Here is a 144,179-nt window from a genome sequence, read left to right as displayed (position 1 = left end):
TATCTAATTTGTGTTATGAAAACATTTGTTGTAGCAGTAAGTGTCGATCTGCAACTAAAAGCTTTAAAGAATAGTGAAATAAGTAATCTAAAGAAGGTTCCTGTCCCGAAACATCACCCACTCCTTCTATTCCAAGATGCTGCCTGGCCCGCTGGGTTACTCCAGTATTTTGGGTCTATCATCAGTGAAAACCAGCATCTGCAATTCCTTCCTACACTTATCACAGAGTTGGGAAACACAATGTACAAACAAATGCTCTTCATGGCTCGTATGTCAGCCTTTCCATGTGTCAATGGGGGGAGGTATACATCTTTGACTATCAAAGATAGTTAAGATTTAATCTGAAGCCATTAATGGCACCGAGCTGTATCAGGTCATTGACAAATTCTGGGTAGTCCCATACAGCATCTGTCCATGGCAATGATCTGGCCATTTATTAGAAACACGTGGAAACCGTCGCTGCTTTTTAACAATCTTATCAACATCATGAATTTTTCATGTATGGACGTTCAAAAAACCTCTGGCTGTCTTCCACCGCAGCCTCCAACTTTATCGTTCCCCAGCCCCGCACTGCCCTGTTTCACCTTCTCCTCAAAACCCATAAGAAGAACTGCCCTGGCAGACCCAGTGTTTCTGCCTGCTCCTGCCCCATTGAAGTCATTTCCACATTCCTTAAATTCCATCCTGTCCCCCCTGGTTCAATCCGCTCCCACCTATGTCCGAGACACTTCACACGCCCTTCGAATCTTTATTGACTTTTGGTTTCCAGGCCCCCTGTTCCCTCATCTTTACTGTGGACCTCAAAAAAGAGTATGAAGAAGGGTCAGACCCGAAACGACACCTGTCCTTTTCCTCCATGGATATGCCTGACCCGTGGAGTTACTCCAGCAGTTTGTGTCTATCTTCAATAGAAGTTATTACGGTCAATTTCAATGGCCACCCACAGTAAAACTGACAGATGTGTTCATAGAGACAATGGTGTCCAGTTACTGTGGGGAAATTGGATGGAAACACGTCCGACCATTCTACCACAACTAGAGAGCAGTCCGAAACTACTCTACCTCAATGGAGACCCTCAGACTACCTTTGATCAGACTTTACTGGCTTTATCTTGCACTAAATGCCATTCTGTTTTAAAACTGCTACAATTTGTTTCAATGGGTTGTTTAAATTAATGCTGACTAGCGAATTAAATTATTGCATCGTATGTGAGGCGCATTCCTAATCTCATTGTACCTCTGTACAATGACAATAAAGATATATTGTATTGTATTGTATTGTATTGTATTGTATTGTTATTCCCTTTACCATATATCTGTAGACAGTGAATGGCTCGATTGTAACCATGGACTGTCTTTCTGCTGACTGATTAGCATGCAACAAAACTGAACCTCGGTACACGTGACAATCAATAAACTAAAGTAAACTTATTTTCCCTAGAAGGTTTTTTTCCAAGAGTGTTTTATTTTCTGCTTATCAATTTCCAATATAACTTTTAAGTGTTTCTCTAGTTCCTGATAGAAATTGTGTTACAACCAATTCAGCCCGTGCAATACTGAAAGTGTTCTCCAATGTTTTCATCGCGTTATATCTAATTTGTGTTATGAAAATATTTGTTGTAGCAGTAAGTGTCGATCTGCAACTAAAAGCTTTAAAGTATAGTGAAATAAGTAATCTAAAGAAGGTTCCTGTCCCGAAACATCACCCACTCCTTCTATCCAGAGATGCTGCCTGGCCCGCTGGGTTACTCCAGTATTTTGGGTCTATCATCAATGAAAACCAGCATCTGCAGTTCCTTCCTACACTTATCACAGAGTTGGGAAACACGGTATACAAACAAATGCTCTTCATGGCTCGTATGTCAGCCTTTCCAGGTGTAAGAGGGAAGGGCAGGATGCGAAGGTCACCTGATCTCCAGCTTGCTTCAGATCTGTGCATTGATTACTGTTGTGTAAGATGTTGAGCTGAGCCACAGACCAGGGATGGCCAGGGATTCTCGACAGAAGTTGGCTGTGCTGCACATGATGCCAAGCTAAACTAATCTCATCTGCCTGCACATAATCCATGTCAATCACAATCACAATAAAACTTATTAGCCAAGTATGTTTTGCAACATATGAGGAACTCCATTTGCCATACAGTCATAACAGTAAAAAGCAACAGGACACACAAAATACATTTTAACATGAACATCCACCACAGCGACTCCTCCACATTCCTCACTGTGATAGAAGGTGAAAAAAAAGTTAAATCTCACCCTTCATTGTCCTCCAGCGGTCGGGGGCTCTAACCTTCTGTTGACGGGATGATCTTGACTCCCGTTGCCGGCGGCGAGCCTTCCTCGTCGGGGCGATCAAGCTCCTTCATTGGGGGGGGGGGGGGGGATCTCAGCTTCCCCCGTGCCGGCGATCTACCCCAGGTCGGGACCAGTCGAACCTCGTGCATTTTTTGGAGCTCCCGACCGGTCTCAACGCGAGAATGCGAGCTCCTGATGTTAAAGTCCACAGGCTGCATTGGAGCGTCGATCCCAGGCAAGGGATCGCAGGCTCAGATTATAAGTCCACGCCCCCACGGGGACTCAAGGTCAGTCCCAGGCAAGACCTCCAGCTCCGTGATGTTAGGCCCCAGAGCGACCAGAGATACGATCTGGAAAGTAAAAGAGATTGAAAAAAAGTTTCCCCCGACCCCCTCTCCCACCCCCCACATAAAACAAACCAGAGAACATTTACACAAACTTTTTAAAACTTACCAAAAATAACAAAAAGTTTGAAAAGGGCAGACAGACTGTAGGCGAGGCAGCCATCGTGTGGCGCCCCCTGATGGTATATCCCTCCATTCCCTGCATATCCATGTGCCTATCTAAAAGCTTCCTGAATGCCATTATTGTATCTGCCTCTACCACGACCCCTGGAATCACATTCCAGGCACCCACTGCCCTCTGTGGAAAAAACTTGCCCTACACATCTCCTTTAAAAGTTCCCTCTCTCATTTTAAAGCTGTGCCCTGAGGCCTTTGATATTTCCACTGTGATAAAGCTTCTGACTGTTTAACTTATCTGTGCCTTTCATAATGTTATCTACTTCTATCAGGTCTCCCCTCAACTCCTCAGATGAAATCGGCATTAGTAACGAAAAAGGACACCAAGTGCTGGGTCCAGCAGCATCTCTGGAGAACATGGATAGGTTATGTGTGACATTTCGGTCGAGACCCTTCTTCAGACTGTGAGTCAGGGGAGAGGGAGTCTAGAGATATGGAGGGGTAAGGTGTGAATAGTCAATAGTCAATAGTCAAAAGTCAATTTTATTTGTCACATACACATAAATGTGCGGTGAAATGAAAGATTACCCACAGTCCAACAATAAGAGCAATAAAAATAAGCAATAACACACACAATCACAAACCAACACCAAACAAAAAGAAACATCCATCACAGTGAGTCTCCTCCAGTCACTTCCTCACTGTGATGGAAGGCCAGAATGTATTTTCTCTTCCCCTGCCATCAAATCCCGCGGTCAAGCTGTTGAAGTTGCCACATTCCAGCATGCCGACCCAAGCCCCATGATCCGGGGCGGGCAAAGACACTGCCGCTGCACGTCGGGGCGGCCAGGGCTCCTGACATTGAAGCCTCCGCCGGGCAAAGATAATTCCACGGCCTATTTCAGGCCGCGCCGGACGGTGAAAGGTCCGTGGCGGGCCGACCCAAGCCCCACGATTCGGGGCGGGCGAAGACGCTGCCGCTGCTGGAGGTTCCGATGTCGGCCCCCACCCAGGGGCCTGCGAGCTTCCGATATCCACGCGGCCCGCGGCCGAAGAAGCCTCTGAAGGCGAGTCGCAGCCGCTCCCGCAGCGCCACCACAGCCGCCGAAGGCAGCCAGCTCCACAGATGGTAAGTCCCATCTGTGGGCTCTGTGAACCAGAGCCCAGGTGGTCCCAGCTGGAGGCCGCCAGCTCCAGGTGTTTGGCCGATGATAGGCCTCAGCTTCTAGGTCAAAGATCAAAGCAGATGCTGATAAGGACATGTAGAATGATTCATTGTTAGCTGAGGGGAAGGTGACTAGGAGGCGTACAATCAGTAAAATTAATCAAAAGGACTGTGAAACTCGTCGAAGAACTAAAGTGGGGGATGGACTGAGAGAGAGGAAAAGCAAGTGTTACCTGAAGATAGAGAAATCAATATTCATACCCCTGGGCTGTAAGCTGCCCAGGCAAAATATGAGGTGCTGTTCCTCCAATTTGCGCTGGGGCTGACACTGACAGTGGAGGAGGCCCAGGACAGAAAGGTCAGTTTGGAATGGGAGGGGGAATTCAAGTGTTTAGCAACCAGGAGATCGCATAGGTCTAGGCCGACTTAGCAGAGGTGTTCACCGAAACAATCGCCGAGCCTGCACTGGGTCTCGCAAATATAGAGGAGTCCACACCTGGAACAGGGAATATAGTAGATGAGGTTGGAGGAGGTGCAAGTGAACCTCTGCCTCACCTAAAAGGACTGTCAGGGTCCTTGGAAGGAGTCGAGGGAGGAGGGTTGTCCCTGACTATGGGCCCTGACTGTAATGAGTAGGGATGTTCTACTTATCCCTACAGAGGGAAGCAGGGGTTACTTGAAATTAGAGAAACCAATATTCACACCGCTGGGTTGTAAGCTGCCCAAGTGACATATGATTTGCTGTTCCTTCTACGTGATAGCGTGGATTTTTCCTGGCTGCTCCGGTTTCCTCTCACACTCCAAAGACGTACAAGTTTGTTGGTTAATTGGCTTCAGTAAAGATTGTAAATTGTCCCTAGTGTGTAGGATAGTGGTAATGTACAGTGATCACTGCTCAGCGTGGACTCGGTGGGCTGAAGGGCTTGTTTCCATGTTGTATCTCTAAACTAACTGAATTTGTTTGATGCTCATCGCTCTTTAAACTTTTGTATGTCTCTCGGCTTTTACTTTGCACGGTAATTTAGAGCCACTTTAAAACATTATGGTGTCAGCCAATTCTCAGTGGTAAGGCAAATTGTTACGATTTTTTAAAAATTGCTAAAGAGTACCAAAATCTGAAGTACTCTCTTTCTCAGTTCCTGTCTCTCCTTGAGCTGACCTGTTGTAGATCCAAAATACAAGCAAAAAAGTGGTGACGTTGTGGGCAAACTGCCTACTCAAAGGTAACTATTTACCAAAAATCTCAGATTGTTGTTCCAATAATTGAAATGCAAGAGGGTCTGGATGCTTTATAAGGTTTTGGGAAAGTGCAACATGTTATACTGATTAGGAAGACAAGTTGGGGGAGTGAATGACAGGTGAAATGCTTGCTGTGCTGATAGATAAAGTGAATGTCATTAAATTGGCAGCCCTGGACATTGCATCTTAGTTTAGAATTCTGAAAACTGACACAGATAAGACGTTTGTTAAAAAAGAAAATAATGAACTGTAACGGAGGAAACAAGTGACAGACTCTCAGAGTTGTTGGACTGACTGATAATAATGGAGAATAAGCTGAGAGGTTGCTACAAATATTGCAGGAAACAATTTAGCAATTATTGTCCTTCCAGATGGAGCCCTAGGATAAGGTTTTAATGCTCTTTCCAGGGATTGTTAAGACTGCAGGAAGGAACTTCAGATGCTGGTTTGCACCGACGATCGACACAAAATGATGGGAGTAACTCAGTGGGACTTGCAGCATCTCTCTGGAGAAGGAATGGGTGACGTTTCGGTTCGAGTCCCTTCTTCTGACTCGACCCGAAATTGGGGGAGAGACGGAGAGAGAGTGAAGCAGGGATTACTTGAAATTAGAGAAACCATTATTCACACCGCTGGGTTGTAAGCTGCCCAAGTGACATATGATTTGCTGTTCCTCCAATTTGCATGTGGCCTCACTCTGACCGTGAAGGAGGCCCCGGACATAAATCTCGTTGTAGAAATGGGAAGGGGTGCTAAAGTGTTTAGCAACCAGGAGCTTGCATAGGCCAAGGAGGCCTGGGCTGTGTTCACCAACGTCTGCAGGCTCAGGTGGTCAAGGGCAGAGCAGTTGCAATACTTTCAGCAATGCTTTACTGTGCAGGGATCGCCACTACTGGAAGACACTGAAGGGCGGCACAGTGGTGCAGAGGTAGGGCTGCTGCCTCACAGCACCACAGACCCGGGTTTAATTCTGACCTCGGGTGCTGAATGCATGAGTTTGTACGTTCTCATAGTGACCACGTGGGTTTTCTCCAGGTGCTCCAGTTTCCTCCCACATCCCAAAAACATGCAGAGTTATAGGTTAATTGGCTTCTGTAATTTGTCCCTAGTGTGCAGTGTAGAACTAGTCTACAGTTGATTATTGCAAGGGAGAGTTAGATTTAGCTCTTGGGGCTAAAGGAATCAGGGGATATGGGGAGAAATCAGGACCGGGGTACTGATTTTAGACGATCAGCCATGATTATATTGAATTGGCTCGAAGGCCTACTCCTGCACATATTTTCTATGTTTCTATATCTATGTTTCTATGGTCGGTCATTTGCGGACTCGGTAGGCCGAAGGGCCTGTTTCCATGCTTTATCTCTAAAACTAAAATGAAAAACTACTCTCATGACAGGCCTTACATTTCATCGGCCTGGTGAATCTGATGGTCCTCTGACCCTTCCTCCTGGCAAGTAGATTATTGACTGAGACTTGCACATCCCTTTAAGTGACGGCAGGAGCTCTTTCCCTCGTCCGTCAGGCCTTCCTGTTGAATGGCTGACAGAAAAGTATGCCTTTAAGGGCTGAATACTTTCTCTGAAAGTTACACTTCAAAATATCGGAAGATGTATGAAATTTGGTCGTTGGGTAAAGCCCCATTGGGAATCATACAGATCTTGCTGAAATGCTTATTTTTAAGTTATCCACTCTTGTGGTGTTTCAGACATGATTTTGGTCAATTTCTTTAATAGCAATCTAATTGAGCATTTAGGCTGAACATACTTCAGTGCAACCAGTTTCTTGGCTTGCTTTCTCAATCAGATGACTGACCAACAGTCGGCATAAGTGATCCGTATCTCATACGATCAAAATTATATGGACCTGAAAATTATGCTTGATCGCAGCAAATTGCTTCTTGGAATTGAGAGAGTTTCCACTTTATCTTACTTAACAGATGGAGGAATTAACTTGCGGTAAAGCAGAATCAACCAGAATTAATCAGCTAATTAAATGTACTTACTTATGGCACAGGGGTAAAGTTGCTGCCAGAGCCCCGGGTTTGATCCTGACTATGGGCACTGTCTGGATGGAGTTTGTATGTTGTCCCCATGACCTGCGTAGGTTTTCTCCGGGTGCTCTGGTTTCCTCCCACATTGCAAAGACGTACAGGTTTGTAGGTTAATTGGCTTCGGTAAAAAGGGGCCAGGGGCCACAGTTTAAGAATAAGGGGTAGGCCATTTAGAACGGAGATGAGGAAAAACTTTTTCACCCAGAGAGTTGTGAATCTGTGGAATTCTCTGCCTCGGAGGCAGTGGAGGCCGATTCTCTGGATGTTTTCAAGAGAGAGTTAGATAGAGCTCTTAAAGATGGCGGCGTCAAGGGATATGGGGAGAAGGCGGGAATGGGATACCGATTGTGGATGATCAGCCATGATCACAGTGAATGGTGGTGCTGGCTCGAAGGGCCAAATGGCCTATTCCTGCATCTATTGGCTATTTTTGACAGTTCAGGTAATTATTGCTTGTATCACATCAGTCTCAACCTTGGAATTTCTCAAAACATTTGCCAGCCTTTGATGTGGATGATCCTATCAAATAGCCATGGATTTAAAACAGTATGGGACACACTTTTTCTCCCCTGAAGATAAAAGATCTGAAAACTTGCTGAAAGCATACTTACATACTTTCAAAGAAGTATTTGAAATAAATTGGCAGGCAAAAATTGTCTAGACTGTGAGGAAATTGCAGCTGAATGGGTCTTTATGGAGCTGGCACAAGGATGATGGACTGAATGGCTTTTGTCTGTGTCTTTATATTGCATGATAATTTTAGCTTTGTTTTAGTTTAGAGATACAGCATGGAAACAGGCCCTTTGACCCACCGAGTCCACGCTGACTAGCGATCACCTGCACACTAGTTCTATACTACACACTGGGGCCAATTTACAGAGGTCCAGTAAACTACAAACCTGCACGTCTTTGGAGTGTGGGAGGAAACCGGAGCACCCAGAGAAAACCCTCACAATCACAGGAAGAATGTACAAACGTGCAGACAGCACCCCTTGTCAGGATCAAACCCAGGTCTCCGGCGCTGTAAGTTTGCAACTCCCCCACTGTGCCACCCAAATGTTAGTATTAGGACATTTACTCAATCTTGGGCAGTTTTGTGCAAGTTAATCATATTCTTTAAAGCCTTTGAGGAAGGGATTAAACATACTCAGATTAATTATTACTGACGATAAAGAGAACTTTAAAAAAAGCCCACTGATTTAAGCCCTGACACCTCACACTTAACACAAAGTAAGTTTAAGGCTCTGCCGTTATTTTTCTTCTGTGAACCTCATCGTCAGCAAGCTAACATTTCAATGGAACTGAAGACTATAGTTAGTGCCTTGAATTCTTTCTAGAAAGAACAACTGTAGACTCTCTCATAAACTGATTATTTTTTCTGCCTCCATAAACTGTTCTTGGCCTGTTGGTTGGAGATTTCTATGTAGCCTCTTACAGCAAGAATGTACATGCACATTTGAGAATATTGTTCATGAGGCACATGCACTTAAGCTCCAGACGAGTGAAGGTTTCAGCTGTAACTGCTTCACTCATGGGATAATGCAGTTCTATCTGGTCATTTTGTTCAAATGCCAGATAACAGATTGGTTCTAAGAAATGTGTTGGAAAGAACTGCAGATGCTGCTTTAAATCGAAGGTAGATACAAAATGCTGGAGTAACTGAGCGGGACAGGCAACATCTTTGGAGAGAAGGAAACATAGAAACACAGAAAATAGGTGCAGGAGTAGGCCATTCGGCCCTTCGAGCCTGCACCGCCATTCAATATGATCATGGCTGATCATCCAACTCAGCATCCTTTACCTGCCTTCTCTCCATATCCCCTGATCCCTTTAGCCACAAGGGACACATCTAACTCCCTCTTAAATATAGCCAATGAACTGGCCTCAACTACCTTCTGTGGCAGAGAATTCCACAGATTCACCACTCTCTGTGTGAAAACAGAGGTGATGTTTCGGGTCAAGACCATTCTTCAGTCTGAAGAAGGGTCTCGACCATTGTTCAGTCTGAAGAAGGGTCTCGACCCGAAATGTCACCCATTCATTCTCTCCAGAGATGCTGCCTGGCTCGCTGAGTTACTCCAGCACTTTGTGTCTTGTTCTAAGAAATGTTCCATTTTTTAGGCAGTCTCTCAACGTCAAGGACGATTTGCTTCCTCTCTGCTTCTGTGGGTTCTGTTAAGTCTGATGAGACCATCGTGGGGTCTGCAGATTTGTCACAGTTGGATCAGAAGGTGCTCAACAGGGTGGGCAGATGTGTACTTTGGAAATTAGTGTCTTATTCTGTTGTTTAGGCTGTGCTTCTGTGACTTGGAACTTGTCTTCTGAACATACACGTACTCACTTGTCTGCTGTGTACTGCAACATGCTGGTCAAGGTGACAGTGGCCTTGGTTCTGGAATGAATGAGGTTTGGATTGCACAGTACTGCATTAGTTCTATAGATTAAGTCTACTACACTGGAAACCTCATTGCGGAAGGAATATGGTATTGTGGTGAGAAAGACTGAGAAACATTTCAGGGGGTGATGCTCCACTTACTAACAACCTAAACCAAGATTGGTTCACCAGTTCACGTTATAGGAGTGGAATTAGACCATTCGGCCCATCGAGTCCACTCTGCCATTCAATCATGGCTGATCTCTGCCTCCTAATCCCATTTTCCTGCCTTCTCCCCATAACCCTTGACCCCTGTTCTAATCAAGAATTTGTCTATCTTTGCCTTAAAAATATCCACCGACTTGGCCTCCACAGCCCTCGGCGGCCATGAGTTCCACAGATTAACTATCCTCTGACTAAAGAAGTTCCCCCTTACCTCCTTTCTAAAAGACTGCCTATGACCTCTGGTCCTCGACTCTCCCACCAGTGGAAACATCCTTTCCACATCCACTCTATCTATGCCTTTCATTATTCTGCGAGTTTCAATGAGGTCCCCCCTCAACCTTCTAAACTCCAGCGAGTACAGGCCCAGTGCTGTCAAACACTTATCATATGCTAATTCTGATCATATTCTGATGTGAACACTTTGGTTTCACATCACGGCTTGCATGCATCACCTAGTAGATGTGGAATGGAGATGAATTCCTGTATGCAGCCCAACTTGAGAAGGATACTTTGCAGTTTCTCTCATTTGATGGCTTTTGTAAGGTCAAGAAAGGTTGTGCATATGAACAGAAGGTGCTGTTAATGGCGATCAGGTTGGCAGCAACTGTGGAGAGAGAAACAGTTAACTTGTCAGGGCCAAGCCCTTTTGTCAGGGAATATGCCACGTTTGATACTGCTGCCCGCATTTCTTCTGAAGGTATTGTGCAGTGGAGATGACAACTGCACCTTTAAATAGTTAGCACTTGCACTGGTAATTTGAGGCTGTTCCTCTTTGACAAGTTTCAGAATATTAACATAGATATATGCCTATTCTCAAGACTTTGTAGTTTTTCAGTCAACATATGGTATTATCAAATTCTTATCAACCATTTTCTCCTACCTGCCTGACAGAGTTATGAAAGTACTACTGATTGAAGATAATTTCAACAATGCTCCCAAGTGGCATTTACCATGAATGACATGCTCACAAATGTTTAGTTAGTTTAGTTTAGTTTAGTTTATTGTCATATGTATCGAGGAAGAGCGAAAAGCTTTTATGTTGTTTGCTATCCAGCAGCAGCATGATTACTATCAAGTCAGCCACTGTGTACAGATACAGGATAAAGGGGATTACGTTTAGTGCAAGGCAAAGTCCAGTAAAGTCTGATTAAGATAGTCCGAGGGTCTCCAATGAGGTAGATGGTAGGTCAGGACCGCTCTCTAGTTGGTGATAGGATTATTCCGTTGCTGATAACCGTTGGGAAGAAATTGTCCCTGAATCTGGAGGTGTGGTCAGTATAGGTTTCATTGGGAATGCTCAGCTCGGAACCTCGACACAACTTAGTTCAAACGAAGACCAAAGAACTGAATTCTAGAAGTGAGGTGAGGGTGACTTCCTGTTGACATCAAGCACCTGAAGTGGCATGAAGAAACCATTATAAAACAAAGTTGGTGGCCATCAGGAAGAAACCACTCCAATGGCTAGAGTTACGGTTTAATTTAGTTTAGAGATACTGCACGGAAACAGGCCCCTCTGCCCACCGAGTCCGCACCGACCACAAATTAACACTATCCTACACACACTAGGGACAATCTACACTTCTACCAAGCCAATGAACCTACAAACCTGTACGTCTTTGGAGTGTGGGAGGAAACTGAAGATCTTGGAGAAATCCCACGCAGGTCACGGGGAGAACGTACAAACTCCTTAGAGACAGCACCCACAGTCAGGATCGAACCCGGGTCTCCGGCGCTGCAAGTGTTGTAAGGCAGCAACTCTACCGCTATGCTACCGTGCCGCCCATTTGTTTATTGTCACGTGTACTGAGGTACAGTGAAAAGCTTGTGTTGTGTACTAACCAGTCAGCAGAAAGACAATACATGATTACAATCGAGCCATTTACAGTGTATAAATACATGATACACACTCCAAAGACGTACAGGTATGTAGGTTAATTGGCTGGGTAAATGTAAAAATTGTCCCTAGTGGGTGTAGGATAGTGTTAATGTGCGGGGATCACTGGGCGGCATGGACTTGGTGGGCCGAAAAGGCCTGTTTCCGGCTGTATATATATGATATGATATGATATGATATGATTAGGGAATATCGTTTTGTGCAAGGTCAAGCCAGCAAAATCCGATCAAGGGTAGTCTGAAGGTCACCAAAGAGGTAGCCAATAGCTCTCCATTACATCAGTCTCTGGACCCTGTCAAGTGTGGCCAGTGCAGGAACAATAGGTAGTATAAGAAAATAACTGCAGATGCTGGTACAAATCGATTCGACCAGTGCAGGAACAGGTTGACAAGGTTTGGCAGTGGCCTAACTCTAGAACAAGCAAGCCAATTATTCCTTTGAGACCCAGGAGCTGCAGGATAAGGGCCACAACAGGGAAGAGCCAAGTTATTCCACAGGCTGAGAAATGCAAAAATGTTTCCTTGGCTGAGGAATTTTTAAGCTTAAAGATGCATGATCTGCAGAACCATAAACCTGGTGTAAATGTAAGTTTAAGCAGAGATGTATTTCTTTGTCATAGGTGATTCCATTGAACACTTGTTTAATCCACAAAGTAAAAATGAAAATCTTGAAAAGGAACAGACCTGGTTGGCATAATGGTCTCTTCCTTTGCCATTATCGCGTTGATTTTTTCATGAAAAATTCTGAGGTAATATCTTACAATTGCTTGTCCTTGCAGTGTAAGGAGAGAAGGGAATTGAAATATGTGTATTGCTCTGCAAAAGTAATTCATGTAAGATGCTTAATGCAACCAAAGATACAAACTATCCCTTATGAGTCTAAGGGTGGATCGATGAGAGTAAGATTCCCTGAGTATTAGGGTCTTAAGTTGTTTAAAAACTGCAGCAGTCATTGACAAGAGTGTCTGATACAGGTATGTTGAAGCATCCAGTGCAATATGCCAGTTTCAAATATTATTCACAGGCCTTATGTTTTGACTACTTATGAATAAGGGCGGCACGGTTGGGCAGCAGTAAAATTGCTGCCTTACAGCGCTTACAGAGCCAGAAACCCGGGTTCGATCCTAGCTACGGGTGCTTGTCTGTATGGAGTTTGTACGATCTCCCCTTGACCTGCATGTGTTTTCTCCAAAAACGTTGGTTTCCTACAACACTTCAAAGACGTACAGGTTTGTAGGTTAATTGGCTTGGTATAAATCCAAAAATTGTTCCTAGTCTAGGATAGTATCAATGTGCGGGGATCGCTGGTCGGTGCGGACTCGGTGGGCCGATGGGCCTGATACCACACTGTATCTCTGTTGAATTGAGCTGCGGTTGGTGTGGGTTTTCTAAGCCACCTGACACTCACATGCTACATTGATACATTGTGAGATGAGCCATGTAAACACAGGCCGGTTTAGCACATAAGACACAGGCTTTGCAGGAGACATCATACTTCAAGATTAATCGCTGGTCGGTGCGGACTCGGTGGGCCGATGGGCCTGCTACCACACTGTATCTCAATTAAACTAAACTAAATATTACACATATGCACAATAAAGACATCACTTTACAGAAGGTGCCACGCTGCAACATTTGCAAAGTTGAATTGAGCTGCGGTTGGTGTGGGTTTTCTAAGCCACCTGACACTCACATGCTACATTGATACATTGTGAGATGAGCCATGCAAACACAGGCCGGTTTAGCACATAAGACACAGGCTTTGCAGGAGACATCATACTTCAAGATTAATTAACACCAGCTGTCTTAATAAAGCCACAAAAATGAGAAAGATAAATTTGAAAGGTCAGTTCTTATTGACAAGAAACTACCAATGAAATGTTCCTCAGTGCCCACACTTGAACTCTGATAATGCAACGTCAATAAAATAATGAATGGCTGTCGAAGTGGAGCAATAATTCATATCTCGGTCCGCTGAAATGAGCACGTTCTCTTTTTCGTTCTCTCCAATGACCTGCTGGAAAATGAAACTCTTGATCAAATACTTAGCAAATGTAATTCTCAGACATAAATCCTTTTCAGTTAAACACAGGAGATATTAAACAGACAATACATAGATTGAGTTTGAATGCAGCCCCTGCCTACACTGTACTGATTATCACATTCTCGGTCTCTTGAGTTCATGTAACTAAATTCTCACTGCTATTAAGGAGAAACAGATCGGCCATAATCTCATTGAATGGCAGGACATACCAGAACAGGTCCTCCTTTCTTTATACATTTTAGACCGAAGAATGTCACATCATGACATGCAAAGTTGTGGGGTTTGAATTCAGAGGGGTATTTTTTTACAATCTAGCTGTAGAACAACTTTCCCCTTAGAAGATGATCAAAGACCGTCTGAAGAAGGGTCTCGACCCGAACCGTCACCCATTCCTTCTCTCCATAGATGCTGCCTGTCCCGCTGAGTTACTCCAGCATTTTGTGTCTACCCTCATTAAAGACAATGAGAGACTGAGCAGCAGATGAAAGTTACATTTTTGCACAGTTTTTGTTCTCAGCATATTTTAACTCAACTGTAAATTTTAAAAGATGATTTTGAAATACTAAGATCCGTTTCCTGAGGGTCCTATTATTTCATAGACGTTACCGGATCATTTTCTTCACCTTGAGTGCACACATCTGTTGCTCTGTGGCAATAAATGGAGTTAAAAAATTTTTTTTTGATAGATTGAAGCATGCCTAGTTGTTTTTCTTGTTAATCTGCTCATAGGAGAAACCAAGTAGCTGCTTTTCCACCATCAGCTACTTATCACAAGAACCCTTTGTGTTGAAATCTAGTGCTGTGAAAACGGAGAGGATGAGACGGAGCTTTTTCCCACAGGCCATCAGGACTGTCAACTTTTATAACCCCAGAGACTAAATTTTTGTCGACACTAATAGTAACTTATTAACTTTATTTATATGCTGTAACTGTAATTCTTTTTGTGCACAACCCGCAGGCATTGCCACTTTCATTTCACTGCACATCGTGTATGTGTATGTGACAAATAAATTTGACTTGACTTGACTAAGGATGTCCAACAAGCTCATAATAGTGGCACATTCCAACTGATCTAATGCCCACAGTAAAATGGCCAGGTTAAAATTCATACTTAATCTTGCATATCATTTATAGGGTATTATGAAAATGTTTTGAGTTATGTTTGACCCTTGAGTGTAAAAGGCTAATGCTTTGAAATTGCAATCTAGGATTTTATTATGCAAATGCATTCCCTTTCAAGTTCTTTGTTGAATATGTTCAACAAAGTGGGCTCTCACCTCTCATTAAAGTAATAGGCAAAGGAAATTCAGAAAATCGCATTTAGCACTTGTATTGCAATAGCAGATATAATGGAATACGTTTTCAAGGTTGAAGCTTTCAGCAGGAAAGGAAATGAAGAAAAAAAAAAGTAATTCAGAGTCTTCAACATGCATGCCAGGAAGCATAATGTTGGTTATTCAAAATGAAAGGACACACAAAATACTCACACTTTTACAGCCCCATGAGACATTCACATTCTGGCTGCTAGTGAAATATTGAGATTTATCATACCTTTTACTATTATCTCGAAGCAGCAATACAACATTGTTCAAGTGTAATGTTTATTGAGGCCATTAAAGTAGACATTTCCTTCATAAGTTCATAAGTTCTAGGAGCAGAATTAGGCCATTTGGCCCATCGAACCTACTCCGCCATTCGACCGTGGCTGATATACCATTCCCTCTCAACCCCATTCTCCTGCCTTCTCCCCATAACCCTTTGCTATTACGGGGAAACCCACCTATCATGCCACCCTAAATGGCATTTCCTATGCCATTGAAATCCATGGAATTTTTGGATGTTCAGCTCAGACTGCATTGAACACAGGAATAATATCAGAAACTTCTGTTTTATTAGAAGCCTCTAAATTGTTTATTTCACACTGATTGTTAACCAACTGGACTAGTAGCTTCAGCAACTTAACGTTTAATCTTTTTCAGACTATAAAACAAGGAAAGAAATACATCATTTGCTCAGTTTGTCAATTAGACTAACAGCTTTGGAGAAAATTTGAGATATAATTTCTGAATCTTTCTCTACATGTCAAAAAAAATTAGTGCATACTATAAGATCAGACAAGCAGCAAAATAGCCAAACACAATTTACCGGTACCCAAGTTAAAGGCTCTGAAACCCTTCCAAATTATTGTGTTACACAATAATGTATCATTTGGGTCTATTTTGCTTGTACCTTTGATGAATCTTGAGAGAAATGCAAATGATAAAGCTGTTCTCTGTAGATATGCCCCATAATTTGATTTAAATAAATTGCAATAAAATTCAAAAGAATGTTACAAGTTAATCTTGTTTTATTTGTAATGTGAGAAACAAAATTGCCGACATGTCTTTGTTTTGAACAAGGTCTGATTATGCTTTTAAAAATCTTGATCACTCACTGAATTTTCAATTGTAGTTATGTGTAACCTATTTTCCAAAATCTATAACATCACAATTATCTCTGTACATTGATATCATTGTATGTTAATAATATTAATGGAGACACACAATGTGCATCCACATTGGCATGGTAAGTGGACAAATTACTGATGGATGAAGATTCTGTGTATCCAAGGGAAACACATGAGAAAATCGAACAGTGAAAAGTTTGGATAGAGTGGATGTGGAGAGGATGTTTCCACTAGTGGGAGAGTTTAGGATAAGAGGTCATAGCCTCAGAGTTAAAGGATGTTCCTTTAGGAAGGAGATGAGGAGGTATTTCTTTAGTCAAAGGGTGTGAAAATCTGTGGAATTATTTGCCACAGAAGGTTGTGGAGGCCAAGTCAATGGATATTTTTAAGGTAGAGATAGATAGACTTGATTAGTACAGGTGTCAGTGGTTATGGGGAGAAGGCAGGAGAATGGGGTCAGGAGAGAGAGATAGATCAGCCATGATTGAATGGTGTAGAATTGATGGGCCAAATGACCTAATTCTGCTCCTATCACTTCTGACCTAATGACCTTATGACATTCCCCTTAGAAATCTGTAGCCTTTAGAACCTCAGTAAATAGGTATAGGGCAAAGCACACCATGAAGGAGGAACTCAGTAGGTCAGGCAGCATCTGGGGGGATGGACACGCAACATTTTGGGTCAGGACCCTTGTTCAAACTGAGCTACAGTTGGTGGAAGCAGCAGCTCAATGTCATTGGTATTATCCTGAGCACTGACATTATCAATCCAGGCGGAATCGTTTATACTTACCTCCGTTTCTTTGCAACCACTGACATACAGAAGGAGCACTAATGGGTCCCATAAGTTCCTGCAAACCATGAAGGATACTGCTAAAAGGTAGGGGAGGAAAAGTTACAGATTTGAAATTAAAATGCAACTTATCTATGGCATGAGAAATCTTCCCTGACATTGCTGTGTGTGAAGCTAGCAGGCTGATCAATATCCTTGCTATCTGCCATGTATTGAGGGGGAAACACGAATGCTCATTTATTTTTGTCCCCTGAACTCCCAGACTGCAGTGTTTTTCTGTCAAGGGAATGTGATTTCCGTGAGGACAATGAATCTTCATGCCTTGAAATATCCTCATTGCTCCACCTCTGCATCAATGTTTGAGCAGACTTGTGGAGTCAATATTTTGTGTGGAAGTAATGATGTGCTGGAGGAAGCAGAGACTCTCTATGGGCTCATTGAAAGGACACCATTCTTGATTAGTGTGGGTGTCAGGGGTTATGGGGAGAAGGCAGGAGAATGGGGTTGGGACGGAGAGATAGATCAGCCATGATAAAAATGGCGGAGTAGACTTGAAGGGCCAAACGGCCTAATTCTGCTCCTATTGACTTGTCATTATCTTCATCTTTGGTTGACAGGTGAAATCTTCCCTTTTTTAATCGTTCTGGTCATCTTCAACCTCAGTTTCTGTCTTTCCTTTGACCGTTGTGTAGCACCTGTTGAAAAAGAGTTCCTGTGGTACATCGGCAAGACCAAACATCGAACATATGGCAAACGTTTCACCGAACACTTGCACTTGGTCCACCAAGTCCTGTTGGAACGCCTGGTTGCTAACCATTTTAGCTCCCATTCCCACTGAGTCAGCACCGACCTGCAATCACCCCGTACACTAGCACTATCCTACACACTAGGGACAATTTACAATTTACCGAAGCCAATCAACCTACAAACCTGCACTTCTTTGGAGTGTGGGGGGAACCAGGAAAAGCCAGAGAAAACCCACGCAATGTACAAACTCTGTACAGATAGCACCCATAGTCAGGATCGAACCCGGGTCTCTGGTGCTGCAAGATAACAACTCTACCGCTGTACCGCTGTGACACCCCAACGGCATTTACAGGTGGACAATAAATCCTGGCCTTGCCATCAATGCCCAAATAAATTTGTAAAAAGGAAATTTGATAAATTCACTGGATTTGGAATTTTCTTTCATCTTTGTAACCACACTGATGTGCTAGTATTCTTCTTAGAGATTCAACTATGTTGTTGATGTAGCATACTTCTCTAGACTCACTTCTTATCTTTCTTATCTTTCTTCAGTCTGACTCTCTCCTTCTGTATAGGCCTACTGTGTGTAAGGTACCAGACTAGGTTTCAGTAAATGGCTTCTTGTCTCCTGTAATACAGAATACCAATATATTTACAGCTTGTTATCGAAGCTTATAAAGATGTGGTTCTGAAGTACTTTCACTAAATATGTTCTTCCAAAAGGTTTTTAATTTTTTCAACTGTCTTTTCTAAGTTGGAAAGTTCCAAGTCCTCCCTGTATTCTGGCAGGATTCCATTCCTGGAATTGTTCACATGCCTAAAATGCAGCCACGAAGCAGGTTCTCACATGGCAGAAGATGCCTGCAGCCTTCCAGCAACTGGTTAATCCATCTCACTGGTTCCTCAAGCATCATTCACATATTCAGACTGTATAGATGTTGGACATTCGTAAGCTGGGGAGGTCCTGTAGTGTTCCACTGTCCATGTATTCTGCGACTGCAGAATATAATTGGTGCGTCATTGTTTGACCATTGCGAGAAACTATACAATCCCATCCAAGCGGAGGTTTTCAGAGTCTTGCTGGAGTCATTCAGCTTCAGTGTATTCTTGGTAAATGGTATATTGGCGCACCTGTTAACATATTTAAATCTACTAACAATCAACCATTCAACCATTGTTCACATTTAAATTCATATCAACGTATCGATCATTGACTTTTGCATTAATTTGAAAATTATGCATTGTTGTAAAGCTTGGCACATATGCTGTTTAAACTCTGCTTCTCACACTGCACAACAGCTTCAATAATGAACAAAAACCTGTCCTCTGTGGCTTTGTGTAAGCAGCATTGTCATTAAATAAAGAACCTACTTAGTGACATTATTCTAGCCTGCAATCTTGGACGTAGCCTCAGTTTGCAGCTGAAGCATTTTGTTGCTCGAAATTAATAAACATAATTGGTGACCTCCACCACCTCAGTAGCATTTTTTCCTGTCCGTCTTGTCTTTCACAGCAGATGTGCTCAGGTGACTATGTCTTCATAGTGGAGAATGTGCCTTTGCCAATGTAGTGTGCTGTAAACTGTATTAACCCTGACATTATGTGTCAGCCAAATCATTTAGGAATTTTTAATAGCAATTTCCATTAGAATGAAAATTTTAAATGCATTGTCAAATGTTAAATCTTAGATAGAACTGTACAGCACAGGAATGGGCCCTTCAGCCCACAATGTTTGCACCCAATATGATGCAAAGTTAAACTAATCTCATTTGACTCTACATGATCCATATCCCTCTATACCTTGCATGCCCATGTGACTATCCAAAAACCTCTTAAACACCACAATCGTATCTGCCTTCCAGGCCTCCATCAATGCTCTGTGTAAAAAACTTGCCCCACACATCTCCATTAAACTTTCCCCTTCTCACCTTATAGCTTTGTCCTCTAGTGTTGGACATTTCTACCCTGGGGAAAAAAGGCTTCATGTCTACCCTATTTACCTTATGCCTCCCAGTAATAGCCCCATGGTGAGCATGTACTCCGATCCTGCATATCCTGGACATAGTTTAGTGTAGAGGGGAGGGTGGTTTGAATAAACGTGGGTGTGTAAAGGAATATGTGTTGGTCAATTTTGCGATGTGTCGTACGTTCCCCATCTTACAGTCGTGTATATGTCTTGTAGAACTGTGCGTTTTAGAATTCAGAGTAAAAGGTATTCATGTATATGTCTCGTAGAACTGTGTGTTTTATGATTCATAGTCATATAGTCATCGTCATATAGATATATAGAACTGTATAAGTATTCATGGACAATAGTCCCAAGCGGTCAATAAAAGCCTTTTCCATTTAAACCCTGGTCTTCAAATCTGGTCTGGTTGAATTTTTCTGCACTATAAACGCTCCTGCATCTAAGTCCAGTGTCTAGAACCGTAGGGGGTGAGTGGGTCGAACCACTCACGGGGAACCAGTGTGCGCGGCCTGGTCAAGGGATCAGAGCAAGGCACGGGGACCTTAGGTCGGGCGAAAGCTCGGCGCAGAAAACCCCTTACAGGTTGTAGTGTTTAATAGCTGATGGCTGTGGGGATGAAGCTGTTCCAGAACCTGGACGTTACAGTTTTCAGGCTCCTGCATAATATAATCAGTTTTACTCTACAAATTGAGAGGGAGAAGGGAAAATCGGAAGTGTCAGTATTACAGTATAGCAAAGGGGATTACAGAGGTATGAGGCAGGAGCTGGCCAGATTTGACTGGAAGGAGGTCCTAGCAGGGAAGAAGGTGGAACAGCAATGGCAGGTATTCCTGGGAATAATGCGGAAGTTGCAGGATCAATTTATCCCAAAGAGGAGAAAAGATTCCAAGGGGAGTAAGAGGCACCCGTGGCTGATAAGGGAAGTCAAGGACAGCATAAAAATAAAAGAGAATAAGTATAACATAGCAAAGAAGAGTGGGAAGCCAGAGGATTGGGACTCTTTTAAAGAGCAACAGAAGATAACTAAAAAGGCAATACGGGAAGAAAAGATGAGGTACAAGGGTAAGCTAGGCAATAATATAAAGGAGGATAATAAAAGCTTTTTTAGGTATGTGAAGAGGAAAAAAATAGTCAAGGCAAATGTCGGTCCCTTGAAGACAGAAGCAGGGGAATTTATTATGGGGAACAAGGAAATGGCAGACGAGTTGAACCGGTACTTTGGATCTGTCTTCACTAAGGAAGATACAAACAATCTCCCAGATGTTCTAGTGGCCAGAGATCCTAGGGTGATGGAGGAACTGAATGAAATTCACATTAGGCTGGAAATGGTATTGGGTAGACTGATGGGACTGAAGGCTGATAAATCCCCAGGGCCTGATGGTCTGCATCCCAGGGTACTTAAGGAAGTGGCTCTAGAAATTGTGGACGCACTGGTGATCATTTTCCAATGTTCTATAGATTCAGGATCAGTTCCTGTGGATTGGAGGGTAGCTAATGTTATCCCACTTTTTAAGAAAGGAGGGAGAGAGAAAACGGGTAATTATAGACCAGTTAGTCTGACATCAGTGGTGCGGAAGATGCTGGAGTCAATTATAAAAGACAAAATTGCGGAACATTTGGATAGCAGTAGCAGGATCGTTCCGAGTCAGCATGGATTTACGAAGGGGAAATCATGCTTGACTAATCTTCTGGAATTTTTTGAGAATGTAACTAGGAAAATTGACAGGGGAGAGCTGGTGGATGTGGTGTACCTCGACTTTCAGAAAGCCTTTGACAAGGTCCCACATAGGAGATTAGTGGGCAAAATTAGAGCACATGGTATTGGCAGGATACTGACATGGATAGAAAATTGGTTGGCAGACAGAAAGCAAAGAGTGGGGATAAATGGGTCCCTTTTAGAATGGCAGGCAGTGACTAGTGGGGTACCGCAAGGCTCGGTGCTGGGACCGCAACTATTTACAATTTACATTAATGACTTGGATGAAGGGATTAAAAGTGCCATTAGCAAATTTGCAGATGACACAAAGCTGGGTGGCAGTGTGAACTGTGAGGAAGATGCTATGAGGTTGCAAGGTGACTTGGACAGGTTGTGTGAGTGGGCGGATGCATGGCAGATGCGGTTTAATGTGGATAAGCGTGAGGTTATCCACTTTGGTGGTAAGAATAGGAAGGCAGAGTATTATCTGAATGGTGTCAAGTTAGGAAAAGGGGACGTACAACGAGATCTGGGTGTCCTAGTGCATCAGTCACTGAAAGGAAGCATGTAGGTACAGCAGGCAGTGAAGAAAGCCAATGGAATGTTGGCCTTCATAACAAGAGGAGTTGAGTATAGGATCAGTTGTAAGGGCCCTAGTGAGACCGCACCTGGAGTACTGTCTGCAGTTTTGGTCTCCAAATTTGAGGAAGGATATTCTTGCAATTGCGGGCGTGCAGCGTAGGTTTACTAGGTTAATTCCCGGAATGGCAGGACTGTCATATGTTGAAAGACTGGAGCGACTAGGCTTGTTTGCACTGGAATTTAGGATGAGAGGGATCGAAACATATAAGATTATTAAGGGGTTGGACATGTTAGAGGCAGGAAACATATTCCCAATATTGGGGGAGTCCAGAATCAGGGGCCACAGTTTAAGAATAAGGGGTAGGCCATTTAGAACAGAGATGAGGAAAAACCTTTTCAGTTAGAGTTGTAATTCTGTGGAATTCTCTGCCTTAGAAGGCAGTGGAGGCCAATTCTCTGAATGCATTCATGAGAGAGCTATATAGAGCTCTTAAGGATAGCAGAGTCAGGGGATATGGGGAGAAGGCAGGAACGGGGTACTGATTGAGAATGATCAGCCATGATCACATTGAATGGTGGTGCTGGCTCGAAGGGCCGAATGGCTACTCCTGCACCTATTGTCTATTGTCTATTGTCTATTGCACCTTCTTCCCGTTTACAGGGGTGAAATGAGTGTGTGGCCAGGATGGTGTGGGTCTCTGATGATGCTGGCTGCCTTTTTGAGGCAGCGACTCTGATAAATCCCTTCGATGGTGGGGAGGTCAGAGCCGGTGATGGACTGGGCAGTGTTCACAACTATTTGCAGCCTTTTCCACGCCTGGGTGATCAAGTTGCCGAACCAGGCCATGATGCAACCAGTCAATGCTCTCTACTGTACACCTATAGAAGTTCAAGAGTGAGTATCCCTGCGGTGTTTCTGTTCTCAGCTACAGTGCAGTGCAAGGTATTACACAGGAAACTCGGAGAGCTCTAAACGTTTTGCCAAGTTAACTGACGTTCTTCTTACTCTATGCACAACACTCTCATAATATTTAAGACTTTAGTTAATCTTTAAACTAAACTAAACTAGAACAGGTAAGGACAGAAAATTTGGTCGCATCAAGAATGTAAATTATCATCCAGCAATTTTCTGGTCATGATTGCTTTGACAAGATTTGTTCTTTTATTAAATTTCATATTATTAACTGAACTTAAATATTACAGGGGCCAAATTGGGATTTGAACTTGTGTCTCAATATTGGTAGCCTGGTCCCCTGCTTTTCCACTTCAATAACTTAACATTTGCACCAGCACCTTATCCCTTTATGAATAATGGAGATGTTTAGAATGACTTTTTTTAAGTTCAACTTTTGATCAAGTGTGGGATCTAAGGTGACTGTAAAATTGACGTCAATAGGCGTCAAGGGTGAACAGTCCATCAGGTAGAATGACACCTCACACAGAGGAAGAGGATGAAGATTGCTTCAGGTCAATTCTCCCACCCTCAAGACCTTGCTGTAAGAACACCGACTGACTGGTTCCACCAAGATGCAGGACAGAGAGATCCTTCTTCCCTGTGGCTATCAAACTGTACAACACCTCCACCTTCTGTCATGGGGTAGACTGAGAGTGACTCCCCTCCGCCCCTCCCCTCCCCCCCTCCCCTCCTCCCCTCCCCTCCTCCCCTCCTCAATCTTTATGACTGTCGGCATATCAATTTCCCTCCTGGGATAAATAAAGTTCGATCGTATCATATCGTAACAGGACAGGGTGTAGGCATCTTGCAGCAAGCAAACCCCACCAATGTGTTTCCACTGACATAGTGTGGTATAAATGGCATATAGTTTGCCTTCATTGATCAGGGCAATAAGTAAAAGAGTCAGGAAGTCATGAGGCATCTTTAGAGGACTATGGTTTGGCCGCATTTGGAGTTTTGGGTGCAGTTCATGTTGCTCACAAATGTGGAGACTTTAGAGAGGGTGCAGTGGAGGATGATGCCTGGATTAGGGGGTATGAGCTACATGGAAAGGTTGGGCAGACTTGAACTGTTTTCTCCGTAATGCCAGAGGTTGAGTAGACACCTGATAGAAGTAAATAACATTACAACAGGGTAGACTGTCAGAACCTTTCTCCCAGGGTAGAAATGTCAAAGAAAAGGCGTAGCTTTCAGATCAGAGGGGCAAAGTTTAAAAGAGTTGTGCGAGGCAAGTATTTTTTGTGGGTGCTGGAACGTGCCGCCAGGGGTGATTAGAGGCATGGATATGCAGGGAATAGAGGGATATCAATTATGTGCAGGCAGATAAGAGTTGGTCTCGGCATTATGTTCGGCATAGACATTGTGGACCAAAGGACTTATTCCTGAGCTGATCTGTTTTATGTCCTATGTTCTATGTAATGCATGCCAGGGCTTTGATGAAATACTCTCTAGTTCAATATTACCTGGGGCAAAATAGCCCACATGATCGGCATTCCATCAACCTAAACATTTAATCCGTCCACCTCTTGCACATTGCAGTTGTAGTTAATCACCTGGGCTATTTTTACCTTTATTCCCAAACCCATATCAACCCTATCACGATGAAAATAAACAAGGGCACCAAATATTTGCGAACACCACTACATGCATGTTTCCTTACAATTTCCCAAAATACTCTTACTTGGAAATTAGCATTATTGCCATTTCTTCCATCATTTTGTCTGTCTGCAAACTCCTTCCTCAGCAACACCAGAGGAGTGTCTTCATCAGTATGATCACAATGGTGGCATCTGACCACACCTTCTCAGGGGAAATTTGGGATGGATGATAAATCCTGGTCTTGTCAGCACCGTCCAGATTTGAAAAACAAAGTAATAAAGTAAAAATCATGCTCAATTAAATGGGGCAAACCACTGCCCAGGTGAGAACATTAATTAGAAGGGGTTGGCACGGTGGCGCAGTGGCACAGTTGCTGCCTTACAGCGCCCGAGACCCAGATTCGATCCTGACTACGGATGCTGTCTGTACGGAGTTTGTACGTTCTCCCTGTGACCTGCTTGGGTTCTCCTTGGGTGCTCCCGTTACCTCTCACACTCCAAACATGTACAGGTTTGTAGGTTAATTGGATTCGGTAAAATATGTAAATTGTCCCCAGTGTGTAGTGTACAGGGTAATCGCTGCTGGGCTGAAGAGCCTGTTTCTGTGCTGTGTCTCTAAGCTCTAAAGTAAATATACAACGACTAGGCTGGGCTAGTTTTAGTATTGGAAATAACATTCAAATTTTAACCTATTAGAAAGTAAAAAGCATCACATAATTGACCAGGTTTCATTATAAATCCAGTTACTAACATCCCACTTACATTTCCATTGGGAAGCAAAACAATTCTTTCAAAACCTGCAATATGAAGGATTGTTGTGAACTTATAAGCCATTTTGCTTCTAATGTGTTCAGTTTATATCACCCTATATTTTTCTTTTCGTGATTCCTTTGGTAGTCGCTTAAAGTAGTTCAACTAAATCATCGTTGATGCGGACAGTCTATTCTTCGAAAAGTCTTTGTGCTCCGAGTTTTACTATCTAGTGGTTTAAAACATATTTAAATAGAATCAAAACTGCGTTGTTGCATTGTCATTCATTTTCACTCATATTTCCTTTTAAATATTTATTGCCATAGAAATGAGTTTTTGCCGATGAAAGAGCTTCCTGGCAGCATGATGGAAACATTATGATGATCTGAATGAGGAACCAGGTGACAGAAAACCATCCAAGATCTTTCCGAGGAATACCTCAAAGGGTTATTGAGATTATTTTATCTTAATATGAATGCAAAATATTTTATCAACCTTTTTTTAACCTATTCCTGTATCCTTTATGGCCATTCAGACTGATTTCTATACAGGCAATACAGTGACACATGTAAATTGAGTGCATTACTATTATAAGTTTTATACTCTAGTGAATCAGGCATATTATAGAAGCAATCACTGAATTTCTAATGAAAGGGCATTGTTTGGAAAATACTAATTTTGTTTCTCTCCCAGCAGACACCGCCTGATCTAAACGTTCTCATTTCTTTGTTCCAACATTGGTGATATTTTGCCTTTGCAATCTTTGCATTTGCTCATTTTACACTGATTGCGAACAATTTTTTCAACTTAGAGCCCAATTTTCTTCCCAGCCATTTTGGGTTACATCATTTTTTCTCTTCCAATACTTTTAGGTTTGCTTATTCAGCTGCCTTCTGTAAATCAGTCAAATAAGCACGGATACAGACAAGCGATGGTTTAGATGTTCTGCCCTCACGCACCTACTTTCTCTATGTTAAAGGAAGAGATCACGGATTGCTATGAGAAAGAGGTTCCTGAATGGTCCCACTTTGATTCTAACTCTCCAATAATCAATCAGACATCTGCTCCCCCCCCCCCTTCCCTTTCTTGTCCCCAACAATTTCCATTAAATTCACATCCACAATTCAGGGATGCCAAAGGTTCTCCAAAGTCTGGACTGCCACAGATTTGATAGATTACCACAAATTAGGACTAAGCGTCTTAACTTTCCATTCTTTAGAAGCCTAGTGAAAAGAATTACAGACAAAAGAATGAAGACCTAAGACAGAAAGGAAGAGAAAGTTTCTCCAAAGACGTACAGGTATGTAGGTTAATTGGCTGGGTAAATGTAAAAATGTAAAAATGTAAAAATTGTCCCTAGTGGGTGTAGGATAGTGTTAATGTACGGGGATTGCTGGGCGGCACGGACTTGGAGGGCCGAAAAGGCCTGTTTCCGGCTGTATATATATGATATGATGATATGATATGATTGGGGTTTGCAAGGTTACAAAGTGCATAATCAAACAAGGATTGTGATGGACATCATTGAATAGATGTTAAATAGTCTTTCGTAGCACAGGGAAATTAATGGGAGATGAGAATAGATGGCCATTTTGGATCATGATAACAGTTTGCACCGAGAATAAATATCAAAATGCATCAACAAGGATGAAAAATTGTGTATTAATTTAAATGTGAAGTAAAATAGTGTGGATTTCTTCAAACCATGTAATCCAGATCACCTCTTCCCTGGACCGCTCAAATGTAACCCACCTCATCCCCACTGTTTATTTTCTGCAGCCCCTTTTCATGATTTTGTTGCAACTGTCATGACTGTTCCTGCTTATTAGCAACCTTCCAGAAAGTTCTCATCAACATCAACATTTCAATTAGATCCACCCTATATTGATCCCTCCGGTTGCCATTTCTTGTGCTTTGATTCATCTTGGAGCTGTGCAAATGTCCAGAAGTACCTGACCCATCGCAACCTGCACAGATTCGGTAATTAGTGGCTGAATGTGAAACACAACTCGTCGACATGTGAACACTATTTTGCTTCACATGTTTACATAACCTCACCGCAACTGAGAACATTACATAAGGACCTATATACATGGCAGTCAGTCTTTAGTGCTGAACAGCAAGTGATAGTACAAGCAATGTATCAGACTCTTAAGGTAGTAAAAACCACGAGTTCTAAGGCAGCTCTTGGCAGCCAGCAGATATACACGATATTTATGAATTCCAGCGCCTGAAAATCTGTCACACTGTTATCGAACAAAGCTGATTCCCTAAGGCAGGGAATACATCCGTCCACATCCAGTTGTAACAGGAATCCAAAGTGGAGAGAATTCATGGTGGCAGCAGGGCAACGAGTGCAATGGAGGCATCGACGAGAGGTCATTGTTACCACATTTAGCAGACACACGACACAAGTACCTGCTCCCATACCACCAGCTGTAAACAACATCTATGCTTGACTTTGAGAAAAAAACAGCAGATGCTGGTTTACACCAAAGATAGACACAAAATGCTGGAGTAACTCAGCGGGACAGGCAGCATCTCTGGAGAGAAGGAATGGGTGATGTTTCCGGTCGAGACCCATCTTCAGACCTTATGTTAAACCTTATGTTAAAAAAAAGTATGTTAGTTTAAGCCTCTGTGGTAAGACTGTCCAGTCAAAAAGGCCTCGCATGCTTCCCATACGGTAAAGCAGTTTAATCATTTGAAAGCCTGACTTTAAAATCTTACCCTTTGGTTCATATTAAACTTCATCTCCAAAGAATAATACAGAAAGTCTCTAAAAGTTTGGTTTTATGCATACAGTTCAGTAAATTCTTACCATACAGAAATACAATCCCAGATTAAGTACAATGTGTATAGAAATAGCCAAGAGAGTACAAGATTCGCCAGGTTTTGGCGCCATTTTCAAGCTGCAGCTGGCCATAAAGGCCCACCTAGGTAAAGTAAATAGAGCAATATTTCCACTTACATTTTCTGCAACATTACTATATCATGTTTTTGCTTGATAGTGATACATTCCTATCCTATGACATTCTGCCACCCAATTTTATTCATTTTATTGTTTAAAATAAATTATTAAGGAGTTTATCCTCATAACGTTTCCTTATTTTAGATCTATATATGAGCTCCTGAACATTATTCCGGGTGCTCCGGTTTCCACCCACATTCCAAAGACGTACAGGCTTGTAGGTTCATGGCTTCTGCAAATTGTCCCTTAGTGTCTAGGATAGAACTAGTGTATGGGTGATTGCTGGTCGGCGTGGACTCGGTGGGCCAAAGGGCCTGATTCCATCCTGTATCGCTTAACAAAGGGATATATGAGATCCTGGATCCTTCTTATTTATACTTTGGTGATTAGTCCAAGATGTCTCTCCTGTAGGTTGCGGTGTTGATAATTCTTTGCTCATTCAGAATTCTGCACTGGTGAATTTTGTTTGATATTTTCTCTAGCTGTGAGGAAGACATACTAAAATTCATCGATTGATGTAGGACAAAAAATATTTGCAGGATTTTGCCTCTCAATGACTTATCAAAGTTGAGGAATGTGCTTGCTTGTCTCACATTCTATTTTGCCCAGAGCGTTTTCAACCAAAGGATTGATTATGAATTCCAGTCATGTTGATGAACATGATCGGCAATTCATTCAGAAAGAAAAATGTCATAAACAGCCCAAAAACAAACTGAATTTATTGTAAAAAGTTTTTTTTTAAAGACAATTCTGTGGGTTAACTTATTCACACAAAGGGTGTATGGAACAAGCTGCCGGAGGAGATAGTTGAGGCAGGAACTATTGCAATGTTTAAGACGCATTTAGCCAGGTACATGAACAGGACATGTTTTGAGGGATATGAACCAAACGCAGGCAAGTGGGATGAGTGTAGATGGGACATGTTGGTCGGTGTGGGCAAGTTGGGCCGAAGGGCCTGCTTTCATGCTGTATGAATCAATACCGAAAATCTACAATAATTGAAAATATAAGCATGTTGGGCAGCATCTGTGAAGAGAGTGAAACCAAGTCAACGTTTCACACGAAGATAGATGCAAAAAGCTGTAATAACCCAACGGTCAGGCAGCATCTCTGGAGAAAAGGAATAGGTGATGTTTCGGGTCAAGTCCCTTCTTCAGACCCATTGTTTCACACAATAGCCTTTCATCAAAATTAATCAGAAAATTTACTTTTCCTCAAGATTTGTTTTGGGAAGACGGTTAATTAGAATGTCAAGAAACCGCACTACACCAATTCACGCCTTAGAACGTTTTACAACAACCTGAATTGATTAGCTGAACACATTAGCGCCAAAAAATACATCCAACGATGCAACATACTCTCCGGTTGGTGCTTCATTATCAGAATAGATTATGTACTTATATGCATAATAGAGGTTAAAATCACAGCTTTCCAATTCTGCAATATGATTGAACCAAGCACTGGAAAAGATGAAGGTTCTCTGACTACATTTTATCTCTGTTTGCTTTGCAGTTACCTTCTCCCAACTAACAATGAACCATTCTACATTTTCCTTGATCTCCATTCCCTTTGTCCTGTTTTTGCATCTTACACTTCCTTATCTATGTAGAAACAAAGAAACATAGAAAATAGGTGCAGGAGTAGACCATTCGGCCCTTCGAGCCTGCACCGCCATTCAATATGATCATGGCTGATCATCCAGCTCAGTAGCCTGTACCTGCCTTCTCTCCATACCCCCTGATCCCTTTAGCAAAAAGGGCCACATCTAACTCCCTCTTAAATATAGCCAATGAACTGGCCTCAACTACCTTCTGCGGCAGAGAATTCCATAGACTCACCACTCTCTGTGTGAAGAAATGTTTTCTCATCTCGGTCCTAAAAGAATTTCCCCTTATCCTTAAGCTGTGACCCCTGGTTCTGGACTCCCCCAACATCGGGAACAATCTTCCCGCATCTAGCCTCTCCAACCCCTTAAAATTTTTATATGTTTCTAGAAGATCCCCCCTCAGTCTTCTAAATTCCAGCGAGTACAAGCCTAGTCTATCCAGTCTTTCTTCATATGAAAGTCCCACCATCCCAGGGATCAATCTAGTGAACCTTCTCTGTACTCCCTCTAAGGCAAGAACGTCTTTCCTCAGATTAGGAGACCAAAACTGCACACAATACTCCAGGTGCGGTCTCACCAAGGCCCTGTACAACTGCAGTAGAACCTCCCTGCTCCTAAACTCAAATCCTCTTGCTATGAATGCCAACATACCATTCGCTTTCTTCACTGCTTGCTGCACCTGCACGCTTGCTTTCAATGATTGGTGCACCATGACACCCAGATCACGTTGCATCTCCCCTTCTCCTAATCGTTCACCATTCAGGTAATACTCTGCTTTCCTGTTCTTGCCGCCAAAGTGGATAACCTCACATTTATCCACATTATATTGCATCTGCCATGCATTTGCCCACTCGCCTATCTATCCAAGTCACTCTGCAGCCTCCTAGCATCCTCCTCGCAGCAAACACTGCCACCCAGCTTCGTGTCATCCGCAAACTTAGAGATGTTGCATTCAATTCCCTCGTCCAAATCATTAATATACACTGTAAATAACTGGGGTCCCAGCACTGAGCCTAGCGGTACCCCACTAGTCACTGCCTGCCATTCCGAAAAGGACCCGTTTATTCCTACTCCTTGCTTCCTGTCCGCCAACCAATTTTCTATCCACCTCAACACTGAACCCTCAATACCGTGTGCTTTAAGTTTGTACACCAATCTCCTATGTGGGACCTTGTCGAAGGCCTTCTGAAAATCCAGATATAACACATCGACTGGTTCTCCCTTATCCACTCTACTAGTTACATCCTGTACTTCCTTATCTATGTACCACCCACTTCCCTGACATCAGTCTGAAGAAGGGTCTCGACCCAAAAAGGTCACCCATTCCTTCTTTCCAGAGATGCTGCCTGTGTCGCTGAGTTACTCCAACATTTTGTGTCTATAGTGGAAAAGACGACTTCCCCATTGTTCTGGGGCCTGTCTCTGGGGGTGGGTGTTTGATGGAAATGGGCATTCTGTCAGGATCAGAAACATCAAGACTCCATCCTGAAACTGTTGAACAATGGAATCACTCAAGAGTATAGCAAAATAGAGAGGCCATTTGGCACATCGACTTCATAGCAATCCAATTAGTCCCACAACCCAGATAGAATGTTGGAATAACTCAGCGGGTCTGGCAGCATCTCTGGAGAAAAGGAATAGGTGAGGTTTCAGGTGAAGACCGTTCTTCAGACTGAGAGTCAGGGGAGAGGGAATCTAGAGGAATGAAAATGTACAGAACAAATTAGATTCGGCGCCGATGACTCACGAAAGTTGGAGCCCGCAATTGTCCTTACAGCCGCCATTAAATAATATTTCTCGTGTCAACTCTGCCCCATTAACCAGTCAACTTAAATTTTGCCCGTTGATGGGAAATCCTTCAAATATTGGAAAGGGTTTCTATTTATTTATTCTATCAAGCCTCTTCATTTTTTTAAACAACTCCATTTAATCTCTCTTTTGACATCTCTATTCCTCGAAAATTCTCTGGCCTACCCCTGAAATTGGAATCACTTTTCCTCGGAACTGTTATGGTAAATCTCTTCCACTTTCTCCTTATTGTTCCTGAAGCTATCACCCAAAACTGAGTAGATGTTCCTGTTGGGATGATACACATGTTTAGCTTAGTTTAGTTTAGAGATACAGCGCGGAAACAGGCCCTTCGGCCCACCGAGTCCGCAGGGACCGGCAATCCTCGCAACACTAACTTTATCCTGCACACACTAGGGACAATTTTACAGTTTTACCAAGCCACTTAACGTTCAAACCTGTACGTCTTTGGAGTGTGGGAGGAAACCGGAGCTCCCAGATAAAACCCATGCAGGGAGAAAGTGCAAACTCCGTACAGAAGCATCCGTTGTCAGGATCGAACCGGGTCTCTGGCGCTGTATGGCAGCAACTCTACTGCTGCACCATGTTTTGTACATTTATTGTAACTTTCGGCCATTTTTTCTCTGAGACTCTTCTTACATAGGCATGGGAAACCTGCCTCGCCTACCTATTCTGAGCCACACGTGATTCCAAGCCCACAGCAATGTTACTGACTTTAAAAATCTCTCTGAGATTCTTCAACAAGTTATCCAATCCAAGGTGAATTAAGGATGGGCAGTAAATTTTGTTCGAGAGAATCAAATGAAAAAACATAACACTTATCAACATCCCTGGAAATGTTTGATCGGAATTGAAACAGATCTTTGAAAAAAATACTCCAAGAACTGACGTTAAAGATTTATCAAAATGGCACCTAAATAACATTGCCTGTAAATCACCCACCTTTCAAATATTTGAAAAGACTGAAGAACAATGGATTATTGGTGCCTGCTCTAACACATTTGTGGACCTGAGGAGTTGTTTCTCTCTTGAAAAATGAATGTATTGCAGGAATGAATATCTACTACAGGATCAGTGAAAGCTGCCTCACAGTGCCAATGAAGGAGTGCCTCACAGTGCCAGAGGAGCTGGGGTAAGTGGGGGAGAGGCGGGAAGCAAGAAAGAAAGACAGGGGACCCAGAGAATAGTGGGTGGAAAATAAATGGATCACGGAGGGGAAAGGAATTGAGTGATGGGGGTAGGAGGAGTGGAAAGAACGGGACATGCAAAGTGAGTCAGGGGGGGGGTGAGTTGGGGTGGGGAAGATGTGGGGGGGGGGGGAGGGGGTGCACGAGAGCAGGTGGAAGTCTCTTGTGCCTCCATTTCACATCTGCCCCTCAGTTGTGAAGGACCCTTGCACTTTTGAGAAAAATAGGCACTTTCAATCCTTTACTTTATTCTAAGGCACTTTTAATTTCTATCTTTTTGAAGGGATTTGAATCTATTTATATTGGTTTTAGATGTATTTAAGCAGTTGAAAAGCCTTTGATAAGCAATGGGCCCAAGGCTATTACAGTATTCAGACCAGAGCCCAAGATATTTAGGCTGGTGCATATTCTCTTCTTGGACAGTGTTGGGATACTTGTTTAATGCATACGGCCAGGTGACTACTCTTACAATGAGCCCTAATGCACCGCGATATATCCCTCCATCACCCTCTCACTGTTATTCACACTCTCAAACATCAGGCTCCCATCCCCGCTGCTGACGAGGCCCTTCATGCTATTCTTGGCAAGTCACATCATTAAACTTTGAACTTGCTTTTTTTAACAATACTAAATCTTCTAATATGGCCTAAATATTTTCATTGCTTTTGAGCTGTGGGATTGCACAGCACAAAATTTGCCTATTGCTGTGGAATCTTAATAAGGTCACGAAACATTCTAATAAGGATATTTTTACAGTCCTTGTGAGGAAATTGACCCTGATAACAGCCCTCTTTTATTCATTAGTCTGTTGTAGATTTTCAACATCTTTGTATAATTGTCAATTAAACACTCAACTAGTTGATCCTCGTGAACTGTCAATCTCAACCTGGCTTCCTCTATCCAGCTATCAAATGTTTATTTGACACTTGTGGCCCATAATAGAATCGTTGATCTTGCTTTGATATTTCTTTTAATTCCAATATGCTGTGTTATGTTTCAGATCTTCAAATATCACATAATCCAGCCCTAATATTGAGATATGTATAGCTTAATTAAAGCACTTCTTCAATGGTAAATTTGCAACTGCATTTTTTTGTGCATTTAAATCTAATTTAGTTCCATTTAAATTCCAATCATTTAAAATGGATTTTACAGTAACTGGATGTAGCTCTGGGCCAATATTATGTCATGGTGTGAAAGAAACAATTATACTGATGATACAAAGGGGCAGATAGTTAATGTCGTTTGTAGACAGCATTGCAATGTGTGACTGATTAATTGTCAACAAGAGACTATTAAGAAATAATTTCAGAAGGAGTTTATAAAATGTAATAAACTATGGATAGTTAGCTCCGAAATGTGTATTCAGTAGTTTATGGTTCAAGGTTTTCAACGAACGCTGTGTAAGATTGAAGTAGCTGTCAAAAAGATTAGCGTTTCCTGAGAAATATCAGTGTTTGTTGCAGGAACAGCTTCGTCCCTTCTGTTATCAGGCTTCTGATTGCTCTTTCCATAAGCTAGGGTATTGAAAGATATGATCCCACCTCGGTCATTACTTCTTCTTCCCGCTCCCATCAGACAGAAGATACAGATGTTTGAAAGCGTTCACCATCAGACCTAGGAACAACTTCTTCCCCTTTATTCCATATGTTTCATGAAAGGGTACTGTTTGATTCACCTCTGTCTCGTTGCAGACACTGGCCTTTGTCTGTGGAACTGCTACGCTAGAATTCTGAGAACCATATTCTGCACTCTGTATCTTTGCCTTTGCTCCAGTTTTTGCACTTGAGATTGGTTTGATTGCATTTATGTATAGTAATATCTGAGTTAATTGGATTGAATCCAAAACAAAGCTTTTCACAGTACCTCAGTACAGGTGACAATAATAAACCTAAACTTAAACCTAAGTCGACAAACACGTAATGAAATAACTACAAATAAGTTGCAGAATTCAGAATACTTGGATAACACGATGACAACATTTAATTGATTCTGCATTATGTTTATAGTCTAATGAATATTGTATGATAGAAGAATGCTGGTGAATTGCAGGCACAGAGACGGCAGATGCTGGAATGTGGAACAAAAATAAACTGCTGGAAGAACCCAGTGGTCTGAGCAGCGTCTGTGGGGCAAAAGGAGTGGCGACGTTTCAGGTTCAAACTCTGCATCAGGAATGAGTGTTGAAACAAGGTAGCCAGCATATAGAAAAGAGAGGGAAGGTGAGACAATGGTCAGTTGGTTTTAGGTGAAATCAGATTATTAGAAGGAGGATAGACACAAAATGCTGGAGTATCTCAACGAGACAGGCAGCATCTGTATGAAGCTGTGTGAGAAACAACAAATAGATTAACTTCATAATGTGCTTTATTAACCACGAGGCTGTTGACCAACGACAAAACCTGTACATTCCATCCGAATACTCCCCTGTCAGACTGAACCTCAATAGCACGCATGCGCTAGATAAGATGCTCCAGGAACAGTCTAAACGAATACCCGACATGGATCAGGAATATAGTGACTGATTTACATCCTTCTTCTTTAGCTAATGCCCCATGAAATAAAAGCAAACACGCATACACTAAACTATGGCAAAGCTTATACAAAACAAATAAAATGGCATACTATACAATAACTACAGCAAAGCAAAGCAAAGCAACACCAATCAATAACTGGCATGAAGAAAATAATCAGTCTTTGTATTTAGGATTAAGTTTGCAGACAGGTCCTGTAAAACCCTTCTGCGGTATCCTTTGCAGGTGACTTGACCACAGGCACAGACACAGGCACCTGAACCTGAGGCTGCTCAGAGCCCATTGTTACTTGTCCATCACCCATGAGAACATTCTCATCTTCTGACTGCATTCCAGTATCCTGGTAATCAGTAGAAACATCAAATGGACTACGGGCAAAAGGTGTCTTCGATTCTTCCTGTAGAACCCACCTGCCGATTGTACAATGTAAGATCTGGGCACTTGGCATGTCTCCTGTACTACACCCACATGATTGTAGCCATGTGCGGTCTGTAACCAGAAAACCTGCCCTTTCACCAAAGGCTGGAGTGGTTGACTTGATTGATCAAAGCCCTTTACTGTGCCAGCCTTTTATTGAGAAGTTGAGCCTGGACCTCTTGAGGCCTACACATGTGTGGTTCCAGCAGTTCCTTTGAGACCGGAAGGGTAGTGCGCATTTGTCTTGACATCAGTCTTTGCGCTGGAGATCCAAGCATCACATCACGTGGCACATTTCTGAGATTAAGGAGATCAAGGAAAACGTCCGACTGTAAGATTTTCCCAGGACATGTTTCGCACTGCGGACTGCCCGTTCAGCCAACCCATTCGACTGGGGATACTCCGGGCTGCTGGTGACGTGAGTAAAGTCCCACTGTTGAGCGAAGTCTTTAAATCGCTGGCTTGTAAACTGCCCAGCATTGTCTGACAAGAGAGTATGTGGTGCTCCGTGGACCAAAAAGTGTCTCTTTAGCTTTGTACTAACCACTGTTGAAGTAGTGTAAGAAAATAACTGCAGATGCTGGTATAAATCAACGGTATTTATTTCACAAAATGCTGGAGTAACTCAGCAGGTCACGCAGCATCTCAGGAGAGAAGGAATGGGTGACGTTTCGGGTCGAGACCCTTCTTCAGACTCTGTTGAATTAGTAGTGCCAAGCTGTGTAAATCTGACAATGAATATCTGTATTGAATGTATAACCTCCGGGAATGTCGGATGGAGTTTATGAAAAGAAAAATGTTTTGTAAATATTTATTACTGGAATAAAGTATTTTTTGATATATATTTTAAAAAAGGATTCTGCAGAAGCGGTTCCCTCTGTTGGTGTGGTTCGGTACTGTTGCACACAGCACATGATTATACCTCCTGATTGACATAATCTGTCATTGCAGGCCAGAAGAACATGTTCCTTGCTCTTCTTACAGTGGCTTCTGCCCCAGGATGCCCCCTGTGCATGATGCCGACATACTCCTTTTGTAGTGAGACCGGGATAACCACTTTATGGCCCTTCATGACGACTCCATCTTCAATGGTTAATTCATCCCTGAAAGGGAAATACGACTGACTAGCGTGTGGGAGCATGCTTTGTTTGCTGGGCCATCCATGTTTGATGATGGTGGCGAGTATCTGTGAAGTCGCGTCCTCTGCTGTGTGCAACCTCAATTCCTCCAGGCGAGACGAAGAAATGTGATTGATCACCATAACATTGAAGCTGTCCTTCTTGGCTGCACATTGGGCTGTAGATCTCCTGGGAGCCCGAGACAGAGTGTCTGCCAAGTCCATAAATTTTCCGCATTTGTAGACAAGGGTGATGCTGTATTTCTGAAGACGTAGCATCATCCGCTGAAGTCTTGCTGGAGCTGCATGTATGGGCTTGTTCAGAATGGTGACCAGTGGCTGGTGGTCCGTTTCAATGGTCACTGGCTTGCCATAGATGTAGTCGTTGAACTTGGCACACGCAAAAACCACCGCTAACAACTCTTTCTCAGTCTGAGCACACCTAGTCTCATTGTCCATCGCAGTCCGTGAAGCACACGCAACAGGCCTTCCTTCCTGGACAACATAAAATGGACATGTGTATAACCCTCCCTCTAGGTGGCACTACAGCTGCACCATCCCAACCGGTTTGATTTCGGTGCCACCATATGCAATTAGGGTGGTGGCTTTACCGCACGATTTTAATTAGACAATAGACAATAGGTGCAGGAGTAGGCCATTCGGCCCTGCGAGCCAGCACCGCCATTCAATGTGGTCATGGCTGATCATTCTCAATCAGTACCCCATTCCTGCCCTCTCCCCACACCCCCTGGCTCCGCTATCCATAGATAACGGAAATATATCTATATAATCTATAGATATATCTATATATCTATAGATATATCTATCTTAGATAGATACTTAGCTCTATCTAACTCTCTTTTGAAAGTATCCAGAGAATTGGCCTCCACTGCTTTCTGAGGCAGAGAATTCCACAGATTTACAGCTCTCTAAGTGAAATTTTTTTTCCTCATCTCCGTCCTAAATGGCCTACCCCTTATTCTGTGGCCCCTGGTTCCGGACTCCCCCAACATTGGGAACATGTTTCCTCCCTCTGTTCACCATCCCACAGACACATGAATGACTTTCTCGACATCACATTGCACCTAGCTCGCACCAGTGTCTACCTTCGTAGACCACCATTAACTTGCATGGTCACCGTAGCTTCATCATTTCTTACTCTTTGTGCCTCAAACGAATCCATTTGCAGTGTGATCCCATCAACACCGACTGTCTCATTGGCCGTTTGATCTGATTGCAACTGGTGAACAAGCTGTTTGGGGTTCTCCCTGCGATAAGTCTGTTGTGTGGATTTGCAGCATCTCCAGAAGTGATTGTGTTTTCTACTGGCATAACACTGCCGACCGAAAGCTGGACACTTATCCTTTTGAACTACATGGTTGCCTCCACAATTGGTGCAGACAGCAATAAATCATGTCCCAGCCTTTTCCGACTGGTTTCTCCTCGTTACCTCAGGCTTACGTTCTCTCCGGAACCCAGCCTGAACAGCAGCAATACTTGTGCCAGATCGCTGCACAATAGTTAGCGTTTCGCTATGCGCTTCAGTCATCTCGTGAACCTGACAGGTAGAAATAGCCTTAACCAACGTCAAGTCACAGTCGCGCAGAAGTACCTTCCTTAGTTTATCATTACAAATACCACATACCAGTCTATCTCTGATAAGCTCATCACAGTGCCCTCCAAACCTGCAGCTCCTTGCTTGTAACTTTAAAGCTTTAACATATGACTCAATAGTCTCACCAGCCTTCTGATTCCGGGTGTTGTACTTGTGCCGTTCCATGGTGAGATTAGTTTGAGGGCTGCACAACACTCAAAATTTCCTCTTGAGACACTGAGGATCCTCTTTCGATTCAGCGGGGGTGACAACCTCTTCTCTATCTCCCACGGCAGGCTGTCTCACCTCCTCTGCATACACAAACGATCTTCCACGTCCGATAGCCTCCTGTCCCGCAAGGTTGAGAAGAATATACGCTTAAGTGCGGGGTGGCTTGTCGGAGTGTGCGGCTGCAACGAAAATGTCATTTTCTTCCTCGAAGAAGCGCCATCTCTCGCCGATGTTGCTGTCGAAGATGAGCGGGTCTGGCCTCCGGAATGCATCTGGCATGTTCGTTCGGCAAACAAACTTTTCGATCCCTCTTGCAGAGAAGAAGAGAGTAAAAAACTCACAAATGTCAAGCCGATTAAGTTCCGGATCAATACTTCTGACACCATATATGAAGTTGTGTGAAAAACAACGTAGTTTAACTTCATAATGTGCTTTATTGACCACGAGCCTGTTGACCAAAGGCATAGCCTGTACATTCCATCCGAATACTCCCCAGTCTGACTAAACCTCAATAGCATGAATGTGCTAGATAAGATGCTCCAGGAACAGTCTAAACGAATACCCAACATGGATCAGGAATATAGTGACTGATATACAGCATCTCTGGAGAAAAGGAATGGGTGGCGTTTCGGGTCGAGACCCTTCTTCAGTCTGAAGAAGGGTCTCGACCCGAAACATCAGCCATTCCTTCTCTCCAGAGATGCTGCCTGTCCCGCTGAGTTACTCCAGCATTTTGTGTCTATCTTCGATTTAAACCAGCATCTGCCTAGACATGATTAGAGGGAGGGGCAGCAATGATGGGTTGGTTGTGGGGAGATGGGGGAGAGACAGAGGAGGGTGCATATAGACACAACATGCTGGAGCGACTCAGTGGGTCAGGCAGCATCTCTGGAGAAAGAGAATAGGTGACGTTTCGGGTCTGAAGCCTTCTCCAATCTGAAGAAGGGATCGGATCCAAAATGTCACCAACTCTTTTTTCTCCAGAGATGGTGCCTGACCCGTTGAGTTACTCCAGCATTCTTTGTCTGCCTTGGGTATAAACCAGCTTCTGCGGTCTGTGTTGAAACCTCGCCTGCAATGTACAAAAACAATGCCGTCATATTTTAGTATCTTCTTCTGGTACTAAAATATATTCAATGTGCACTGAAAGACATGATTGTTTCAGTTTACACACTCTCTGTGCAAAGGAACCCCTACTTCAATAATTAATTGCACAAATGAATTTCTGCTGTCATTATTTTGATCAGATCACTTTAATTTAAATTAAATTCTAATTCATGTAAAGCCAATCAATTGTTTATGGGCAAATTCTTCTTGTGGCAAAAACCCCCCAAAAACTTAAGATTCTGGAAATCAGAATTAGAAATAGAAAATGTGGAACTACTCGACAATTCTGACAGCTTCTATGGAGAGAGAGAAACAGCATGAATGGACCAGGCTGTGCAGGACCTGTCATACTTCCTGTGCTCTCTACGCAAGGTGCCTGCCAGCACTTACTTTAACTGGATTAGAATTAACATCCTAATCCTGAAGCAATATTTCCTCAGGCCCTACCACACAAATCCCTTTGCCACCTTCACTGCTATCATGGGCCTTTGAACAGGTTTTAAATGAATTTCATAGACATTTACGAACTAATCAATCCCTTTGCCCAGCTCTTTCCCCAAAGATCCACAAATCATTCTCTCAGTATCTATCCAATTCCTTTACAAAGGCACTGACTGATCCCATTTCCACCACAGGCAGTGAGATCCAGACCTAACTACTTTCCTCAGAAAAAAAACAATTTCTCTCATCCACCTGTACTCTTTGCCTAATATTTTATACCTGTTTGCTCTTATCCTTGAATCTGCTGTTAATAGATACAGCTTCTCTTTATCTTATCTATAGCAGACGTAATCTTGATCTTGGGCACATTTATCAAATCCCTGCTCAATTAGTACTCCAAGAGAATCGACCAGTTTGGGATCATCTCCTTGCTAAGGGTTGAGGGCAAGATTTTCTTCAGCATTGTACAGACTTCCTCTCCAACAATGGCTACATCGACACCTCAGTGCAAAAGGGGGGCGTATCTGGAGCGCCAGGGTGTCTAGAGCACATGGGAGTGGTGACCCAGCTCATCAGAGAAGCCAGGGAGAACAAGGGAGACCAGACGGTGCTCCAGCTTGACCTGGTCAACGCCTACGGCTCCATCCCCCACAAGCTGATCCAGATAGTCACGGCCAAGCATCATGTGCCGGGCCAAGTGGCAGACCATCCTGGACTATTACAACCAGTTCAGCATGAGAGTCACAGCAGGGGCAGTATCATCAGAGTGGCACAGGCTGGAGGTGGGGATCATCACAGGCTGGACAAGCTCTGTGATCCTTTTTGCCTTGGCGATGAACATGATCGTCAAGTCTGCTGAACCAGAGTGCCAGGGCCCTCGGACCAAGTCAGGAATGCGCCAACCACCAATCAGGGCCTTCATGGACGACCTGACTGTCACCCCTGAGTCGGTGCCAGGAGGCAGGTAGGTCTTGCAAGGGTTGGAGAAACTGATTGGATGGGCAAGGATAAGGTTTAAGCCAAGAAAATCAGGGTCACTGGTGCTGAGGAAGGGCAAAGCCATGGACAGGTTCCGCTTCAGCATCGAAGGGACACTAATCCCAACTGTCTCCTAAAGGCCAGTGAAGAGTCTTGGCAAGGTGTTTAACAGTAGCCTGAAGGATACAGCATCAGTCCAGGCAACCTGTCAGGAGCTGGAGAGATGGTTGAGAGCGACGGACCGGTCAGGGCTTCCCGGCAAGTTCAAGGCGTGGATGTACCAGCGTGGTATCCTGCCAAGGATACTCGGGCCATTGCCTGTCTACGAGGTCCCAATCTCCATCGCAGACTTGGAGAGGAAAGTCAGCAGCTTCCTCAGGAGGTGGCTGGGACTGCCCAAGAGCCTTAGCAGCATCGCCCTTTACAATAATAACACCAAGCTCCAGCTGCCCCTGAGGTTCCTAGAGGAGGAGTGCAAGGTGACTCGGGCCAGAGAGGTGATGCTGTACAGGGACTCTAACGACCTCAAGGTGGCTCAGGCAGGGGTGGAGGTGAAAACTGGGAGTAAGTGCAGAGCCGGCGAAACTGTGCTGCAAGCGGAGTCTCGGACACGCCACAGAGTCCTGGTGGGAGCCGTGACTCGGGGAAGAGCTGGTCTGGGAACCTTCCCAACTCCCCAGTTTGACAAGGCCAAGGGGAAGGAGAGGTGCAGGCTGGTCCAGGAGGTAGTGGGGCAGCGGTGGAGGAGGAGAGGTCTAGCAGAGCAGTTGGCTTGAGGCAGCAGGGGGCCTGGACAAGGTGGGAGCGGGCCATGGAGCAAAGCGGAATATCCCGGTTGCCCGCAATGCTCAGGCAAGGGGACGTTGGAACACATCCTGAGCTGCTGCCCAAAGGCTCCTGGGCAGGGCCGGTACACCTGGCGTCGTGACCAGGTTCTGAAACCCATTGCAGAAGCCATCAGCATGGGAATCAGCAGCTGCAGATGAGCACGCCCCACCACCCAGATGATCACCTTCGTGAAGGCTGGAGTGCAGCTGCCAAGAAACAACAGCAGCCAAGAATCCGTCGGGAATCCTGGCGACTGCGCGGGACTGGAGACTTTCTGTAGACCTGGTGAAACAGCTGAAGTTCCCACAGCACATCGCCATGATCACCCTGAGGCCAGACTTCCTGGTCTCAGAGGCGACCAAAAACATCATCTTAGAACCATAGAACCATAGAAAATAGGTCCAGGAGGAGGCCATTTGGCCCTTCGAGCCAGCACCGCCATTCATTGTGATCATGGCTGATCATCCACAATCAGTAACCCTTGCCTGCCTTCTCCCCATATCCCTTGATTCCGCTAGCCCCTAGAGCTCTATCAAACTTGTTGGAACTGACAGTGCCGTCTGAAGGAGGCCCACGAGAGAAAGAAGACCAAGTACGAAAAACTGGTCATAGACTGCAGGGCTGGAAGGCAAGGTGTATGCACATCGAGGTTGGCTGCAGAGGTTTCGCAGGGCAATCGCTCTCCAAGACCTTGAGTGCTCTGGGCATCACCGGAATGGAGAGGAGAAGAGCCATCAAGAACATCACGGAGACAGCGGAGACAGCGGAGAAAGCCTCGAGATGGCTCTGTATCAGCAGAGGAGGACCGTGGGGAGGAGCGAATGCCACCTGAACACAAGTCCGATCGACCACGGCTGGGTCGCCCGGGCGAGGGTGTCTGTTGTTGAAAGATCTGAAACGCCCAATGACCCCAGGTTACATTACTGATGATGTGTTCAGGAGCATCAAGAGATGTATTTATCACTCACCCTTAGTGGCCAAGTATCGAATTTTGTTGGTTATCTTTCCTGTAAAATTTCTTGGAACATCTTTGCACTTTAAGCAAGAAGGCAGGAGAATGAGGTTGAGAGGGAAAGATAGATCAGCCATAATTGAACGGCGGAATAGATGGGCCGAATGGCCTAATTCTGTTCCTACATCTTATGAACTTATGAACTACTTTAAGGAAACAACACAAGTGCAAGTCATCGTTTTGCTTTTTCATTGGTTATTTGGAGACAGCTAAAAATGTACCTCACCTCCTGTTACCGCGCAGTCTGAAAATGTGTCCGATATTGATGGGATATTTAAAGTATCGGCTGGAGCAATTATACTTCAAGCAATTTCTAGCACTCAAATAACCCTTTAAAATCACTGAAAATAGTTCTGATAGTATATGTCACTTTTCCAGTCCTTCACTGTAAAAGCCAAACATTTATTGAATAGCAAATACCTCAAGACGGGGGAGTGTTTTGATGGTAAAAGGATTGAGCACAGCAGCCTGTCAAGGAAATTAACTTTAGTTGAGATCCAGTAAGCATTAAAGGAATAGGTCTCCGAGAATGTTCTTTTCAGCTTCACATATACTAACGCTGGCCGTTTATGCAGGCAGGTTTTATCAATATAAATGCCAGTTAGAAGTATTTGTACACAAAACGCCTTCCTTAACTCACTCTGTTTGTCAAAAGGAATTTTAGTTTAGTTTAGAGACACAGCATGGAAACAGGCCTTTCAGCCCACTAAGTCCACCGCCAATCACCCGTTCACACTATTTCTATATCTCTCGTTTCCCTTAACCTTAACTAAACATAGCACAAAAAGTAAGGAAATTTGTGTTTAGTAGATTATTTCTTTGTTGTAACAATGCTTCTTGGCAATAAATCTTATACCGTTGGAAAGCCTGTTTATTTCCCTTTTAAATGGTGCCACATTTGTAAGGAACATGCATTTGTGGGATGAGCAGCAGAGCTGAGTATATGGGTTGCGCCCATGAAAAATTTGCCAAATCTTCTCTGCCAATGCCAAACAGCTTATTCTGCTGTTGCTATTGACTCTTGTTTTGAGCTTCTGGTACCCCCAGGTGCTGACAAGAATGGGATGCCATCCCACAACAGTGTGTGACCAGGCTGGTGACCAGCATGAGGAGGAGGTGCCAGGCTGTTATGGCTGTGTATGGTTCTTCCACACACTACTGTGGCTCCTGTTTATTAAATGAATAAATTGTTAAATTGCCAATATGTCTTGTTTCTTCAGACTTCAATCATCCAATCCACCAAACAACACCGAACAAGAGTCAATGGCAGAATAAGCTGTTTGGCATTGGCAGAGAAGATTTGGCAAATTTTTCATGGGAGCAACCCATATACTCAGCTCTGCTGCTCATCCCACAAATGCATGTTCCTTACAAATGTGGCACCATTTAAAAGGGAAATAAACAAGCTTTCCAACGGTATAAGATTTATTGCCAAGAAGCATTGTTACAACAAAGAAATAATCTACCAAACACAAATTTCCTTACTTTTTGTGCTATGTTTAGTTTGAAGAAGGATCTCGGCCAGAAACATCACCCATTTCTTTTCTCCAGAGATGCTGCCTGTCCCGATGAGTTACTCCAGCTTTTTGTGTCTATCTTTGGTTTAAACCAGCATCTGCAGTTCCTTCCTACACTCTATTTCTATGTTCCCCAACTTTCTCAACCACTCCTTACACACTAGGGGGCAATTTACAGAGGCCAATTAAACTACAAAATATGCATGTGGTAGGAATCCAGAGCACCGGGAGGAAACCCACACAGTCAGAGGGCGAACGTGCAAACGACACACAGTGGAATTTGTTGGTGAAGATTACATTGGGGATTCATCGTGTGACTGCCTCTCCCACCAAAAGAACAAATGTTTTATATGATGAGACAAAGGAAGGGAAATGCATTGGGAAAAGAAGGTGTGATCTGATGAGGTTTTTGTGGCATCAATGTTTTAAATAACCCTCAGTTAAGGACATTAAACAATGGGCAGGTGTACTATAGGGTCCTTAGGAGAGAGGAGGGAAGGATTTGAGCTGGGAAAAGGATGCCATTATCGAATGAACAAACCTAATCACATCTGGTGTTGGCTTTGTGCATTTCCCCTCATGTTTCTGGTTATAGATCTTAAGAATGTATTTTCTTCTCCTTATCATTCTGAGCTTACCACAAAATATTACTATTCCAAAGGCAAATATAATATTTAATTGACTACTAGACCAAGTGGACCCGTTGGGTCCAAATCTCTCCAGCGGGCCTCTCGTGGGGCAACCCCCCCTCTCCCCCCAACTGACGATCCAGCGGGCCCAGCAACCCTCTCCAACTGACGAAGCCCGTTGTTGGGCGGGGAGTGTCTCTCGGGGCCGTGGGCGGGCGAGGGGGGACTGGGAAGGGTAGTGGGTGCCACTCATCTCGGCCCCATGCCACCAGCGCTGCAGCCAGAGCGAGCCGTGGACCCAAAGCCTCTCCTGCATCGTTGTAACACCCTCCCGCCCCCACTCCCCCCCACCCCTACTCCACCCCATTCCCTTCCCCCACACACCCACCCCTCACCCCCACCTCCACTCCCTTCCCCCCACCCCTACTCCCCCACCCCACTCCCCCTCCCCTTCCCCATCCCACCCCTACTCACCCCACTCCTCCTCTCCCCTCCCCCACACTCAACCCCCACCCCTACTCCCCCCACCCCACTCCCCCCTCCCCTTCCCCCCATCCCACCCCTACTCACCCCCTCCCCACTCCTCCTCTTCCCTCCCCATACTCAACCCCCACCCCCACGCCCCCACCCCCACTCCCCCTTCCCCACTCCCCCTTCCCCCATCCCTACTCTCACCCTCCCCCCCTCCCCTCCCCCCATCCCCACTCCCCCTCTCCCCTCCCTCCCCCCTACCGCCACTCAACCCCCCCAATTAACCCCTCCCTTTTCACCCCTCCCCTCCACTCCCCCTGCACTCCCCCCTCCCCCCTCCCCTCCCTCCCCTCCCCCTCATCCACACTCCCCCTCTCCCCTCCCTCCCCCCTACCGCCACTCACCCCCCCAATTAACCCCTCCCCTTTCACCCCTCCACTCCACTCCCCCTGCACTCCCCCCTTCCCACTGCACTGCCCCCCTCCCACTCCACTGCCCCCCTCCCCCCCCCCCCACACACCCACCCCATCCCCTCTCAATATCAACGGGCCCCAACTGCGGAGGCACGGACCCGTTGGGGATCCGTCACCCATCTTACATATCAGATCAATGGGAGTGGCCCCTGGGGCCGTTTCGGGCCCAGCAACACGACCGATTCATGCACCCGTTGGCTGGTGGGGAGTGTCCCCCAGGGGTCGTGGGTGGGATGTGGTGGCGGGTGGGGAGTGGGGAGTGTCCCCCAGGGCCGTGCTGGGCCCTGAAACCCTACCGATCTGTGGACCCGTTGGCGGTGAAAGCCACTTACCTGTACCCCATGCGTGCAGCGCTGATCGGCGGCGAGCGGCGGGGAACGTCGGCGAACGTCGAACTGCGGCGGCGGCCTTTATTTCAGTGTGAAGAGCGGGGGCGGTGCCCATCCCACGTGGGATGCGGACCAATCGGGCGTTGAGCGCTACTGAAGGACTTTAAAAAAAAATCTTTTAAATAAATCTTTTAGTCTTATTTAAACTATTTATTTAAAAATGAGAAAACCTTAGCAGAACTTGATTAGTGCGGGTGTCAGGGGCTATGGAGAGACGGCAGGAGAATGCAGTTGAGATGGAAAGATAGATCAGCCACGATTGAATGGCGGAGTAGACTTGATGGGCCGAATGGCCTAGTTCTGCTCCTATAACTCATGAATTTATCGGTCCTCCCATAAACTAGGGTATGTTCTCGACTTTCTAACCTACCTTATTGCAAACATTGAACGTTTCCGCTGGATCAGTTACTCTTTAATGCTGAGAAACTATATTCTGCACACTGGTGTTTTTCTCTCAGCTCTACCTGTTGAACTAGAGTTTGGCTTGAGAATGGCTTGGCTTTGGCTATTTATAGACAATAGACAATAGACAATAGACAATAGGTGCAGGAGTAGGCCATTCAGCCCTTCGAGCCAGCACCGCCATTCAATGCGATCATGGCTGATCACTCTCAATCAGTACCCCGTTCCTGCCTTCTCCCCATACCCCCTCACTCCGCTATCCTTAAGAGCTCTATCCAGCTCTCTCTTGAAAGCATCCAACGAACTGGCCTCCACTGCCTTCTGAGGCAGAGAATTCCACACCTTCACCACTCTCTGACTGAAAAAGTTCTTCCTCATCTCCGTTCTAAATGGCCTACCCCTTATTCTTAAACTGTGGCCCCTTGTTCTGGATTCCCCCAACATTGGGAACATGTTTCCTGCCTCTAATGTGTCCAATCCCCTAATTATCTTATATGTTTCAATAAGATCCCCCCTCATCCTTCTAAATTCCAGTGTATACAAGCCTAATTGCTCCAGCCTTTCAACATATACGACAGTCCCGCCATTCCGGGAATTAACCTAGTATTTGTACAGTATTATCTGAGTATTTATGTACAGTATTATCTGATTTGATGTGTTAGCACACAAACAAAGGCTTTTCACGGTACCTCGGTGCATGCAACAACAATACACCTAAGCCTAAATCTAAAGGTGTTTTGCTTTAAAGTTACCTTACTTACAAACAAATCTACTAACTCTAGGCTGCATGCAGCATCATTTGCCTTCTTGTGGAATGGAGAGGCATTTGTGCCCAGCACTCCATAAGGTTACATCATGATAAAAAGATATGTAACCTTTTACCCTCTGTCTTACAGTCCAATTCATATTTTGCAGATTTCAATACTCAGGTGTAAGATTCATTTGAAGTCTAAACACTGTAATTTCTGTGTGGGTGAAAAAAATATAGAAAAGCATGGAACACAACGAGCAGTTTACAATTCACAGGTCTTTAGGGATTTAACAGTGTGCCTGATGGAACCATCAAGTTATTAACTGCGGAATAAGCAAGGTTGTGTAGCACAATCATGGTTTACAGTCTTAGAACTGCTCTTAGGACTGAGTAAAAATTGCTTTAGTTTCAAGATATAGGCTCACACAGCATGTAAACAGGTTCACGGAATCTGTGTTGGACATCAAGCAACCACTTAAGTCTACACTAATCATTCTACCTGTCAACTCCACAACACATTCTACCATTCAACCACACATTAGGAACAATTTGCAATGGCCAAATAACCTCTCAACCCACGGGTCTTTGAGACGTGAGAGGGAACTAGAGCAGCATCCTATCTGAATACAACACTGCTGGGCATGGCAACTGCTCTGCCCAGGACTGCAAGAAATTGCAGAGAGTTGTGAATGCAGCCTAGTCCATCGCACAAACTAGCCTCCTCCCACCACAACTCTATCTATACTTAATAGTTCCTTGGAAAAGCAGCCAACATAATCAAGGAATACTCACAGCCCATCATTCTTTCTTCTCCCCTCTCCTGTTAGGCAGAAGATACAAAAGCTTGAAAGCACGTACCACCTGATTCACGAACTGCTTCTTCCCTGCTGCGATCAGAGTCTTGAACAGACCATTCATATGCTTGGTATGAATTAGTATTGTAACAACATTTAAAAGACATGTTCCCAATGTTGGGGGAGTTCAGAACAAGGGGCCACAGTTTAAGAATAAGGGGTAGGCCATTTAGAACAGAGATGAGGAAAAACCTTTTCAGACAGAGAGTTGTGAATCTGTGGAATTCTCTGCCTCAGAAGGCAGTGGAGGCCAATTCTCTGAATGCATTCAAGAGAGAGCTAGATAGAGCTCTTAAGGATAGCGGATCCGGGGGGTATGGGGAGAAGGCAGGAACGGGGTACTGATTGAGAGTGGTCAGCCATGATCACATTGAGTGGCGGTGCTGGCTCGAAGGGCCGAATGGCCTCCTCCTGCACCTATTGTCTATTGTCTATTGTCTATTTGGATAAGTACATGAATAACAAACGGTTTCGGGGAATATGGGTCGACCTCGGGCCGGTGGGACTCGTGTAGATGGGGCATCTTGGTCAGCATGGGCAAGTTGGGCCGAAGGGCCTGTTTCCATGCTGTATGGCTCTATGACGCTATAATTCCTGATCTTCCAATCTAACTAGTTGTGGCCCTTGCACTCCATTTCATTTGCACTTTCTCGATAACTGTACATTATATTCTGCACTGTGTTGATTTTCTCCATTGAACTACCTCATGTAGTTATGCATAGTGTGATTTGCCTGGACGGCACACAAAACAAGGGTTTTCACTGTATTTCGGTCATGCATTGCCAATAGCATCTGGGGAAAGTCCAGGAAGAACAAACACATAGATTCTGCATGGGCAGTACTGGAAGTTGGGGTGCACCTGAGTTGTTGTAGCTCTGAGCAACAGATCGACCAGCTGCACCTCAGTGGTGCCAGCCATTATCACATGTCTAAAGGGCCTGTCCCACTTAGGCAATTTTTTAGGCGACTGCCGGCGACTGTCATAGTCGTAGCAGGTTGCCGAAAAGCCAGCGACTGGACCCCTCCTACCACAACGTCTACGACAATCTACAACAACCTACCACCTAGTCGAAGTCAAGCTACGGCAAACTACCGACAATTGGCGACCCAATCGTCGCGACTTAGGACGTCCAACTACGACCGCGCCTATGACAACCTGAGACCACGCAGGTGACAACCTACAACAACTGAAGTCAACCTATGTCTACCCGTGACAAGCTATGACAAGCTACAACCCTGTCGGCGACAACTAAAGACCATTCACATAATTTTCGCCTTCGGTTTTGACGCCGGTACCTGTCACCGGTTGCTGTAGGTTGACGTAGGTAGTCGCCAATGGAATTCACCGAAGTCAGCACTGGCGACAACCTACGTCACCTGGCGACAACCTGGTGACAACCTATGACAGCACCTACGTCAGGAGACGTCAAGCTACGATCATTGGCATCAAACCAAGAGTCACCGAATATTTTTAAACATTTCAAAATCCAACGGCGACCAGAAAAACACTATGACTCTTTGGAGACTACTCACGACCATACAGGCGGCACCCCGACCACTGTGTGGCGACAGTCTAGTCGCCTAAAAAATCGCCTACGTGGGACAGGGGCTTAAGGCTAATCCATGGTCTATGAACAGTTGCATAATTTCAATTCCTTGCAACAACATTTATTACAAGGAATGTGTAGGAAGGAACTGGAGATGCTGGTTTAAACCGAAGACAGACACAAAATGCTGGAGTAACTCAGCAGGACAGGCAGCATCTCTGGAGAGAAGGAATGGGGGACTTTTCGGGTCGAGACCCTTCTTCTGACTGGTTAAGGATAAGGAAAATTAGAGATATAGACGTTGATGTAGAGAGATAAAGAACAGTGAATGAAAGATATGCAAAAAAAGTAACGATGATAAAGGAAACAGGCCATTGTTAGCTGTTTGTTGGGCAAAAACAAGGACATGTCCACTAAGCTAATTTGAACCAGAATTTGTGTTTTCACATCGTATTGAAAGACTGAATCCATTACTCCTACTTACCCCTAAAACTAGTTCTGTTTCTATGTTTTGAAAATCACCAACCCTTTAAGATGTCGCTGGAATTTAGAAGACTGAGGGGGGATCTTATTGAAACATATAAAATTCTTAAGGGGTTGGAGAGGCTAGATGCAGGAAGATTGTTCCCGATGTTGGGGAAGTCCAGAACCAGGGGTCACAGCTTAAGGATAAGGGGGAAGTCTTTTAGGACCGAGATGAGAAAACATTTCTTCACACAGACAATGGTGAGTCTGTGGAATTCTCTGCCACAGAAGGTAGTTGAGGCCAGTTCATTGGCTATATTTAAGAGGGAGTTAGATGTGGCCCTTGTGGCTAAATGGATCAGGGGGTAAGGAGGGAAGGCAGGTACAGGTTACTGAGCTGGATGATCAGCCATGATCATATTGAATGGCAGTGCAGACTCGAAGGGCCGAATGGCCTACTCCTGCACCTATTTTTCTATGTTTCTATGTTGTGAAGTCAATTAATAGTGGAAATGCAGGGAATGAAAGAATATGGATTATGTGAAGAGTTTTTCTTGGTATCTTGCTATCATGTTCAGCACAAACATTGTGGGCTGAAGAGCTTCTTCCCATGCTGTGCTGTTATATATTCCATTGGCAATGTTGGTTGGATTCACAATGTCATGTGGATAAGTAACCGTGATAGCCATTATTATGTAATGAGTTTCAACAGTTAACTGGTTTCATTGATTCGTCAAATTATGCAGCATTGAAACAGGCCCTCCACCTCAAGTTTCCAATGCCGACCATGATATCCACCTGAGCTAGATCAATTTTGCGCAGCAGAAACTATCTTTTGTGATGTGGATAGGTTACAAGGTATCACAATACATTTCTCTTAAATAATTGGCTTCCGTGATCTTCTCCATTGTAAACACAGACGAAAAAACATTCATTTCAGATCTCCCCCATCTCCTGTTGCTCCACACATTGCTAACCATATTGATTCTTATGGGGACCTATTTTCTCTCTCAAGGTACCCTTTGCTCTTAATATATTTGTGGAATCACTAACGATTCTCCTTTACTTTATTTGCCAGAGCTACTGTATCTCATATCCTTTATTTACCCTTCAGATTTATCTCTTAAATCTACCTCTACATCTCTTGTACTCTTTGAGGGATTCAACTGACTACAGCTGCCTCTAACTGATGTATGCCCCCTTCTTTTTCCTGACTAGAGCCTTAATATTCCTCATCTGCAGGGCTTTCTGTTCCTGTCAACCTAGTCCTTCACTCTAAGAGGAACCTGACCCTGAACTCCCCCTTTCTCACTATTAAAAGCCTCCTAATTTACCTGCAAACAAGCTCTACCAAGCAACCATTACAATTCCGACCTAATGCCTTCAAAATTAACTTTGCTCATAGATTAATGAAATCATGAATGGGTCTCATTTTAACAGAGTATTCATTCAAAACACAAATTTATGTGTTTTCCTCATGAACACTGAGTGATTTCTGAACATTTCCAGCAGTTTCATTTTTATTCAAAATTCACTCATCCATCTCAGCACCAACTCCTGCAAATATCCGAAAAACATGAAGACATCTATCAACTCAGTTGGTGTGTGAGTGTAAGCCTGCTTCAAAATAACACTGCCGCACCTATGGTGTTTCTAAGCCATTTGTTAAACAAGGCGCAACCTTGTAATGATGGTAAAATAAGATTGGAAGTATTTTCTCAACAGGCCAATTTCATCCAAAGTAAAATATGTGTCTATTTCTCCAAGGAAGTATTGGAGCAAATCCTTTCCCTACCGGATAAAGATTGAGGTGATTTTAAACCCAGGTGCTTCTGTACAATGGGTAACATTCATTCAAATACATTTCTCCTAGTTCTATCTCCCATTGAAGTCATTGTATAAGAGATAGCACCATCTTAACCAGCATCCAATGTCAACATTCACCCTTTCTGGCCCCATCCTACCTGACTGACCTCTTCCACAGGCACACTCCCACCTGCACCCTCCGCTCTGCTGCTGCCAATCTCCTATCCCCCCACATCCGGACCAAACTCAGATCCTGGGGGGACAGGGCTTTCTCCATCGCTGCTCCCACCTTATGGAACTCACTACCCCAAACCGTCAGAGACTCCTCCACACTCACCACATTCAAAACATCCCTGAAGTCTCACCTGTTCAGTACTGCCTTCAACCACTGAAGGTCACCTCACCTTCTGTCTCCTTTCTCTGTTCGTTTACTTATTTACTTATTTATCTATTTATTCATTTCCCTATGTTTTCTAAATCTCTGTAAAGCGTCTTTGAGTATATGAAAAGCGCTATATAAATAAAATGCATTATTATTATTATTATTATATTTATATATATATTGACGCCACTCTCAGCAGCTCTGCATTGGTCTCTCCATTGCCAAATTACACAATGAGACCAGGTGTGGACCCAAGTGTTTTTGGAATTCAGGCACAAAAAATTAATGCTGACATTGGATCTTGTTTGATTGATTTATTGAAAGATACAATATGGAAACAGGCCCTTCAGTCCATAGAGCTCATGCTGATCATCGATCACACTTTCACACTAGTTTAGTTTAGTTTAGTTTAGTTCAGTTTAGACGTACAGCACAGAAACAAGCCCTTTGGCCCACTGAGTTTGCACCAATCCCCATACACTAGCACTATCCTACATACTAGGGGCAATTAACATTTTTGTTTTACTGAATCCAATTAACCTACAAACCCGTACATCTTTGGAATGTGCGAGGAAGCCGGAACTCCCAGAGAAAACCCACACGGCCATGGGAAGAACATACAAACTCCATACAGACAGAACCCAGAGTCACGATGAAATCCCGGGCTCTGGCGCTGTAAGGCAGCAACTCTATCGATGCGCCACCGTGCTGTCCCTATAGTACCCATATACTAACATAGTTCTATGTTATCCCACATTCACACCCTCTCCCTACACAAGGGCAATTAACCTACAAACCTGCACATCTTTGGGATGTGGCGGGAATCCGGAGCACCCGGACGTGTACAGTGGTGCACAGCTCCATTACTTTGGGTTCAATCCTGACCTACCCAGGATGGAAATATCAAACACTAAAGGGCATAGCTTTATGGTGAGAGGGGCAAAGTTTAAAGGGAAATTGGCAGGAGATTCTGGGGGATGTTGATGGTTATGTGAGAGAGAACAGTTTTTGCAGGGAAATGTGTGGCGGTTCAATGGTTCAAAGGTACTTTATTTGGCACTTGTTCCAAGGTACAGTGAAATTCATTATTGTACAAGTATCATTCTGCATAAGCGCGTAGACACATCTTAGATAAATATCTCAGATACAGTACGTGTATAGTAGTAGTACACTGAGACAGTATACAGAGTCGTCAGATGAGTACCATTTTCAAGTCCCAGTTGTTGTATGTGCAAGGTTGTTGACCTGACCATGAGGCCCGCTGTCCTGGCGGCGTTGCAGGGTCGGCCTGGCCAGGCATAGCCGTGGTTGCAGGGTCGGCCAAACCAGGCATAACCGTGGTTGCAGGGTCGGCCAAGCCAGGCATAGCCGTGGTTGCAGGGTTGGCCTGGCCAGTCATAGCCGTGGTTGCAGGGTCGGTCTGGCCAGGCATAGCCGTGGTTGCAGGGTTGGCCAAGCCAGGCATAGCCGTGGTTGCAGGGTCGGCCTGGCCAGGCATAGCCGTGGCTGCAGGGTCGGCCAAGCCAGGCATAGCCGTGGTTGCAGGGTCGGCCAAGCCAGGCATAGCCGTGGTTGCAGGGTCGGCCTGGCCAGGCATAGCCGTGGTTGCAGGGTCGGCCAAGCCAGGCATAGCCGTGGTTGCAGGGTTGGCCTGGCCAGTCATAGCCGTGGTTGCAGGGTCGGTCTGGCCAGGCATAGCCGTGGTTGCAGGGTTGGCCAAGCCAGGCATAGCCGTGGTTGCAGGGTCGGCCAGGCCAGGCATAGCCGTGGTTGCAGGGTCGGTCTGGCCAGGCATAGCCGTGGTTGCAGGGTCGGCCTGGCCAGGCATAGCCGTGGCTGCAGGGTCGGCCAAGCCAGGCATAGCCGTGGTTGCAGGGTCGGCCAAGCCAGGCATAGCCGTGGTTGCAGGGTCGGCCTGGCCAGGCATAGCCGTGGTTGCAGGGTCGGCCATGCCAGGCATAGCCGTGGTTGCAGGGTCGGCCTGGCCAGGCATAACCGTGGTTGCAGGGTCGGCCTGGCCAGGCATAGCAGTGGTTGCAGGGTCGGCCTGGCCAGGCATAGCCGTGGTGTCCTCCACCGCGGCTCCACCGTTCTGCGAGAGCCTATGAAGACTCAACTCCCTCATGGATGTTACAACCAGCAGGTCAAAGTGTGAATCTTTGTCAGTTGTCAAAGTTATCAAGACTAGTTCAGGGGTAGGAAATGTCATTGTAATGATTGTACACTTGTCAATATACAAACCAACGTGCTGTGATCTAGAATGTTTTTGACTCATGTAAACTGCCTCTGCCGCAGGTCAGGTAACTACACTAATTGGTAGGACCTTATATTACAGAATAGGAGGACTGGGTAAGCAAGACCTGGCCCAGATAGACAATTGTGTTGTGGTTTCTTCTTCAGGTGATTTATCAAGAGATTACCGAGTTATTTTTTTCCTTTGGTCAAGCCTATTTACACCATAAATAGACACAGCATGTTGGAGTAAGTCCAACAATGCATAGTTGACGTTTGGAGTCTGAGGAAGAGTCCCAACACGAAATGTCACCTATTCGATTTTCTCCAGAGATGCTGCCTGGGTCACTGAGTTACCCAGCATTTTGTGTCTATTTTTGGTATCAATCCGCATCTGCAGTTCCTTTTTGTTACATCCTATTTACTCCATCACTTTTCCATTGGACTCACCAGCCAACTACTGTTACACCTGCTTGGTATGTTTTTGCAGTTATACGTCGATTCCAAACTCCACAAACAATTCTGAGCTTTGTCAAGATATCGTATTGGTTTGCATTTATTTAGCATTTATTAAATCCTATACTAGTAACAGGCAGCTTGACCAGTGAATCAATATGTCGGTGTATGTTGGCATGTAGCAAATTGTTCAACTTTGTGATCTCACAGCAGACAATATCTCACAAGACATGAGTAACTGAAAAACAATTAACTGTGCATGCTGGAAATCTGAAATAATAAGAAAAAATGCTGAAAATATTTAGCAGAGATTAAAAAATGGAGGTCACGTTTCTGGTTGGTGAGAACAACCGTTTCTGGTTTCTTTTATGAGAACAAAAAGAAGTGAGAAATAGCAAGTTTTTTAAGTTGCAATGAAAGAGGGAAGGTAGAGAGAACAAAGGGGAGTGACTGTGAAAGAGTGCAGGGTATGAGATACTGAACAGAGCCAGATAGATTCTTGATTAGTACAGATGTCAGGGGTTATGGGGAGAAGGCTGGAGAATGGGGTTAGGAGGGAGAGATAGATCAGCCATGATTGAATGGCGGAGTAGACTTGATGGGCCGAATGGCCTAATTGTGCTCCGATCAGTTATGACATGACCTTATGACACCAGTGATGGTAGGCTGGGAGGGAGAGGTGTTGACATTAATTGCAACTGATCTGGCATGTTTTTTATCCCTCCCTTATTCGTTCTCATCCACCTCCCTCTGGTTGTACTTCATTCAGGCAGATCGGTTATAACATACAAGCCTTCACCACCCTCTCTCAGCCAGCTTCATCACCACTTGTCTCACTTGCTCGCCATTCCGATCACAGACATGGTTTACATTCTCTCCACCCCTCCCCTTAAAAAGATGACTTCTAACTTCCCTTATTTCTAATGAGAGGCCACTAACTGAAACATTGACCTTGTTTCTCACCACAGAGGCCACCTGCCCTGCTGAGTACATCTAGTATTTTCTCCTTTTTTTTTCTCATCAGACATGCATTCATTTCGCTCCTGGTGTCCATAATGGCACATCCTTCCGTAATAGTACTCCCAGGGTAGCAAGCACAATTACCATCAGGAATCCACTACTGCCAGAAAGATAAAGTCTAAATTTAAATAAATTCCGGGAATACTCATATATTTTGAATATAATTTAACAGCAGGATATTGATCCTTTTTCAACAAAACAAGCATTAGGCTAAATATATGATAATGGTACTAAAGTGCAGCAGCATCATGGTTCATCGTTTGTTTGACAATGGTCCATTATTGAAATAATTCAGAAATCTACAAACGAGCAAAAAAAGGGCAGCATTCAACTAAAAACTGAAACATGTCGCCCTGTAAATAAATCAACATGCAATTAAAAAGGCTGGGTTCTTTAGCAATATTTTTGTTTGATGCTCCATGAATTGAACTTTTCAGGAAGATGCAATGTATGATGCCATATTACATTCAGTGAATATCCAAACTACACACAAACGCTCGATGTATTAAGATGCTTCCTTCTCCTGACTGACATAGTGAGCATAGACACAAAATACTGGAGCAACTCAGCGGGACAGGCAGTGTCTCTGGATAGAAGGAACGGGAATTTCCTGTCCTGCTGAGTTACTCCAACATTTTGTGTCTATCTTCGGTGTAAACCAGCGCCTGCAGGTCCTTCCTGACATAATGAGCAATATGATTGCATCAAGAATCTTACTCTTGATTCTGATTATGACACTATGTATCCATGCAGAAACGTGAAATTATATCTCATGAAGGGCATAGACCATTATGAATTGGCATTCAGTGATTCAATTAAAATTTCCAAGGCAACAACTGTCAAGGCAATTTTAGGGACAGGACTCCTCTTTGTAGTAATGGAGGCCTTGCTGTTGCCCAGATTCCAGTTTAAGGGGTAGAGCAGAGATTAATCTTTTAATTGTTGCTAAATTATCCCTGAAAAATCATTCACTCATATTGCACATTTAATGTGGTAAAACATTACAAAATGTTTTAATGATATTTACACGTTTCTCAATTTTATAAGCACGTTGCAGCAATTGTCCCAATGTATCTCACTGGGACCATTCTAACCTTTACTCCAGCAAGGATTGCAACCAGATTCTATCGAAAGAAATCTGAATGGCTCGACACAAAACATCGCCTATCCATTTTCTCACGAGATGGTGCCTGACCCATTGAGTTACTCTAGCATCTTGTGTCTTATCTACCAACAAGATTGGTTGGAACACCAACTTACTGAGTTTAGCCTTTGATGTATTCAATCAAATTTCAAAAAATGAATGCTGCATAAATTTTGATTTTCTATTTAGTCTGTTCGTCTTCCTGCCAGGCATGTTAGATTAAAGTTTCTCCCAATGTGCCTCATTAGAAGTTATGCAGATGGATGCGTAAACCATCTTTTATTTCAGAAGCTAAAATGATGGGAAAATCCAAGACTGAAAACTGCTGCAGCTAATCTAGCAGATCATAAAGCCAAATTTCTATCAGACATTTCACTCTTATGTGTATATCCAATTCTTCTTTAAATGTTACTTTTTGATCTGCCTATTTGTTCATTCATTTTCAATACTCATCATCCTTGGTTTAAGACAGTTAGATCAGTTTCTTTTCCCAAATGAGCTGTCTTGAATCTAGAGATTATGTCAATCTCAAACATATTAGCCAGGGCCAATTCATCCCTTAAGAATGCTGAAGTCTTTTATAATCTCGTTACTGCAGTAAATAATCTCTTTAACCTCCGTTTATAGCTTAAATGCCTTAAATCAGCTCAGTTTGTAATTTTATCTTCATTCTCACAGTTTCTTGAATACAGCAAACAGAATGAACACGGTGTAAAAATATTTTAGAGAGGAACTGCAGATGCTGGTTGAAACGAAGATAGACACAAAGTGCTGGAGTGACTCAGCAGGACAGGCAGCATCTCTGGATAGAAGGATTGGGTCCTTCATTCATAATGTCGTCCATTCCCATTCCTGCTGAGTTACTCCAGCAATTTGTGTCTATCTACGGTGTATGTGTATGTTAGAAAGGAACTGCAGATGTTGGTTTACACCGAAGTTAAGCACAAAGTGATGCAATAACTCAGCGGGTCAGGCAGCATCTCTGGAGAAAAAGGATTGGTGACATTTTATGTTCAAAGATGAGTCCCAACCCGTATCATCACCCATATTTGACTCCAAAGATGCTGCCTGACCCACTAAGTTACTCCAGCACTTTGTGTCTATCCACAAAGTGTATATGTTGCTGAAGCAAGTATAGTAAATAATTTGGACAATTCAGAAGTTTGCCATTTATACCAAAATTTGTCGTGTGGTTGATGGGATGGAAGTGCAGATGCTGGTTTACACTGTAGACACAACATGCTGGAGTAGCTCAGCAGTGCAGGCAGCATCTCTGTTAAAAAGAATTGGGTCTCGACCCGAAATGTCACCCATTCCTTCCACCTAGAAAATATCAATGGGTTGGTTAGGTACATAGAAAAATGGAACCTAATCTAGTAGAGGTTGAGGTAATCTGGATAAACCAGTGCTTTTATTTTTGTGACATTAATTCAATGAGGCAAATCTTGCAGTTGGCAATTCCAATCAGAACTCCACTTCGTAAGTCTGTGGTTGGCACGTATTGTTAAATGCAGAGGCCAGAAATTCACTGAATAATAGGTAATATCCTATTGTGTCCTTGGAGATGCTGTATTGAAGAATGCTACAATTTCCAGACACTAGAAAAATCACCATTCATTTTTATTGACTTATTTGTACATGAAACCCTTTGGGAACTTTCAGCCTGTGGATTAGGAGATGGGGGAAGTCTGTTTTAGTTTAGTTTAAAGTATTTCATTAATTTAATTACTGAATATTTGAATGTATTTTGACCAAAGTTAATCAAAGCTCATCAAAATACTCTGTAATCTTTTTAATAGTCTCTTTTAATTATTTACAACAACTTTAATATTTTTTAAATGTCTCTGATATCAGAACATATAAAAATATGTTACAATCCTTAACAATGTTACATAATATTAAACCGTGCTCAACCTTGCCTTCTCCCACAGTTATTCAGAGCATTGATGACTGCATTGGGGCTACCTCTTGCACTCTATCTCCACTACATTGACAACTGCATCAAGGCTACCTACTGCACCCATCCAGAACTCATGGACTTCATTAACTTTACTACTAATTTCCATCCTGCACTCAAATTCACTTAGATCACCTCTGACACCTCCCTCCCCTTTCTTGATCTCACTGTCTACATCACTAGAGATAGACTTTCGACTGATGACTATTATAAACCCACTGACTCCCACAACTATCTTCCCACCCTTCCTCATGTGAAGACTCTATCTCCTACTCCCAATTCCTCCATCTACACTGCATATTTCTCCCAAGATGTGCTGTTCTGCACCAGGACATCAGAGATGTCCTCATCGTTTAGGAAACGGTGGTTCCCCTCTTCTATCGTAGATGAGGCCCTCACAGGTGGCTTCTCATTACCTCGCAGCTCCGCTGTTGCTCCTCCTACCCCTAGTCACAACAGGACAGAGTAGCCTTTGTCCTCACCCCATCAGCCGTCGCATACAGCACATAATCCGCCAACATTTTCGCCACCTCTAATGGGATCCCACCACTAGCCACATCTTCCCATCTGCTTTCTGCAGAGACCATTTCTTCCGCAACCTCATGGTTAACTCATCCATATAACTCATCTGTATAACTCATTATCACCCATCCCACACCCACCAATGGACCATTGTGAGCTCCACCTTTACTTAAATACCATTGCTTTTTGCATATCTTCTATTCATTTGATCTATCTATATCTCTGGCTCCCATTTTCTCTGACTCTCAGTCTGAAAAATGGCCTTGACCCAAAACGTCACCTATTCCTTTTCTCCGGAGATGCTGCCTGACCTGCTGAGTACTTCATCTTTTTGTGCCTGCCTTTGGTTTAAACCAGCATCCGCAGTTCCTCCCTACACAGTTAGTCAGAAAATTCTGGGCTTGCTTGCTTCATGCTAGCTAATGCAATGTCTATGTTAGGAATTTGGTGCCTAACTTGAGAGTGCAGGGGGCAAATAGGTTTGGCCCTTATGTCCAGCACGGGGATATAAATATGAGCTTGAGGGGGAAGTATAGATGTTGATGGTGAGAAAACTTATAATTGCTTTTTACAGCATTATTATAACCGGTTAGGAAGGTAACTGCCGATATTTTCTTGCAAAAAGCCAAGCTAAATTCTTTATGATTAACTGTGATCCTTGTGGTTCTCCATTCATGAACCTTTGCTATGTTAATTTAGCTTCAGTCACAATTTCAATTACTTATCTTTCCTATTTTATTGTTTAGCTAGTTTTCATCCACAAGTCTGGCATTCTTTTCTGTCTTATTTCTGTGGATTAACAACATTTCCATCCCTGCAATGTAGTTTTGAAAGCTCCGCGTATTCCTATACATATCACGTAATCTTGTCTACAACCCCTTGCTAGTCTGTGCTGCTGTTCATTTGTTTATATCTCACCACCTCAAAACTCTGATCATTTCCAATTAACATTCTGCTTCGACTGCTATGGCTCAATATGGTGCTGTAAATTATCATATCATATCATATATATACAGCCGGAAACAGGCCTTTTCGGCCCTCCAAGTCCGTGCCGCCCAGCGATCCCCGCACATTAACACTATCCTACACCCACTAGGGACAATTTTTACATTTACCCTGCCAATTAACCTACATACCTGTACGTCTTTGGAGTGTGGGAGGAAACCGAAGATCTCGGAGAAAACCCACGCAGGTCACGGGGAGAACGTACAAACTCCTTACAGTGCAGCACCCGTAGTCAGGATCGAACCTGAGTCTCCGGCGCTGCATTCGCTGTAAAGCAGCAACTCTACCGCTGCGCTACCGTGCCGCCCAATTCATTCTTAATGGGAAGCATACATATAAAACATGCAGCAAATTCTGCATCATCAATAAGGCCTGAAATCGCTTCAAAAACCCGTATAGATTCATTAGGTAAAATCTCCCTCCCCACTTGAACATAGAAAAGTACAGCACAGGAAAAGGCCCTTCAGCCCACAACGTCTGTGCCGAACATGATACCAGGACCAACGCTGATTTGCCTACACATAATCCATATCCCTCCATTCCCTGCATGTCCCAGTTCCTATCCAAAAGTCTCTGTAATGCTTCTATCATATCTGCCTTAACCATTCCTAGCACTGTGCTCACACGCGCTGTAAAAAAAAAACTTGCCCTGCACATCACCTTTAAACTTTGCCCTTCTCGCTTAACGCTATGCCCTCTAACATTTGATATTTCCATACTTGCCATAGTACTCGTGTTTTATTGTCACCTTAGGCCTGACACTTTCTCTCAGCAGATGTTTAGAGCTTCCAAGTCATTCCAAAACCTATTTTTGAAAGCTAGCATTACACTTGTCACAAAATGTCCTCCTACCACAGAATGCAAGTTAAACGTAAAGAATCATGTTAACAAGATGCAGAATAAAGAAAGTCTTTGTTTAAGAATGGACATGGAGAGCATTTTTCATAAAATAATTCCTGGTAGTCACTTGTGTAATTTGGAATTACACAGGGAATAGAGGTGCAGCTGGTTGAGCCGTTGCCTCACAGAGCCAGAGACCTGGCTTCGATCCTGTCCTAGGGTGCTGTCCGTGTGGTGTTTGCACATTCTCTGTGTGACCACGCAGAGTTTTCTCCCACATCCCAAAGACGGCAGGTTTGTAGGTTAAATGTGTAGGAAGGAACTGCAGATGCTGGTTTACACCCAAGCTAGGCACAGAATGCTGGAGTAACTCAGTGGGACAGGTGACATCTTTGTCTGAAGAAGGATCTCGTCCCGAAACATCGCCCACTCCTTCTCTCCAGAGATGCTGCCTGTCCCGCTGAGTTACTTTAATTGGTTAATTGTTAATTAAAGCTTAATTGCCCACTGTAAATTCGGAGCGGTTGCAAAAGTAGGATAACATTGAGCTAGTGTGAACGGGTGATTGATATTCAACGTCTACTCAGTGGGCCGAAGGGCCTGTTTCCACACTGCATCTTTAAATCAATTATTGCTTTAAAAAAAATACATCCGGAAGATTCACACTATTCCTCCCCAAAATTAATTTGATCAGCTTGCAGAGTTGAGAAGGGAGGTCGCCAGTATTATTTTTCGCTTGCAATGCTTGTTTAGAGCATATTCTTTCATTCTTCTGCCTCTCCCAGTTGATTCACAATTGCATTTGAGGAGAAATACTGAACCAAGTGGCCTGTTCACTACATTTTATAATAGGCTTCACCAGCCTGACAATTATTTTGTTTATCCTTTGTCCAATCTACATCCTATTTGATTAGTTTATTATTGAATTAGTAGACTGTTATTAAATTCTTAGCTTTGATGGGGGACTGTTTCATTTATTGCTTTAATTAAATTAGTGAAAGCCAATGTTTTGAGAATTGATTATAGTGAATAAGGACATTAGTTTCAAGGACTGCAGAAAGGACCGTTAAGCCAGAGGCTATAGAAGATTGTAACAAGACTAAAGATAGAAATAAGAGTGCCCCATATGTACATGTATTGTACATGTATTGTACATATGGGACAGTGTGGGAGAAAATATTGTTGGACACATTCTGCCACAGTTTCCTATTTTTCTGGCACAGTTAGGGGGGATAGGGACCACTCTCAAGGTACAATTTCAAGCTTAGCGTGTTGCAACTGTTACGAAGGGCATCTTGTTAGTGAAAACAACAATTGAAGCATCACAAGAGGCCAGGTCTGTTTCAAACACAAAAGATTTATTATCTAAGTAGACATAGAGTCATAAAGTCATACAGCACAGAAACAGAGCCTTAGGCCCAACATGCCCATGCCGATTGAGATATCCCATCTATGCTGGTCCCACATACCTGCATTTGGCCCATATCCCCATAACCCTTTCTTACCACGTATCTGTTCAAATATCCTTTACATTTTGTTTTGGTAAGTGCCTCCTATGGACGCTTGTTCCATATATCAATGACCCTCTGGGGAAAAAGTTTCAGCTTCCTGTTAAACCGTTCCTCTCACCTTAAACTATGTCCTCCGGTTCTTAATTCTCCTACACTGGGTAAAGGATTCCGTGTGTTCACGCTATCCATTCCCCTCATGATTTTATACACCTTTGTAAGATCACCCCTCACTATGACACCAGTGGGGAGAGTCACCAAAAACTGCGGGCATCCAAGTTCACAGAGCAAAGGGAAAAATCCATCATTATATATTTCTCCAGTTTATTATAAACCAATAATATTAACAATTAATCACAAAAGTTAATGTATTGTCTACCATTTGTTTTAATCAATGGACATTAAACTCAATGCTTTAAGATGAGAGGGAAATATTTAACAGGAACCTGAGGGGCAAATTTTTTCACACAACTGGTGGTGGGTTTATGGAACGAGATGTCAGAGGGGGTAGTTGAGATAAGTTCTAAAACAACATTTAATAAACATTTAGACCGTTCCATGGATATGAATGTAGAAGGATATGGACCAAAGGCAGGCAGGCAGGTGGGACTAGTGCAGATGAGGGATCTTGGTGAACATGGGCAAGTTGGGCCAGATGGCCTGTTTTCACGCAGTATGACTCAACATATAAAACAAAAAAGCTCTTCATATTCTTAGTGTCTATACATTCAATAGTGTCATTCTCAGTAGTGTTTGGACCTATATTTAAACACTTTCCACAATTAATGTCTGAATTCCATCCCAGGCTCCCTGAGTGTCTACCCTGTCTATGCCTCTGATAATTTAAAATAATTCTAATCAGGTTTCTCCTCACCATCAGCAGAAGACAATCCAAGCCTGTCCAACCTCTCCCTATAGCTTGTAACCCCTAATCCAGGTATCCTTCCGGTAAATCTCCTCTGCACCCTTTCCAAACCCTCCACATCCTTCCTGTAATGGGGCAGGCAGAACTACACATACTCCAAATGTGGCCTAACCAAAGTTAGGGGGCGCACAGTGGTAGAGTTGCCGCCTTACAGCACCAGAGACTTGGGTTCAATCCTGACTATGGGTGTTGTCTGTACAAAGTTTGTATATTCTCCCTGTAACAGCATGGGTTTTCTCCGGGTGCTCTGTTTTCCTTCTACACTCCAAAGACATGCAGGTTTGCAGGTTAATTGGCTTCTGTAATTTGTAAGTCGTCCCTAGCGTTTGTAGGATAGTGCTAGTGTACGGGGTGATCACTGGTTGATGGAGACTCGGTGGGCCAAAGGGCCTGTGTCCATGCTGTATCTCTAAAGTCTAAAGTCCTATGAAGTTGTCTACTCAGGCCAACTATATTCATTTATTGATAGTAACAGGGACTTTTAAGGTTTAGATGCATTCTATTCTGTGTCATATTTTCCACACATGCATTACGACTATAAATCCCAATTTATTTTATAACTTCATATTTCTTAACTCCATATTAATCCAATTTCAGATTGGATGTTTTGTGAATTACAAAAGACAAAATTACATTTTATATTTTTAATATTGCAACTTAATTAAATTACATCTAAGAGCGTTCAGAGAAAGTTCAGAAAATTACACATTGATGCACATAACATTAATTTTTAAATATAAATTTGCATTTTATTACAACCATAAATATTACATTATCTGCAGATTATGTTTAATTATTTTATTCATTTAGCAGATTTTGACCTTATTGAACTAGTTGGAATTCTGGTAAAGCTAATGGCACTTAGATCCAAATGTTTGAAAATACCATTTTTAAAAGAACCTCCAGATAAAAATCTAATTAAAAGCAAATGAAGGTAATAAAGCTAAATAGAGAGCATTAATTGCAGTTCAACAGGTTCCTTTAAGCTGGTTATGGAACTGTTTCAATGCTACCAATTCTGCTAGAGGTCATGTATGTTCATTGAAATTTCTCTAAATGGATTTTCTTGAGATGCAGAGTGTCTCTTCCATAGTTAGAAGAATTTTATTGTTCCTTTAGCAGTTCTTTAAACATTTTAAGTTTAGTCAGCTAAAACCAATTTTCAAATTGATATTAATGCCGACAAATAAAGAAACTACCACACATTGGCACTGTTGGCCACAATATATGAGGAAATTGCATCTTCTATTTTCCACTGAGAGTTGTTGGCTTTGTTTGTGAGGAAGTGCTGAGCATGGGTCTCGACCCGAAACGACACCCATTCTTTCTCTCCAGAGATGCTGCCTGTCCTGCTGAGTTACTCCAGCTTTTTGTGTCTAAAAGACTTGCTCGGTGGCAATGATAACAAATAAGGTTTCATCTTTGTTGAAGGTAATTATAGGGATCATTGCACCTTTTGCTAGTTCATGTTTTATATATATCATAGTGGTTCAGAAATGATAATCACAAACGTACCAAAAATAACAAGAACAACTTTCGGGTGGCATGGTGGCCAGCTGTAGAGTTGCTGCCTCACAGCACATGCAGCGCCGGAGACCCGAGTTCGATCCCGACTACGGTTGCTGTCTGTACGGAGTTTGTAGGTTCTCCCCGTGGATTTTCTCCGAGATCTTCAGTTTCCTCCCACACTCCAAAGACGTACAGGTTTGTTGGTTAATTGGCTTGGGTTTGTATACTTGGTATAAGTGTAAATTATCCCTAGTGTGTGTAGGCTTATGTTAATGTGCGGGGATCGCTGGTGGGTGCGGACTCGATGGGCCAAAGGGCCTGTTTCCGTACTGTATCTCTAAACTAAACTAAATTTGCCTTTAATTAGGTCCTCTCATTACCTCCGAACGCTTGGAGCATTCATTGTTGAGATCACTTCATTGTATGTAATCATTTTTTAATGTAGAAATGAATGAAACCAACCATGTCCGTTCAATTATCCATAATTGGAAAGATCTGAAATCTTGCCTATTTTGGTATTTAAACTTACAATTCTCATTTTCTTTTAAAGTAAACACAACTACTGTTAATCCTCCAGTTATTGGCTGATGGATGTCTGTACCCAAGCTAATCATTTGCCTTGTTTGAGTTGCAGGGAGGTTGTAATTTGCTTCCATGTTAATTGCCAAGTTTTTTCAGCTCATTTAAGAATTCTAGAAGATGAGTGGGAGAGCTCTTGGCCTGGCCTTCATCATCTAACAGTGATGTCTCATGTCACAAGAGCAAATCAGATCATCAGTAAAGATGCCAGTGCTAATTCTGAAATTAGACAATCAACTAAGGTGTCGTTTTCAATTTTTTTATTTTTGATATTAATCACTCCTTCAAATTCTAAATTAAATTGTTTAATAATATTCATAGACATAGCTTATTTTCCCCAAAAGCGAGGCTTAATTCAAATGTACATTATTTCATATTTTGTTTAAACCCTAGCAATAGTACCTACACATGGTTTTAGTGTAGTATTTTTGCAATTAATAGGTAAATTACCTTTTACGCACAAAAGTTGGAGATTGAATTCAAATTTCTACAAAACATTAAATAACGTTTAATTAGAAAATTAGTCAAAGTTGATTAGAAGAATCAATAGTATTCGTTTAGTTTAGTTTAGAGATACAGTGCGGAAAAAGGCCCTTCAGCCCAGAGTCCGCACCGACCAGCGACTCACGCACATTAACACAAGCCTACACACACTCGGGCCAATTTACACTTGTACCAATTGTACAAATCCAAGCCAATTAACCTACAGACCTGTACGTCTTTGGAGTGTGGGAGGAAGCCAAAGATCTCGAAAAAACCCACGCGATCACAGGGAGAACGTACAAACTCCATATGGACAGCACCCGTAGTCGGGATCGAACCCGGGTCTCTTGCGCTACAAGCGCTGCAAGGCAGCAAGTTTACTGCTGCGCCACTTGTGCTTCCCCTCTGGACTTTGTTTCAGTAGAACAGCCAACACATCTCATGCAAGAATGAAATTGTTATTCTTCAACATTTTTTTGGCTTGAGTATGAAGTTGATTACAATTAGCCTGACATATTTACTGAGTTTCGTAAAGGACAGCTCAATGTATTGGACAGCCGACATGGTCTCCAGTACATTATTCCATGATAAAATGGGTAATTATGAAATGTCACACCTGTCACAACATACAAAAGAATGCAAATTTAAGGTCACAAAGGAAATGATCAATTTATGGAAACAGCCTGCTTACCATGAGCACAAATTTAGACCGTGAAGAGCTGGTCTGAGCTATAACACAAATAACTAAAAAGGGCAGGATGACCCCAGTGCGCCAATGAGCAATTCTCTATTTGAGGCAATTACTTATAATGGCACGCTGTCCCCGAGTTAGACTTTTCAGTGGCGAGATACGAAAGTGTTTGAGTGCTGTTGGCATTACTGATGCTTCTCTGTGAAAATGGCCTTGTTTAAACTAACGATCAGCTAAAAGGTTGCAAAATGCTCCGTCAGTACTGAAAGCTTTTTAACTCTGATGAAGTACGTTGAAGCCATATAGAAGATAATAATACTTTCCTCTTACACCATCAGGCTTCGCAAAGTTGAAAAGTTATACTTTACAAAGTAGATTATTCTGCCCTGATTGAACATCGAAAGCTCCTTTTGGTTATTCATTGCCTTGTCTTGAAAATGAGCATATAGTAGATCCAATTAAGCAACCTAAATTTCAGTTAAATGTACGAGCCAATTATTAAATAGTAGAATATTATTAAATATTTAGGCTCATCATTACATACATGAAATACAAAAAACAAACAAACTATGATCAATTTCCCTCCTGGGATAAATAAAGTTCTATTGTATCGTATTGTATTAAAATTGTCTGCACCACAATGAATTTCCCACAACTACATTTTTAGGTGCAATTTTTTATTGAAATGCTAATAAACAATTTAAAACTGATTAAATTATCTCCTTTCTTCCCCTTAAAGCACTAAAGCTTACTGGTTTTCTGAAATTGAGCTACAAGACTTAAAATCTGTTCGGATGCTTCAATATGTCTTGTTTTCAAGTACTGGACACTGTTATAATTGGTATCTTCCAGGAAATAGCGGAAGTTTACCATCATTCCAGAGGATGATGAAATTCCACGAGGACTTGTGTCCGCCAACCAGTTTAATCGCCACATCACAGCACCATTTTGAAGGTGAAAGTTAGCTACTGCATTAAGAGCAGCTCCGCGATGTTTTTCTCCATACAAGTACCAGGCACAAAGTCTCATGAGTGGCAGCTCAAGAACTCGAACAAGTTTTTCAGTCTTCACCCACTCATTACTGATGAGCAGCCGCTTAAGTGTTTCTAGCACAGGTCCTCCCACGATTTCCTGGATCTCTTTGCTTTCAGCTTGTGTAAGGATTCGGTTCGTAGTTCCTTCCTTCACTTGATCACTGATGGTTCCGGCTAACCATTTTGTGAAGCCAGGAATAGGAGACAGACTGGAAAATTGTTTCATGTGAGGAAATTCGCTCTGAAAATAACACAAGCACACAAAGAAATTGAATGCCAAAGCAGAGGCATTTTTGAAATACAACCAGTAAAGTTATATCGCACTTGCTACACCAAGCTTCCTCTGCTCCAATATCTTATCCCATTGCTCTCAAGTGTAAACTGCATTAAAAAAGAGGCACAAAGTGCTGCTGGAGTAACTCAGCGGGTCAGGTAGCTTCTCTGGAGAACATGGCTAGGTGGCGTGTCGTCTTCAGAATAGAAGAGGTGAAGCCAGAGGAAGGAATCTAGGTGGAAGAGGAGATATGGGTGCGAAGGGGCACAGGAAGGGGAAGAGAAGGAGGATTTTTTGTGGGTTACTTACTTGAAATTGGAGAATTTAATGTTTACACCATTAGTTTGTTAGCTACCAAAGGGGTATACAAGATACTAATCCTCCAGTTTGAGTGTGGCCTCACTCTGGTTATGGAAGAGGCCCAGGACTGAAAGGTCAGAATGGAAATAGGATGTGCAAACTATAGGGACAATACCTCATATTCCACTTGGGAAACTTACAACCTGATGGCATGAACATTGAATTCTCCAATTTTAGGTAACTAACACACAAAGCACCACCCCCTTTTATCCCTTTTCCCTTTCATGTGCTCCATCTGGATTAACACCTATGTCTCCCCTTCCACCTCTCCCTGTCCCTTTCCACTTATATTCCTTTCACATTTTCCCTATTCTATCCTTATCTTACACAGTTTGTCCCTTCATCTCTGCCCTTTGACCAACCATCCGCACATCAAATATCCCCCCCACTCCCCTCCCTTGTATCCACTTAGACAATAGACAATAGGTGCAGGAGTAGGCCATTCAATGTGATCATGGCTGATCATTCACAATCAGTACCCCGTTCCTGCCCACTCCCCATACCCCCTGACTCCGCTATCTTTAAGAGCTCTATCTAACTCTCTCTTGAAAACATCCAGAGAATTGGCGTCCACTGCCATCTGAGGCAAAGAATTCCACAAATTTACAACTCTGAGTGAAAACGTTTTTCCTCATCTCCATTCTAAATGGCCTACCCCTTATTCTTAAACTGTGGCCCCTGGTTCTGGACTCCCCCAACATTCGGAACATGTTTCCTGCCTCTTCTAGCATGTCCAATCCCTTAATAATCTTATATTTTTCAATGTAATAATCTTATATGTCTCATCCTAAATTTCAGTGCATACAAGCCTAGTCGCTCCAGTCTTTCAACATACGACAGTCCCGCCATTCCAGGAATTAACCCAGTGAACCTACGCTGCACTCCCTCAATAGCAAGAATGTCCTTCCTCAAATTTGGAGACCAAAACTGCATACAGTACTCCAGGTGTGGTCTCACCAGGGCCCTATACAACTGCAGAAGGACCTTTTTGCTTCTATGCTCAACTTCTCTTGTCATGAAGGCCAACATGCCATTGGCTTTATTCACTGGCTGCTGTACCTGCATGCTTCCTTTCCGTGACTGATGAACAACAACACCCAGATCTCTATGTATTTCTCCATTTCCTAACTTGACATCATTCAGATAATAATCTGCCATCCTGTTCTTACCACCAAAGTGGATAACCTCACATTTATCCACATTAAACTGCATCTGCCATGCATCTGCCAACTCACACAATCTGTCCAAATCACCCTGCATCCTCTTAGCATCCTCCTTACAGTTCACACTGCCACCCATCTTTGTGTCTTCTGCAAATTTGCTAATGTTACTTTTAATCCCTTCATCTAAGTCATTAATGCATACTGTAAATAGCTGTGGTCCCAGCACCGAGCCTTGCAACACCCCACTAGTCACTGCCTGCCATTCTGAAAGGGACCCGTTAATCCCTACTCTTTGTTTCCCTTCTGCCAACCAATTTTCTAGCCTCAATTTTCTATCCATGTCAGTACCCTACCCCCAATACCATGTGCTCTTATTTTGCACACTAATCTCCTATGTGGGACCTTATCAAAGGCTTTCTGAAAGTCCAGGTACACTACATCCACTGGCTCTCCCTTGTCCATTTTCCTAGTTACATCCTCAAAAAATTCCAGAAGATTAGTCAAGCATGATTTGCCCTTCGTAAATCCATACTGACTCGGAACGATCTTGTTACTGCTATCCAAATGCTCTGTAATTTGTCTTTTTATTTGTCATTCACACACTGGTCCATGAGTAGCCTCAGGATTTAGTTTAGAGATACAGCACAGAAACAGGCCCTTCCGCCCGCCGAGTCCACGCCAATCGGCGATCCTCATCCAATAACACGATCCTACACACACGAGGGACAATTTATAAATTTACCAAAGTCAATTAACCTACAAACCTCTACGTCTTTGGAGTGTGGAAGGAAACATGAGATCCTAGAGAAAACACAAGCAGGTCACAGGGATAACGTAAAACTCCGTAGAGTATTTCTGTAATAGTTCAATTACCTGCCTCTCCCTATCTACCAAGCCAGTCTCTCTCAGAATCCTGTACATGTTGACGTTCATCTCTCAATCAACAAACTTCCTTGGCCCATAAATTCAATTGCAGACCACCTTTTTTGATATTACATGGTTACAAATTTTACTTTACTTATTTGAACAGCTATAACATGTGTGATATTTCAAACAATCTGGAGAATGTTTTTGGTCAACATGTGGGAATAAAACAAACTTGCATGCCCAAGCATGAATTCAGTGCCAATCAAGCAAAAGATGGCATCGTTTATAGGCACAAAATTCTGGAGTAACTGAGCAGGACAGGCAGCAGGTAAAGGGAATACCCCCCCCCCCCCCAAAAGCACGACCTCAAGCACAATGTCACTAGTCTGGTGCATTGCTAGAGTTAAGGGGTGTAGGATAAGATGAACTTGGGCTCAGTATTCCCTCTCAAGTGGACAAAAAAGGCATAATTTTTAATAAACTGAAGGGAAGTTTTCCAGCCATTAAGTACCCCTGAATCATCATCAAAACAGGTCATCACCTTGCCATTTACGGACATTGCTGGGTACATACTGAATTAGCATTGAATATAAGTCAAATGTTATCCAGAAATCATTCTACTGATGTCTGATTTATGTGCTTGATGGTCATTTAGAATCATAGAGCCATACAATGTGGAAAAAGGCCCTTCGGCCCAACTTGCCCACACCAACCAACATGCCCCAATCTACACTAGTCGCACCTGTCTCATTTGGCCCATATCCCTCTGAACTTGTCCAAATATTTATTAAACCTTGCAATACTACCTGCCTCATCAACCTCCTCCGACAGCTCATTCTACACCCACCATCCTGCTATGTGAAAAAATTACTCCTCAAGTTCCTATTAAATCTTTCCCCCTTTCACTTTAAACCTATGTCCTCTGGTTCTTGATTCCCCTACTCTGGACAAAAGATTTTGAAGGTGCAGAGAAATAGACCTGGCTTTGGGAAGCAGCATGTGAATGTAGATGGCAGAACATGACATTGAAGTAGTTTGGCCACACAGCACAGGAAACTAAATCAATTTCTGACAAATGAATAATTTAAAACAATTGCTCTCACAATTTCCACATTAACACTTTACAAATTTGCATTCCATCAATGCACTCGGCAATTGTATCTGCAACATCAATTGCTCTGGCATGAATTGTAGTCTGAACATGTATAGTTTGTACAAAAATAACTTTAATTTGCACAGTTGCTTAAATGTCAAAATTAGAGTCTGGGCTGCTTTATTGTGACATAGGGAAAGTAGGCATTAAACTAAAGAAAGCTTAAGGGCGTCATGAAATAAACGTCAAACAAGTGGATATTGAATATTTAAGAAGAGATTGAGAGATTTAAGGAAAATAACTGCAGATGCTGGTACAAATCGAAGGTATCACAAAATGCTGGAGTAGCTCAACAGGTCAGGCAGCATCTCTGGAGAGAAGTCTGAAGAAGGGTCTCGACCCGAAACGTCACCCATTCCTTCTCTACAGAGATGCTGCCTGACCTGCTGAGTTACTCCAGCATTTTGTGATACGAGAGATTTAAGGCACAATTTCTAAGAGTAGGATGAAGGCAGCAAAAGAAAACAATGTGGAAGGATGGGAAAAGCTCTGTATGTGCATGTCGTACGTAAGGCAAATTCCAACAATATGCCAAAAAAAACCAGCAACATTTAAAAATTGCCAGTTGCTCCATGAGAAAGCTGATGAATGTTTATCCCATACACAAATGATTTCTTTTCTGCACAGATATTTAAGTATAAAAGCTAAAACCAGTGGCTGTATTAGCAATGCTGTGGTGCAAGCTAAACACTTGGCATTGTGAAGATGTCAACCATCTTGTTAAAAGGCAGCAGAATAATAATACAGACGCTGGTGTTTGCAAGTCAATTGGCAACTTGAGTATCAGAATTGAAATTCAATGCTGATTTAGTTTGCAAAGCACCTCTATGCAGACTGAGCTTTCAGCACATATCTCTAAAACGCAAGGCCATTGAATAAACCTTCACTTACTGAATAACAAGAGCATTGTGCTGCTGGTACAAATTATTTTTTGTTCCTTTATCAACTTCGGAAAGATAAGCACAAATGACAAGCTGCAAAAACAGTTCAAAGAACATGTTTTTCCTATTTATATATCTAATTATAGAATAAAAATGTATGTTAATCATTAAATTTAAAATAAAATTCAATGCACATCTTTCCCACCCAGGTCTTTATACTTGATCAGAATAACATAGCATCTGGTTAAGCATTGATCCACGACACTGAATTGCCATTAATTTGGTCTGAACTGATAGCCTCGTTCAGAAAGCCGGGAGTGAGAAATAAAAATGTCACACAGGGCAACAAGGAAGCTATTTTTTTCTAAAACCAGTAGCTGAACAGGGCATCTCCCATTTTCACTATCAGAACCAGCACTCTTGACTGTTTGGAGATCTTACAAAAAGAATGAAAATAAAACTTGTTTTCAGCACTGACGACCCTAGAGTTGATACTAAAAAGAAATCAGATCATTTCAGTAAAACCGAGTCAGCACAAAGCAAAAGCAGTTCAGGGAGGAAACAATGACAACCCAGTGGATGCCTGGGACTGAAAGGACTGCACTGCTTTTGTGGGAAAATTAATGGGGAGATGTTTTTCTCTCCACAGTTTAAGTGTTGAAGTCCATTTATAATCTGGCTGATGATAAATAGGTACATTTTACAAAAATATTTTTAGGCTAAATAGAAAAATATAAAAAAGAATGTTCCTCAGTGGAAGTTAGGAACATATATAAACAATTTGCAATTTTTCTTGAACTGATCAATTTTTTTTTTACATTGCCTGAGAGATGAAGGCTTACTTATTCAAATAAGATACTAAATTCGGGCGGCACGGTAGCGCAGCGGTAGAGTTGCTGCTTTACAGCGAATGCAGCGCCGGAGACTCAGGTTCGATCCTGACTACGGGTGCTGCACTGTAAGGAGTTTGTACGTTCTCCCCGTGACCTGCGTGGGTTTTCTCCGAGATCTTCGGTTTCCTCCCACACTCCAAAGACGTACAGGTATGTAGGTTAATTGGCTGGGTAAATGTAAAAATTGTCCCTAGTGGGTGTAGGATAGTGTTAATGTAAGGGGATCACTGGGCGGCACGGACTTGGTGGGCCGAAAAGGCCTGTTTCTGGCTGTATATATATGATATATGATATGATATGAAATTCTCAGGAAAATTTTATTCAGATCTAGAAATTATAGTTTTCCATGGTATTGTAATTTAGTGAGTTTTTGCTACAAGCTAAAGTATTTTATTGCTATTGGCCCCTGATGCTGTGAATCTCAGAATTGCTGGAGGCTGTTCCTTGCAGATGACTAAGACTTACCTGAAGTTCTTTTACTACTTGCTTGATGAGGTAATTTCCAAGCTCTACCTGGTGCAATCCCGGCTGTGTTGAACTGATGGAGTAGAAAATAGCTGTATTGATCTTGTTAACATCTTCAGTCATCTCGGGAGAAGGATCTCGTCCAACAATAGTCTACCACAAAACATACAAATACAACAAAAAACATGAATTATTTCCCTTTCAAACCTTTGAACATTTTTTTTCATTCTTAAAGTATTTTGACGCCTAAACCTGACTTGAGAATCTGGTCTGGTACATGGACCATTTCACCTCTCCTACCTTTCCATTCATGCCTTTGAATCAGGCCCACGACTGACATAAAATAACAGTCTAGGGCCCCCAATTCATGGTTCCATTGGATTGATTTGCTCTTGGGGGTTACTGGCTTCAATGTATCCAGGGGATCTTGACCAAATGCTGCCTGATGTCAAAGGCAATCATTCTCACTTCACATCTGGACTTAGCTCTTCATCCCACATTTGGCCAAAGGCTGTGAAAAAGGTATTGTTGAGTGATCCTGATTAAACCAAATCAGACATTGATAAGTGGGTTACTATTAAGTTTCCCTTGATTCACTGCCAATGACACCTTTCATCACTCATCTAATTATTGAAAGTTTTCTGATTTGAAGGTAGTTAGGCTGGTTTAGTTGTATTCTGTTATTGTGAACAAAAGTGCCTGGAGAATTTTGCTTGTTGGCAGATGCCAGTGCTATAACTGCACTGAAACAGCTTGGCTCGAGCTTCAGCTATTTCTGGAGGGCAGGTCTTCAGTACTACATGTAGATGTTCTCAGGCTATGTTGCCTTTATTGCATCTAGTGCCCTCAACCAGAGAGAGAATCACACAGGTTGAAAACTAGCTTGGCAAAAAAAATGGCGGCGCTGCCATAGCAGCTGCGGCTTACCTGCGGTCCATTTGTCTTTGTGTTTTTGTTGTTCTTTTGTCTTAATTGTAGTTGTGATGTCGTGTTTTTGTGTTTGTGTACTATGTGTGTATGTGGGGGGGAGGGGGGGGAACTGTAAAATTTTAAATATGTCCCTTCCGAACGGAGACCCGACCTTTGTTTTCTGGGTGTTATCTCCGTTCCTGCTGCGGCCTACCATCGGCCCAACTCCTGGAGCTGGTGGCCTCCAGGGCTCTGGTTCGCAGAGCCCGCGGACCGGACTTACTATCAGCGGAGCCGGCCGTCTTTGGAGGCTGCGGGAGCGGCTGCGACTCGCCTTAGGCTCGGGCTGCGTGGATGCCGACATCGGGAGCTCCGGCAGCGGCAGCGTGTTCGCCCGCCCCGGATCGCGGGGCTTGGGCCGCGGACATTTCATCGTCCGGCGCGGCCTAAAATATGCCGCGGGATTTTTCTCTGCTGGGCGGGGGCTTCAATGTCGGGAGCCCCGACCGCCCCGACGTGCAGCAACAGCGGCAGCGTGTTCGCCCGCCCCGGATCGGACTTATCATCGGCGGAGCCGGCCGTCTTCGGAGGCTGCGGGAGCGGCTGCGACTCGCCTTAGGCTCGGGCCGCTGCGGACCGTCCGGCGCAGCCTCCAACCACAACAACCTGACCGCGGGAGAGGACAGCAGGAGAAGGGAAAGACATTGTGGCCTTCCATCACAGTGAGGAGAGGACTGGAGGAGACTCACTGTGATGGATGTTTCTTTGATGGATGTTTCTTTTTTTGTGTGTTTTTGGGGTTGTGTAATTTTAATGCCTATTTAATGCTTTTATTGTTGGACTGTGTGTGACTGAATTTCGTCCAATATTGGATGACAAATAAAGCTATCTTGAATCTTGAATCTTGAATGATGGTGGAGATTTCAGGAAGAAACAAAGATGTTTTGTCCACTTGACGTTGAACATAGTTATGTTTAGAGTTTACAAGTACAAAATGGAAACAGGCCCTTCAGCCCACTGGCTCCATGCTGACCACCCATCACCCTTTCTCACTAGTTCCATGTTATCCCACATTCTCATCGACTCCCGCCACACTCAGAGCAGTTTATAGAGGCCAAATAACCTACAAACTTGCATGTTTTTGGGATGTGAGAGGAAACCCTGAGCAAACTCACATAGTCACAGGGAACAAGTGCAAATGTGAGGGATCCATCTATGACAGCCGGGGGAAATCTCATATGGAAAGCCTCATCTTGGGAGCAGATGCAGCAAAGACAGAGGCAGTAAGAGTAGAGGATAGCACCAGGCTGTGATGGAGACAGATCAAGAAAGGGGAGAGAGGTGTCAGAGATAATCCATGTAAATTTTAGGGCAGGGTGGAAGTTAGTGGTGAAGTTAATGCCCCAATGCAGTTGTCGCTCCAGCGGAGAAAGAGTTGGGGGAGAGGACCAGTGAACGGCTGGAACAAGGACTGCTCCAGATAACCAACAAAAATGCAGGCATAACCGGGGCCCATGCAAGTGCCCATGTCTACACCCTTAACTTGAAGAAAACGAGAAGTGAAAAGTGAGATAAATATTCCCAAACTATTAACAAAGGGTGAACAGAGTTCCAAATGTGTTTTTTAAGTGATCAGGAAAATTATTTATGCATCCTTTTGGTCTGACAATCTGTGAAATTAGAATGCTTACATTCTCTAAATAGTTATCATGTAAAACAGGCATATTCTCCAAAGAAAACCAAATACAATGAAAAATAAAAGGTTCACGTCAATTTATGGAACAGGAGGAAGGCATACATAATATCTATGCCAGTCGATGCGCAATCCAGTTTAATCCTGTTTCACGGCTCTTGGTCCATAGCTTGAGGTCACTGCACATCTAGTGTGCATCTAAATGGCATTCCAAATGCAATGAAATTTTCTGCCTCTCCGTCGCACTGAGCAGCGATATTCTAGACCTATGAATCATCTCTGGGTAAGAAAACCTTTTAATTCTCTTCCACAAATGACTTTAAACATATGTATCATGGCTAATGATGTCAACGCGAGTTCTTCTTGTCTACAGTGTTTTTGCATATCATTTTATACATTCAAATATGTGTCCCCTTAATTTCCTGAGTTTTAAAGAAACACATTTTTTTCTAACTAATCCTTCCTCCTGTCCAAAATCTGACAACCCTGGTGGTATTCGCATAAATTTCCTCTGCACCCTTTCTAAAAATGACCACATTCTTCCTGGAATTCATCATTATCAGTACTTCATGGGAATTTATTCACAAAATGCTGGAGTAACTCAGCAGGTCAGGCAGCATCGCAGGAGAGGAGAAATGGGTGACGTTTTGGGTCGTTACCCTTCTTCAGACTGATGTCAGGGGGCGGGACAAAGGAAGGATATAGGTGGAGACAGGAAGATAAAGGGAGAACTGGGAAGGGGGAGGGGAAGTGAGGGACAGAGGAACTATCTAAAGTTGGAGAAGTCAATGTTCATACCGCGGGGCTGCAAGCTGCCCAAGCGAAATATGAGGTGCTGTTCCTCCAATTTCCAGTGGGCCTCACTCTGGCACTGGAAGAGGCCCATGACAGTAAGGTCAGACTGGGAGTGGGAGGGGGAGCTGAAGTGCTCAGCCACTGGGAGATCAGGTTGGTTAAGGCGGACTGAGCGAAGGTGTTGAGCGAAACGATCGCCGACCCTGTGTTTTGTTTCGCCGATGTAAAGAAGTTGACATCGAGAGCAGCAGATACAATAGATGAGGTTGGAGGAGGTGCAGGTGAACCTCTGTCTCACCTGGAAAGACTGTTTGGGTCCTTGGATGGAGTTGAGGGGGGAGGTAAAGGGACAGGTGTTGCATCTCCTGCGGTTGCAGGGGAAAGTGCCCGGGGATGGGGTGGTTCGGGTAGGAAGGGACGAGTGGACCAGGGAGTTACGGAGGGAACGGTCTCTGCGGAATGCAGAAAGGGGAGGAGATGGGAAGATGTGGCCAGTAGTGGGGTCCCGTTGGAGGTGACGGAAATGTTGGAGGATGATTTGTTGGATACGCTGGCTGATGGGTTGGAAGGTGAGAATGAGGGGGATTCTGTCCTCATGGGGGTTACGAATGGGGGAGGGGGAGCAAGAGCGGAGCTGCGGGATATAGAAGAGGCCCTAGTGAGAGCCTCATCTATAATGGAAGAGGTGAAGCCCCGTTTCCTGAAGAATGAGGACATCTCTGATGCCCTAGTGTGAAACACCTCATCCCGGGCGCAGATGCGGCGTAGACGGAGGAATTGGGAGTAGCGGATATACTTTTTGCAGGAGACAGGGTGGGAAGAAGTGTAGTCCAAATAGCTATGCGAGTCAGTGGGTTTATAGTAGATGTCAGTCACTTGTCTGTCTCCTGTGTACTTCGTGGGAAACTCTGCACTCCAGGAGGTAAAACATCACCCCTATTTGGGTATCGAACTGTCAGACAACCTCAGCTGGGCAAAACATATTAACCAAACTATCTCAAGCTCAAACAAAATCCTTGGTCTCCTGCTACGAATTTTCTGGAACGGTACAAAATCCACAAAGGACATTGCTTACAAAACGCTAGTACGTCCAAGACTGGAATACTGTAGTGCCATTTAGGATCCCTACCAAGTGACCCACATTAACAACCTTGAGAAGGTCCGGAGAAGAGCTGCCAGGTTTGTAACCGGTGACTATAGAAAGACCAGTAGTGTTACAAAAATGCTTCATGAACTCAAATGGAACACCCTCCAAAAACGCCGTATAATAACCAGGCTTACTGCAGTCTACAAAGAAACCCACTCATTAGCTCCATCCGACATTGCCCATCTTTCATACAGTCGGAACAGACCAGGAACTCGACTAAAACCAATCCTTGAATTATATAACCAACAAAGACTGTTTCCGCTGCTCGCTGTTCCCCAGAACCATCCCTGTTTGGAATCCTTTGCCACCGCATATAAAATCTGCTGCTGATAGTAAATCTTTTAAACTGTTGCTTGCAAACACTAAATTTTAAATCTGCAACTGCATGCATGAGGGACTGCACGTTTATAGCCCAACAGCAGCGGTTGGTACAGTATCAACAAGACAAGAAGCATTCTAAATGCAGTCAATACTTCATACATTTTGAGCAATATACTCCCTCGTCTTCTATGCTACGCTTTGCCTAATAAAGGCAAACTTTTTAACAACCACTCTGTAACCTTCAGCGACACATATACATGCACTCGTCATTTCTACATTTTCCAGTACTTTTATTTACTTTGTCTTGCCCTGTTCAACCTATGCAAATGCATTGCTTCACACATCTCTGAACAAATTTTCATTAGCAATTTTGCTGCCCATTCGGACGTCTAATAAATGTCAATACATTTATTTTCAATATTAATCTCATACGGAGTTTTGTGTCAATGCAAACTTAATTATCATCATATTAGTCATGGTCAGACCCTGGATCAATTCTCTTCATGAGAAGAAAATCTCTTCATGAGAACCTAAAGAGTAACTATGTCTATAAGCTGCTGCAGAGATCTATTTGTGGCTTCTTTGATCCATTCCAGCCTAGTCCATTCCTGCTTCTGGTTTATATCTGCTTTAACCAAGTTTGCATCACAAAAAGTCAGAAAGCTGGTTATGAAATTGATAAAGATGTCCCTCTAGTCACATGAAAAACTGTGGACTATAATAACCCTTCTGTACCTTTAGCCATTTATGGATTCACTTTGTCACTTTCCTTCGAATCTAGGCTTTTTTTTAACTAATGTGCCCAATCTTGTCAAAAGCAAATCTCTATGTGAACCATATCAAATCTTCCAATCTCTCTTCCCCAACTTTGTTAACTCTTCAAACCAAAAAAATTCAATCACATTGGCAGAACACAACATCCCTTTAAAAAATCCATTCTTTGATTAATCTGTGCCTTTTTAAATAAAGATTAAGATCTGCATTCAGAACATCTTGGAATAATTTTCCCACCACTAATGTTACATTGACTGAATTGTAATGAGACCAATTTAAAATGTGTTAATTTTTGCCCTCTCCTCCAGAATTTTGTTGGAATCCAGTTACCCATCTAAGTCTGATGGGACTCAAACACAATTATGAGATTTGGGTTGGGTGAAGTGCATACACTATGGCTTTGTGTTAGATTGAACCATGCAAACCCAGTTCAGTATTTTACTCAGGATAAGATGATTTGCTTAGCAAGAAAGTGACTTTCAGAAGGTTGACAGTTTCAGGTTCATTAATTCTTCATCTTCAAACAGGCCTAACATGTTTTAGATTATTATATTTACAAAAATGGTACGGTGAGGAATGGTGAAAAAGTAAAAGTACTTAGGCTCCTGTTCTATTTGTACACAGTACCTTGCATACTGTGCTTTGGACTTTCCGACCAATAGACTTCTGCAGCACTGGACTATTACAAGTATTTTAATTGGTCTTCCACACACACAGTATTTTTAGTGTATTTTCCAGATACTAATACATTTCTGGTGTCTGGACATTTTTAGGCCACTGATTTCTACATCATCCACTACTTCACACATTCCCCCTAACTACAATTTCTGTATTGTCCATCTTTTATCCAGGTAAATAAGTCGATCATGAAGAAAGTTTCCTTTTCAGTTTCCAAATGGGAACTACCCTTATAATCTTTCTGTTCATCATGCATTCATAAAACACTGTTGGTTTTCTTTGCCTGCATTTTGTCATGCACACTCTGTGCAACCATAATTTACTATTTTCATTTACACTTTTTTGTCGTTTCCCTAAGCTTTGTCCCTACAGTTTCAGAGGTCTGGTATCTGAAGCAAGCTTCTCTTTTTTGGCTTAACCCAACCTGCTTTCTTCTGATATCCAGAGCTCGAAATCTGGTAGTTAGACCTTTTTCCATTTTAGAACAGTTTGTGTAGGAAGGAACTGCAGATGATGGTTTATACTGAAGATAGACACAAACTGCTGGAGTAACTCGGCGGGTAAGGCAGCATCTCTGGAGAAAAATAGATGACTTTACGGATCGGAATCGACACTTGTTTACAGAAACAGTTTTGTTCTGAACATTCACGAAGTCTTCTTTGAATGATTTCCTCTGCTCTGATAATAATAATGGGTGTTTCTGGTTGACCTTTGCTAAATCATATCTCATCTCGATAAAACTAAGCTTTCCACAAATGGAAATTTTTATGACTTTGCCCTTATCAAATGTTTTACCATTTGCTCAGGATTTTTAAAAATAATTGCACCTTTTCTGGAAATGCTGTCTGTGACCAGACTAGAAAAGATATACACAAAATGCTGGAGTAACTCAGTGTGACAGGTATCATCTCTGGAGAGAAGGAATGGGTGATGTTTCAGGTCAAGACCCCTTTTCAGACTGAGTCAGGGGAGAGGTAAAATAGAGATATGGAGGGGTACAAAGAGAGAATGTAAGGTGTGAAAATTATAGATCAAAGCAGACAGTGATCAAGGAAATGTACAATGGTTACTTGTTGGTTGAGGGGAAGATGACAACGAGGCAGACAAACAGTAAAATTAATCAGGAAGACAGTGAAACTAGTCGGAGAACTAGGGTGGGGGAGGAACGGAGAGAGAGGGAAAGCAAGGGTTACTTGAAGTTAGAGAAATCAATATTCATGCCACTGGGTTGTAAGCTACCCAAGCGAAATATGAGGTGCTGTTCCTCCAATTTGCGTGGGGGTGGGCCAGGACAGAAAGGTCAGTATGCGAATGGGAGAGGAAGTGTTTAACAACTGGGAGATCACCTAGGCCCAGGCGGACTGAGCGAAGGTATTCAGCGAAACAATTGCTAAGTCCGAGCTTGGTCAGCAATATATAGGAGTCCACACCTAGAACAGTGGATACAGTAGATGAGGTTGGAGGAGATGCAAGTGAACTTCTGCCTCACCTGAAAGGACTTTCGGGGTCCTTGGACAGGGTTGAGGGGGAAGGTATAGGGACAGGTGCTGCATTTCTTGCGTTTGCAGGGGAAGGTACCTGGAGAGGGGATGGTTTGGGTGGGAAGGGATGAGTTAACCAGGGAGTTGCAGAGGGAACAGTCGCCATGGAAAGAAAAATCTCTTTAACAGTATTCCAAGTTTTGTGCTGACAATATCTGTAACACATATGCCATTCAGAATAAATCCTTTGCAATTCTTGCTCTAATACTTTAGGACGGCAGAATTTTACATACGTATTTGTTCTTTTTTTTCTCAGACTGATGTGGATGGTGCTGGGGCAGCAGATGGGGTTCATTCGTACACACACAGAAACAAAGTGGCTATTTTGTTCTACAATCCATATGGTCTTGTTTGGCGATGATTTTTCCAGCAAATCAATCCTGCTTAAAGTTTGAAGTTCAGTAAAAAAGTAATAAAAGGCAGTGCAACCGTTTGGTAATCAGCAGCGTAGGACTCATGAAGACTTTGCAGTCCTTTTTCAAATTAGTTTCACAGGATCTTTTGTATATTCTTCTAACATGATACTTAAGGCTTTGGTTTGAAGGTAGACACAAAACGTTGGAGTAACTCAGCAGGACAGACAGCATCTCTGGAGAGAAGGAATGGGTTCATTTGATCCATAGGACTTCCAATAATGCAACAGCCTCATACTATTAATTTGGTCAGCCTAGAATTCATATCTGGGAGATTCTGGGGAAAACCTTGAGATTCACTGGTAAGACAGCTCCCACTGAGCCACACTTCGTGAATAAACATCACTTTTATTTTTGAGTATTCCATTGGTATATATTTTCTTTAATTTGTGAATGCTGTCTGCCTTGCGTATCCTGCAGGGACCTAAAAGGGATATGACAAGCTTCAATATCGACACTGACAACTGCAAAGCGGCTGCTGAGGACCGTGGCAGGTGGAGGAAGGACCTCCAGGCTGGCAAGAAACATCACGACAGCATGTGGCTCAAGACCCTGGAGCACAGGCGCCAACGCCGCAAGATGGTCAAAGACAGCAGCCACGGACTCCCCAGAACGACCAGAGATGACCTCACCTGTGGAAGGATCTGCCTGTCACGCATAGGCCTAGTCAGTCACACAAGAAAACGTAACCACAGATGAAAAATCCCCCTCTCCAAGCAGAACAACGCCAAGCCGCACCATCATCTCCCGCAGAAGGACGGATGCCAGAGAGAGAGAAATAGTAACAATAATGAGCTCACCTTTACATTTTTAGAGATATCATCTGTTAGTGCCACATGTAGAACTACCAGAGGTTCCCCAGGCATAGCACTGTGTGTGAAAACATAGCACCTTCTATAAGGTCCAACGCGACGTTTAATATCAGTCCAGCTTCTGACAGGATGCACTGCCTCATATCTGAAATAAATAATGTATTCAAATTGCATTCAAGGGTAGGAGATAGGAGAAGGGTTCTGGAACATGAGTTTAGGCAGCTAGGTAGACATTTAAAGGACTGGGCCTCAAAGGTTGTAATCTCTGAAAGAAATCTGGACTGCTTTCAGTACCGCAAGACAGTGAGCATAGGAATCAAAATATAGGTCAGATGGATGTATGGTTGAAAGGATGGTGTAGGAGGATGGGCTTTAGATCATCAGGACCATTTCTGCATAGGATGGGATTTGTACAAGCAAGATGGGATGTACCTTAACCAGTGTGGGGCAAACGAGCTTGATGGGGATATTGCTAGTGCTGTTGGGGGAAGTTTTAATTTAGTTGGCAGAGGAAGGAGGCTCAGAGAAGTGCAATCACATACAGGAAAAATCCTAAATCCAGTTGGCAGAACAAGCGAGTACATCAAAGCTAAATTGCATCTATTTTAAAGCAAGGATCATCACTGGGAAAAAAACATGAACTCAAATCTTTAATTCACAGATATCGTTGCCATCACTGAGTCATGATTGAAGGCTGAGCGGGACTGGCAGCTCATAGGGGGGTTAAAAGAACACACGATTGAGGTATATAAATCATTTAGGTGCATCTAGAGGGCAGTATTTACCTGGAATTTATTACCCGAGAATGGTTGAGCCCGAGTGGCTGAAAGTATCTAAGAAGGGTCAAGATGAGCACTGGAATTGCCTAGGTATAGAACACTATGGAGCAAATCTAGGAGATGGCATTAATACAGAAGGATGTCTAGTGATCGACATGGATAAGTTGGGCCAGGTGGCCTGTTTCTATGATTCAATTCTGGGACTCAAGGTAAAAGTGGAACTGAAGTCAGCAGTGGAAAAACTTCCACAGCTGAAATGCAACAATTAATCAAGTCCCAGACAAAAAATTATGTTCAACGAGGCAGATCATACACACTGATTATGTATTGAAAGCAAATTTAATAATAATGCCTCCAATTTTAATCTGGGCTGGTGAGCAAGAGAAGGATTTTAAGCTCATACACTACAAAATAAATCATTTTTAACTCCCAGATTCATTATAGTCTCACAAGTAGTTTCTCTACTCCATTCATTGATAAAATGGGCAATGCACCAATTTTCTCAGCATGAAATCTGCATACAAAATTTTATTTTAACTGAACGGTCTGTAGTCTACATCATGTAGTACAGGTAGTTGGAAGCATATAATTTCTTGTTAACTTTTGCCTTTAATAAGCCCTTCAAATGGCAGCCAGCTCCGAGTATAAAACTTGACCTTATTAAAAACATGCCTAAATTTGTTTATGGCTGTGCTGACATATTAGAGATTGCTTCTAGCATTGAGAGATCAAAAAAACACTTACTGACTAATTTTCTCCAGCAGATCACATGTAGATTGCCAGGTGACGCGCTCCAATTTCAAGAATCCTATAGAAAACCAATTTGAAAGCAGTGTCTTCAATGTCCCATTCATTTCCTGAAACACAAAGTTTGTCAGAAAATATAATCAATTACTGAGGCCCTGAAAAATATTCCTTTCTATTCAAACAATTCAATAAGGATACATCGATTGTCTGATGGTCGACCTGTCAAGTCCATTATTTGTTAAATAAAGAAAATTCAAAATCCTGTTAAATGGCTATGCCAGTTGACTAATTGGCCACAATCAGGAGCAATTTAATGCTATCCAATATGGCTTTGAATGCAATACTCAGACATAGAAATGCATTTGTCTTTACAATGGACAGATCAGTACCGTTTCCTTTTGAAACAATCTTTGTTATCGTTAGATGGTGGCATTGGGCAAAAAAGCTCATGGGGAATGAGATTGGGATTTAAGACGAATTCTATTCATGAACTTTGCGAGGAATACAATGTAGTAGCCAGTGAATACAATCTGGCCCAAAATACAATCTGTGCACATTTTTGTGGACAGCTTTGTGGACATTTGTTTGGACAAAAGAACATGGAGAATCGACATAAACAAGGGTAAACACAGCAAATAGTTACCCTTACAATTATCAGGGAAATACATGCTGCAAAGCTTTGAACCGACTTGTTATAGTGCACATTTTGGTCATTTACACATGCATTAACATTTCAAATGAAAATGTATATAATTTCTGAAAAAATATTATTTGAAATTACATATAAATAAGTTCACTTATAAAGGGTATTCAAAAGGAGCTACTAAGCCTCTTTGAAAACTCAGACAACCACACATTTCTAATTTCTCATAGATTAATTCTATGAATGTGATATTAACAATGTGCACACCTAAGCTACGAACAATCACTTAGAGTTCTAATACATCACAATTTCCAACTCAGTACAACAAAACAATCCAAACAAATTTGAACCAAGTTTTATGTTTTGCAAGAGCGTATTTCAGGAAGTGAATTTCTGTGCTCTTTGTGAATCAAGTTTGGAAACCTAGATGGATCTGCAATTCCCTTTGCAATGCAAAATACCTGCACAGAATTAACAGGGGGAAACTTCTGGATATGTCCTGTTGCTACTTCTGATGTGAAAAAGAATTGATGAAATAGAATAGAATGCAGTTGTTAATTGTGCGATTTCAAGAACGCTGTGCAGCCAATAATCACATGGTGGAAGTGGAAATGCACCAATAAACTATCTGCACAGACCACGGTGAAATTTTACCATTATTCTCATCTATACTAAAACTCTTGTTTGTTTGTTCGTTCCTGAACTACAGCCAAAACGGTACACGATAGCGCGACAATTTTAGGCCCACCTTATTCACCGACGTCCCTTTGGTGCTAATGGAAGAAGTTTAATCGAAATCGGTGTTATATTTTTAAAGTTATTCACATTTTAAAGTTTAAATCTATCTCCTATGGAGGGAGGGAGGGAGGGAGGGGGGGAAGGAGGGAGGATAATGGGGGTTGAGGGGGATGGAGTGGGGGGAGGGGGAGGAAGGAGAAAGGGGAGGAAGGGGAGGGGGAAGGAAGGGGAGGGGGAAGGAAGGGGAGGGGGAAGGAGGAAGGGGAGGAAGGAGGAAGGGGAGGATGGAGGAAAGGGAGGGGGAGGAAGGAGGAAGGGGAGGAAGGAGGAAGGGGAGGGGGGAGGAGGAGGAAGGGGGGGAGGAAGGAGGGGGGAGGAGGGAGGGTGGAGGGGGGAGGGGGAAGGGGAGGGGGAAGGGGGAGGGGGGAGGGGAAGGGGAGAGGAGGGAGGGGGGAGGGGGAGGGAGGGGGCGGAGAGGGTGCTGCACCAATGCGAGAGAGGTTTGGGCCCAACGGGACCACTTGGTCCAGTATGTATATAAATACAATCCTTAAAATTAAAAACGTCACTTAAGAATATATACAATGTAGAAATAAGTTCATTAATGTTGGGTATCAGAACTACCAACAAATTAAAAATGCAATCACATCACACACAAGTAAGAAAGTCTTTGACATGCTGCTTGATAACTTCAGTAGAAAGAATGCATGAAATGTATGTGTAAACGGTGTGGTGGTAGGGAGTGCAATTTGTGATTGCAAGATTGTAAGCTATTTTTATCTGAAATATAAATAAATAAATAAAATAATATATCAAATCTAATTCGGTATATTCCAATGTACAAATATCAGTAATCTCCTCAGTATATTGAGACTGTCTGAAGAAGGGCCCTGACCCGAAATGTCACCTATCCATGTTCTCTAGGGATGCTGCCTGACCCGCTGAGTTACTCCAGCACCTTGTGCTTTTTTAAATAAACCAGCATCTGCAGTACCTTGTTTCTATGGAAAAATATGATTTTTTTTTAAAATGCAAGCAGATGAAGAACGGTAAAATCCATCAGCACCTCGCAGCTTCAGATCTATATCATAGATCTCAATATAATCATGGTATCCTGCGGCTTACATTTCAAAGAAACTGTTTCTGCCAATTGAATGTTCTGACTCAGCATGCCATTAACAATATCTTTGGTCGAGTTCATTCCTGAACCATCAAAGAATTCAGGTTCCCAGGATTGTCTACTTCAACAGGCAATTGAAGTAATTTTGAAGTGAAGTTCTTTGTTGGCCAACAAGGCAAGCCATTTTCACACATCACTGCACCTAAGATAAGCTTGAGATAAATCATTAATTAAAACAGTTTTGATGCTTGTGATTGGGGAAAAAACGTTAATAGAACTAAACTGCTCCTAAGTTAGCGTTGTGGGATATTTTAGAGTTTTTGAAAAGGTGAATCCTTCTTCCGCAATGCACATAATTGAGTCTGAAGAAGGGTCTCGACCCGAAACATCATCCATTCCTTCTCTCCAGAGATGCTGCCTGTCCCACTGAGTTACTGCAGCATTTTGTGTCTATCTTCCACTTAAGTGACAACATTGGTTTTGTACTCAAGTCTTAGAACCGGGGTTGAAACCTTTAAGGTTCAGAGACAGATTTTCTTCCACGGAGCCACAACAAATACTGAATATGTTGTGTGCACATTGGAAGATCGCCTCATAATCAATGACATCACTGGGCCAATGCTCTTGCAAGTCACATTTTGAAGGAGAAAGTGTGAATTACCAATTTAAATCTTTTCACGGTAAGAATATTCACAAGACAAATAACAGATAGTTTAAAAAAAAAATTGATATAAAAAATATGAACAATCTCAAATTATTTTAATATTTTAGACTTTAGAGATACAGCACGGAAACAGGCCCCTCGGCCCAGCAAGTTAGTGCTGACCAGTGATCACCCTGTACACGAGCACTATCCTACACACTAGGGACAATTTACAATTTAACTGAAGTCAATTAACCTACAAACCTGTAGTCCTTGGAGTGTGGGAGGAAACCGGAGCACCCGGAGAACCCCACGCGGTCACAGGGAGTACGTACAAACTCCATACAAGCAGCACCAAGAGTCAGGATTGAAGTCGGGTCTTATGTCGCTGTAAGGCAGCACCTCTACCGCCACACTGTGCCACCCTCTTTGTTGTTACGTTTTAATACAATCGCAAATTTTTCGAATTAAACAATCTCACAATTTCTGTGGTTCTTCCTTGTCAAGAACTACCCTCTCTCCATTAGATCTGCTATCAGCATTCTCATCAAAAGAAACCCCAAACTCTCTTACCTTGAAAACTATCACCACGTCACCCAACTCCCTTTGCAATTAGTTACATTCAGATTTGATCCCCATCTTTTCTGGAACTTATTGTCTGATCATTCCAATCATACGTTTCACCTTTGTAGCATACAGTCGCTAATTAAATCTTCTGTGATTCTGACAGTTTATTCACCTCAGCCTGTCATGTAACCTTTCACACCATTAACCATATAACCATATAACAACTACAGCACGGAAACAGGCCCGTTCGGCCCTACCAGTCCACGCCGACCACTCTCTCTGACCTAGTCTCATCTACCTGCTCTCAGACCATAACCCTCTAATCCCCTCTTATCCATATACCTATCCAATTTACTCTTAAATAATAAAATCGAGCCTGCCTCCACCACTTCCACCGGAAGCCCATTCCATACATTAATAGCACTGTCCTTCTCCAAAGCCGAGCCCTTGGTGGATCGGCACTGGTTTATGGGGTTTTATTATTTTGTCGTATTTGTTCACAGCCACAGAAGCACTTGGAATGGTTTCTGCTCTGTGCTACTGCCTCCAGGATTCTCAAGGACCAGATTTGCAGTAGTACCCCACCATGTGTCTCCAGATTACTTCAACCATCTCTACATTGTCAGAGTGCTTATCTAAAATCCATAAGTGGATAAGCAAAACGCGTTACTTCAGCTAAATAGTTGGGAAACCAACATCATTCCCTTTGGTCCCTACAACAATCAGTCCCCTTGTCACCAGCTCCATCGCTGGCAGTGGTCTTAAACTAAATCCACACAATATGCAACATTAATGTTTTTTCCTCCCCAACCAGAAAATTAGACCCACTTTTGCATGTCATTAATAAGGCCACCTACATCCTCTGTAACGTTGTCGGAATCTATCCTCACCCTGGGTCATCTACTGCTGGCTCGTAATCAACTTCCCCGCTACCCATTCCTTCTCTCCAGAGATGCTGCCTGACCCGCTAAGTTACTCCAGCATTTTGTGTCCACCTTCGATTTAAACCAACATCTGCAGTTCTTTCCTACACATCAGCTTCAGCCATAGAAACATAGAAAATAGGTGCAGGAGGAGGCCATTCGGTCCTTCGAGCCAGCACCGTCATTCATTGTGATCACTGCAGCAATCTTTAATCACAATCTTCCTCATTCCAACACTGAAATTCATCAACAAGCTTCCCTCTGGAGTGGAAATATCCCGCACGGTGAATCAGAAAGTATTCACCCTCAGCCGTCTCCATTCCAGACTCAAGATCATCCCCAACCCCATCATTAATCTACAGTATCAAATGATGCTTGCATTGGTGCATATTTGAAGACTGAAATCCAAGTCATTACTGACACCTCTGCTGAAGTGAATAAGAAATCAAGCCTTACATTAAAAAATCTTTACGATAATTCTCCTACCTTCACTACCCAACAGTGTTTCCTGATAACCAAGGTGCACAACGCAACCCTGGAAAATGTAGAGAGCCAGCTCTCAGCAAAGGCAGACATGCAGGATGAAATGTACTCCCATTTCTGGTGCAGCAACACTGCTTTTTAGCCATTGAGAAGTTTTTGAAGTCCAAGACATCATTCATGGTTCCAGGCTCATGTGGTCTGCAAAGGAGTGAGCTTCCAAGATGCCACCCAACCCAGGCGACTGTTTGTGTGCTAGCCACAGAAGCAGATCTACAATCACATATTACAATCACACTCTACTCTTAAATCTCTCTACACACTGTAAATGGCTCGATTGTAATCATGTCTTTCGGCTGACTGGATAGTACGCAACAAAAGCTTTTCAACTCGGTACACGTGGCAATAAACTAAACTGAACTGAACTGAAACAGGCCCTTCGGCCCACCGAGTCTGCACCAACCAGCAATTCCTGCATACTTACACTACCCTACACATACTAGGGACAATTTACAATTTTATCAAGCCAATTACCCTACAAACCTGTACGTCTTTGGAGTGTGGGAGGAAACCGAAGATCTTGGAGAAAACCTACGCAGGTCACGGGGAGAATGTATAAACTCCATACAGACAGCAATCGTAGCTGGGATCAAAACCGGGTCTCTGGTGCTGCATGCACTATAAGGCAGCAACTCTACCGCTGCGCCACCGTGCCACCGTGAGGTGTACAAGTCATGTTTTTTTTCTTTTAGACTGAGAGTGATAGGTGCCAGGAACACATTTTCAGGAATGGTGGTGGAAGCAGATGTGATAATGATGTTTGAAAAGCATTTAGACAGGCACATGAGCATGCAGAGAATGTAGGAATGTAGGGCGGCACGGTAGCGCAGCGGTAGAGTTGCTGCTTTACAGCGAATGCAGCGCCGGAGACTCAGGTTCGATCCTGACTACGGGTGCTGCACTGTAAGGAGTTTGTACGTTCTCCCCGTGACCTGCGTGGGTTTTCTCCGAGATCTTCAGTTTCCTCCCACACTCCAAAGACGTACAGGTATGTAGGTTAATTGGCTGGGTAAATGTAAAAATTGTCCCTAGTGGGTGTAGGATAGTGTTAATGTACGGGGATCGCTGGGCGGCACGGACTTGGTGGGCCGAAAAGGCCTGTTTCCGGCTGTATATATATGATATGATATGGATCATGTGCAGGCAGATGAGGTTAGTTTGGGCTGCACAAGCACAAGCATAATGGGTCAAAGGGCTTGTACCGGTGCTGTGCCCCTCTACATTCTATGTTTGAAGACAATAAGTCTCCACAATTCAAAATGCATGTGGAAGGAGGACATACCATCATAAACAACCTACCCACCTACTTGGTCAAGCTTTAGCTGCTCCATCTGAGCACAAATATGCACATTTCACACAGGAGATTAGTTATCTCAGAGCCAGAGCGAAAGTAAACCATCTTCAATCCTGAGCGACTGCGTAATTGAAGAGTCTCCAAAAGCAAATGGTAGAGATACCAGCAGAAGGACAATTCCGGCAAAGATTTTGAAAATATTGTCAACCCCTTGAGAATTCAAAATTTCATTTGGAGCCCTTTTAAATGTTTGGACAAAACTGCTTTGCTCATAACATAAGTATGCTCCTGTAAAAGACATTTCTTCATTTCAAGCTCATACACACGGTCTTCCTGTGATTCACGGAGTATGAGTTATTTAGGATCACAGTGAAGAGCACTATGATGATTCACACTGTTAATACTCTATCTCAGTGCCTGAGAGATTGGACCCAATCTGCAGCAAAACAAGCCTCTGTTGAGTGCTCATCCCAGCTGGCAAAAATATTTCAGATTGTAACTTCTGCATAACTGCAGTCAGAGAAGGAGTATGCCTTAAAGGAATTGCTAACATGCTGTATCATCAAGAGCTCAATTTTATTTCTTTGGTACTTCGAACACAAACTAATGGAATAATAAATCAGTTTGAGGGAAAAAAAATACAAGAAAATGACCGTTAAAAATAGATCAGCCAATTTCATTTAAATGTAGCTAATAACATTTTAACAATGTATGTTTTCACCAGCTGGTGGACGTAAAGGTTTAAAATAAATCAAAATTACTATTCACCAATTTTTGTTTAGTAACTGGAACCATTTAAATGTGTGCTATGCGTACAGCATCTGATCTCTGACTGCACTAGAGGTGGGAACTATATTACAGAAATGCTGGCACATCTGTATTTTTAAATCTATCTTAACCTCATCAAAATGACAAATCTAAACAATATTCTTAAAAGCCCTGATAGTTCTGTCATGTTTTCATAACATACTTCACTGAATCCATACATCCATCATTTCACTGTGAAGGAACAAAAATAAAGACCATTTCTTCCAACATTTTGAACTAATATTCCTTCCATATTTTCTAGTGGCTCCATTGGGAGAGTCATCATTGCATGACTGCTGACCAAATTCAATTTCTGTCATTTGTCAGGGATGTACCCAAGAGGTTCAACATTGTAAATTCATACAATATCTACAAAAATGTTTCCACACTGATAAAAGAAATACCATGTGTAGGAATGAACTGCAGATGCTGGTTTAAATCAAAGATAGACACAAAATGCTGGAGTAACTCAGCGGGACAGGCAGCATCTCTGGAGTGAAGGAATGGGTGACGTTTCGGGTTGAGACCCTTCTTCAGTCTGAAGAAGGGTTTCGACACGAAACATCGCCCATTCCTTCTCTCCAGAGATGCTGGAGTTACTCCAGCATTTTATGTCTACCTAAAGAAATACCATCATGGGATTCACTGGAAAACACAAGTTTAAAAAACTGTGAAAATCTTTAGCTGGTTAAGGCAAAAGTCTCTCACATCATTTCATTCATTAACAAAGCGTAGTCTATGTAGAGTCATCGAGTCACAGGGTGATACAGTGTGGAAACAGGCCCTTCAGCCCAACTTCGGCCAACATGTTCCAACTCCACTAGTATCACCTGCCCGCGTTTGGTCCATATCCCTCCAAACTTGTCCTATCCATGTACCTGTTAGTGTGCGGGGATCGCTGGTCTGGTCGGTGCGGACTCGGTGGGCCGAAGAGCCTGTTTCCGCGCTGTATCTCTAAACTAAACTAAACTAAACTAAACCAAAATGTGTTAGTTAATTTAGATAAAACAGTTAGTTTCTTAAATGTTGAGATAGTTCCTGCCTCAACTACCTCCTCTGACTGTTTGTTCCATACACCCACGTCGCTTTGTGTGAAAAAGTTACCCCTCAGATTCCTATTAAATCGTTTCCCCTTCACCTTAAACCTATGTCCTCTGGTCCTCGATTCACCTACTCTGGGCAAGAGATTGTGTGCATCTACCCGATTTATTCCTCTCATGATTGTATCCAGATTTATACAGATGTAATATTTTAGTATTGTTCTACCCGCAAGAAGATTCTGCAGCAAAGAAGCATCACTGTGGTTTTCTTTCTTTCTTCACGTCAGAATTAAAGGCTTACTGAGAGACAAACCCATTGAACACTCAGCAAATCACTAACAGTGCTAAACAATCAGCAATGTAGATCTGCAGAACAAGACTGCATCTGCAGATTTTTTGTTTTGATTTTCAAATCGATCCTTTTGCCCACAAAGCAACCACTCAAAACCTAAATATTGAGTTCTATAAGTTCCTGTTAAAAATGCTAACAATTGATAGGAGTAAGAGATTCCTCGTTTTTAGTCATTATTAACCTTTGGAACTTGCCAAAATAAAAATCAGTAGAGATAGCTCTACTGATTTTTATTTTGGCAAGTTCCAAAGGTTAATAATGACCTGTCCATCAGAATAGACCATGTCAAAGGCAAATTTTAAACCTACGCAACAATCTTTTCAACAAATTTTTGTTTAGTTTAGTTTAGCGCTGGTAGTGAGGTTCCGGCGGTGCAGGAAGGATCTGACTGGGAGGGCTCCCCTCACCGTCAGCCAAGCCAGGTCTTGGTGCTTGTTGGTGAGTTCTGGCGATGAGGCATTTTGCCAGACAAGCTGAGCAGTCTGCTCTGGGAACCACGCCACAGGATCCATGGAGTCATTCCCCTGCAGTGTCTGCAGGATATTCCGTGCTGACCACTGCCCGATGGACTTGTGGTCAAAGGTGTTGGTCCGGAAGAAACATTCCACGAGCGACAGATGGTGCGGCAATGTTCAGCTGACTGGCACATTGCGTGGCATCTGCGCCAGGCCCATCCTTCGCAACACCGGGGACAGGTAGAACCTCAGCAGGTAGTGGCACTTGGTGCCCACGTGCCTTGGCTCTACGCTCCGCCTGATGCAGCCACACACGAAGGTGGCCATCAGGATGAGGGCGACGTTGGGCACGCTTTTACCCCCGTTGTCTGCCGACTTGTGCATTGTGGCCCGTTGCACCCGGTCCATCGTCGACCCCCAGATGAAGCGGAATACGGCCCGGGTGATCCCCACGGCGTAGGAGGTAGGGACGGGCCACACTTGCGCCGAGTACAGCAGCCCCGAGAGCACCTCACACCTGATGACCAGATTTTTCCCTGTGAAGGAGAGGGAGCGCTGCTTCCACAGCTCCAGCTTCTTCCCCACCTTGGCTATCCGCTCCAGCCAATTCTTGTCACACACCTCAGCCCCCCCGAACCAGATGCCCAGCACCTTCAAGAAGTCAGGCTTGATGGTGAAGGGGATGGAAGATCAGTCGGGCCAGTTGCCGAAGAGCATGGCCTCCCTCATCCTGCGGTTTACCCTGGCCCCCGTGGCAAACTCAAACTGGTCGCAGACGCTAATCAGTCTGCGGACCGACCCTGCATCTGAGCAGAAGATGGCGACATCGTCCATGTACAGGGAGGCCTTGACCTGAGTGCCCCCACTGCCTAGCAATGTCACTCCTCTTATGCTCGCATCCTTCCTGATGGACTCGGCAAAGGGCTCAATACAACGGACGAACAAGACAAGGGAGAGAGGGCAACCCTGCCTGAGTCCAGACCTGACGGGGAAGCTGTCTGATTCCCACCCATTGATTTGGACTGCACTACAGATATCGGTGTAGAGCAGTTGGATCCACCTCCTGATTTCCTCCCCAAAGCCCATTTTGGAGAGCACGTCCCTCATGTACGTGTGCGATATCCTGTCAAAGGCCTTCTCCTGGTCCAAGCTGACCAGGCAGGCATCCACCCATCTGTCCTGCACGTAGGCAATGGTATCTCTCAGCAGCACCAGGCTGTCTGAGATTTTCCTGCCAGGTACAGCACAGGTTTGGTCCGGGTGGATCACCTGTCCCAGAGCAGACTTGACCCGGTTGGCGATGGCCTTAGACAGGATCTTGTAATCTAGGTTCAACAATGTGATGGGTCTCCAATTCCTTATATCATTCATCTCCCCCTTCTGCTTGTAGATGAGGGTGATGCTGCCCTTCCTCATAGAGTCTGACATGCTGCCGGCTAGAAGTATGTCGCTGTATACTTCCAGCAGGTCCGGGCCCACCCAGTTCCACAGAGCCCAATACAACTCTGCCGGTAAGCCATAGCTTCCGGGAGTTTTACTCGAGTCAAAGGAACGGATGGAGCCAGTCAGCTCCTCCAGGGTCAGTGGTTGGTCCAGACTCTCCCGCCTGCTGTCGTCCAAGACCTCCGTGATGGAGGACAGGAAGTTATGGGAGGCGGTGCTGTCTGTGGTCCTTATGTCGTACAAATCCTTATAAAAGGATCTGCAGAACCTCAGTATGTCTGTCTGCAAGGATGTTACCGAGCCGTCCTCCTCCCTAAGGCTGTTGATCACAGAGCTCCCCCTGTGAACCTTGTGGAAGAAGAAGCTGAGCACGTCTCATCCTGCTCCACGTGGCGGATCTTGGAGGATTCAGAGGTAAAGAGCCGAGCTTGCCGGCCCTTCAACTCTCTAATTTCCTCCCTCACATCCACCCCTCTCGACTGCAGAAGGAGCAGTTGCTGCAAATCTGTCTGGAGTTGACACAATTCCCTCTTACTCTGTCTTGCTCTCTGAACCCCTTTAGAGATGAAGAACTTCTTGATGTTCTCCTTGGTTGCTTCCCACTAGAGTGTCGGGGAGTCAAAGAGGGGCTTCACAGTTCTCCCACATGCGTAGTCCCTCTCTAGCTCCTCAATGTTCTCTGGGAACCGGCTACAAGTACGCAGCTATAGTTGCCAGATTTGAGCACCCACTTCAGCAATAACAGGATACAGCTTCTTTTTATTATGGAGGTGACATGCAAAATCTACAAACAGATGGCTTTACCATATATGGAATAAACCTGCTCCAAGTTCGCTATCTGAGCTAAACTTTCTGCACGTTCCAGTGCTCAAGGTACATAATAGGTACTCAAGGTACACAAGGGTCTCGACCCGAAACGTCGCCCATTCCTTCTCTCCCGAGATGCTGCCTGACCTGCTGAGTTACTCCAGCATTTTGTGAATAAATACCTTCGATTTGTACCAGCATCTGCAGTTATTTTCTTATACACAATAGAGGCAATTATCACATTGGGGTAACCAGACATGAATGCCGTTTCGTCCATTAACATCTTCCATGCAACTGACCATATACACAATAGTTAAGTATCTCAGCAACCAAATTAGCTGTCTGGGCTTGACTTCTGCAGTACACACATTTTTTTTGCCACATTTTCTTTAGTCACGCATCCCATCAACCTCTACAAGGCAAGGCTAGGTAGCCAACTTTATTTATTTATTTATATCGGCGAAACCAAGCGCAGGCTCGGCGATCGCTTCGCTGAACACCTGCGCTCGGTCCGCATTAACAAAACTGATCTCCCGGTGGCCCAGCACTTTAACTCCCCCTCCCATTCCAAGTCTGACCTCTCTGTCATGGGCCTCCTCCAGTGCCATAGTGAGGCCCGCCGGAAATTGGAGGAGCAGCACCTCATATTTCGCCTGGGCAGTTTGCAGCCCGGTGGTATGAACGTCGACTTCTCCAACTTCAGATAGCCTCTCTGTCCCTCCCTTCCCCTCCTCCTTCCCAGATCTCCCTCTATCTTCCTGTCTCCACCTATATCCTTACTTTGTCCCGCCCCCCTGACATCAGTCTGAAGAAGGGTCTCGACCCAAAACGTCCCCCATTCCTTCTCTCCCGAGATGCTGCCTGACCTGCTGAGTTACTCCAGCATTTTGTGAATAAATCGATAGGTAGCCAACTTTATCAGACCAGACCAGCGATCCCCGCGCATTAACACGAGGGACAATTAACAATTATACCAAGCCAATTAACTTATAAACTTGCACGTCTTTGGAGTGTGGGAGGGAACCGAAAATGTCGGGGAAAACCCACGCAAATTCCGTAGACTCACTCGTGGTCAGGACCAAATCCGGGTCTCTGGCGCTGTAAGGCAGTATCTCTACCGGTAAGCCTCCATGCCACCCAAGAACTGGTAAAAGATTGCTGAAGGAACTTTAGAAATGTATACCTAAACATCATTCCTGTTAGCATATTGGTGCGTTATGTTCTCAGAATTAGAATTGCAGACAATAACCAAAAATTATACAATGATTTAAGACCAATTGTATTGAAAGTCTTGAGAAACTGAGATTGTTTCCTTGAGTGAAGGGGAGGGCAAGAGCAGCTTTTGATAGAGAAAATAAGGTGTAACTATTCCCTCTGCAAGGTGTTTCAATAACGAGAAGAAAAATATAAAACAACAGGAAGGGAAATAAGGGATTTTTTTTTCAGAGACCAGTTGTTGTTCACTGGAATGTATTATTCGAGGGGGTAGAGGATAATTTAAAAGTAACTATCAAAAGGGGACTGAATTAATCCCTGCAAAGGAAAGTGCAGTTCTTTGAAGGAGCTAGAGTACACAAGATGGAGTACTAAACTGGGAGGCATGGTGGCGCAGCGGTAGAGTTGCTGCCTTACAGCGAATGCAGCGCTGGAGACTCAGGTTCGATCCTGACTACAATAGACAATAGGTGCAGGAGTAGGCCATTCAGCCCTTCGAGCCAGCACCGCCATTCAATGCGATCATGGCTGATCACTCTCAATCAGTACCCCGTTCCTGCCTTCTCCCCATACCCCCTCACTCCGCTATCCTTAAGAGCGCTATCCAGCTCTCTCTTGAAAGCATCCAACGAACTGGCCTCCACTGACTTCTGAGGCAGAGAATTCCACACCTTCACCACTCTCTGACTGAAAAAGTTCTTCCTCATCTCCGTTCTAAATGGCCTACCCCTTATTCTTAAACTGTGGCCCCTTGTTCTGGACTCCCCCAACATTGGGAACATGTTTCCTGCCTCTAATGTGTCCAATCCCCTAATTATCTTATATGTTTCAATAAGATCCCCCCTCATCCTTCTAAATTCCAGTGTATACAAGCCTAATTGCTCCAACCTTTCAACATAGCTCCAGCCTTTCAACTACGGGCACCATCTGTACGGAGTTTGTACGTTCTCCCCGTGACCTGCATGGGTTTTCTCCGAGATCTTCGGTTTCCTCCCACACTCCAAAGACGTACAGGTATGTAGGTTAATTGACTGGGTAAATGTAAAAATTGTCCCGTGTGTGTGTAGGATAGTGTTAATGTACGGGGATCGCTGGGCGGTGCGGACTCGGTGGGCCGAAGGGCCTGTTTCCATGCTGTATCTCTAAATCTAAAAAAATCTAAAATAAAAAAAATACAACTTGATATTCAACAAACAAGCCTGATCTGAAAAAGATAAATCAGCAATCTGCTCTATACATTCACAGTAACGTCTTGGCCAGGTAACCAATATTAATAGGTCTGAATCTAATCAGTTTTAGTGAATTGGATATTATGTGTTTTTTATCAAGCCAGCCTTCTTCTTCTTGCGTTTGAGGCAGCAGAAACTATGTAACGCCCTCCAGGCGCTGTAGCCAGTGCAATGTGCTGTTGTCGAGGGCCGTGAGGTCTACCCCTCCACCAGGGGGACGGAGGACAGTGCAGTCGAAAACGATGTGCTGCGCTGTTTGCTGGTCTGCTCCACACACACAGGCTGCTGATGAACGCAACCCCCAACGATGCATGTTGGCCTTGAACCGGCCGACCCCTGTGCGGAGCCGGATCAGGGCGACCCACTCTTTGCGGGGCGTGTCCGAGCCGGGTGGGGCTGTGGTGTTCGGTGCGACAGTGAATTGAGGAGATCGCGAAGTCTGTTCCCAGCTGGTTCTCCATGCTCCTAGTATGTTGAAACCGGAGCTACAGAAGGTCGCTGCATGACGGGAGAAAGGGTGACGAGATGACAGGCGTTGAGGTCCCAGTTGCTGTGAATCCTGGGCGAGGTGGTGCAAAGGATGTTTGGCGTCCGATGTTTGGCGTCTTGCACACCAGCCTATGAGTGAAGAACTCTCTGCAAAGCTTGGCGGGTGCGATACCTGCTGGCAGGAGATCCGTCGGGGTAGGGCGTAGGCAGCCAGTAATGTTCCGCATGGTGTTGTTGAGGGTGGCGTCTAGCTTGCTAGTATGAGCGCTGCGGCACCATGCTGGGGCGACGTACTTAGCGGCGCTGTACACGAGTGCAAGAGCACTGGTTCGAAAAGTAGATGTCCTGGTGCCCCATGACGATCCGGCCAAGCAGTGCAGGAGGTTGTTCCGTGCCGAGACTTTAGCACAAAGAGCTTCAAGGTGTTGCTTGTAGGTCAGCTGCCGATCTAGTTTCACCCCGAGGTATGTAGGAAATGGGTTGTAGAGTAGGGGTGACCCATTGAGGGTGACGGTTAGCTGGCGTTGAGCTTCCTTGTTGTTCAGGTGAAAGGCTGTTGTGGTGGTTTTTGCCACACTCAGTTTTAGTCTCCAGGTCTTAAGGTAGCCCGCGACAAGTTCCATATCCGCCGAGAGCACATCCTCAACATTTGACCAACTCTTGTCCGAGTGCAGTAGGGCCAAGTCATCTGCGTATCCATACTGGCGCGAGGTCGTTCGTGGCAGATTGCTGATATAGAGCCAGCCTGACATATATGAAGGCACACTCTGAAAATCATGGGTGCTCTGAGCAAGAAGAATTGGAGGACAGCATCTCATCTTTAGTCTTAATATCTTGCAGCCTTCCAGACTCAATATCGCATGAAATAGCTTCACAAAGCTCACTTTCTCTGTCTGTTTCTGAACTGGCCACACCTGCTCTAAGTTATCCATCTACAATATAAGCTGAGTTTTTCTATCCATTATCACGACCCGATTTGCTGGACATTTTCAACAGCTCTTTTTACATTTCTTTGTCTGTATTGTTTCTCTCTCTCGTCTCATAGCTTTTGTTTCCATGTTCTCTCTCTCTCTCTCTCTATAGCTGCTCCCATTAACTCATTTATTCTGGGGTGGCATGGCGGCACACCAGTAGAGCTGCTGCCTTACAGCGCTAGAGACTAGGGTTCGATACTGACTGCAGGTGCTGTCCATATGGAGTTTGTTGTCCCTGTCATCCCGTGGGTTTTCTCTGGGTACTCTGGTTTCCTCCCACACTCCAAATTCGTGCAGGGTTGTCCCTGGTGTGTAGGATTGTGTTAACGTGCAGGGATCGCTGGTCAGCACGGACTTGGTGGGCCGAAGCACCTTTTCCGCTCTGTAACTCTAAACTAAATTATACCGGACAACCTTTAGAATGTCACAACTACGGCCTCACTCTAAAAATATGCCCTTTCCCATCTCTTCTGCAACTTAAAACCAATTTATTTTTGCTCTTCCTCAGATGATGGATCTTTAACCTAAACATTAACTCTGTCCTCTTTCTACAGATTCTACATGAGTGTTTACAGTATTTTCATTTTAACTTTCAGATTTGCAGTCTACGCAGTTTTTTAATTTTGATTTTCAACTCAATGTCTTTGTCCACAAATCAACCACTCAAGACCTACAAATCAAGTTCTACGATTCCTGTTAGAGATCCAAACAATGGATGGGAGTAATAATAAGAAGAATAATGACTTATCTCTCATCATTCATGAATCATTGGACACTGCCAATAAAAAGCATCAGTAGAAATCACATTAGGAAGGATGCTGGTTAAAGCCGAAGATAGACACAAAAAGCTGGAGAAGTCTGAAGAAGGGTCTTGACCTGAAACATCACCCATTCCTTCTCTCCAGAGATGCTGCCTGTCCCGCTGAGTTACTCCAGCTTTTTGTATCTATCATTTGGACGAGGGAATTGAATGCAACATCTCTAAGTTTGCGGATGACACGAAGCTGGGTGGCAGTGTTAGCTGCGAGGAGGATGCTAGGAGGTTGCAGTGACTTGGATAGATTCGGAGAGTGGGCAAATGCATGGCAGATGCAATATAATGTGGATAAATGTGAGGTTATCCACTTTGGCGGCAAGAACAGGAAAGCAGAGTATTACCTGAATGGTGGCCAATTAGGAAAAGGGGAGATGCAACGTGACCTGGGTGTCATGGTGCACCAGTCATTGAAAGCAAGCGTGCAGGTGCAGCAGGCAGTGAAGAAAGCGAATGGTATGTTAGCATTCATAGCAAGAGGATTTGAGTATAGGAACAGGGAGGTTCTGCTGCAGTTGTACAGGGCCTTGGTGAGACCGCATCTGGAGTATTGTGTATAGTTTTGGTCTCCTAATCTGAGGAAAGACATTCTAGCCTTAGAGGGAGTACAGAGAAGGTTCACCAGATTGATTCCTGGGATGGCAGGACTTTCATATGAAGAAAGACTGGATAGACTGGGCTTATACTCGCTGGAATTTAGAAGACTGAGGGGGGATCTTATTGAAACATATAAAATTCTTAAGGGGTTGGAGAGGCTAGATGCGGGAAGATTGTTCCCGATGTTGGGGAAGTTCAGAACCAGGGGCCACAGCTTAAGGATAAGGGGGAAGTCTTTTAGGACCGAGATGAGAAAACATTTCTTCACACAGAAGTCTGTGGAATTCTGCCGCAGAAGGTAGTTGAGGCTAGTTCATTGGCTATATTTAAGAGGGAGTTAGATGTGGCCCTTATGGCTAAAGGGATCAGGGGGTATGGAGAGAAGGCAGGTACAAGTTACTGAGCTAGATGATCAGCCATGATCATATTGAATGGCGGTGCAGGCTCGAAGGGCCGAATGGCCTATTCCTGCACCTATTTTCTATGTTTCTATGTTTCTATCAGTAGAAGTCACATGCTCGCCCTGCCCATCAGAACAGTGTGTGTTAATGGCAAATTTAAAACCTACATTGATGAGCCAAAACATTATGACCACCTGCCTAATATGCTGTTGGTCATCTGTGTACCGCCAAAACAACGCCGACCCGCCGAGGCATGGACTCTACAAGACTCCTGAAGGTGTCCTGTGGTATCTGGCACCAAAACATTAGCAGCAGATCCTTCAAGTCCTGTAGGTTGCGAGGTGGAGCTGCCATGGATCGGACTTGTCGATCCAGCACATCCCACAGATGCTCAATCGGATTGAGATCTGGAGACATTGGAGGCCAGGGCAACACCGTGAACACGTCATCATTGGACCAGGCGACCTTCTTCCACTGCTCCAAGGTCCAGTTCTGACGCTCGCGTGCCCAATGTAGGTGCTTTCGATGGTGGACAGGGGTCATCATGGGAACTCTGACTGGTCTGCGGCTACGTAGCCCCATACGCAGCAGGGTGCGATGCACTGTGTATTGTGACACATTCCTCCCATGACGGTACGGCACGGTAGCGCAGCGGTAGAGTTGCTGCTTTACAGCGAATGCAGCGCCGGAGACTCAGGTTCGATCCTGACTACGGGTGCTGCACTGTAAGGAGTTTGTACGTTCTCCCCGTGACCTGCGTGGGTTTTCTCCGAGATCTTCGGTTTCCTCCCACACTCCAAAGACGTACAGGTATGTAGGTTAATTGGCTGGGTAAATGTAAATGTAAAAATTGTCCCTAGTGGGTGTAGGATAGTGTTAATGTACGGGGATCACTGGGCGGCACGGACTTGGAGGGCCGAAAAGGCCTGTTTCCGGCTGAATATATATGATGATATGATGATGACCACCATTACAATTTTCTGTGACTTATGCCACAGTAGACCTTCTGTTGGTTCGGACCAGACGGGATAACCTTCGTTGCCCTCACTCATCGATGAGCCTTGGGCGCCCAACACCCTGTTGCCGGTTTGTGGTTTGTCCCTCCTCGGACCACTGTCACTAGCTACTCACCACTGCTGACTGGGAGCACCCCACAAGCCTTGCCGTTTCAGAGATGCTCTGACCCAGTCATCTGGCCACAACAATTTGGCCCTTGTCAAATTCGCTCAGGTCTTTACTCCTGCCCAGTTCTCCTGCATCCAACACATCAACTTCAAGAACTGACTGTCACTTGCTGCCTAATATATCCCACCCTTTAACAGGTGCCATTGTAGCAAGATAATCCATGTTATTCACTTCACCTGTCAGTGGTCATAATGTTTCGGCACATCGGTGTATATAAAAATCTTTTCACACACTTACAGAGCGCTGACCATCCTTGCACAATAGCAACACAAATGGAAAGGACTCAAATTGTCTTATTAGCAAGTTTAGAAGAATACCAGGTTATACAAAAACAAAATTGCAAAATTATTTTGTATTCACAATGCTGCCAAATAAAAGTTACATTTTGTACAGCAATGACTTGCAGTGCATTTCAGAAAGCTGAATAAAGAGCAATTAAAACAATATTTCAAATTGGGTGACATGTTGATTGAGGATGTAGATTACTTGGGCAATGTAGCATTGCACACCTCAACATCTGCTGGAACAGCAGTGTTTGAAGAAATTTATCAAAATGCCAAGAAATTTGGAATTCTTCAACACAAAATAAACATGACATTAAAAATACACTAAGGTTTATGATGTAAAATTAGCAGAAGATAAATTACAACTGTAATAGATGTCATCTATCTTAGGGTAAAATGCACAAAGGCAAAACTACTTGTAATGCAATGAAACCGCTGAGAAAACGACCACCAAGCTTTCAGGCTCTGTGAAGTCTAGAACAAAATAAGCATTTCCATTAAAGTTTGGATATTCTAGTTATGAAGCAGTTATCATTCTTATCTTTCCTTATTGACAAGATGCATAATGATCAAACAGGATGAATTATTTTCAGATGCATTCTGGATTCGACTTTAGAGATACAGCGCAGAAACAGGCCTTTCGGCTCACCAAGTCTGTGCCGACCTGTGATCACCCGATGCACTAGCACTATTCTACACACAAGGGACAATTTTTATTGAAGCCATTTAACCTACAAATCTGCATATCAGGAGTGTGGGAGAAAACCAGAGCACCCGGAGATGTGGTCACAGGGAGAGCATACAAACTCCATACAGACAGCACCTGTAGTCTGGATTGAACCCGGGTCTGTAAGGCAACAATTCTACTGCTGCGCCACTGTGCCACCCAGAAATTGCCTTAGGAAAATCCGTAGCATCCGATGAACAGGCAAGATCAAGAATACAAAAACTCAAGGAAAACTGCTCAGTAAAACAATCAAATGCTGACACCCCCTTCAGCATTTCAGAGTGAATACAATGCCAGAAATCAAACATAAACCATTTCTCATAAAACTGGTGTAATTCAAAATTTAGATGGTAGGATTCATCAAAAAGATTCTGAATTCACACAAGATTTTTTTAAGACATCACTTATTAATTAGCAAATGCTGTCTGTAGCCTCCGGAGTAAATCAGAGAGAATAATTAATTTTAAAAGTAGTCATTTCAAATTTATTCTGGAGAATGTAAATTGCGATTTCCACATGGAATTTGTGCTTCAAGTCAGCTCTGTCTTCTAGAACATAATCCAAAATATTAAATAGTAAAAGATGGAAGCCTAGGTAGTCACATAAAATTCAGACCATCAAAGAAATTCTCCTTCAAACAGTTACCATTGGGATTTAATAAATATTCAATAATACAGATTTCTTTACTGAATCCTTTAATGAACCAATGTTCAAGGACAGACTTTTGTTCCAATGAAAGATAATCAACGTTCCATTTTAATCATCCAAGATATCAATAAATTTGGCAAAAGGTCATCAAAATGTTCTGGAACATGGTGAAAATTTAAGACCAATGGACTTGTGTGATTACTGAATAAATTGCTTCAACCAAACAGTACAAATGTTAACTTCATAGAGTAACTCCAACAGACTAACTAGCCACTGAAGGAACAAGCAAGCCTTTTCATTTAATGCATATATCATTTGTGGGTTTCAAGAGTCAAGAGTGTTTTATTGTCATATGTCCCAGATAGAACAATGAAATTCTTACTTGCAGCACAACAGAATATGTAAACATAGTACGCTAAACAATATAATAAACGAGGAAAAAAAGTTTAATGTGTGAATACACACACAAACACACACATATACACATACACATACACATACATACACATAAAGAACAAACAATAGTGCAATAATGTAATAATAATAATAATAATAGTCTATCTGGTTCAGAGCTTATTGGTGGTTGCTGTGTTTAATAGCCTGATGGCTGTAGTAATGGTTCACCAGAAGGCCAGCATTTATTAGTCACTCTATTATTTTTTTGTCATGCAGCAGTCCTATTGGAATTATTAGAAAGCGAGTTCCAGGAAACAAAATCACGGATAAACGAAGGTTGTACATCTCCAACTCACACAACCAGTTCATCTCAAAAACCATTGATCCTCAGCGTCTCTTGAAAAAATGTCCTGTCTGAGAAAATGTACTTTGTGGTTTAGCTTTCTTTATATTATAAGAAAATAACTGCAGGTGCTGGTACAAAAATAAGGTATTTATTCACAAAATGCTGGAGTAACTCAGCAGGTCAGGCAGCATCTCAGGAGAGAAGGAATGGGTGACGTTTCGGGTCGAGACCCTTCTTCAGACTGATGTCAGGGGGGCGGGACAAAGGAAGGATATAGGTGGAGACAGGCAGATAGAGGGAGATCTGAGAAGGAGGAGGGGAAGAGAGGGACAGAGGGACTATCTTTATATTAACTACTTAAAGAGGTTGGATCTGGGTTTGATAAAGAGATTAAAAAATTCCATAAATGAACTAGAAATCCACTCAGTGTCCGCAGGGAAGAAAAACGGTTATGTCCTTGTTCTAAGAAACGTTGAATTATAATGTTTGGAAATCACATTGCACTTACAAGTTTTGTCAGGCCCTTGTCCTCTTCCTGACAAAGAAAGCCAGAAGTTTCAATTCTAAATTTGGAATGAAATCACATGACTTCACCTGAGGTTACAGAGTACATTCATTTATAATACGCAGAACGGAATAAACTTAAATCCAATGGTGACTTTGGATACTGAAACAATGAAAAATCTCTTAATTCACAATATTCCAAAATGATTGCTCTTAGTAAGTAGTGTGTGGTGTACTCAGTGCAAAAATAACATTTAAAGACTTAAAAAAAACAGAGACCATGAAAAAGATGAAGAGAACCCTATGTAGATAGATTCCAATTCAATCAAATCTCAGACTTTAATTAGCTGCTGAAAGTGTCCAGTGATTTAGAGATGACCCAGTTTATAACATAACTACCTTGTAATTAGCTTCACATATAACAAGCTTGATGTGCTTATTATTCCATTCATTCAACTCACTTACATGCCTTTTCCTGTATTTGTTATGGTCTAATTAAAATCAGTCAGTAAATATGCAAAGTAATTTACTCTGTGCATCATTTCAATCAGAGTTTAGGCAGGCAATCATGGACTTTCAGGAGGTCACCCTGTAATTTAGGCTTCACGAAGGGGTATTACTTTAAAGATAAGCATTAGATTCCAAGATATTGTGCCATTGGGACAACCCCTTTATATCAATAGTATAATAGCTAATTTATAGGTCCAGATTATTGATCTGGAGATTGACAACCAAATTCTACCAACGGCCTGGTAATTTACATTTAAGTAATTAAATAAACCCAAAATAAAAAGCTAGTGGGTTGCTGCAGAAATCCTATGGATTCACTAATAAATTCTGGTATCATCAGCAATATCCAAACCCCTTGAACAAATAGACAGAAACTTTAATATTTTAAATAGTGACCAACAGAGTTTTAATCAATCTAAACTTGTATTCCTAGATTAGTTTCTGTGAACAAAATGCCAGTCAATTTGTTACAAAAATACCACTAAGATCAGTTATCTATTTTGGCATTGTGTGTTGGCCAAAACACCAGCAAAACTAAGACTTTGTTCTTCAATTACACTGATTTATGGTAATGCACCCCACAGCCATTATAAACCATTGGCACATCACTCAGAGAACTTTTGAAAGAGAGTTGTGGATGTAGTCCAGACCATCATGCAAACCAACCTCCCTTCCATTGACTCCATCTACACTTCACGCTGCATTCACTCCTCACACACGTGGTATTTACAGAGGCTTATTAACCTACAAACCCACATATCTTTGAGATGCCAGAGGAAACTGGAGCACATGGAGGAAGCCCACGTGACCAGAGGGAGAGTGGGTAAACACCAGACAGCATCCAAAGTGAGGATTGAACGTGGGTCTCCGGCGCTGCAAGGTCACAGCTCTACCACTGTGCCGCTGGGTGGAGTGGGCTTGTTGGAGAAGATTGACACAAAATGCTGCAGTAACTCAGCGGGACAAGCAGCATCCCTGGATAGAAGAAATGGGTGACATTTAAGACCCTTCTTCAGACTGAAGATTTATGTTTTGGGGTGCAGTTGACACGTGGGAGAAGACGGTTGTGTTGGGGAGTGGGGAGTGGGGAGTAGGTATCTGGGATAGGCCTGTAGAGAAGGGGTGCAATGTCTTTCAAGGAAGACTGTCATGTTGGGGTACAGTATGTTGTAGTGAGGTGCAGTGGGTGTGTGAGGGCTCTTGTAACAAGAAAGCGGGAGAAGAATGGGATAGTGGGAGAAGAATGTTGTGTTGGGGTATAGTGGGCATTGAGGAGCACATTGCTGTGTTGGGGAAGGGGATTAATGGGTGCCAGGGGGATACCTGGCCTGTCAGGGAGTCGTGTACGTGTGGGTGCTCTTGTGTTAGGGCATACTGAGTGACTGAGATTTTGTGTCAGACTACAGAGGGTCTGGAGCTCATATGTCAGGATGGAGTGGGTGTTTGGAGATTCTTGAATTGTGGAATAGTGAGAGAACATAGTCTCTTGTGTTAAGGTGCAGTGTGTAGTCTCTTGTGTTAAGGTGCAGTGTGTAGTCTCTGGTATTAGGGTGTAGTGGATGTGTGGTCTTTTGTTTCAGATGCAATCACTGGTGTCAGGTGCAATCCTTTGCATCACAGTGAGTGAGGGGAGGTTCTTGTATTAGGATGTAGTGAGTGTGTGTTGTATCTGATGTCAAGGTGCAGTTGGGATCTGCAGTGTCAGGTGTAGCGAGGAATGTAGTCTCTTGTGTCAGGTGTAGTCGGAGCTGCGGTCTCTTGTGTCAGGTGTAGTGGAGGCTGCAGACTTGTGTCTGGTGTAGTCTCTGGTGTCAGGTGTGGTCACTTGTGTCAGGTGTAGTGGTGGCTTCAGTCACTTGTGTCAGACTCTAGTCTCTACTGACAGGTGCAGTGAGGACTGTTATCTGGCATCAGGTGCAGTGGGGCTGCAGTTTCTTGTGCCAGGTGCAGTGGGGCTGTAGTTTCTTGTGTCAGGTGTAATGGGACTCTAGTCTCTACTGACAAGTGCAGTGGGGACTGTTATCTGGCATCAGGTGCAGTGGGGCTGCAGCAAAGATATCTTTGGGCTGCAGTTTCTTGTGTCAGGTGCAGAGGGGCTGCAGTTTCTTGTGTCCGGTGTCAGAGGGGCTGCAGTTTCTTGTGTCAGATGCAGAGGGGCTGCAGTTTCTTGTGTCAGTGGGGCTGCAGTTTCTTGTGTCAGATGCAGAGGGGCTGCAGTTTCTTGTGTCAGTGGGGCTGCAGTTTCTTGTGTCAGATGCAGAGGGGCTGCAGTTTCTTGTGTCCGGTGTCAGTGGGGCTGCAGTTTCTTGTGTCTTGTGTCAGTGGGGCTGCAGTTTCTTGTGTCAAGTGCAGTGGGGCTGCAGTTTCTTGTGTCAGTGGGGCTGCAGTTTCTTGTGTCAGAGGGGCTGCAGTTTCTTGTGTCAAGTGCAGTGGGGCTGCAGTTTCTTGTGTCAGTGGGGCTGCAGTTTCTTGTGTCAAGTGCAGAGGGGCTGTAGTTTCTTGTGTCAGAGGGGCTGCAGTTTCTTGTGTCTTGTGTCAGTGGGCTACAGTTTCTTGTGTCAAGTGCAGTGGGGCTGCAGTTTCTTGTGTCAGTGGGGCTGCAGTTTCTTGTGTCGGGTGTAATGGGACTGTCTCTACTGACAGGTGCAGTGGGGACTGATCTGGCATCAGGTGCAGTGGGGACTGCGCTGCGCTGCGCTGCGGCCAACCTCCTTGTACATCCCCGGAGATGCCCCACGCTTACCCTGACGTGCGGGCAGTCCGCCGCCTTGGTTTGCAGGCACCGCAGCACGTCGGCCCGCAGGTCGACGATGAACTTGACGCCATCCTCTAGCCGGCAGATGCGGCCGATGAGGACGCTGTAGCGGGGGGTGAGGGAGCTCCGCAGCCGCTGCTCGGCCTGCTGCAGTGGGCCCACGTCCCGGGCCTCGGCCAGCCGGCCGCTCAGCTCCCTCACCCGGCCGTGATCCACGCCGCACTCGGCCGTCAGCCGGGACAGGAAGCCCGGCCTCTGCTCAGCGCTCAGGCCGCGGTAAAAGCTCACGAACTCCCGCGTCTGCTCCTCGTACAGGGCGGCCGGCGCCGGCTTGTCGTGGGGCTCGCAGGCCTCCACCGTCCGCCGGAGCATCTCGTCCATGTCCGGGCCTCGGGTGGCGCTGCTCAAGCGGGCCCGGCCCCGGTAACCGCGCACGGCGGCGGCGGCGGCGGCGGCGGCCTGTCTCCGGCCGGCCCACAGCAGCGGCACCAACCGCAGGCAGCTCATGGCGGCCGGGCAAGGAGGCGCAGCACTGCGCCGGGCCGTTACCCTGGCAACTGCGTCACCCCCTCCTTCCTCAATCCCTCATCCACTTCATCCCCATCTCTCTCCCCTAACCCCCTCAATCCCTCACACCCCCTCTCCTCAACCTTCATTCCCTCAGCTTCATTCCCTCAGCATCTTCCCCTCCCCTCACTCCCCCCATCCCCTCACCCCCCCCCATCCCCTCACCCCCCCCATCCCCTCACCCCCCTCACCCCCCCATCCCCCTCACCCCCCCATCCCCCTCACCCCCCCATCCCCCTCACCCCCTCACCCCCCCCATCCCCCTCACCCCCCCCATCCCCCTCACCCCCCCATCCCCCTCACCCCCCCCATCCCCCTCACCCCCCCATCCCCCTCACCCCCCCATCCCCCTCACCCCCCCCATCCCCCTCACCCCCCCCCATCCCCTCACCCCCCCATCCCCTCACCCCCCCCATCCCCTCACCCCCCCCATCCCCTCACCCCCCCATCCCCTCACCCCCCCCATCCCCTCACCCCCCTCACCCCCCCATCCCCCTCACCCCCCCATCCCCCTCACCCCCCCCATCCCCCTCACCCCCCCATCCCCTCATCCCCCATCCCCCCATACCCTCACCCCCCCATCCCCTCACCCCCCCATCCTCTCACCCCCCCATCCCTTCATCCTCTCACCCCCCATCCCCTCACCCCCCCATCCCCTCACCCCCCCATCCCCTCACCCCCCCCATCCCCTCACCCCCCCATCCCCTCACCCCCCCATCCCCTCACCCCCCCATCCCCTCACCCCCCCATCCCCTCACCCCCCCCCATCCCCTCACCCCCCCCCATCCCCTCACCCCCCCCATCCCCTCACCCCCCCCATCCCCTCACCCCCCCATCCCCTCACCCCCCCATCCCCTCACCCCCCCATCCCCTCACCCCCCCATCCCCTCTCCCCCCCCATCCCCTCACCCCCCATCCCCTCACCCCCCCATCCCCTCACCCCCCCATCCCCTCACCCCCCCATCCCCTCACCCCCCCCCATCCCCTCACCCCCCCATCCCCTCACCCCCCCCATCCCCTCACCCCCCCCATCCCCTCACCCCCCTTCATTTCCACCCTTCACACCCCCTCATCCCTCCACCTCTCCTCTCACATCATTCTCCTCTCAATCCCTCCTAGCACCTCACCAACATCCCTCTCCTCATCCCCTCATCCCTCCCCTCACCCCCATAGTTAAAGTAAGAAATGCTGCTTTTGGAGTTGAGTGGCACGATTGTAATGAGTGATTGCAGATCCACTTCTGGGACCAGCTCACAGAGATTCACCTGGCTTGGCACCATCCTAAAGCATTTTAATCGCTTCTCTATATAATTTATCTTAGTTTTATATTGAAAAATTATCCCCCATTGTCACTTCACAACCTGACTGACCCGACCGTTGCAATGGCCCTAATAAAATGCATTAAATATATGTCACAGTTTAGAAAAGACTTGAGAGATGCAATGGGACATGTAAAGAAACAAATGAATCCCTGTGAGTTCTGCAAAATAATTGGTAAAATAAAGCTTTCCTGTGTGTAATTTCTACCTGGTAGCCTGAGTATACAATTTGACAATGAAGACAGATGGGTTCATGGATTTTATTAGAAGTTAATCCTGCCAACCAATGGAGGGATTTAACAGTACTCTTTCAGGATGAACTTGGATTTCAAGGTTCATTTCAAGGCTTGTGGAGCAGAGAGGAGCATGAGCCTAGATTAGATACCTTGGCCAATGAAAGGTCATAGCTGTGCTTAGACTGCCATTCTGAAATACCTGTGCTCAACCTTCATTCCCTCAGCATCTCCCCCCCCCCCCCATCCCCTCTCCCCCCATCAACTCTCCCACCATCCCCTCACCCCCATCCCCTCACCCCCCATCCCCTCACCCCCCATCCCCTCACCCCCCATCCCCTCACCCCCCATCCCCTCACCCCCCATCCCCTCACCCCCCATCCCCTCACCCCCCATTCCCTCACCCCCCATTCCCTCACCCCCCATTCTCTCACCCCCCATCCCCTCACCCCCCATCCCCTCACCCCCCATACATAGCAAGGTTTACAGGATAACCATGAAGGCGATTTCTCAGAGACTTCATTATTTTAAAGGAGTCAACATCACAGGGCTTAGAACACTGTCGCAGCACACTTAAGACACCAGCGGGGCTGGATAGACAAATTTATTGAGTATTTACTTGGTATTCATGCGACACAGTGAGTATGAGCAAATACCCACACCTTAGGGAATGTTTAGCTAGTCACAGAATTTAAACCATGGAAGCTCTTGTTGACAATATTAGTGCAGCATTAGAAACTAGGGTTTTGAAATTGTACTATAGCGCTTTCCATGATAGCAAGCATGTCAAGGGGAAAAAAACCAAAAGGATACAGAAACAGAATTGGAGCATTTTGTTTCTTAAGCCTACTTCATTTTACGGTGAAGTTATGGTTGATCTATAACTTATCTCCACATCCTGGGCGTGATATTTGACTCTGCATTAAAATTTAACAAGCAAGTCAACGCTGTGGTAAAAGCCAGCTTCTTCCAGCTTCGTACCATAGCTAAAATCAAACCATTCCTCCAATTTGACGACATTGAAAAAATCATTCACGCATTCATTTCCTCCCGCCTAGACTACTGCAACTCCCTATACACTGGGATCAGCCAATCATCCCTGTCCCGCCTACAATTGGTCCAAAACGCCGCAGCGAAACTCCTGACGGGTACCCGTAAAAGGGACCACATCACCCCGATTCTGGCCTCTCGTCACTTGCTCCCAGTACGGTACAGAATCAACTTCAACCTCCTCCTATTCACATATAAAGCCCTAAACGGGCTTGCCCCCCCCCCCCCCCCCCCATATCAAAAATCTTCTAACCCACCACTCTATCTCCAGGTCCCTCAGGTCGGCCGACTTGGGGCTACTCACTATCCCGCGGTCTAGGCTTAAGCTCAGGAGTGACCGCGCTTTTGCGGTTGCAGCTCCGAGACTGTGAAACAGCATCCCTCTCCCCATCAGAACTGCCCCCTCCATCGACTCCTTTAAGTCCAGGCACAAAACCTATTTCTACTCCCTAGTGTTTGAGGCCCTTTGAGGGGGCGCTGTGAACTGTTTATGTATGTGCTGTTATGTTTGTGTGCCTTTGTATGTTCGTTTCTTAGTACCTGAACTGATGTACAGCACTTTGGTCAACGTGGGTTGTTTTTAAATGTGCTATGCAAATAAAATTGACATGACTTGACTTGACTTATATTTTTCCCGTGTCGCTACATGGTTTTCACCAATTTAGTCTGCAGAAGGAAAGTGAATGGCATTGTTTTAGGGGAGGGAGAATAAGGAAAGGACAATCTAGATGGAAATCCCAAGCAGGGTTATTGTTTCTGACCTGCTAATGACCTTAAACAAGTACATAATTAGTTTAGTGCATAGGAAGGAACTGCAGATGCTGGTTTACACCGAACATAGACACAAAATACTGGAGTAACTCAGCGGGTCAGGCAGCATCTCTGGAGAAAAGGAATAGGTGGCAGCATCTCTGGAGAAAAGGAATAGGTGGCAGCATCTCTGGAGAAAAGGAATAGGTCTCCCGAGGTACTACCTGACCTCCTAAGCTAATCAATCATTTTGTGTCTACATAATTAGTTTAGAGATACAGCGTGGAAACAGCCCCATCGGCCCACCGAGTCTGTGCCGACTAACAATCACCTTGTACACTAGTTCTATCCTACACATTCGAGACAATTTACAGAAGCTAATTAACTTACAGGCCTGCATATCTTTGGTATGTGGGTGGAAACCAGAGCACCTGGAGAAAAATCACGCAGTCACAGTGAGAACTTACAAACTCCGCACAGACAGTACCCATAGTCAGGATCGAATGCGGGTCTCGATCTGGAAGGCAGCAACTCTTACCGCTGTGCCACTGTACCGCCCCATGTTCTGCCATGTCTCCCTTTGCCACTTCGTCTTTGCAAACATGTGCATCTTTCAGGTCGTGCAGGGCCTTGAAAAGGCAGGATGTTTATCCAAATGTGGTCCAAGTCACCTGCATCTCCCCCTTTTCAATTGACACAAGATGAACCAGATAGAAGTAGCATGAGATGAAATGCATTTGGCTGCTTGATAAAAGTTATAAAAACAAAAATATTGGAAATACGCAGTAGGTCAGCCAGCATCTAATTTGAATTTATTGTAAACAATTTTTTTAAGTTTTTTAAAATATGCACATTGATATACTTCAAGGGTGTTCATTAACCCTCAAATTACCAGCGTGTCAATTTATTAAATCCCATGGAAAACTCAAGGTACAGATGCTGGAAATCTGAAATAAAAGATGAAAATGCTGTAAATACGCAATAGTTCTGTCCACATATCTGGAGAAAGAAAGTTACCATTTCAGGTTGATTACTTGAAAATGCATCCTGAAGAAACTAGTTCTGTCAGAAGAACATCAACCTGACATATTATGTGTAGGAACGAACTGCAGATGCTGGCTTATGCCATAGATAGACACAAAATGTTGGAGCAACTCAGCAGCTCCGGCAACCTCTCTGGAGAAAAGGAATAGGTGGCGTTTCAGGTCGAGGCCCTTCTTCAGACTGAGAGTTAGGGGAGCGAGAAGGTGGAGACCAGCACCAATGACTTAGGAAAGGTAGGCTCCACCTCTAGTTTCCCTCTCCCCTGACTAACTCTGAAGGGGCGTCTCGACCCAAAACGTCACCTATTCCTTTTCTTCAGAGATGCTGCCTGACCAGCATTTTGTGTCTACCTTCAACCTGAAATATTAGCTCTGTTTCTCCGTCCACAGTGCGCCAAGCTCTGTTAATTATTTCAGCATTCTCTGCTATTCCAGAGCTCTGATTCTAAACACACCTTCATTCAGGTATTTGTGCATTGGAGCTATGATGCACCAATAACACTCTTTAAAATGACATACATTTTCGTCTCCACATTACTACCCACTTCTAGCACAGCTCTCTTGGATTTGGTGGAAGGGGAGGGAGGCGGTGATTAAAAAGATCCTCCAGAAGCTTCACCACAAATTACTTCGAAAGCTCCAGCCCGTCAGTAGCATGAAGCCTGACTAACTTAGACTTTTCATCGAAGGTAGACACAAAACACTGGAGTAACTCAGCGGGACAGGCAGCATCTCTGGAGAGAAGGAATGGGTGACTTTACGGGTCAAGACCCTTCTTTAGACTTTTCATCCTTGAAATTAAAAAATACCACCTGTGTGGAATCATATCTTTTTTGTTGTTTGTATCTTTGACTAAGTTAGCAGATTTAAATAGGTTTACATTCAACAGTTAGTAACCACTTGCTAACCACTCGGCAATCTCTTTGAAGTAAATAGATGTGAAAATACTGCTTTTAATGTCCTCCTTATTTCTGGCTAAGACATACACAAAGGTTTGGCTTTACATTCAGTAACTTGTTTTCCAGCCACTGCAATGGGTGCCTCTGAGCAAGGTCTATAAGATGGATTTCTATATTTATTGTAAGTTGCAACTACAAGTTTCAATGTCGGATAATATTATGGATCTCAGTGGACTTAGGAACATAAACAAGTTTCTAGTAATAACCTATCTTTAATCAGCAATAATGTTAATGGGGACAATAATGTACTAAAATGTACCATGTGGACACATATTAACCCAACCAAACATAAGAATTGCACAGTGTTAGGTAAACCACCAGTTTTATAGATTTCTTAATGTTATTTTCATTTGGAACCTATTGGGCCATTATTAGTCATGTGTGTGACCAAAAATGTGAAAAATTGTACAATACATCACTTCTAATTCTGAAAGCATTACAGGTATATTGTTTTGTACTGTATATATGACTTATATATGTTGACGTTTATCAAGTTACATTTTTATATGTTATGCTGACAATGTTTGTTTAGGGTCAGAGGTCAAATATGACTGGTCACGTTTGTGACCATGCGAGGTTGTTAATATTTGAAGAAAGAAAAGTTTGCTGATGACAGAATGTTGCTGGCACCAACAGGATGAAACATCTGAAAACATAGAACTGCCTATTGTGGTATGAGAAGTATCAGTGGAGCAAAAATGGCAGTTTATTTGATATTAAGCCGTAATTCAAAAACATTAATACCGGTAACACATGAAAAATTTAATATAATTAATTCCACAATCTAAAATACTTAGTAAGTGTCCCCAGAATGGCTTTAACATTGCTGATTATTATTAAAAATGACAGCATTATCTGCATTTACCTGACATTTTGGTTATAATTTGGCTGGCTTCATACATTTTAGGAACCCATATATAGCAGCATTACTTACCAAATATGCTGGAATATATCTTCATCTTACTGCTGGTGCTTATATACTATTTAGCATATGTTTCTGCATCAATACATAGTGCATTTCATTGTAATGTACTTGTTCCCTGGATTGCCACAGTAAAAGACCAGCAGCCATGAACATCGTATTATATTGCTTACTGTAGTCACTTGGAGAGTCTTAACATTTTACATAAATCATTGTTCATGTGCTAAATTAACAATCCTTGTATTGGAATTGTGTGAAATAATTCTATTACCTGGCATACTGGAAACAACAAAGAATGTATCAGGAATAATATGCTTCCTTTGGGAAAAGTCTGATCGGTTCAATAGACCGAGGCACTAATTCTCAACAGGTTTTGTACAAGGTCCTTTTCTTAACGTCGATGGCTTGTGCCAATGCAGAAAACAAAAGAAAAAAAAGTTTCTACGCAAAAGTAGTTGTACACTAATAGTTAAAACTGCTCAAAAAGATGGTCAGAATCAAAAGAAAAAAAGACTATCAGCAATAGCAATATCCAACACCCCCAAGTTTCATTTATCATGCAGTTTAAAATAAAATGTAAATAGAACAATAAAGGATTAAATAAAACCATGGTCTAAACTGTATAAATTCATATTTGGTGTTTAAACTTTGTTGTGTAATAAATTTGATATTACATTTCATGAGATATCTTATCTTGGTCCTCTTTGGCTAGTTTTTGCAGCTTGGTTTGCCATCAGTATAATCCGTAGTCATGCTCTTCAGTTTATTCCCGTTGTTATTCCTTATTTGAGTCAAGGCTGTGAAACAGTATATTGCACTGAAAACCAACACAACATGATTGTTAAGACAGGAGAAGCAAAAATAAGACATTTTCGAGAAGAGAAGTAGGAGTAAGATATCGTCCAGCAGCAAAGTTTGGAAGAATCATTTGACAGCAGTATACTTCTGTAGACAAAAAACAAAAGTTGGATGAAACTCCTTCTCCCTTATGGACACACGGTTTGCAATACAACTCCAAATGAACCCCATAATCCTTTCTTCACCACTGAGCTTCACATCTTGAAAGCAATCGCAGAATCTTGTGTCTATTTTGTAATTTACCGATTATTTTCTGCAGTGCTTTTCAGCAGGCACTGTCCAATGTGAAACATGACCATTTGAAACATGTTTGATCCTCAGGGAAAATTGTTTATTTTACTGCAGCAATTTTTACCGTTGTTCAAAGCATTTACGTCCTCTGCACTGTAAAAGCAGATTCAACTCTGATCAAATATATCTGCTAGATGTGCAATATGAGCAAGCCTTGAGTCATTATTTCTTCCAAGCAAAGCTGCAAACTCATTTTGACATTTGCATAAATGAGACTGCCTTTGGACCTCAGATAATTGTGAAGCAGATTACATGCAGGAGCTATAATCCATTACATAGGGTAGTGAAGATTTTGGAGGGTGGAGACACTTTTACTGTAACAAAGTGCAACATTCAAAAGATTCTATGAGGTTCTTATATTTTTGGCATAATTTTTAATTGGGAAAATTTCTATTCGTTTCTCTGACCTTTTTTCCCTCTCTTTTTATGTGTTACGCACATACACAAACACAAAGGGCAGCAATGTGGCGCAGTGGTATAGTTGCTGCCTTACAGTGCCAGGTAACCGGGTTTGATCTTGACTATGGGTGTTGTCTGTATGGAGTTTGTACGTTCTCCCCGTGAATGCGTGGATTTTCCATGGGTGTTCCAGTTTCCTCCCACACTCCAAAAACATACAGGTTTATAGGTTAATTGGCTTTGTTAAATAAAAATTGTAAATTGTCCTTTCGCGTGTAGGGGATCGCTGGTCGGCGAGGACTCAGTGGGCCAAAGTGACTGTTTCTGCGCTGTATCTCTAACCTGAACTGAACTAAATAAACAAACACACAAGCAAATTCTGCCTCTCACCTTCATCCCATTTAACACAACATCACTCGGCAGATTCAGGGGTCTTTACCAGGTAGTTATATAGTAGCTAGTGTAATATTTCCCAGATCATAGAAGCTATACGTCATCTTAATCCCGCAAGGTAAGTCACAAGCATCCTTAATATCGCTTACAGTATAATGATTTTATGGGCATAGCTCTGTATAGATGTACAGCTCCTGTGATCTGGAAACTCTTACAGTGGCTACCATATAACAACCTGGTGAATCAGATGCATACCCTTTACCTTTGACTGCAATTTACATTGAAAATTCTTGTTTCCTGTAAATATGTTCAATATTGACAGACAATGCTGTGTCATTGCCTTCAGCATATGCTCATTGCTTTAACATGTTTAATAAATAGTCTCTTCAAAGATATCCACACATCAATATTTGCAGAAAGCTGCAGGCTGCAGTACATTGCACGCTCATCTCACTGCAGTTCAGAGACATGCTTAAGGCTGAGTTTTAATAGCTGCACCTAGTTTTGGTGAAGAACCACTCAACACATTTCACTTTGCTTTACTGAGTTTCCAGAGTCAATATGGATTTCTGAAAAGAAAATTATGTTTAACAAACCTATTGGAAATAACTGGTAGAATAAATAAAGGAAAACCAGCAGATGTGGTGTCATGTATTTTCAGAAAGATTTCAATACATTTCCACACCAAAGATAGGATCCCTCAGGAATCAAAGCATTTGGAGCTACAGCAGATGGGTAAGATTCTCAATCGGCATTTCTCCTCTGTTTTTACGGTGGAGAAAGGCATGAGGACTGAGGAACTTGGGGAGGTCAATGGAAGTGTCTTGGGAGCAGTCAAGATTATGGTCGAGGAGATTCTGGAGGTCCTGACATGTATGAAGGTAGACAAATCTCCCGGGTCAGATCAGATATATCTGAGGACACTTTGGGAAGCTCGAGTGGAAATTGAATGCACCCTGACTGAGATTTACAAGTTGTCATTAAATACGGGTGAAGTGCTGGAAGAATGGAGGGTGGAAAAAATGTGCCTCTATTCAAGAATGGCTACAGGGAAAAGCCTGGGAATTGCAGGTCAGTGAAAATAACATCTGTGGTTGGAAAATTACTAGAGAGTATTCTGAGGGATAAGATATACATGCATTTTGATGGGCAAGGGCCGATGAAGGATAGTTAGAACCGTTTTGTATGTAGGAGGTCATGTCTCACGGATCTGTGAGTTTTTGAAGATGTGACAAAAAAGGGTGATAGGGCAGAGCTGTAGATGCTGTATGAATGGATTTCAACAAGGCATTCAACAAGGTTCCACATAGCATGCTGCACTGGGAGGTTAGATCACATGGGATTCAAGGAGAGATAGCTGAATGGATAGAAAATTGGAAGGAAGCAGAGGGTGAAGGTGGAAGGTTGTTTTGCGGACTGAAGGCCTGTGACTAGTGGTGTACCTCAGGGTTCGATGCTGGGTCCATTACTGTTTGTCATCTATATCAATGATTTGGACAAGGCATGCCTCGTACAAGGCATGATTAGTTAGTTGTCACTAAAGTGGGTGGCATTGTAGATAGTGAAGAGGATTGTCAAAAATTGCAGCAGGATCTTGATCAGTTGGCCAGGTGGGCTGAGGAATGGTTGACGGTATTTAGTACAGATAAATGTGAGGTGTTGCATTTAGTGAAGTCTAACAAGGGCAGGATCTACACAATGAATGGTAGGGCTCTTGAAAGTGTTGGAGAGCAGAAGGATCTAGGAGTGCAGGTGCCTAGTTCCTTGAAAGTGTCATCACAGGTAGATAGGGTGGTCAAGAAGGCTTTTGGTACATTGGCCTATATCAGACAGAGTATTGAGTGTAGAAGTTGGGAGGTCATGTTGCAGTTATATAAGACGTTGATGAGGTCAAGTTTAGAAAATTGTGTTCAGTTTTGGTCACCGTGATATTGGAAAGATTGTTCAACAGTACATGTTGAACTATACTCAACATTTCTGAGTTGAAATGGATAAACTCATGTTGCTTTTAACATTGTTCGCTATTGGCCATGCTGCCCCTACTCATTTACATTGTCTATGTCCCCTTGAAGCCTCTTTGCATCCTTATCGCTGCTCACAGTCTAGCCTCACCCCGTGCCGTCAGCAAACCTGGAAAGTGCAAGCATTTCACGTTCATTATTGTCCATCCCTCAGATAACCAATCTGTAATTCAAAAAGAGGATATTAAACTTAGCAGCATTTGGGCAATCAAGGCTACTTTGTGGGGTCTGGCACCATCTATATACTAAAACTCTCGTTTGTTTGTTTGTTTGTTTGTTTGTTCCTGAACTACAACCAAAACGGTACACGATAGCGCGACAATTTTAGGCCCACCTTACTCACCGTCGTCCCTTTGGTGCTAATGGAAGAAGTTTCATTGAAATGGGTGTTATATTTTTTAAGTTATTCACATTTTAAAGTTTAAATCTATCGCCTAGGGAGGGAGGGGAGAAGGAGGGAGGGGGGAAGAAGGAGGATAAGGGGGGTTGAGGGGGATGGAGTGGAGGGGGAGGGAAAGAGGGGAGGAGAAGGGGGCAGGGGGAGGGGGAGGGGGAGGGGAGGGAGGGGGGAGAGAGGGGGGAGAGGGGAGAGAGGGGAGGGAGGGAGGAGAGGGTGCTGCACCAACGCAGGAGAGGTTTGGGCCCAACAGGTCCACTTGGTCTAGTAGATCAATAAACGCTGCTATTGTCATGCTCCTTTACAGTATGACAATTTAATGTTAATAATAATAATAATAATGGACTCAAAGGCTTATAAGGGTGACACAATCAAAGCCCTTTTGAAATTGAAATTCTACAGTCCGCCAGAGTAATGTCATAATTCTGATCCCATAGCCAAGTCAATAGTCAGTGATTTACTGCACAGTGATGACACTGCAAGATGCCAAGTATCAGAAGGTCAGTTCATGCTTCACTCCTGGCTGTTCAGAGATGCTATACTTGCTCATCGTTGTTTGAAGTATTGCAGAAGTGCAGAGGTAGAAGCTGATTTTTTTGCACAGCACCTCTGTAGTGGTTCTTTTGCAGAGACTTCGCAGGGTGTAGTAATGTGACTGAATGTGGGCTGTCAAATTAATATATTATGTCTGTACTTATACAGACTTAAATGCCAACAGGCTACAGAGTTTGAGGTTACATTGCAGTTTCAAATTTGGTCATGAGTCACTTAGCAAAACCCAAAGCGCTGGAGGAATTTTGCGGGTCAGGCAGTGTCTGAGGAGGAAATGGAAAGGCAACGTTTCAGTTTGTGACCCTTCTTCAGGCCGAGTGAGTGGAAGGGGACAGGTGGAGAGGAAAAAGAGGCGAACAAAATTCATTTGATGAGAAGCTATAAGGCTTGCAAATGTCTGCCTAATATGAAGCCTTCCCCTATTATCACACCTCTTTCTCCTCCATCCTCTCCTTCACACTTCCCATCCTCCAACTTTACATTTTACTCCTCCTCTCTGAAAACCTTTTGTCTCCTTTTCACCTCTTTTCACCTCTAACTTTTGTCACTTACTGCACTCATCTGCCAATAAAACCCCCTCACTTGCATCCACCTATAACTTGCCATGCATTGTCCTGTCCCCACCTCTCTTTTCCAACTTTCTCTTCCCCCCTACTCCACTCAGTCTTAGAGGTTCTTAACCCGAAACCTCGCCTGTCCATTCACTCTCCAGATGGCTACCTGACCCACTGAGTTCCTCCAGCTCTTTGTGTTTTTCTCAAGGTCTCTGCATCTGAAGTCTCTTACGTCACAAAGTCACTGGTCAACTGAAACAATGACCAATTACACCTGTTGGATGAATATTCTATTGGATTAAGAGATTACTAAATAAAAATGGAAAATGCTGCAAATACTCAGCATGTCAGACTGCAAATGTGGAGAGTAAAGCTGTTAATGTTACAAGTTAATGGCCTTTGATAGTTCTAATGTTGGGTGACTTTGAAACAGTATTCCTGTTTCTTGATCCACAGATGTTGCCTGACTTGTGAGCATTTCCAGAACTCTTTTTTATTTATGATTTCCAGTATTTACAGAAATTTACCAAAATTAATTGACGTTCTGACTTCGCCGAGTACTCAGCTACTTTAAATTTTCCGAACTGATATATCCTATTTGATATATCCTATTTTGTCTATTTGATGAGGATCCATAGGGGTTGCAAATTGCTGCCTGACAGGAAGGTCTTCAACCATTGAGATACATTCAGAATGCAGCAGGTGAAGAGTGAAGGCAATATATGGACAATGAGGAATAACATCCATATGTTCCCACTACTTAAGCTTGTGTTAACTTGACATTCGATTGGCTATTTGGCTCTGCATAAGCTCTTGCTGCAAAGTCCAACTGAAATTGAGAAATTAATTCCAATTTCGGCATGCTTATTATGAGAGGGGAAGTACATAACCACCAGGATTTCACTTTAGTAGCACCTTGGCTACTTTGCAAAGATGGAAGTAATTAACTGGATCACACTTACTGAAAACCTATATGCAGTTCAGTTTAGTTTAGTGCCACGTGTACCGAGGTACAGTGGAAAGTTTGTGTTATGTGCGAACCAGTCAGCAGAAAGACAATGCATGATTACAATCAAGTCACTTACAGTGTATAGATACATGATAAGGGAATAACATTTAGTGCAAGGTAAAACCAGTAAAGTCCAATCAAAGATAGTCCAAGGGTCACCAATGAGGTAGATGGTAGTTCAGGACTGCTCTCTAGTTGTGCTAGGATGATTCAATTGCCGGATAACAGCAGAGAAGAAACTGTCCCCGCATCTGGAGGTGTGCGTTTCACACTTCTATACCTTTTGCCAGAAGGGAGAGGGGAGAAGAGGGAGTGGCCAGGGTGCAACTCGTCTTTGATTATGCTGCTAGCCTTGCCAAGACAAGGTGAGGTATAAATGGATCAATGGAAGGGAGGTTGGTTTATGTGATGGTCTGGGCTGCATCCACAATTCACTTCAATTTCTTGCGGTCTTGGATGGAGCTGCTCCCAAACCAAGCTCTGATGCATCCTGATAAAATGCTTTTTATGGTGTATCTGTAGAAGTTGGCGAGAGTTGTTGTGGACATGCCGAACGTCCTAAGCCTTCTAAGGAAGTGGAGGTGTTGGTGTGCTTTCTTGGTCGTTGCTTCAATATGGGTGGTCCAGGAGAAGTTGTTGGTGACATTGATTCCTAGGAACATGAAGTTTTCAACCATCTCAACATGGCGTCGTCCATGCAGAGTGCAGAGGTTTAAAATAATGAGATTTGGAGTGCATTTGACAAAAATTATTTTCATCCAAGAGATGTTTCAATTACGGAGTCATTGAACACATCCAAGACGGAAATTGACAGACATTTAAACCTCAATGAAGTAAAGGAGTATGGAGAAAGAGTGTGAAATAACTGCTGAAGGCAAGACCAGATCAGCCATGAACTTATCAAATACTAGAACAGTCTCGAGGAGCTGACTAACGTGTTCCTCCAAAGACAGACACAAAATGCTGGAGTAACTCAGCGGGACAGGCAGCATCTCTGGATAGAAGGAATGAGATGCTGCCTGTCCCGCTGAGTTACTCCAGCATTTTGTGTCTATATTTGGTGTAAACCAACATCTGCAGTTCCTTCCTACGCCTTTAACCTACTCCTCCACTAGCTTATTTTGTTTTGATGTTCTTTTGTTCCCTGTCTACATTTGACCTGACCCCTTTACTTCTTGAAGATGATTCTCCCAACAAATCAGTGCATATGTCAATTGCAGAAGGTAAAATTAACTTCTCTGACATTTTGCTGTTTTACACTTCTGATGGCAGTGTTCAACAAGGGAAGATGTTTCCAATGCTTGCTCTTAGACAGTATATTCACGTTCAAGTCTATTTTGCGATTTTCCTAAATCTCTGTTTTATTGTTAAAAAATGTCAAGAGACTTGTCTTTACAGCTAGATTGTTTAAGGTTTCATTTGTCAAGTGTTTACAGTGGATGACACATTGTGACCTGTGCTCACCGTTTTGACACTTGGCAAATGAAAACTCAGACTTTAAATAAGCAGAGTCAAACTTACAATTGCTTTTCTTCCAAGGTTATGATGAATTCCTAATATCGCTGGTGCATGCGAATGCAGCAGGACAGCTGAAAGATTTGTCAATTTACGGCTAAAGATTTGAGTATTAATGTGTAACTCTTTCCTGGAGGGTCTGTGGAATACATTCTATGCCATTAGTGTACATCACCGATTCTGCAGCACCCTTGGTTCCAAAGCCTTGCTGGATTATTCGTTTTGCTCCACTAACAACGGTCATGGCCTGCAAGAGGAGTGCGGATGACACGAAGCTGGGGGGCAGTGTTAGCTGTGAGGAGGATGCTAGGAGGCTGCAAGGTGAATTGGATAGGTTAGGTGAGTGGGCAAATGCATGGCAGATGCAGTATAATGTGGATAAATGTGAGGTTATCCACTTTGGTGGCAAGAACAGGAAAGCAGACTATTATCTGAATGGTGGTCGATTAGGAAAAGGGGAGATGCAACGAGACCTGGGTGTCGTGGTACACCAGTCATTGAAAGTAGGCATGCAGGTGCAGCAGGCAGTGAAGAAAGCGAATGGTATGTTGGCATTCATAGCGAGGGCATTTGAGTATAGGAGCAGGGAGGTTCTGCTGCAGTTGTACAGGGCATTGGTGAGACCACACCTGGAGTATTGCGTACAGTTTTGGTCTCCTAATCTGAGGAAAGACATTCTTGCCCTAGAGGGAGTACAGAGAAGGTTCACCGGATTGATTCCTGGGATGGCAGGACTTTCATATGAAGAAAGACTGGATAGATTCGGCTTGTACTCGCTGGAATTTAGAAGATTGAGGGGGGATCTTATAGAAACTTACAAAATTCTTAAGGGGTTGGACAGGCTAGATGCAGGAAGATTGTTCCCGATGTTGGGGAAGTCCAGAACAAGGGGTCACAGTTTAAGGATAAGGGGGAAATCTTTTAGGACCGAGATGAGAACGTTTTTTTTCACACACAGAGTGGTGAGTCTGTGGAATTCTCTGCCACAGAAGGTAGTTGAGGCCAGTTCATTGGCTATATTTAGGAGGGAGTTAGATGTGGCCCTTGTGGCCCAGGGGGTATGGAGAGAAGGCAGGTACGGGATACTGAGTTGGATGATCAGCCATGATCATATTGAATGGCGGTGCAGGCTCGAAGGGCCGAATGGCCTACTCCTGCACCTATTTTCTATGTTTCTATGAATAGCACCGGAACAGTCCGCATAGGCCACCAGAGGGACCAAGATACCGGACCGCAAAGTTGGCCTGGGAAGTCGGCTGTGGGAACAAATCTGCTGGTTCTGGCCAGGCCGGAGTTCCAAGCCTTGGCCACAGGGTGCAAATTCAACCCACCGATCGGCCATGGGAGTCGTGACGAGGTTGAGATCAACCGCCAAACCCGGCCTAGGCGCCTCATTTTTGGGGGGGGGGGACATCCGAGGTGGAGGGGGAGGGATTTCAAATATATTCTCTTAATTGTGTCTGGATTAAAGGAGACGCTGGACCTTCAATTGCCAGAAAATCAGTATTGGACCTGTACTCTTAATACCATTTATTAAAAAAACATTTTCATGGATATCAATAGAAAGTCCAGCATTTATTGTCAAATTATACTTGTCAAATTGTCAAATATATAGTCCAAATTACACTTGAGGAGGTAGTGATGAGCCACCTTCTTCCACTTCTGCAGATCTCTAATGAAGATGCTTCCACTGTGATGCCGGGGGTCCTAGTATTTGGACCCATCGACAATGAAGGACAGGCAATATATCTGAAAGTCAGGATTGTGTGTGGCTTACTGGGAAACTTGCAGAAAATAGAGTTTCCTGGCACCAGTTGCACTTGTCATCTTTACATGCAGAAGTCACTATTGAGGCAAGCAATGTCAGATTAGCCAAGGTTAAATTTAATTTAGTTTATTGTCACGTGTACCGAGGTACAGTGAAAAGCTTTTGTCGCGTGCTAACCATTCAGCGGAAAGACAATACACAATTACAATCAAGCCATACGCAGTGTACCAATAGATACATGATAAAAGGAATAACATTTAGTGAAAGACAAAGTCCAGTAAAGTCCGATTAAAGATAGTCCAAGGGTCTCCAATGAGGTAGATGGTAGCTCAGGACTGCTTTCTAGTCGTTGATAGCATGGTTCACTTACCTGATAACAGCTGGGGACCCTGAATCTGGAGGTGTGCAGTTTCACACTTCTGTATCTCTTGCCTGATGGGAGAGCGGAGAAGGGGCAGTGGCAGTGATGTGACTCATCCTTGATTGTACTAGTGGCCTTGACGAGGCAGCGAGAAGTGTGAATGGAGTCAATGGAAGAGATGTTGGTTTGTGTGACGGTCTGGGCTGTGTCCACAATTCTCAGCAAGGTACACACTGTATTGTGGTCATGGTGTTATAATGTAGTACAATGATTGATCAAATGTGGCACTTGCATGCCCAAATAGCATTATCATGGATGACGGCACGTATACGATAAATGGAAGTGGGTTTGCTTATATGTAAAGGTTACTTTCATGTTTTGGTGCAATTCATGTTTTTGCAGATTCTTGCGCTCTGTCCCCAAAGGCCTGCTGGATCTGCCGGTAGCTAACCATCGTTACTCCACTTGCCATTCCCATATCGATTTTTCTGTCCTGGGCCTCCTCCATAGCCAGAGTGAGACCACACGTAAACAGTAGGAACAGCACCTCATGCTCCGTGACCTACGTGGGTTTTCTCCAAGATCTTCGGTTTCCTCCCACACTCCAAAGACGTACACGTATGTAGGTTATTTGGCTGGGCAAATGTAAAAATTGTCCCTAGTGTGTGTAGGATAGTGTTAATGTGCGGGGATCACTGGGCGGCACGGACCCGGTGGGCCGAAGGGCCTGTTTCTGCGCTGTATCTGTATCTCTAAATCTAAATCTGTCTGCCATTTTGCTTTTATCTCTTCTCTGACCCTATCCCGTGTCACCTTCCACTCACATCCCTCCCTCCAGCTTTACACTTCACTCCTCCACTCCTCTCCTTTTATGTCACACTTTTGTCTCCTTTTCTTCTCTAGCCTTTGCCACGTACTCCACCCATCTACCAATCATACCCTCTCACCTGTACCCGCCACTTACTTGCCAGGCTTAGTCCCACCCCCACCTATCTATTCCAGCTCTCTCCCAACCTAACTACAATCAGTTTGAAGACGGGTCCCAACCTGAAACATCACCATTCATTCCCTCTCCAGATGCTGCGTGACCTAGAGTTCTGTCAGCACTTTGTATTTTGCTGTGGATTTGGGGATTTGTTTACTTATCAGATTGCCAATTCATGTTTTTCTTTAAACTGGTCTTGGTACTGAATGAAAAGTTGATCACCTCCACAGCCTGAACCTTTCATGGAGCTCACCTTCCACCTGACCCAACATCCCCCGTGCAGGATGATATATAAAAGGGCCGACCTTGCAGAACATTCTCAGTCGACTGTTCGATGCAGCTTCTGAGAAGCTATTTGAGGTGGACCAATTGATTTCCATGGCAGTGCCGCTAATTTATAAAGTTTATTAATTCATATATATTTTGAAGCCTTCTGTAGAGGGTCACAACACACGTAGTGAGAAATAAGACTTTCTTTTACCTTCCATCACAGTGTGGAGGTGCCTGGAGGAGAATCACTGTGATGGATGTTTGTGTTGAATTATGTGGTTGTGTGATTTGTGCTTTATTAGTGTTGTGACTGCATGGTAACTAAATTTCGTTCAAACTTGTTTTGAATGACAAATAAAGTTATTCCATTCTATTCTATTCTGGCCTAGATATGCATTATCATTTTCTACATTAAACTTATTTTCTGGATCTTCAGATACACTATTTTAATAGAGTCGTACAGCGCTGAAACAGATCCTTCCAGCCAACTCACCCATGCCTGACTCACACACATCAGTCTGAAGAAGGGTCTCGACCCGAAACGTCACCCATTCCTTATCTCCGAGATGCTGCCCGACCTGCTGAGTTACTCCAGCATTTTGTGAATAACTCACCCATGCCGACCAAGATGCCTCATCTAAGATAGTTCCATGTGCCCACATTTGACCCATAGCCCTCGAAAACTTTCCCTTCCATGCATCTGTCCATGTCTTTTAAATGCTGTTAAAGCACTTTCCTCAATGACCTCATATGGATGTTTGTTCCACATACTACCACCCTCTGAGTGAAAAATTTGCCCCTCAGATTCTTATTAAATCTTTCTCCTCTCACTTTGAATGTATGTCCTCTGGTTGATCATAAGGTAAAAGGCTCTATGCATTCACCCTATCTACTCCCCCTCATACAGGCGTATAAACTCCTGAGAGGATTAGATATAGCTTTTATAAACACAAATTAAATTAAATATATTTATCAGTTCTATTGCTTTAAATAAGCTCTTAGCCGAATACTGTGATATTTCAGCAAAAGATTGAGATAATATCAGTCCACTTTATAATCCAAGCAGCTTTTATCTGTATCGTAAGGAAAATAATTAACTGTTCCAATTATTGGGATCAGATTGGCAGAAGTGGGTGGCATAATGTTTGGGGGTTTTCCTCCAAATTGGAGTCCTAAAAATAATCTGAGTAAACTTTGATCTAAGATACCTCAAGCAATAAGCTTACATTCAATTCTCCAATAAAAAAAATATTCCATTGCAGTTTTTCCTTACTGGCTGCACACACATAAAGAATATAAACAATAACCAAAGGAAATACATCATGTTGTCACACTTTTGAATCATCAGGGCATAACACCAAATGCAATTAATCAAACTTCCCTCTTCCTGTCAGCCTGTGTTAAATTATAAATAGACGTGGAGTCCATGAGGTCAGCCATTCTTACAAAATGGACAATGGTGCAATATCCTTACAGCCGCGCCATCTATTCTAACATTGGATGAATAAATAATAACTGAACTTACATGTCCAACGAAGCCTAGAAATTACTGAGAGACATGTCAGGCGATTAACTTTGGTTGCTACAAAATACTCCCACAACTAGAGTTGAAAATGCATGGAGGGGAAGCCATTTGTACAACGTTGGAGCTCAGAAAGAGTTCGGCCTGTAAATCATTGTCAGAACTCAGGCAGTAAATTTGGGCCTACTCTTATATACAGGGGGCCCAAACCTGTTGGTACTTACATCCAGAAATATCAACAAATATGTGCAGAACTGCCAGTAAAACTCAGGTCTTGCCCTGCTCCTCCATGTCATATGATTTCATTGTTTGAGGTCACATGGCAACTGGGATACATGTTTCTACATACACGAAACTGAGAAATTATTTTAAGTTTTTATGGCGATTTGTATAAGGTCCACCATGAGCAAAACGTCAAGTGTTGGAGTAACTCAATGGGAAGGAACGGATAGGGGATGTTTCAGGTCAGGACAAACATCACCTATCCATGACCTTTACAGATGCTGCCTGACCCACTGAGTTACCTCAGCACTTTGTGTTTTACTCAAGACTCAGACCCATGCGTCTCCATTGTTGCTCCATCCTTTTCTTTTTCATGAGGATGCCTCTCAGAGTGGCAGGCCAGAGCTATATCTCAAATGTCCAGAGGAACAGGATTTGTTTTTAATAGTTCTGAACCAAAACACAGGCAGAGTTTGGGCAACCCCCGAGTCAAACTCACACAATATTGGAAAATGTGTCGCAGTGTGGAGATGCCATTCGTGAAGTCATATGCTAATACGAGATTGCCTTCGAGAGCACTCATCAATCATTTCTCAGTCAATAGTCCTCAGACTGCCAATCAGCAGGGATATCCTGCAGTGCACACTGAAGGTTTCTGCTCGAGTCATGAATGATTGAATGTGTAAGAAGCAGCATTCAATTCTTTGAAGACAGCAATAGCTGAATTGAAGTAACAAGCAACAAAACATGTGACAGGAACATATTGATGTTGTCACTTTTTCTTTTCAGGGTGGTTTATTAAAGGAAAGATAAAAACAACCCTTTTGCAATGCAAGGTTTGAATTATTCAATTTACCAATCTTTTTTTGTGTAACCAACAGAAGATAGTCAATTAGAAAGCGACGTGGGAGTCATACTAGGCCTCAGAGGTAGATTAAAAATGATTTTGTCTTTCATATTTTTTCCATTTATCGCCTTTTGCCGATGGTGTTTAGAATTATATTCAACACAGCCCAAAGCCTGAACCGTCCTTATCCTTGAGTTTCATTCTCAAAAGGCCATTAACATCACCGATTCATCAAATGAGGAATGCCTACTTGTGTATGAATATGATTACAGAAAATCCTGTACATAATTATGGATTTCATCCTGTTAAGTGTCAACGTGTGATCATAGGCTGCCTGAACTGCAGTGTTCCAGATGTGGAGGTGCACATTTGGTGGTTTGGTACAGGGAGAATCCCCAGAAGAATGAGATTATTATGGGAGCCAGTTCTGACCACATTTCATTCGACCAATTCACACCCTCAAATTCCCCCATGAACACCTATTCCCCCACTAACACTTACATATTCCATTTTAATAAATTTCAACGCACATCTATCCGTATTTTCATACCTATATGTTTCCCCAGCTTCATGATGCTGTCATTGAAAGCAAGGATACTAAGGCAAGACAAAAGAGATGCTGGAATCAGGAACAAAATTTAGAAAGCTGGAGGAACTCATTGAACAAACAGCATCTGTAGAGGTAAATCAATGGTTCAATGGTACATTATTTGTCACATGTACCGAGGTACAGTTGAATTCATTTTTGCATCCAGTTCAGTACAAGTATCATTATACAACGAAGTTAGTTACATCTTAGATAAGAATCTCAGATCCAGTACAAGTGTACAGCAGTAGTACACTGAGACAGTATACAGAGTCAACAGTGTCGCGCCATTTTCAAGTCTCAGTGGTTGTAAGTGCTGGGTTCTTGACCTGACCCTGAAGGCACATTCCTCCAAAGACGTACAGGTTTGTAGGTTAATTGGCTTGGTTATGAATGTAAAATTGTCCCCAGTGCGAGTAGGATCGAATTGAATTGAATAAGTTTATTGGCCAGGTATGTACATAAACAAGGATCAGTCTGAAGAAGGGTCTCGACCCAAAACGTCACCCATTCCTTCTCTCCTGAGATGCTGCCTGACCTGCTGAGTTACTCCAACATTTTGTGAATAAACAAGTAATGTGCCTTGGTGCTCCACTCGCAAGAAACAACACGAACATATAGTAAACAATTAAGAATAAAGTATAAAACGTTAAAGCATTAAGAATAAAACATTATAGTTTAAACATGTGAATGAAATAAACCAGAGCAAAAAGAGGCTACAGACTTTTGGTTGTTGAGTTGAGCTACTACTCGCGGAAAAAAGCTGTTTTTATGTCTGGCTGTGGCGGCTTTGACAATCCGGAGTTGCCTTCCAGAGGGAAGTGCTTCAAAGAGTTTGTGGCCAGGGTGAGAGGGGTCAGAGATGATCTTGCCCGCTCGCTTCCTGGCCCTTGCAGTGTACAGTTCGTCAATGGGGGGAAGGTTGCAGACAACAACCTTCTCAAGCTGATCAAACAATCCGTTGCAGCCTCCAGATGTCGTGTTTGGTGGCTGATCCAAACCAGACCATGATGGAGAAGTTGAGGACAGACTTTATGATGGCAGTATAGAATTGGACCATCATTGCCTGTGGCAGATTGTGTTTCCTCAGCTACAGCAGGAAGTACATCCTCTGTTGGGCCTCTTTGACTGTGGAGTCGATGGTGGCCCCCCATTTAAGGTCCTTGGAAATGATGGTTCCAAGGAACTTAAATTACTCCACAGATGTGACTGTGGTGTTGTTGATGGTGAGTGGGGGGAGGGTAATGTCTATTATCAATTCCACTGCCTTAAGAGCATTGAGCTCCAGTTTGTTGTGGTGGCACCAGGATGCCAGCTGTGTCACTTCCTGTCTGTAGGCAGATTCCTCCCCAACCTGGATCAGTCCAATCAGGGTTGTGTCGTCTACAAACTTGAGAAGCTTGACAGAGGAGCCTGTGGAGGTGCAGTCGTTGGTGTAGAGAGAGTAAAGGAGAGGGGAGAGTACGCAGCCTTGCGGTGCTCCTATGCTGAGGGTCTGCGGGTCCGAGATGTGCTTTCCCAGCCTCACATGCTGCTTCCTGTCTGTCAGGAAGTTGATGATCCACTGACAGAGAGGGCTTCAGGCACAGTCAACTGGGAGAGTTTGGAATGTAGTAGCTCTGACACAATGGTGTTAAATGCAGAACTAAAGTCCACAAACAGAATCCTGGCATAGGTCCCCTGGCGGTCTAGGTGCTGGAGGATTAAGTGCAGGCCTAGGTTGACTGCTCATCCACAGATCTATTGGCCCTATATGCAAACTGCAGAGGGTCCAGCAAGGGATTTGTGATATTTTTCAGCTGGGCCAGCACATCTTTCAAAGGTATTCATGACTACAGAGGTTAGTGCGACAGGCCTGCAGTCATTAAGACTAGTAATCCTTGTATTTTTGGGTACAGGGCCAATAGTGGAGACTTTGAAGCAGGCAGGGACTGTGCAGGTTTGCAGGGACTGGTTCAAAATGTCTGTGTTGACCAGTGCCAGTTGTTCGGCACAGAGCTTGAGGGTAGAGGGGGAAACATTGTCCGGTCTTGGAGATTTCCAGCTTTCCTGTCTCCTGAATAGCCTCCACCTCCGCAATTTCTATTGTTGGAGATGGAGAAGTGGCCAGACTGATGTTGGGCAGCAAGGGGGGGGGGGGGGGGTGGGTAGTGGACGAGGGCCCAGCCTTTGCAGACTGGAGTCAGGCTGTGAGTAGGTGTGAAGTGGTGATTGGGGAGGGGTGTGGGGGGGGGGGGGGAGGGTCCAGTCTTTGCAGACTGGAGTCAGGCTGTGAGTAGGTGTGAAGTGGTGATTGGGGAGGGGGTACCAGGGTTATGTTTCTGTTTATCGAACCTGCTGTAGAACATGTTCGGGTCGTTGGTCAGCTGACGATTGTCCAAGGAGCGGGGGTTTTCCTTTTGTTGCTTGTGATTTCTTGCAAGCCCTTCCAATTTGAAGAAGAATCATTAGCTGAGAACTTGCTCCTCAGCTTCTTAGAGTACTTTTCCTTGGCAGCTCTGATTCTTCTTCTCAGCTTGTACTTGGCCTGCCTGTAGAGGTCTGTATCCCCGCTCCTGTAGGCCTCATTTTTAGACTGGCGGAGCTGTGTGAGTTCTGCTGTGAACCAGGGCTTGTCGTTGTTGAACCAGATCCGGGTCTTAGTGGGAATGCAACTGTCCTCGCAAAAGCTGACATAGGATGTCACAATGTCTGTAAACTTATCGAGGCTTGTGGTTGCTTCCCTGAACATATTCCAGTCAGTGCAGTCAAAGCAGGACTGTAGTTTTTCAATGCCCTCGCTTGCCCACGTTTTCATTGTTCTGACCACAGGCTTAGCAGATTTTAGTTTCTGCTGTGTGCGGGGATTGCTCGTCCATGCGGACTCGGTGGGCCGAAGAGCCTGTTTCCGCGCTGTATCTCTAAACTAAACTAAACTGTTCAGTACTGCCTTCAACCACTGAAGGTCACCTCACCTTCTGTCTCCTTTCTCTGTTCGTTTATTTATTTACTTATTTATCTATTTATTAATTTCCCTATGTTCTCTAAATCTCTGTAAAGCGTCTTTGAGTATATGAAAAGCGCTATATAAATAAAATACATTATTATTATTATTAAACTAAACATCAATCAATCAATCAAAAGTGCCATTGGATACAGAGTATGAAGTGGAACCTTTTCCTGAGATAGCAACATTTTAAGCATTTAAATGTTTATTCACAAAATGCTGGAGTAACTCAGCATCTCAGGAGAGAAGGAATGGGTGACGTTTCGGGTCGAGACCCTTAGATTTAGTTCAGTCTTGTATTCAGCTCTTGGTATTTAACTTGATTTTAACCTTACAGTTTCTTCAACAGGGTTAGTCAATGGTAAACAAGCTACTTACTAGAGGCAGTTGCACAGTTGGTTTGCTGACTAACTAGAAATAGGCGGTAGAAACTTTTGGGCAAGTTCAGGCCAAAGTGCCTGTTTCCACACTATCACTCCATGACTCCACTCTATGACTAATTAGTTACTCGGTAATTACTGTCAGCCAGGGCCGTCTTAACGCATGGGCCTGATGGGCACTTGCCCGGGGGCCCACGAGCATAGGGGCCCCATGCTGATCTGTGTATGTTAAGTGACTTGCAATAAATAAATACTACTTTAAAAATGTAGGTTCAATAAGTGCTTTTTTTGCAACATTTTCTGTCACTAAGTGCTTCTCACATCGATCTGTAAGTGCTTTTCGCAACAATGTAGCACCCTAAGTCCATCGCTAAGTGCTTTTCGGTAAGTGCTTTTCGCCGGCACGACAGGGGGGGGCGGCTGGTAGGGAAAGGGGGGTGGGGGAGAGTAACGGTAGGGGCCCCAGTACACTGCTTTGCCCGGGGGCCCATAATGCTGTAAAAACGGCCCTGCTGTCAGCGGAGGCTGATTCAGGTGTTTGGAATTCAAATCCAGAGTTTGAGACAGAGAGGAACAGAACCAAAGTGAGACATCATGGCAAGACACAAAAGGGATTGTTGGGAAAATATTTCACTTAACAGAAGAAAGTCGAGCACAAAAAAAAGAAGGAAGAGACTTGAAGCTCCCACTGTCAAAAAAAAACATGGCAAAGTAATGGCTTTGAGCCTGAAGTAGGGTCCCGACCCAAAATGTCACCCATCCATGGATGCTGCCTGATGCGCTGCGTTACTCCAGCACTTTGCATCTTTCCTTAGTGGGTTTAAAGGTTGACACATCTCCTGGATTAGATGAGCAGCATCCGATCTTCTTCAAGTCAACCTGCCAAAAATTCCTGGATCTTGAAAATGTTCCAGTCTATTACAAAAATTTAACATTCCTATTCAAGAAAGGAGAGGCAGAAAGCAGAAAAATAGAGACTAGTCTGTCTAATAACTGTCATTGGAAAAAAATACCGGATTCCATTAGAAGAAAGTAGAAGGCAGATACTTATAAAATCATAATACAGTCAAGACATTGTGATTTTATGACAGGGAAATTGCTCTGACAAATTTATTAGAGTGCTTTGACAGCGTAACAAGCAGTGTATATTCACAGGGAGCCAGTCAATGTAAAAATTTGAAAATGATACCAAAAGAGTTGGGAAAGCAAAAGTGTTTGAAACGATACCACATAAAAGGTTGTGTAAGAAAATAACTGCAGATGCGGGTACAAATCGAAGGTATTTATTTCACAAAATGCTGGAGTAACTCAGCAGGTCAGGCAGCATCTCATAAAAGGTTACTATATTGTCAAGAGCTCATGGAATCATGGAATTGTGGGTATCGTGGGAGCATGGATAGATGATTGGCCAATTAATTGAATGCAGATATTTTTGATAAATGGGCCGTTTTTGGGTTAGGCACAAAATGCTGGAGTAACTCAATGGGTCATGCAGCATCTCTGGCAAAAATGGATTGGTGATGTTTCAGATGATGTATCTCTTTTCAGACTGAAGAAGAGTCACAATCTGAAATGTCACCTATCCATTTTCTCCAGCGGTGCTGTCTGACCAACTGAGTTTATTATTTTGTGTCTATTTTTGGTATGAACCAGCGTCTGCAGTTCCTTGTTATTACATTTCTAAGTGAACAAACTTTATGCACTACTAGGGCATCACCAGGAACAGTGCTGGAGTCCCAACAATTTACCAATCCAGATTGATCGCTTAATTTGTTGATGATACAAAGAGAGCTTGGAACAAGTTGTGAAGAAGCCTCGCAGAGTCTGCATTGGGATATAGATATCTCAACCGAGTGGGGAAAAATGGCAGATGAAGTATCATGTGGGGAAATATGAGGTGTTCCACTTACGTAAAGTCAGGGCCCTGGTGAGACCGCATCTGCAGTACTGTGTGCAGTTTTGGTCTCCAAATTTGAGGAAGATATTCTTGCTATTGAGGGCGTGCAGCGTAGGTTTACTAGGTTAATTCCCGGAATGGTGGGACTGTCGTATGTTGAAAGACTGGATCGATTAGGCTTGTATACACTAGAATTTAGAAGGATGAGAGGGGATCTTATTGAAACATATAAGATTATGAAGGGGTTGGACACATTAGAGGCAGGAAACATGTTCCCAATGTTGGGGGAGTCCAGAACCAGGGGCCACAGTTTAAGAATAAGGGGTAGGCCATTTAGAACGGAGATGAGGAAAAACTTTTTCAGGCAGAGAGTTGTAAATCTGTGGAATTCTCTGCCTCAGAAGGCAGTGGAGGCCAATTCTCTGAGTGCTTTCAAGAGAGAGCTAGATAGAGCTCTTAAGGATATCGGAGTATGGGGAGAAGGCAAGAACGGGGTACTGATTGGGAATGATCAGGCATGATCACATTGAATGGTGGTGCTGGCTCGGAGGGCCGAATGGCCTACTGCTGCAGCTATTGTCTATTGTCTATTGTCTAAAGTAAAAAAAAAAATTAAATGGACAAAGACTTCAAAATGCTTTGGACTGGGGTCGTGTACATGAAGCAGAGTGTTGAATGTTAATCCTCATTATAAAGAGGATTGACTACAAAGAAGAGAAGCCTTCACATGTTTTGGTGAAGTCACATCTACAGTACTGCATAAGGTTCTGGTCTCCTTATTGTGGGAAAGATTTATGTGCACTGCAGGCAGTTAAAGTACATTCACTCGGTCGATTTATAGAATGAATGAGTTTGGTTGTGGGGAAAGTTGGAACAGGTTTAGCTTGTGCTGATTGGAGTGCAGCAGAATGCAGGGTGATCTCTTTGAAACTTTGAACATTCAGAGGGGATTTTGAAGGTAGATACTGAGAGAATTTATCACCTCATTGAAAAATCTCAAGAGACAAGAGATTTTTCATGTCACATGTACCACAACTGCAACAAAATGAAATTCTCACTTGCTAGGATATCTGCAGCAGGATTTTCAGCTGTATTACACCTTGTTTCTTTCTCCACTTTACTCTCTATCACATTAGTTATCCTGGGATTTCTGGATTTGGTTGCCTCTATTTCTCTCGCAGAAATATACCTGGAAGTGGTTTACCAGAACGAAACCTAGATTAGAGGGTCTAAACCATGAAGAGAGGTTGGACAGATTTGGATTGTTTTCGCTGGATCGCCGTAGGGTGAGGGGAGGCCTGGGAGAAGTATGTTAAATTATGAAAAGCGTAGAGAAGATAGTCAGAACCTTTTTCCCAGGTGAAAATATCAAAGATTGGAAGGCATTGTTTTAAGGTGAGAGGGACGATGTTTAAAGGGGATGTATTGGGTGAGTTTTTACCCATAAGGTAATAGGTACCTGAAATGTGCTGCCACGGGTGGTGGTGAAATCACATACAATAGTGATGTTTATGAGGCTTTTGGATAGGCATATGAACATGCAGATAATGGAAGGATATGTACCATGTACAGGCAGTTAAGATTACGTCATCTTGGCATCATGCAAGACACAGTCATTGTGGGCTGAGGGGCATGTTCCTGTGCTGTACTGTTCTATGTTCTATGATTGTGCTCAAAATATCCCCAGTTTAATGCCTACTATTCAATTTTAGCTTTCCTTTTGGACCTTTGATTCCATTTTACCTTGAGTAAATCTAGTTTCACCCCACTGAAACTGACACTCCTATAATTAAGTTTTTTTTACTCTACTAATTAAACCCTTCAATACGATTGTCACCATTTAGTTTAGTTTAGTTTAGAGATACAGCACGGAAACAGGCCCTTCAGCCCACCTGGTCCGCACCGACCAGCGATCCCCACACATTAACGCATGCACAAGAGACAATTTACAATTATACCAGGACAATTAACCTACATACCTGTACGTCTTTGGAGTGTGGGAAGAAACCGAAGGTCTCGGAGAAAACCCAGGCAGGTCACAGGGAGAACGTAAAAACTCCGTACAGACAGCACCCGTAGTCGGGATCGAATTCGGGTTTCCGGAGCAGCAAGCGCTGTAAGGAAGCAACTCTACCGCTGTTCCACCGTGCAGCCTTAAGTGAATTTTCTAAGTGAATTCCAATTAACTTGTGTCATTCTCCAGATCAAGATCCAAAGTTACTTTCTTCCAACTGGGCCAGAGAAACAGTTGTCAAGACATTTCTCCTACATTGAATTTCTTCATCATTTCATCTTTACTTCTCCGGTTTATAATTTAAATGTTCCTGTTATCATTACCCTATTGTCCTTGTAACTCTGTAATTTTCCTGCAGACTTTCTCCTCTCCATTCTTCCCCCTGGTTGGTAGACTATAGAAAGTAGCCAGTAATTGTTTCTTAACTCTAACTATAGAGCAACACCCTTGAACTCTCAAGAGCATCTCTTTTCTCTGGTGCTGCAATATTTTCCTTAAGCACCCCCTCTCATTCCTCCTCTATCTTTCCTGAACATCTTGCATCAGGGAATATTTGGTACCCAATCCTATCCTTTTAAAAAAATCTGGTTTCTGTTATCACCACAACATACTGAACCCATGTGACTATTTGAGCCAGCAGCTCACTGCCTTATTTACTATTTATTTCCATCCGTTATTGAAATATTACATTTTGCAGAAGCACTTCTCACTCTCATTGTTATTAATAATAAAACCAGCACACAGAAAATTTATATTTTCCTTAAACAGTCAGTCTTCATGCAGTTGTCAGAATTGAACTAGTATCTGCTTCAGAATTTGCTCCAGAAGTTCATGGATATTATTTCAGAAATAAGATTATTTTATTCTTTCTTCCATGTCACTGGCAGCGTATAATTCCCTCCCTGTGGTGGCGTGCATGGGATCTCACACTGGTTAGTCAGAATTTCTCTGCAAATAGCTTTTCGAGATGTATACATTGATCCTTATTTTTACCTATTTTGTTTGAGGGTTTCTACAATGATCTCATGTGGGTTTTCATTAACATGAACCTTCCACTGTACTTTGATATACCAAACTGCAACAACACTGAACCCTAATTACATCATCCACAGGCCTGTACAGATTAGAAATCTCTACAGTGGCTTTGAAATAGAGACCGTTTTTCATAGATGTGGTGACATATAATGTAACGTGGCATTGCTCACGATTATCTTGAATGAGCCTACATAAATTTACCCACCCTTGTTGATATGGGAACATAAAATGGTCTGTAATCTGCAATAAAATCTAGCACCCTGCCTTCTCCATATTCAGGTGAAGGTCCTATCACCTGATTAAGTACCTCATTGAACTCAATATAATCAAACTATAAAACTTCTTACTACCTTCAGGTCAAGCTTTAAATATGTGCTCACCATTCAAGTACACCAGGAACTGGAACTGGAACAGGAGCATTTAAAAAGCACAGATCTTTCACTCCATCTGATTCTTAATGCCTCCCTCTCTCCTGGATTCCAGCATTGTTTATCATCATCCTTTAACTGCTCTCTCCCAACCACCCATAATTCTCTCCACCCTGACAAAGAATACTACCTCCTGCCTCCGAACATCCCACCACTAGTGTTCCCATACTTCTTAATTCTTTAGGTTTAGGTTTATTATTGTCATGTGTACTGTGGCAGTGAAAAGCTTTGTTTTTAAAACAGCTCCGATAACATAGAAACACAGAAAATAGGTGCAGGAGTAGGCCATTCGGCCCTTCGAGCCTGCACCGCCATTCAAGATGATCATGGCTGATCATCCAGCTCAGTAACCTGTACCTGCCTTCTCTCCATACCCCCTGATCCCTTTAGCCACAAGGGCCACATCTAACTCCCTCTTAAATATAGCCAATGAACTGGCCTCAACTACCTTCTGTGGCAGAGAATTCCACAGACTCACCACTCTCTGTGTGAAGAAATGTTTTCTCATTTCCCTAGACATAACTGCAGTCAAGTCCAACCAAAGTACAAAAGGTGGAGCAAAGGGGAAGATACAGAGCTTAGGAGATATTTCTCAGCATTGCAATGCACTAGTTCCATTGAAAAAGTCTAAGGTACATAATGGAGTTAAGGTGAATCAGACAGTATTGTAGCTTATGGCAAGAGTGTTCAGAAGCCTGATATCAGAAGGGAAGAAGCTGTCACCGAGTCTGAGGTTGCGAGCTTTCAAACTTCTCTATCTTCTTCCCAACTGGAGGAGGGACTAGTAGAAATGACCTTGATTATGTTGGCTGCTTTTCCGAATTTTGGCTTCTAAGAATCTATCCCATTTCCCCACAGCCCCTGCATCCCCCATAGAAGATTTATGAGGATGTTGCCAGGATTCAAGTGCCCAAGCTATGGGGAGCAGTTGAGCAGGCTAGGACTCTATGCCTTGGAGCACAGGAGAATGAGGGATGTGTGAAAACAGATGTGTAAAAAATTGCGAGAGGAATAAATCGGTTACACGTAGTCTCTTGCCCAGAGCAGGGAAACCAGAGGACAGAGGCTTAAGGTGAGGAGGGAAATATTTAATAGGAAACTGGGGGGTAACTCTATTACCCATAGGGCAGTGGCTATTTGGAACAAGCTGCTGGAGGAGGTAGTTAAGGCAGGTACAATTGCAACTTTTCAGAAACATTTAGACAGGTATGTGTAGTAAGGAGCTGCAGATGCTGGTTTAAACACAAAAAGCTGGAGTAACTCAGCGGGTCAGACAGCATCTCTGGAGAAAAGAAATAGGTGACGTTTCGGGTCGAGACCCTTCTTCAGGCTGTGAGTCAGGGAAAGGGAAACGAGAAATATAGACGGTGATCTAGACGGTCATATATACATCACCGTATATAGCTCTCCTTTCCCTTTCCCCTAACTCTCAGTCTGAAGAAGGGTCTCGACCCGAAATGTCATCCATTCCTTTTCTCCAGCGATGGTGTCTGACCTGCTGAATTATTCCAGCTTTTTGTGTCTATCTTCCATTTAGACAGGGACATGGATAGGATAGGTTTAGAAGGATATGGGTAAAACGTAGGCAGATGGGACTAGTGTACTGTAGATGGGATATGTTGATCGTTGTGTGCAAGTTGGGCTGATGGGCCTGTTTCCATGCTGTATGACTGTGACTATACCACTCCACTTCTGATGCCTTCTGAAGCTCCTGAGAGCATTTATGTTAACTTCTAGTCTTTGATGTTCACTACCTTCCCTTAACTCCAAGCAACATCCCTTTCCCGAACGTTTACTTTAGTTTATTATTTTACACATCTACCCATGTGCAGTGAAAAGCTTTTGTTTGCCTGATATCCAGCAAAGAAAATACTATTCATGAACACAATCAAACCATCCACAGTGCACAGATAAAGGATAAAAGGGTACAGCATTTGGAGCAAGATATAACATTGAGGTCCGATAAAGTCCGATTAAAGATAGTTGCTGATAGTATCAGAACATCCTACATTCCTTCTTTGCCAGCTACTATTTATCCTGTACCAGTACCATTGCAATCACACAACAAATCCAATATCTGAGAGGCCTTTGACCTTACCCATTCAAGTGCAGGAGAGTAGCAAACACCTCATCAATTCACCCTGTGAATTTTTAGACCATTCTGTTTCAATAATGGACAGGTAGACTGCTATCAGTATTGGTGCTGTGCATTCCTCCGTCCCTGTGTAAGTTTTGCAGATACATTCACTTTTCAAATAACCCATTACAAAATCTAAATTAAAATTCTGTGAAGCAGCTATGCAAAGCAAATTAACTTGACAGCAAATTCAACAAAATGCTCATGTGTAATAAATGAATTGTACGCAATTTAGTACTATTTTGCAAATCTACTGTCCAGAAAATTCATGTCGTGCTTCAAGTCAAATTTGCTAGGCTCATTTCACTCAGAATAAATTGACCCAGTCAACGAACTTCAGTGAACTGTAACTTAAAGCAAGGCACAGATCAGGCCAGGGATAATGCTGTAAGTGAGTGCGACTTTGCCTGTATTCTCCATGTTTCAGGGTTGTATTTAAGCAACAATTTTCCAGTTGTAGTAACAATGCTGAAGCATATTACAATTTATCTATTATACCGAATTGTCAATTGAGCTATTTAAACCGTTTTGTTCAGCTTTATTAACTTGTAACAAAGTGTGATTGTAGCAATTAAATCACTGAGCCATGAATCAATCAATATTTAATTTGTGCAGATTCACAATTACTATGGAAGAATAGTCTTAAATATTCCTGTTGGATGCCTGCCGATATGTAGATTACTACATTTACAGTCCATCGATTTGATATTTGTCAGTTTTCAAGTGTTTGAAAGAGCCCAATACTCTTCCTAATTGTGGATGTGCCATGTGATTGTGATGGGGACTAGATGACAAAGGCGAGGAAGTTATGGTTCAGTTATATAGAAAATTAGTCAGACCCCAAAGAGAGCCCCGTGTTATTTTAAACGAAGGTATCACAAAATGCTGGAGTAACTCAGCAGGTCAGGCAGCATCTCAGGAGAGAAGGAATGGGTGACGTTTCGGGTCGAGACCCTTCTTCAGACTGACCATTTTGTTATTTTAAACACTACTTCACACGGTAGATTTACCACAATGCCCCCATCAGGACTGAGAAGATTGAGCCTGAGAGGTTTAGTTTAGTTTACTTTGGTTTAGTTTAGAGATACAGCGCGGAAACAGGCCCTTCGGCCCACCGAGTCCACATCGACCAGCGACCCCCGTTCACTAGCACTACTACACACTAGGGACAATTTCGAATCTTTTACTGAGGCCAACTAATCTGCAAACCTGTACATCTTCGGAGTGTGGGAAGAAACAGGAGCACCCGGGAAAAACTCCTGCGGTCACAGAGAGAACGTACAAACTCCACACCGACAGCACCTGTAGTCAGGATCAAACCTGATGTCTGGTGCTGTAAGGCAGCAACTCTACCGCTGCACCACCGTGACACTCAAGTCAGGTCAGGTTTGCATGCATTTTCACTCTTATTCCTTTGAATATGAAAGACTGAGATGCGATCTAATGAAAGTATTTAAAATTTGATTGAATACGTGCAAAATAATTATTTCTGATGCATGAATCAGAAATAAGAGGTTATAATTTTGTGGTTAGACATAGATCATTTAAGGGGTGAATCTACGTGAAATATCTTTTCACAAAGGTAATTTAAAGTAGAATTCTCTGCTGTGAAAACCTATTAGTACCCAATAACTGTCATTTTCAAAACTGAAGATATTAAGGGAAATGAGCAGCGATGTGTTGAGGTACAGAACAACCTTAATATTAGTGAATGGTGAAGCAGATTTGAGAGGTTGATTGCCTTTTTTCTTTCCTACAGATAACTCTCAGTTTTCAAATCAGTTAACAGCCAATTTTAATTTCCTTCTAGTGCATGCTACATCTGCATTTATATATTTCAACCCTATTAAAGTTTTTTTCTTTTAGTTTGTTTAGGGGACAGCATGGAAACAGGTCCTTCGGACCACCGGGTACATGCCGAGAGTTGATCACCCGTTCATACTAGTTCGACGTGATCCCACTTTTGCATATATCTCCAGCACACCCGAAGAAATCTGCAGAGGCCAATTAACCTACAAACTGGCATGTCTTTGGGATCGTGCATGTACTTTGGGATCATGCATGTACCGCAGACTTGATGGGCTGAAGGCCCT

The 144,179-nt window shown here is 43.6% G+C and overlaps 1 protein-coding gene across 1 annotated transcript; it reads right to left on the bottom strand.

Moving 5' to 3' along the window:
- Positions 1-65,101: 65,101 nt before the first annotated feature.
- Positions 65,102-110,372, bottom strand: mlycd (malonyl-CoA decarboxylase). Its single transcript, XM_078400758.1, has 5 exons — positions 109,805-110,372; positions 85,368-85,480; positions 83,833-83,989; positions 74,762-74,914; positions 65,102-68,946 (listed from the first exon to the last, which is right to left on the bottom strand). The coding sequence occupies exons 1-5, from the start codon at positions 110,321-110,323 to the stop codon at positions 68,413-68,415; spliced, it is 1,476 nt and encodes a 491-aa protein (XP_078256884.1). The 5' UTR covers positions 110,324-110,372; the 3' UTR covers positions 65,102-68,412.
- Positions 110,373-144,179: the final 33,807 nt, after the last annotated feature.

The sequence above is a fragment of the Rhinoraja longicauda genome, chromosome 6 (genome assembly GCF_053455715.1).
Source record: "Rhinoraja longicauda isolate Sanriku21f chromosome 6, sRhiLon1.1, whole genome shotgun sequence".
Taxonomy (NCBI): Eukaryota; Metazoa; Chordata; class Chondrichthyes; order Rajiformes; family Arhynchobatidae; genus Rhinoraja; species Rhinoraja longicauda.
This window is presented reverse-complemented; position numbering and strand designations above follow the sequence as displayed.

Excerpts from the sequence above, each read along its gene's own strand:
- mlycd (XM_078400758.1), bottom strand. The coding sequence starts at position 110,323 with ATGAGCTGCCTGCGGTTGGTGCCGCTGCTGTGGGCCGGCCGGAGACAG. Across the intron at positions 85,481-109,804 it reads CGGACTGCCCGCACGTCAGG|GAAATGAATGGGACATTGAA; the intron begins GTAAGCGTGGGG and ends TTTGTGTTTCAG. Across the intron at positions 74,915-83,832 it reads ATATCTCTAAAAATGTAAAG|ACTATTGTTGGACGAGATCC; the intron begins GTGAGCTCATTA and ends GTTTTGTGGTAG.